Source organism: Xyrauchen texanus, chromosome 39, assembly GCF_025860055.1.
Source record: "Xyrauchen texanus isolate HMW12.3.18 chromosome 39, RBS_HiC_50CHRs, whole genome shotgun sequence".
Classification (NCBI taxonomy): Eukaryota; Metazoa; Chordata; class Actinopteri; order Cypriniformes; family Catostomidae; genus Xyrauchen; species Xyrauchen texanus.
Genome location: NC_068314.1, coordinates 24,405,796 through 24,549,974, shown reverse-complemented (window position 1 = coordinate 24,549,974; position 144,179 = coordinate 24,405,796). Strand labels below are relative to the sequence as shown.

General features: G+C 37.8%; 1 protein-coding gene across 1 annotated transcript; it reads left to right on the top strand.

Annotated features, from left to right (window-relative positions):
* The first annotated feature begins 48,830 nt into the window (after window positions 1-48,830).
* On the top strand, window positions 48,831-130,027 carry LOC127632775 (F-box-like/WD repeat-containing protein TBL1XR1). Its single transcript, XM_052111536.1, has 17 exons — window positions 48,831-49,082; window positions 80,806-80,855; window positions 98,411-98,476; window positions 118,719-118,821; window positions 119,343-119,488; window positions 122,997-123,216; window positions 123,652-123,784; window positions 123,936-124,077; window positions 124,178-124,241; window positions 124,326-124,423; window positions 125,149-125,209; window positions 125,345-125,466; window positions 125,572-125,646; window positions 125,830-125,957; window positions 127,229-127,394; window positions 127,670-127,771; window positions 127,872-130,027. Exons 4-17 carry the CDS (start codon window positions 118,764-118,766, stop codon window positions 127,896-127,898), a joined length of 1,542 nt encoding a protein of 513 aa, XP_051967496.1. The 5' UTR covers window positions 48,831-49,082; window positions 80,806-80,855; window positions 98,411-98,476; window positions 118,719-118,763; the 3' UTR covers window positions 127,899-130,027.
* Window positions 130,028-144,179: the final 14,152 nt, after the last annotated feature.

The window sequence follows — 144,179 nt, the reverse complement described above, 5'->3', positions numbered from 1 at the left end:
CTCAATGGGGCAGTTTTATCTGTTCATTAGCTGGATAGCCTGAGGGAAAACTGTTCTTATGCCTGAAGGTTCTGATGCTCTGTAGCGCCAGCCAGAAGGCAACAGTTCAAAAAGGTAGTGGGCTGGGTGAGTGGGGTCCAGAGGGATTTTTCCGGACCTTTTTCCTCAATCTGGAAGTGTACATTTCTTTAAGGGTGGGCAGGGGGCAACCAATGGTCTGCTCTGTAGTCCAAACTGTCCTTTGTAGTCTTCTGATGTCCAATTTTGTAGCTGAACCAAACCACATTCCTGGGGGGCACCAATGCTGATCGCACAGTTGCTGGAAGTGAATTTCCCACTCACTAGCTGCTGCCTATCTGTCACAAAGTTTGTGACCAACTGACAGAGAGGTGGGAACAGAGAATTTGTTTAATTTAGTCTGGAGGATAGCTGGGATGATGGTATTGAAAGCCAAACAGAAGTCCACAAAAAGGACCCTTGCATATGTCCCTGGTTTGTCCAGATGTTGCAGGATATGATGCAAATCCCCACTGCATAATCCACAGACCTGTTTGCTTGATAAGCTAATTGAAAGGGATCCAGAATAGGTCCAGAGATGTCCTTCAGGTGGGCCAACACCATTCTCTCAAATGACTTCATGACCACAGACATCAGAGTCTGTAGTCATTAAGCCCTGTGATTTTGGGTTTCTTTGGGACAGGGATGATGGTGGAGCATTTGAAGCAACAGAGAACTTCACTCTGCTCCAGTGATCCGTTGAAGATCTGTGTGAAGATGGGGGCCAGCAGGTCAGCACAGGATTTTACATAAGTGAGTGAAAAACCATCTGGGCCCTGTGCTTCCCTGTCTTTTGTTTCCGGAAGACCTGGTACACATCCTCTTCACAGATCAGGTTAAGTAAGGAGGATGGTAGTTGCAGGAGGTGTTGATGTTTGTGTGAGGTCAATGTCAGAGCGGGTGTGGGGTGTGAGACTTGGATTTTCAAATCTACCGCAAAACACATTCAGATTGTCAGCCAGTTGTTGATTCCCTACAGTGTTGGGAGAGGGTTTCTTGTAGTTAGTAAGGTTTGCTGTAAACCATGGTTTGTCATTGTTGAACATTAAATAATTCCTAGTAGGAATGCACATATCCTCACAGAAACTGATATATGATGTCACAGTATCTGTGAGCTCATCCAGTTTGGTGTCTGCAGCATCAAAAACACTCCAAAGCAGTGCTGTCAAAGCTTGTTGTTCCAGCTCTGCTGCATTGGTCTATCTTTTTACAGTCTTTACTACAGGTTTAGCTGATTTAAGTTTCTGCCTGTAGGTTGGAAGAAGGTGAACCAGACAGTGATCAGAGAGTCACAAAGCTGCTCTATGGATAGAGCGATATGCATCCTTTAATGTTGTGTAGTAGTGATCGAGTAAATTTCTGTCTCTGGTGGGGTATGTAATGTGCTGTCTGTATTTTGTCAGTTCACAGGTGAGATTGGCTCTGTTAAAATTGCAGGTAATAACAATAAGTGAGTCCGGGTATTGCTGTTCCATTTCACTGATCTGATCAGCCAGCTGTTGCAGCGCTGCGCTAACACACTCTTGTGGAGGAATATAAAAACTCACCAGAATAAATTCGGAAAACTCCCACGCGAGTAGAAATGCTTACAGTTGATAAAGAGTGCTTCCAAATTAGGACAGCACATCTTCTTTAACATTATTACATCTGTACACCAACTTTCATTGATGGAAAAGCATGTTCCACTGCCTCTCGTTTTCCCTATTAACTTTGCAGTGCAATCCACTCTGAACAGCAGAAAGCCCAGCAGATGTAACACGCTGTCCGGAATGGCTTCACTCAGACAGGTTTCTGTGAAGCACAAGGCAGCAGAGTTTGAAAAGTCCTTTGTTTGTACTGGTGACAGTCAGGTTACGGCAATTTTGAAGAGATGTCTAACCCGTCCTCTTTCAGTGACTGGCAGCACACCTGCGCTTTCTGTGGGCTGTCTGTGAGCATATTTATGTTCACACCTGCCAAATCAAGAGATAAACAGCGGCAGCGGTGTTACACCGTATTCTGCTATTCAACGAGAAGAAACATGAATCATGGGAGGGGAAATGAGAAGAAAATGTGGCCAGTAAGCCAATGCTATCAGAACTGCTACAAAGATGAAGAATGCAATACTCTATAATCCCAGTGTTTGTGTTCAATATGATGTTTTGTGTTCTCATAATCACAGTATTATAATAATCTTATTGTATATAATTATAATGCATGTTTCAATGTTGACTTGCATGACTTTAACAAAATCAAATATATTTTGAAGGATATATAAAAAAAAAAAAATTCAGTCCACAAGGAAATGTGGTTCAAAACTTTTAAGCTCCAAAAAGAACATAAAGGCAGCATAAAGGTAATCCATATGACATGAGTGGATTTTCCATGTCTTCTGAAGCTATACGATCGGTTTTGGTTGAGAAACAGACCAAAATGTAACTCCTTATTCACCATAAATATTAACATCAGCAGTCTCCTTAGTGCGTTCATGAGAGAAGCTCATTCACATTTCCTCGTACTTGATGCATGTGCAGAGCACTATATGACTCGAGTCGTAAAGATTTATGTTGTCTTCATGTCCTTTTTGGAGCTTGACATTTTTGGATCCCCTTGGCTTGCATTGTTAAAAAAATACAGAAGAAAGTTATCTGAGTTTGAGAAGGCATACAAGTGAGTAAACTATCTCTGTAAGGTAGCAAAATATTACATCTGCAAAAATGGCCATAGGGAATTTTACACACTATCCTCACACTACATCTCACTATTATGTGATTATCTCATCAGATGGTTGCAGTAAGCTATTTTAGGGTATGTCACACTAAATCCTCTCCTTATCAGTCATTCAAAAATGTAATTATATTTCATTAGTTGTTAAAAGTTCACTACATTAAAGCTGAAGTGTTACATTATGAAATATTTTTTACTTGACTCAAAATAGTAAATTTAAATGTAACCACATATAGCACACTTTTTAGGTCTTTTTTTCAGTCAGCTTTCACACGCGCACTCCTCTATTGAAGAATGCTGCACTTATTGATGGTTTAATCTCCTAATCTAATTCAGCAAAAGTGATAAGCAAGGAGCCATCAGGGATCGATTCCTCACACTTGGCCTAACCCTTGGTAGAACGTGAAAAAAGGTGACGGCCCTGCTGATATGTGCTGATGCTCTGCTCTTTGAGAGAATGTGTGTATGTGTCTCAGACTTGTTCACAATCTGAAGGTCAAGGATGAGAAGTGTGTGTGTGTGCGTGTGCGTGTGTGTGTGTGTGTGTGTGTGTGTGTGTGTGTGCGGCGCGTGCGTGTGTCATTCCCCCCATTGATGAGTCAGCCTCCTTTGCACATACACATACTTCCAGCAGGGTGACAATGCTATGTGTCGCTTTGCCAGAGCACTTAGTTTGATGAGCTTGGCTAAAATGTTGTGTCTAAGTGCGCCCGGAAAAATGTTACCTGTCTAAGCATATCACCCCATATCCTCCAAATTCCAGCACATTGAAACTTATTTTTCTCACTTTTTCAAATTTCTGTAACTTTGTTTTTGCTTTTTCTTTTTTTCTTTTTTAAATCTCATTTACACATTCAATGTCATTTCACACAAATACATTTTGTGCTCCACAAAACACCTCATTGTGAGGCCAAATAAGATTCAATTTCACCCCAAAATATTTTGATTCTGAACGTCTGACTTTAGCAGATTAACCATGTTCTGTGTTCGCACCTCCAAGCAGTCAAGCCTGATATTGTAGACTTGTTTTTCCAACACTGGCTAATGTAGGCTGTTGTTACTGACTGACTTGATAGACTTTTGCGTTCTGAAGCAGGAAAATGCACTTAGTTAAGTTTATTTTCTTTTTCCCACTTCAAGACAATACTCCCATTGCAGTCTGCCAATGAAGATCCATATCGTTCATGGTTACTCAGGAAACATTGTATTATTACACATCCACCTCTTCCCCAGCCATTTCCTTCAGCAATATTACAATGTTTCCTGAAAAAATTGTGAAGACAGAAGAACGACACAACCTGCTCACTCCCTCTTAATAGTATATACTTACATTCATATCTTAATCAATCCACCAGATATGGATGTAAGTAAATAAGATGTGACTTATCCCCTATACTATTAAGAGGGAGTGAACAGGTTGTGTCGTTCTTCTGTCTACACAATCACCAGCCTCTGTATTCACACTTTTAAACAGTACTCATTGACTTTTCATAAACAGATGACAGATATCAGTTTCATACTCTGCTAGTCAGGACTGTGAAATTGATTAGAAATTATGAATAAAGGTGTAGATTAATTAAGATATTCAGAAACATACCTGGTAGTGCCCGACCGATATGGGATTTTTGAGACCAATACTGATTTTAGAGGGGGAAAATTCACTAGTTACTAATATGGTTGCCGATATAGTTCATTTTTGAGCTGGAATGAAAACAGACTTTTTCTATGTGGAATGTGCACCGAAGTGGCCAAAGGCCGAGTGCCATAGGTAATAACATCAGTGCTGATTACGTTATTCCGGTGGTTCCTGCACCAGCTGAGCAATACATAGATATTAAAAGGTATGCTAATGGATAGCTCAGAACAACAGAAACTTCTCTGATTGGTAGATTTCAAGGATTGTGAGTAGTGTAGTCCTACATTGCAAATTCTGCCAATAAACATACAGAATAAATGAATAAATAAGTTGAAATCACATTACTGAAGCATATGATATCACTTAACAACCTCAGTTTTCACAATAAGTCTGTCTTGGCTGTCCTGTATATAATTGATAAATAAAATTTTTGATATGGATAAAATTAATAGGCTTTTTACTTATGGAACCCATTCTATTGTGCACTTATGGGAATTTTTATGTGGGCAGGGGGATTGGAATGAATCAGAATGTACTAATCGGAGAACATGCATTACTACTTGGTAACAATATTACTGACAAAAGCAAGCAAACAAGAAAGAACAGTGATTATATAAGTATAAATAGCATTACCTTTTTTTATTGAGCATATAGCTGGTTGGCTCTAAGGCACGCGTTGCTTTCTGCTGATGTAAAATTATAATGTTCAAGTAGAATGAACATGACTGAATCAAATCAGAGGTACAGAAATTACTGACACATTTTTTACATTTCATTCTCTAGATGAAAGCTAAAAGTGTCCGTTTGAGGGAAGGTTAACAGGGTTCTGTTGGGAAATTGTATGTTTTGTTTATAAGTTGGGGAGAAATTACTTCACTAAATACCATTTACAGTAAGGAATCCCTCATTAGACGGATGGGGCTGAAACCTTCTAAGGAAGCTAACATAAATGTCAACATATAAAAAAATTAAAAATATTTTTTTTGCCGGGGTTTGTTCCTAACAAGTTTCATCTTCCCTCTTTTCAGCTTTTGGGAACTATGAGAGGAATTTGTGTCAGTGCAAAGTCTGCTGTACCTTAAGATGGAGAATCCCCCGCCTTCTCTCCACCAGCAGCTTTAAAATATTGATGATGTATTACCGCTGTGAGCTCCCGGAGGCTTCCAAGACTAGCGCTAGCATGGGGGAGGGGAGACCGAGAAGCAGCTTTCTTGTACTTTGAAGCTTAGCTCAGTGTATTCACCACTCAGAGTCATATCAGTAATATAAGGCTATATGAGACGGTACAAAAATAGCAATTAAATGAAGTCAAGCCCTTGGAGTCTGTGCAACATGATGTTGTGTGAACTGGCTGCTTTATTGTCATAAAAGAAAATCAAGATGAAATGAGTATGTGGCTAGGACTCGAGGGTAAATATTAATTTGCTTATTAAAGCAAATTTGTTGAGCTTGTCTGGTATTATTGTACATTGTGAAATCGTGATTAGCAGACTGGTTTCAAAAGGTATGTTCGACCTCATGCAGCACTGCGCAGACCAATCAGCATGGGACTTGAAGCATTGCATGTCATTTCTAAATTTTGTCCGACTTGAGACGGCCCACCGATAGCATTGTTTACGCGCTGTGTTGTTTCAGCACACGATTCACAACAGACATAATGCAAATATTGAAATCGCAAGTAATTTGCAGAGGAACTTTTTTGTTTTATGTCAGTTGTGTTTTGGCACTGCTCTTCTGCATGGAGAAATGTCATTTTTTGAGGTTGCCTGTGATCACCATATCATCTCGAAAGATGACCTGGAACAGTCTGGGGCCATCCCAGATATGTATGACTTTCTTTGGACCCACTTATATTAGGCCGTAACTACTATGTACTTAACCATTTGACACAATCTACTTATTATGTACATACATGTCGTTGCACTGTAATTACATTGAAAGAACTTGCATTTAATTACATTTGTAGTTACACAGTTAACATTATCCCTAACCCAACCCTTACCCTAAAACCTACCTCTTACCCCTAATCCTAACCCTACCCTTACTCCTAAACCTACCCGTACCTCAACCTCAGTAGCAGCAAATGTGGGAATTTTACAGAACAACATGTAGTTACACAGTAAATACATAGTCTTATATGTATTTAATATTAGTAGTATAAGCCATAGTAGTTAAGGCCACCTAATATAAAGTGTGACCCTTTCTTTGTTCTGCCGAACACAAACAAAGATTTTTAAAAGGATATTTTTGCTCTGTTGGCCCTCACAATGCAAGTGGTGACCAGAACTGTGAAGGCAGTATAAAAGTAATCCAGTGTATTTATAAGAGTCCATTGGTTAAATCCATGTCTTCTGAAGTGATATGACAGGTGTGGGTGAGAAACAGATCAATATTTAATTATTTTTTAACTGTAAAACTGCACTTTCACATTCAGACACCTACTGGTTGATGCTGTTCAAAGGTGGAGTTTGATAGTAAAATTAAATATACCACACCCATCATATTGCTTCAAAAGATATGGATTTAACCACTGGCGTCATATGGATTACTTTCATGCTTCATTTATGTCATTTCTGGACCTTCTGAGAAGAAAGAAAGTCATACACATCTGGGATGGAGTAAATGATGAGAGAATTTTCATTTTTGGGTGAATTATACCTTTAAGTGAAATATTCACAGTGCACAATGGACTACTTGCACTAAGCCTCATGACGTACTACCTCTTTGAAATAATGTGGCCACTAGTTTCCGGTTATTTGTGTTTACATGTGTTGCCTAGTTCCCAAAACGGCACTTAAAATGAACAATCGCAAAAAGATTTAAAGTACAGATATTTTCAGCGACAAGAGAAAATGTTCTGAACATTACTGTGTACACCTTCTTAAACGTCAGTTTTCAGAGCTTTAATTCAGCCGAAGCCGATCTGAGAAAGCAGTGGCTGGTATAAACTCCAAGCGCATTTCACCGTTTCTCTTCACACAGAGGTCTGTTGCGACATTTAACCACAGAATCATCTTAATCTGCAAATGATGGAACAATGAAGGAGACTAGTAAATGGTGTTAGCACTTGTGCTTTTTCACTGAAACGACTACACTCAAACACTGCATTGCTCCATGTGTGAGGGAGGAAAGAGACCAGCATCACCCCATTTTTATTCAATGTATATATTAATCTTTATTTTGTGTCACAGTTTCATTGATAAGTATATCATTGTATGTTGAAATGTAAATGCATATGTAGAAGACCTGCCAAAGATAATGAGTTATAACGTTTAAAAATGGGTTATATAGTTCATTCCTTACAACAGGTTTTCTAAATATTCCTCATATTCGATTGGTGAAGCAAACAAATGGTCTGGCCCAAAAGGCAGAATAGTTGTCTTTACATGTTGGGATAGGAAAAAGTATTGTAACAACAACAAAGATTATATGATTACACAAATCACCTTTAATTTCAGGAAGCTCAAAAACATCTAGGTAATTTGTTTCCATAAACTATTTAAGTAAACTTTGCAGTGTGAACACATTCAGTCAGTAACGATTTTTGTGGTAACTCATGACTGAATGGAAATTCTGATATCTGTTTAAAAGTGGGAAACAGAGAATCCATGGATGGTAAATGTCAAAACTGGCTCTGTGCCTTTATTTTAGGAAACAGAGAACCTGCTTATCCACGTGAGTTCTGTTCCAGGCACAGACCGTTCAGGGAGGTCAGTCAAGGAGCACTGCCAGGTTATGACTGAAACGTTTCCATTGTGAATGGAAGAAAGTCCAAATAAAGCCTTCTGGATGGTTTCATCACTTACAACAGATAGTGACACTAAAACTTTCTCTGTTTCACCTTCTGATGATAATTTACATTTTAAAATCGAACACAGCACATGATCCTCACAAATTAACCATCTGTACAAAATATTCTCAAATAAACTCACTCAGCAATGACAGAATAGAGGATTTGCTTCCATAGGTCACTGACCAAGAATGTCCCTAAAGGGATAGTTTACCCAAAAATTCAAATCATTTACTCACCCTCATGATGTGTATGACTTTCTTCTACAAAACACAAACAGAGATTTTTAGAAGAATGTGTCAGCTCTGTTGGCCCTCACAATCCAAGTGAATGGTGACCAGAGTTTGAAGCTCCGAAAGGGACATAAAGGCACCATAAAAGTAATCTATATGACTCCAGTGGTTAAATCCATATCTTCTGAAGTGATATGATAAGTGTGGGTGAGAAACAGATACATATTTAAGTCCTTTTTTTAACAGTAAATCTATACTTCCACATTGTGGTGTGGAAGTGACTTTTACTTTCACATTCATCCACCAACTGGTTGGGGTTGGTCAAAGGTAGAGGTTGATAGTAAAAAAGGACTTAAATATTGATCTGATCGCTTCAGAAGACATGAATAGAACCTTGGATGAAGTTGTATGGATTACGGGTGAGATCGGGTCACCATTTACTTGCATTGTATGGACCTACAAAGCTGAGATTTGTAGTTATGAGTAAATTATTAGAGAATTTACATTTTTGGGTGAACTATCCCTTTAATTGATAAAAGAGAAAGAGTGAGCCTTTATATTGCACATGCACTTAGTGTAACTATAAATGGCATGCATATGAGTTCATTAGGAATAAGACAAGACCTGTGAAGAGCTTTGAGCATACTGGAAATGTTTTGTGACTGAGTAATGTACAATATCCTGCATGCACTGTGAGCGTGGGTAATTTTGGGAGATGAATGTATGTGTGTTCATATATCATGCTGCATTATTTTACTGATATATTTTTAGCATTTTTGTCCTCTTCTGCATTCATTTTTTTTTCCTTCTCACACAGGGCATCAACACATGACTGCACTGCTAAAACTCCATCATCTGTGACATTTCCTCTTCTCGCAAGTTTTAAAAATAAATGAACCACAATGTGAGAGGAACTTGACAAAAATGAGAAAAAAAAAAGCTGTGAACCCTTCTCACATCATGAGAGAAAATCAGTTACATATATTCTATTTTTACCAATTGTGTGTGTATGGGGGGGGAATTACAAACTTGTAAATACAAGGGTATTTTGCTATAAATGTGGTTTATGAGGACATTTCTAGTGTCCCCATAATTAAAATAGCTTGACAACCTGTGTCCACCACTAAGCACATACACAGATTTAGATATCTTTTTATATAAAGCTAATTATAAAATACTTGACACTAATCCTAACCCACATCCTAAGCCTAAAAGAAAACTAATGGGATTTGTAGAATCTAAAAAAAATAAACTAATATATTAAGTATGACTTAACTCACTTTTGGCGACAATTTTGTCCCCAAACAATAGCTAGGTATGTACTCAAACATACAAACTCTCAGTGAGGTAATGTTATGTCTCCCTCTCCCCTCTTCCCCTATGGAAATACAGAAGACCAGTGGAGTGAAAGGAAGAACAGAAGGCATGATACACCCTCACCACTATGGAAACATGACATTTGAACTGGTAGCAATAAGATGTAATTAAAGATAGACATAAAGGGAAGTGTACAGTCAAAATAAATCCAAACAGGGTGATCAGGACTCCAACCCCATATTTTATATTGTTTATTAGTGGTTAGGTTTAGAATTGAGGTTGGGTTAGAGGATCTATACTATCTATATGATCCTTTAAGGTAACTAAAGTAATACATTTATAAGTATTATGAAGCATATTGCAGTTAAAAGACTGGCAAGCCTATGATGGCATCATCTGAAATTAGGTGGTCAGTCACAGCATTGACCAATTAGGTGGTCAGTAAGCATCCTTACCAATCCAGGTTATAATGATGGTCAATATCAGTTAGTAGTTAGCCATTGTAAAATGTTCTAAACTCGGTTGTTTATTTTTTTATTTTATTTTTTGGTACGTTCACTGTTTAGTAGTAGTTTAAAGAACCAATATACTTCTAGCGAAATCAAAGAACAAACGGCTGTTTTTTGTATCACTCTGCAGTCCCTCTTTTTCCTTAACAATAGAATAATTTTCAATATCTGAAAAAAAATGCTGTTGGAAGACTTTGGTATTAGTTGTAGGTAACACATTATTTTGATGGTCCCCGTACAGATATTCAACTGACTATAAGTGACTTCTCAACTGACTTACTATAGCTAGTAAACAGTGTTTCATGTCAATAATAAAGATCTATATATACATGCTACTGAAAGGCTACTGAATGTTGAAACACTGTTTACTAGCTATAGCAAGTCATTTGATAAGCCCTTATTTTGCTGTTATACAGGTTATTGAAAGTCTACTGAATGTTTGTTGAGACACTGTTAACTAGCTATAGCATGTCAGTTGATAAGTCACTTACAGTCAGTTGAATATCTGTAGGAGGACCATCAAAATAAAGTGGTACCTAGTTTGAATATTTAAACTTTCAAGTTCAAAAAGAATGCCTGTGCTTTTCATGTGTTCGTATACAACATCTGAGGCTTTTGGGTCTCATACAACATGATCTTCACACCGCCTCAAGAAGAACTATAGAGGAGACACCACCTTGCAGCAATCAAAATGGCAAATGGATTTGTTGCTTTGAAAATGGCACAGATGAGGGTGGAGATAATTGCAAGGGAAGATCAAAGCGAGCGTGGTGAGCTCCGAGATGTTAAGCCCCATGCAGGATTTATCTTTGAGATGCAAGAGCAGATCTCCCCTCAAAAGGCTGTACATATTTTTAGCAATAGAAGCTTCTCCTCTGAACCACTGCTGACTGCCAGGATTGAAAGACATAATTTGGAACCATTTGATGCAATGATACAGCTGAAATTATCAATATTTTCCTTCAGTGTTCTAGCTAGTGGCAATTGCTTTTAAGACTACACAGGAACCACAGCTTCCACTATAATTTTATTTAAAAATACAGCAATGACATCTAGAAAAATATAAAATATACTTACCGTACACTTTATTAGGAACACCTCTACATCTACTTATTCATACGATTATCTAATCAGCCAATCATGTGGCAGAAGTGCAATGCATAAAATCATGATCTCAGTGATTTTGACCATTGCATGTTTGTTGGTGCCAGACAGGCTGGTTGGAGTATTTCTGTAACTGCTGATCTCCTGGGATTTTCACACACAACATTCTCTAAAGTTTACTCAGTATGGATCTAAAAAACTAAAAACATCCAGAGAGCGCCAGTTCTGTGGATGGAAACAGATTGTTGATGAGAGAGGTCTGCGTAGAATGGCCAGACTGGTTTGAGCTGACAGAAAGGCTATGGTGACTCTTTTGTGTTCCTTGTCACAGTCGCCTTCAACTTGCTCACTGGAGTTCTAAATACAAGCATTATTTAATTAATAATATTTATGCACAATTTACAATCATATTTAATCAAATTACATAATGATGACTCTAAGACTTTATAGATTTTACTGTTTAATTTAATCTGTAAAGCTGCTTTGAAAAGATGTGTGTAGTGAAAAGTGCTATACAAATAAAAATGACTTGACTTAAGAATAACATATCAGAATGCACAACATGGTGAAACTTGTTTGGCACAAGATCACATTAGAACAGATCACATTTGGCACTTTATTTGGTCCATATAGTGTTCCCAATAAAGTGCTCGGTGAGTGTATATTCAGTGACATTCAGTCAGTCAAGTGCAAAGTAGTCTACAGTTGCCATTGTTAGTTGTAAAAATTGTAAATATACAGTTCTGAACTTGGTTGTTTCTATTTGTTGGGTACATTCATTGTTTATTAGTAGTTTAAAGGCACCAATATACTTCTAGTGAAGTTGAAGAAGAAGCTGCAAAAGGATGCTGACTTCCAAGTGTCTTCACAATTGAGATGGCCTTTGACAGTGCTTGATGACGTGATGGTGAGATATCTAGGCTAACTAGGCTGCAGCCTTCCGATTGAGAAACACCAAACGTCAATACACATAAATGCAAAGTTGCATAGTTGGTGGCAACTTGTTTGCATAGAGACATTTTCCAAGACAAATGTGATTTTTTTTTTTTTTTTTAGATTAGTCTAAAAAATGAACCCAATATACCAAAGTGCATATTCACTCTGTTGTTTGATATGCCGCTTCATTTATGTCTTTGTCTGCAGCCTGTAAGACATTTACACTACTTCCCAATCTCCCTTACCTGTCTGCAACCCTTTTATTCTCTTACCTTTGTAGAATTATCAATGTCTTAATTTAGATAATAGTCTTAACAACTATACATTTTTTTTTTCTTTTTTTTTTTTTTTTTTACAAAATCCATTATAAAATACAATAACAGAGGGTAACCAGTGCACATTATGGCCAAGTATAGCATGTTGGCATTAGCATTAGCACCACAAATTGCTGAATGTAAACATGACAAAAATGCTCATTGCATTATCTACTTATCTTAAATCATTGTCGAGTGATTAAAACAGGTTCTCCTGATCTCGTGTGGATTCTATTTATAGAATGAAGCATGTAGTAATTGATAACACATTTTAATTTCACATTGGTTTACGTTTTATATGTAGTCAGTTGACAGAAAAGTGTGCGTCTCATCTATAATGCTCCTCTCTAAACGGGGGTGTCCGAATGAAATAATCAGTATACCATTGCTTGACTGTTTTGACCTTCTTTCTATTTTTGAGCAAAAAAACAAAGCACTTGAGTGAGTGTTGTGAGTGTATCGGAGCCGAAAGTTGGGCAGCTTAGCTGCTTTAGGAGCAACAAAACTGACACCAAAAAAATATCTTTCCTTCTTTTGAAAAGCTCCAGCCTTCAATGTTTCCAGCTGTAGGCAAAAATGGCAGTAAATCAGCTATAGTGTTTATAGCAATATGGATAAATGTTTAGAAAACACTGATCCTTTAATTGCAATGCTTAAGATGACTGAATTGAATCACTTTGTAAATACTTATCTGTGATTGCAGAACATTGAAAGCTCTTGAGATAAATCAACAGATGAATGTAAATTCTATGTATTTCTAATCTATATTATCTCTCTCTCTCTATCTGCCAATTTTTCTTCCTCTTATCTTTCTCACTCTCCTTCCATTTGTCCTCCTACACACACACACACACACACACACACATATACACTGAATATCCTCTCAATGAGCCTCTTCGAATTTTAGTTAAAAAAAACTCTCCATGTTGGTGGTGTATTTGTGTTCTCATTTCCGTGCTTACGAGTGTCCTTGTATTGTGCAAATCCATAAAAAACATAATCGGTTCTCAGCCTCCTTTTGAAACTACAAACAGGGAGCACAACCTGCACAAAGTATCCTGTCTAATTACATTGTGGTTTAATTAATTATGTTACTGTAACACATTTATAATCAATGGGTTATGAGATGGTTAAACTTCCAACTTGTAATTAATATAGTCACTGAGAACTTTAAACGATGTGATTTGGCCTCAGCAAAACAGGGAACAGCAGATTCAGCTTCTTTGTTTTGTGTTGAACATAGAACCATGTTGATAAGTTAATACCAAAGTGTCTTCTTTTCTTTCAGAATCACATAAACTAAAGATCAGCACAAATTATTGTAGGGATTTTAAGCTAAGCCTCAACCAGTTCCTTCCTCACAATTTAGAAAAATAAACATAAATAAACAATGAAATGCTTTAAAATAGCTAAATAGTATGAGGAATCATATGGACCTTTGCTGCTTGAAGCTGTTAGCATATATAATACAAGATGTTGATTGATTGTGCTAAAATAATCTTCATTTTGGTAGTACAATCTGAATTGCACTGCAGCAGACGAGTTTTATGGCACACAGTGGAATTGTTCCTTAGAGGACAGACGAAAAATGAAATAGCAAGAAAGAACATCTTAAATCAGATGCGGCTTAAATCAGGTCCAGAAGATAGATAACTGAGACAATCTCTCTTGAGTACAAAAGAGACCATTCACTTTTTAATTGGCCTTGGTTCCAGACAGACTGAAATCTGAAACAGTAGGTTGACTTTTATTTAGCTAAAATCAGCCTTTGCTTACCGGATTTCAAAACACTTCCCCCAAAAGTTGTAAATGTTGCTGGGCATTTGGCATGTTTGAGCTCCATTTTCCAGGTGTTATGTTCAGGTATGGGCACCGAAAGCGAGTTGTTTTAAGCTGTGCAAGCAGTAAACAGTGAAGGGGAATGCATTTTTTATAAACTGTATCCCCCAACCCAAACCCATATGTAAAGTTAGAAGGGAAAATGCAACCTTCAAATCACACTCATCACTGATTGAGCAAAACACAATAAAAAATGCTCCCAGTCACGTCACGGGGAAGGTAAATTCTGCCAATGCAAACTTAAGTGAGTCAGCATAATGTGGCTCCGATAAGTATTTTTACCATGCCATTCATTTTTTCCATAGGCAATTTTCAGAATTCCTCACAAAATATTTCTAAGCTATGAACCAAACCAACAACTCTGAGAAATAAACCAACAACATCTCTGACTTGTGAAGCTCTCTTCAAGATTATGTGATGGTCTGTCTTTTAAGGTTTGACGTAAAAAAAAACAATACGGTGTAAAGAAAATGAATGTGTTGTTTACCATCAGAACCCTACTTTAACACTCCATTGACAGAGAAAAACAAAATGCAGGGCTTGAACATGTAAGCGACTTGGCTTCAATACAATACAAATAAGTTTGTCGAAGATATAGGATGGCAAACCATTCTGGTTTCATTCAATCCATGTTGACTGTTCTATTAGTAGTAACATTTTCCACAACAGTGCCTTGCATTGATTTTTGCATCCTGTGCTCATGGAAAATATTCTATGTACTCAATGGGGCACAAAAGCTGAATGTGAAATTTCAAAGATCTTGTGCATTTTGACACCAATTATTGCATTCTGAGATTTTGACATACATTCTTGCAGTACTGTGGCAGCAACAAAACTGAATACTCAAGGGGGCTATAGAGTCAAAACATTCAAATGTCTATGCCATTAAACCAGAATCCAGGATGAAATTACGTTCACATTATCAATGATGCGTGTAATTAGGAGATTGCATGTTCCCTCTAAGATTACATTTTTACTCCATTTACAGTTAGTTTTAGGGTTGGGTTTTGGATGAGGGTGTATGGTTTATAAAATATGCATCCTTTTTGACTGTATTACATAATTTACCACTAAAAACAACTCACTTCACAACTCGCACATTACACCCACAAACTGCAGCTCACACGTGCCCATGCGTTCAACAACATTTCCAGCTTCGGTCACTGGGGGAAGTGGTTCAAATTTCCATAAGCACAGAGAGATCAGTCTAATCGCACTGTGTTTGGCAGTGCACTCTTACACATTTCAGAATGCAATGCACAAAATGTACTTTGCACAGTTAAAACCATTTGCATTCACATCCTTGCATGCTTAGGCCTCAGTCATCAATTTTGATTCGAAGAGAAAATAGTGAATTGTGTTACGTTTCTGCTGATTACAGTCGCTATTCAAACAGTTGAGTTCTCAAACAGTAGGCCAGACCCAATGACCACTTTCCTGCATCCGTCATGACAGGCTTTATCAGGCTAATGTCATGAGGGATTTTAAGTCTAATCACTATAGTTCGAGAACACTGCAATCTGTACTAAGTATACACTCTCTGTTTGTTTCTCTATATCTAGTATCCTAGCCTTACTGCACATATTTTGGATTGTCAAATATGTACGAATGGATTAGAAGTCAACCATCGAAATTAGTGTTGGTGTCCAAATGCAGAATCAAGGCAGCTTGGTACGTTCCCCTAATGAGCTCATGTCTTTCTAGTGGCAGGCATTATCTGTAAAAGCCACACTCTGTTCCACTTACCAGAATTCAGATAATTTCACATTTCATAACCAAAAAGCACTCATGTGTGGAAAGCAGTGACAGCTCTGTGACAGCCAATGGACGCCAATGCTGATTTATCAAAATGACTGGTGCAATGAGTCGTGCCACCTGCTGTGCGGCATACACATCCCCATATCGCAATCCTTTATTTAGGCCTTAGTCCTGCAATGGCTCTAATATGTTTGTATGCTGGATAAGTATGGATGTTCAAGAGTAAGAGAGCTGATCAACAGTGGTGACTCACAGATGTTCTAGCCTGTTGGGGTAGAGGAGGTGTTTTTGTGTGGCCTTGCCTGGGGTCAACATCATAGCTTTGGTCACTGAGTCAGGACCCTGATTTTTAGAGAACAAGGGAACAAGACAACAGAGCCATCTCAAATGTATTGTTAAAAAGGCCCTTTGTCTTTGTTTAGACCAGTGCTTGAAGTGGGCGGGTACTCTCCAGTACACAGCACCTGCACTTCTGTAATTTAGTCTACAGAGTACCCAGCAGTTTTTCTTGAGTACCACCACTTCTCAGAGTCTCCCGGTACGATGTAATGTCTTTATTTAATGTAAGTCAGTGATTTGTTGAGGCCCACCAATCACTTTTATCTGACCTTCCAAATGATTTTGATAAAATTGGTATAAATATCCGAGCACACTCAGCTATGTTTTTAACAAAATTTGTCATGTGCAACAGCATCAGTGGTTGTCAAGTGATCTGCGGCCCAGTTCTGGACTAGAGTTTAAGCTTGTCTGGGCATAGTTCAGTTACACTCTTCACCAAAACATGAACCAGCAACTTTTAGGTGAGCGCACTTTTATCATGTCTCATTCAATCAAATGTATTTATGCAGATTGTTAATGTGATGGGTGCAATTGATACTACAGCCTTAAGAAATGTCAAAGCTGTTACAGAAGTGATGTCAGCTCATATCCATAAACTTTTTTAATTAAAAGGTAAATCGATGAAAACCAAAGCTTCAAAGAAAATACTCAGGAAATGTAGCTTTTTATTCCCCATTCTTTTCTGTAGTGCTCGTAAAAAGGTTATGTGAAGTGTCGCTGAACTTGCCTATGCATATATCCTGACAGTTTTTAGTTCTTCTTACAGATGTGTGTCAGTGTTCACAATCCTGAACATCATCAAATCAGTTTATTCACCGTTTCTTATGATTATTAATTATCTGCAAAATGATCTGGCTCCTGTGTACAAATTCAACATATGTGCAGGACAAGGACAGTCTAATTGTCCCCTCATTGAATTGGAGGAAATAACAGACAATGCACTTTTTTCAGTTTTAGGCTACATTTATTTTGTTTAAAAAGACAGTTTTACATTAGATTGCCATTGTTCTCTTGTGTGAGTTGATACGGTCAAAGATTGTATGTCTAAATAATCTTCCTCAGCTTTCGTAATCAAAAACCCTTATGTTTTTATTTTCAAAGTAAAGTTAATCAAAAACCTATTTGTTAGTTGAGGGTGTGAGGTCATGTTTGTTCTTCATCCAGATCTTAAGAAGGAATTTATGGCCAGACCTTTAAAATGTGAATTAAATACCTGTTTAATGTAATGAAATACTATTTTAATGTAAATAAACATATTATTAACAGTTTGGTTTTTAGTTATAATAAAAGTGTTAGGTAAGACAAATACAGAAAAACGTTTTTCCCCAGTTCAGTTTTCATCTTGATAATTGAAGAGCCCTACCTATAGTATAAAAACCCAAGTTTATGTATTTATTTTTAATAAACATTATGTGGCAGCGGGGGCGTGGTCAAGCGCCCGTCCGGGAGAGAAAAGCGGTAAGGGAGCTCACACCTGAGCTAAATTATGTCTAACACCTGTCTCTAATTGCAGTAGCTTGAGGGGAGCAGCATAAAAAGCAGCAGCAACAGAGCCCAGGGGAGAGCCCGACATGAAGGCCAAGAAGCTAGTGTGTTGTAGTAGTGTGTGAATTAGTGTGTGAATTAAAAACAACCTTACCTGAATCCTGTTGCTGTTTCCGTCCCTTCCTCAGTGGAAACTCGTTACACATATGTTGTGATAAAAAAATGTCTCAGAGTACATTTTATACACCAATTCTTCTGCACTTCTCATCTCTTATGTCACCTTATTTTTCATTAAAATGACAATGCTGAGACAAGCAAATAAGTTGAAAGGTCTCTGGAATTATATCTGAGCTTGCATAATAGATATAGACATAAAAAATATATATCTTATTTTACAATGAGACCTACCTCAAACAAATGCCATCAAACATTTACATTGATCAAACACTTTTAACTAAAGCAACTTACAGTGCATTCAAGGTGTACATTTGTATTAGCTTGTGTGTTCCCTGGGGATCCTACCCTTGACCTGGCATTGCAAGCACCATGCTCTACCTGTTGATCTACAGGATCATATGGAGTAATGCTGCGATTCAGTCAAGTTTGGGTGTGGGATATTCCTTTTTGATATCTTCGACTTCTAGCTATAAAGGCGTTTCATTGTTCAGTGCTCAAAATTGTCATAAAAGTGATGTGACTTGTGCATCATATGGTGTTTCACAAACTAAGTTCGGGAAGAGCTTGTTCATTTAATCCGACCAGTCGTTTGCCAGAGTAACCATTTAAAAACAGCTGCTTACCTTTATGCTTCAAAGATTCGTCCGGCATCATTCCATCACCCCAACTCCGCCTGTCTATATTCATTAATAACTCAACAAGTCAGGAGGGTGTTCGAGCTCGGGTCAAGTCTTGAGCCTCAAGCCCTCCACCAGGGACAGCGAGCCAAACATGTTTACACTATCCTCACTTCAGGATTACATTAACATGCAAACTACTGAAATAGTCTTCTGAAGGCATACTGTTCATTTATATGATACAGAGACTGCAATTTAAGTCAAAATTCACTCTCAAATCAAATCATTAATAATATCCATAAACAGCGCTGAAATCCCATATGGTTGCAACATTGAGAACATCAAACCCCATTGTTTCTTGCGACATGACATTATGATGTTTGGTCACATACATTTAGGTGTTTTATTAAATGTTAAAGTGAGACTCATACTGCCATTGTTAGTTGTGGATTTCTTTCCAAGTTTCCAAGTTAGAAGTCTGACTGGCCTTCTATTGCACTTTTTTTTAGTAGGAAGCTAATCATTCTGACTTTCCGAGTTGAATGTAATGCAGCATAACACCCAGACAATAAGCAAGTAGATTGCTAGTTTTATGTTCTAAAACACCCACATCCTCGTAGCATTTGACCCACATTCCTGCACGAAGCTGGGCCTAAAGATCTCAAAAGGCTTGTCGCATGCCAAATTCTTATTTTCATGGCTAATTATAAATCTCTTTGAAGTTTTCTGAATCATAAATCACCATGAATCTGCTCTATGTTCCTTTATTTCCTTTTGTTTGTTGTCATCTATTTTTAGTGTCTTGCTACTGTTTTATTTGTTTTGTCTTAAAAAACATACTTAAATAAGATTTGTTGGAGGAATATAAGAGTGGATAACATCAGACAAAGATCTACATTCATAGATGTATCAGACTTTATGCGGCTAACTTTTTGGGGTCTTCAAACCTTTATCTCAGAATCACTCCACAGTTTATGCTCTATATGAAAAACAACATGATAACACTGTAATTTGGAATGTTGCTTCCAAAGGTTCCAGTAACCTGTGCCCAATTATGCACAGTTCTGACATTGCCATCTCACAATCTGACCGTCCCACCATCCCATCATAATTTTTTTTTAATCGGTTCAAGTGTGTTTACCTTCTCCTGTAGTGCAACTGGAAGTACGTTGCATCAGCCGAGTGGGAACTTAGGGTCGCATCACATGTTGAAACGAGAAAGTAATCGTTTTTGCATAATAAGTGTTTAAGTGTTATTTGGAAGTTCTATTTTACCTCTAAGATAAAAAAATTTGCCCGCTGACAAGTAGGTTTAGAGTCAGGATTTAGTAGTAGAGTTTATAAAATAAGCATTCCTCTTCACTGTATTACTTCCTTTACAGCTAAAATTAACTCATTTTACAACTAGCTTTTGGCACCCCTCTGATGGCCTCCTTAAATTCAAAAACACTTCCTGATTCGGCCACTGGGAGCAGTGCTTCCAATTTTGGTAAGCACAGACTGAGTTTGGCTAATGAAATGACAACCTACTGTTTTCGAATTTACTGTTAGATTAGTCTGGAAAAGCAAAAGTTGTCTTTGCGCTATCTTGCAGCACTCCCACATTTTCCTTTTTTCTTTCAATCTTGCATCAGGCCACAGGAAACTTGGCACATATGTCTAAGTTCCACCCAGCTATTTGTCTGACAGAAACATCTAGCTGATGTTGAAACAGAGAAATTGTGTTTGATTTTTCAAAACAGGGAAATCTTTTGTGGCTTGACTAACCATTAACCTGAAGTAGAATCATTCCCTTCCTCTAAGAACATGTATTAATAACTCATGAAATTCAAAACATGCTAACACAAAACCATTGTGTCCAAGCCTTTTGCGAATGAAGAATTATACAAAGACAACTGTTCAAGGACATGTTCTATCATGTAAAATGAATACTTTCTCAGTGTTTGTGTTTCTACCCAATTTGAGGACAGATATGTGAAGACCAGGGACTTCTGTTAGAATTGTTTTAGGTGGAGTGTGCAATTCCTACAGCTTCACCAAATGGAATTGCAAAAATAATTAATGTTTTCAAACAGATTTCCCAAACAGACCTCCCCTGTCTTCCATTAGTCTACCAAACAGTTCCTACCTGGAACTCCTGCCATTGGTTGAGCTAATGTTGCTCTATCAGGCTGTGTTCGTCAAATAGCTCCAAGGAGTCAAGTTTTCACGTTTCAGGGAAAGCAACCTATATATGGGTTAATATGTCTCTGCAAATTATACTGGGATAGAAGGATTTTTTTTTTTTTTTCATCGGAAAAAAAACCCACACCTCACATTTAACCACTAACTTTTGAAATGAAGAAGACATTCATACCTCTTGTGTTTGGTGTGAGAAAGATACCTTCAAACGTATTGCCATAAACTTTAAAATTTATTTAAAAAACAAAAGCTTATGTCAGTGCTTGATATCTATTGTTTGAAATTCCTAAAACGGCAGGCATGCAAACCTGAATAAATAATTTGATGGTTGTTTTGGCAAGACTTTAGCATATCTGTCTCCATTTCAGCCAATTCAACACTCTACACATCCATCTCTTCCATCAGCTAGTAGAACTAGCCAGAAATACTTGAGCAAGGTCAGTGTAAGAATACATGTTTTTCTGTTGCACTGAAGTGGAATTAGATGGAAATTCAGTGAACCCTGGGTGGAAATGGAGGAAGAGGACTGTATGTGTTCCTCATTTTCTCTCCCCCTGGGCCTCTACCCACTCGGCTTTTAACAGGAAGACATTTCTCTGTCTCATCTCTTCGTCTGCCCCAAAGTACACTCAAGTGTCTGTGACAGTCTCACAACCCCAGATTCTTTCACAGTTCAGTGTCACTGTCTTTTTAGTGAATGTGGTGATGGAGAGTTAATCCATTTATGCACAATAGACCTTTATTTACCTCTGACCTGGTATCACTTTACAGTAAGGTTCCATTTTTTAACATTAGTTCCCTGTCTGTCGCTCACTTCGACGTTGTGTCACTTCAGCCGCCCCCCGCGCCTCGCCTCCTTCCTACGGGATTGTGGCAGGTTCCGCAGGCGATGAAAGCGATTCGAGGAAAATGACGGGCTCCGTTCTCCGTTCGCCGCTTCGCCGGCACGCTTGCTTGCTTCCGTCCAAGCTCGGGATGAGTGATTTCTCTCCAATGGTTCATGTTCTCAGTACGAGAACATAGCCGTGGCAGCATTGCGGTCGCAGCTTTCTTTTGTCATGAGAGAAAGCCACTTCAGCCGTCCCCCACACCTCGCCTCCGTCCTACGGATTGGGGCGATTTGGGGATAATGACGGGCTCCGTTTCGCCGGGTAAATCCCCTCAAACCACCCACCTCCCCGGCACGCTTGCTTGCTTCCGTCCGAGCTCAGGATGAGTGCGGCCCGGTCCCTTGAGCTCCCGGAATTGGATGACGACATCACCACTGCTTCGGAGAGCGTTACAGCGGTGTCTGATGCTGATGACTCGCCTGGGCCGCCACCTTCGGGTCTGCTCGCCCAGTCTGAGCCTGACGCACAGAGGTCCGTTATGCTTTCCCGGGTACCGCGAGAGCGAGGCTGGACCGGAAACCCCCTCCTCACGGCTACTTGATTGGTTCCGCAGGCATGTGCACCACTCACAGCCGTGAGACAGACCTCAGCCCCACGTCTGTTCCCCGGCCGGCCGGTTCTGACGAGTCCAGAGGACGCCTCTACCGGACCTCCTCCTCAGACACTAACCCGCCCCCTGCTGGGTGTGCGGAGCAAGGTAAGTGCTTCAAGTCTTTTCTTAGCACCAGAGCTTCGGGACGCATCCTCGCCTCCTGACGCCATACTACCTGTTCTGCCTGGCTGCGAAGCACAACTGGGTATGTCAAAAATAATCGTCCCCTTGGTGCCCCTAGCACGGAGCTTGGATGCGTGGCTTTCACTTCCCAACCCGTCTCACTGGCTGGCCCGGACCATCCGACTCGGTTACGCAATTCAGTTTGCCAGGCCCCCGCCCGCCTTCGCAGGCGTCCACTTTACCGCAGTTCACGGCGAGCATGCAAAATCCCTGCGCGCGGAAGTCGCTACTCTCTTACTCAAAGACGCGATAGAGCCTGTCCCTCCAACGAGATGAAGAAGGGTTTTTCAAATTCCTCCCCTTCGGCATGTCTCTGTCCCCTCGCGTCTTCCTATGCGCTCACAGAGACCAGGTGCTTAGGCACCTCAGCCATTTGGGGCTTCAGGTCAAGTACGCATTTCCCTCAGTGAGCCTTCTTGCACAGGTGCTGTGCAAGGTCAGGGAGGACGAGGAACAAGTCACCCTAGTGGCTCCCTACTGGCCCACCCGGGCCTGGTTCTCGGATCTTGTACTCCTCACGACAGCCCCTCCCTGGTGAATTCCGACGGGGCATGCTCTGGCATCCACACCCAGACTTCTGGAACCTCCACGTCTGGCCCCTGGACGGGATGTGGAAGATCTAGCTGGTCTACCACCTGCCGTCGTAGACATGATCAGCCAAGCCAGAGCCCCCTCTACCAGGCAACTTTACGCCCTGAAGTGGCGCTTGTTCGCAAATTGGTGTTCTTCCAGGGCTGAAGACCCACAGAGGAGCGCAGTTAGATCAGTGCTCTTATTCCTGCAGTAGAGGCTCGAGGGGAGGCTGTCCCCTTCCACCTTGAAGGTGTATGTTGCTGCTATCGCAGCCCACCACAACGCAGTAGACGGCAAGTCTTTGGGCAAACATGACTTAATCATCAGCCTAAGAGGTGCCCGGAGGTTAAATCCTTCCCGGCCAAGCCTGTTCCCCTCCTGGGATCTCTCAGTGGTCCTCAGCCCCTTCGTTGCTGTGTCCGGTACGTGCTTTGCGTACCTACTTGGACCGCACACAGAGCTTTAGACGTCCTGAGCAGCTCTTTGTCTGCTTTGGTGGACAGCGGAAAGGGAACTCTGTCTTCAAACAGAGGCTGTCCCACTGGGTGGTGGACGCCATTTCATTGGCCTATCACACCCAGGCCATGCCCAGTACACTCAACAAGGCACTGGCCAGGGGTACCTCCCTGGCAGACATATGTAGAGCAGCGGGTTGGGCTACACCATTCCTACACAATTCCTTTTGCGAGATTTTACAATCTCAGGGTTGAGTCAGTATCGTCCTGTGTTTTCTCAGGTCCGAGCCGGTAGAACTCGGTAACACACCGACGGTCTGGCCGGGTGGATCGCTTGCACCTTGTGCCCTTTCCCTCTGCAGAGATAAAACTGTGTGCTTTCTCTCCCAGGAGATCCCTTACATTCGGATCCCTGGATGACTCCTCCCAAGCCCTATGGGTCCGCAATTTAGTGGTGGAATTCACCAACCCAATCCACTGCGGGTACTCAAATCTACCCTGTACTGGAATAGGTGCTCCACAGGTCCCCACTCCTCCTGTGTGTATTTTCCATGGTACGGTCCCCTTACGAGTGGACCCGCGTCTCCCTTAGGCAGTTCCAGCTGCCCTCCGGTCTCTGTGCTGTAGCAACTCCCCCCTCCTTGAGGCTGGATCTACCTCCGTGCCCCATGTGATGTATTTTGCCACTTTTACCTCCCCGTACCTGGGCAGGTGTGGTCTCCGCAGGGTCTTTTCCCCCTGAAAGAACGATGCGTGTAAGGGCCCCAGCCGTTTGGCTCTATACGAGAAACATAGAGAGAAAAGAGGCCCGGCTAGTCTCAGCCCATTCCCAGGTTGGCAAGCATCGCCTTGTTCCCCTGTTTAGGGTAACCAGAAGGATTCCGACGACTTTTATGGGGCATTGGGGAAGGGTACGTGCAGCCTGACACAACTGGTCGCCTTTGCACTTGAAATACTTGCCCGCTCTTGTGTCAGCAGTACACGTACATGGCTCAGCGCATGGCATGATTTAAATTGGACCCCTAGTGTCGCTTCTTCGACACAACGTCGAAGTGAGTGACAGACGGGGAACGTCTAGGTTACGTATGTAACCTCTGTTCACTGATGGAGGGAACGAGACGTTGTGTCCTCCCGGCCACGTCACTGAGCCGAGCCACTGTGGTGGCCGGACCATTTCCTGCTCCTCAGAAAAATCCTGAATGAACTCGACGTATTTCCCCGTTTCTATACCCGTATGTCCAGTGGCGGAGTATGCAAATACTGTCTGCCTAATTCTAAATGGCCTTTTTTCATAGATCAGAGGCATATTCGGCACTCAAGAGAGAGCCCTAGTGTCGCTTCTTCGACACAACGTCTCGTTCCCTCCATCAGGGAACGGAGGTTACATTTAAAAACCATACTTTTTAAACATTTATTAATCTTTGGTAATGTTACTTTTAACATATACAAATACATTTTATAATTCAAAGATTGTATTAGTTAACATTAGTTAATGCACTACGAACTAACAATGAACAATTGTATTTTTATTAACTAACATTAACAAAAATTAATAAATGATGTAACAAAAATATTTTTGTTCATGTTGCCTAATGCATTTACTAATGTTAGCAAATGGAACCTTATTGTGAAGCGTTACCTCTGACCTAAATATGTTTGTGGTGTAAACAATCGATTGTACTGACACTGATACTTACACTGGCAGCCAAAGGTTTGGAGTAATATACAGGTTTTGCTGTTTTGCAAAGAAATTAGTACTTTAATCCAAAGTTGCATTCAACTGATCACAAAGTATAGTCAGGATATTACTGATGTAAAAAAAAACAGTACCATCACTATTTAAAAAAAGTAATTTTTGATCAAGTCTAGACAGGCCCCATTTCCAGCAGCCATCACTCCAACACCTTATCCTTGAGTAATCATGCTAAATTGCTAATTTGGTACTAGAAAATCACTTGCCATTATATCAAACACAGTTGAAAGCTATTTGGTTCGTTAAATTAATAACATTGTCTTTGTGTTCGTTTTTGAGTTGCCACAATATGCAATAGACCGGCATGTCTTAAGGTCAATATTAGGTCAAAAATGGCAAAAAAGAAAGAGCTTTCACTAGAAACCCATCAGTCAATCATTGTTTTGAGGAATGAAGAATTTGAGGAATATACAACGCTTGAAATTGCCAAAAAACGGAAGATTTCAAACAAAGTTGTACACTACATTCATCAAAGAAAAAGGACAACTTGCTCTAACAAGAACAGAATGAGATGCGGAGGGCCAGATGTACAACTAAACAAGAGGATAGTACATCGGTGTCTCCTTGCATGTCCTCAGCTGACAGCTTCATTGAAATCTACCAGCTCAACACCAGTTTCATGTACAACAGAAAAGAGAAGACTTGGGTACAGGCCTTATGAGAAGAATTGCAAAGAAAAAGCCACTTTTGAAACAGAAAACCAAAAAGAAAAGGTTAGAGTGGTCAAAGAAACACAGACATTGGTCAACAGATAATTGGAAAAGAGTGTTATGGATCTTAACCCCATTGAGGTTAAGTGGCATCAGCTAGACTGTAAGGTGTGTGAGATGTGCCCAAAAAGACAGCCACATCTATGGCAGGTGCTACAGGATGCGTGGGGTGAAATGCCACCTGAGTATCTGGACAAATTGACAGCTAGAATGGCAAGGATCTGCAAAGCTGTCATTGCTGCACGTGGAGGATTTTTTGATGAGATCTCTTTGAAATAGTTTAAAAATATATATTTGTTTATTGTAATAGTAATTGTTCCCATTATTAATGTCCTGACTATACATTGTGATCAATGAATGCCACTTTGGTGAATAAAAATACCAATTTCTTTACATAAGAGCAAAATCTGTACATTATTTCCATTATGGCCGACAACGCTTTAACATGCATTGGGGAAGTCATTCTTTTCCAACTCCTATTCTTTCAGGGGGGAAAAGACCCCACGGAGACCACATCCTGTCCAGGCTGGGGGAGGTTAAATGTGGCGAATACGTCACATGGGTTTTCAGGGCACATGTGGAAGTTGCGCAGTGGTAGATCCTACCTAGTAAGGGAGACGTTGCTACAAACACAGAGACCGGGGGCAGAGTGAACTGCCCAAGGGAGACGCAGGTCTGCCGGCAGGGGGACCGTACTGCGGAAAATACACACAGGGGGATTAATCCATGAAGGCCAAGCCTGTGGAGCACTTATTCCAGTACAGAGTAGTTAGAACCCGTAGCAGTCTGGAGGGCTAGGGAGGAAAGACATCCAGGGAGCGTGAGTTTAGTGGACTCTCATGGGAGAAAGAGCGCACTTGATCACCTCAGTGGAGTGGAAGGGCGATGCGTGCAAGCGGAACACCCGATCAGTCATTCTGTATTCCCGAGTTCTATGTGCTCAGACCTGAGAGAGTACGGGACAAAACCTATTCAACCCTGAGATTGTAGAATCTCATAAAGGTATTCGGGTGTTGCCCAGACCGCCGCTCTGCAGATGTCTGCTAGGGAGGTGCCGTTGGCCAATGCCCACGAGAATGCCACACTTCTCTTCGAGTGTGCTCGAACCCGCAAGGGGGTGGGCATGGCCTGGGTCAATGACCCAGTGGGCTAGCCTCTGTTTGGAGACAGCGTTCCCTTTCCGCTGTCCACCAAAGCAGACAAAGAGCTGCTCAGAACATCTGAAGCTCTACGTGTGGTCCACATAGGTACGCAAAGCACGCACCGGACACAGCAACGAAAAGGCTAGGTCTGCCTCCTCCCGGAGCACCACTTGCAGGTTCACTACCAGGTCCCTGAAGGATTAGCTCAATATCACTACACAAATGCTTATAAATAAATACTCTTTAATACTCATCTGCCAGAAAGGCACCTATAAAAAGCAAAGCCATATTAATGTTTAATTTAATAAATTTTTTTTTAAATTTAACTGCATTCTCTGGCAAGCTGTTGAGTGTTAATGTAAATTAATTTGCCAATTGTTCACAATGTGCTTGAAATTTTGACAGGTGGCGTGTTTTCTTTCTTTCATTCTTGCTTGCTTTCTCCGTGCGTGTGTGTGCATGTGTGTGCATGTGTGTGCGTGTGTGTGCCTGTGTGTGTGTGTGTGTGTGTGTGTGTGTGTGTTGTGTGTGTGTGTGTGGGGACCAAATGTCCCCATAAGGATAGTAAAACCCGAAATTTTTGACCTTGTGGGGACATTTTGTTGGTCCCCATGAGGAAAACAGCTTATAAATCATACTAAATTATGTTTTTTGAAAATGTAAAAATGCAGAAAGTTTTCTGTGAGGGTTAGTTTTAGGGGTAGGGTTAGGTTTAGGGGATATAATATAAAGTTTGTACAGTATAAAAACCATTATGTCTATGGAAAGTCCCCATAAAACATGGAAACACTACGTGTGTGTGTGTGTGTGTGTGTGTGTGTGTGTGTGTGTGTGTGTGTGTGTGTGTGTGTGTGTGTGTGTGTGTGTGTGTGTGTGTGTGTGTGAGCGTGTATTTATCACTTTGTGGGGACCAAATGTCCCCATAAGGATAGTAAAACCCGAAATTTTTGACCTTGTGGGGACATTTTGTCGGTCCCCATGAGGAAAACAGCTTTTAAAGCATACTAAATTATGTTTTTTGAAAATGTAAAAATGCAGAAAGTTTTCTGTGAGGGTTAGGTTTAGGGGTAGGGTTAGGTTAAGGGGATAGAATATAAAGTTTGTACAGTATAAAAACCATTATGTCTATGGAAAGTCCCCATAAAACATGGAAACACAACATGTGTGTGTGTGTGTGTGTGTGTGTGTGTGTGTGTGTGTGTGTGTGTGTGTGTGTGTGTGTGTGTGTGTGTGTGTGTAATTATTGCCAACTAATCTATCAGCCCACACACATTAGACTGTTTACAGTGTTTAAAAATCGTCATTTCAGAACTGTTTACAACTGTTCGTGACAGTTCCATTACAGCTCATGGTGGCATGATTACATGGAGCATAGCTTGTTTTATAGAGTTTATATTAGCAGTGAAAGGAATTACAATTACTCTTTCATTCCTCTTAATGGAGAACTACATGCTTTGAATCTTTTGTAACCTCTGTAGTATAAAACCCAGGTGATTGTTGCATCTGAGCAATGGGTTTTTGTACTTCTTTCCCAAGAGTGAAAATTATGAGGTTATGATGTTACCCAAGGCAGTGATAATATAGATATCATGAAGAGATTATAAAAAAAAATGCCTTTAATTATTTGTCATCAACCCTGGTTTATTTCACAGCTAATTGAATGCAGACACAGAACAAGAACATGCTGTAGGCCAAAGCAAAGCTTCACTGCATCAACACAAAGAATACTATGCAGTCTTACTGTGTTGTCTCTCCAGCATTCAAAGCCAAGCAACAATGCAACCGAAAGCATACTCACTTCTGTTTTTCACTTGTTGCATCAATGAAAACTAAATATGTGTAAATTATAAATATGTGTTTTTGAAAGGAGTAAAAAGAGAAGTATTCAGCTGTGGAATTTTGGTGCATACTCTTTAACATTACTGATTTGTGGACATTGACTAGTTTAAGACAGCAAGCAACACGCTATTATTTAGAATTGTGAGAGTATACTTTCCTTTCTTAGAGTTACAGTAATTGTTCCAACCTCTAACCGTATCTTGGAAACTGTCCTTAGAATTACTGTATATGCCTTCATCATTTCATGCTCAAATTCCTGCGTATGCACAGTTAGGGAATGGGGCCCTGAATGTTTGCAAAATGCTTTACAGAAGACATATTCATAGTATGTGTGACTTCCAGGACAAAACCCTTATCTGTTGCTTTGCTTTGGAGAATAGGGACATACAGTATATGGGTTCAGCACTGCCCTCTGACCAATGACACCACCACCTTACATAAAAGCCTGCAAAAACACTAAATACACACACTAGAGGCATAATCTGCAAGGTTTTGCGTATAAAGTCAATTATGCAGACAGAAAGGCCTGACACGGCAACACACTATCCTTTTGTTTTTTCCTGCACGCAACATGAGACAAGTAGTGTATTTTTATCCTGCTTTGGATCTTTCCTGTGGAGCAGATGAGGCTCCATTTATAATTCATAAACAGCCTGCAAATGAAACAGAAACATCCCTGCTTTTGAGGTCACACAATGTTCCTGCATGAGGATTGTTTCAGGGGAGAAAGCAAGACCCCATCTGACAGTTTCAGGTCTGATTCAGCTCTGGACATTTTAGTATATACCATTTATATAGAATAGTTGCTCCAACAAGATATTAGTCTGTGTTTGCTTATGCTGGCTTGTTTTTTACCCTGACGTTTAAAGGAATAGTTTTTCCAAAAATGAAAATTCTGTCATAATTTCCTCTCCCTCAAGTGTTCCATGAAAGAAAGAAAAAATGTTGAAAAATGTTCAAATGTTGAAACGAAAAGAGAGTCTTTTTATATATATATATATTCCTTTTACAGTTGAATCAGTTGAATACTGTACATTGCTTTTGTCTGTGGCTTTGCTGCACTGTTTGGAGACGCTGAAGACATGTGAAACTATGTCAGCGTATATTTGATGCTCCTGTCTCACAGCTCAGCATGGGTTCTGTCTAGCTTCACATTCTCATCTCCTCCACACTTGCAAAATAAGTGACACCCAGTTCCTCTTAGGGTGACATAAATCAACATGAAGTAAGCACTCTGGGAGCTGGACGTGGTACACACTCTTTAGACGAGACTTCCTCCTGACAGTTGGAACTGCCAAAATTGGACATGTTGAATATATTGTGTTTTATTTTATTTGCACTTTTATCGATTGACGCTACATCTGACCCTGATTGGATACGTTTCTTATGACATGTTCTTACATTCAAGAACAGCTAGATGAGGGAGTCTCACGAGCTCTACGCACTTTGCCTGTTTAAATGCTTTTAATTATATAAACAAGTGAGATTTGATACACTCTGTTCCATAACTGTTCTAGGAGGACAATATGTCCAAGAATTCAAAATCCTCTGGCTTTGGAGACATTAAAAGGCACTTACGTGCTCCTGAGCAGGTGCGGGCAATGCGGCGAGAGATGCTGAACAATGCTGACGAAGGTCGTTGCTGACTTGGAGGATCTTGCTGTGATATGTCAAGTCAAGTAATTTTTTTTGTATAGCGCCTTTCACAACACACAACACACTGTTTCAAATCAGCTTTACAGAAAATCAGGCTGTAACGTAGTTCAATGGGCAAGGAGGAGGCGAGAACCGGCTTGATAATATAAATAATAGTTTAATATAAAACAGAAACAAAAGACAAACACAAACACAAACATGACGGACATGTCCGTAAACGATCTCTCTCTCTCCCGCACCACTGTCCGCAATCAGCCTTTATCCCTCACAGAGGCTTACTTGGCGTTAAGGGACCGGGTGTGTATAATCACGACCCGGCCCCGCCCTCAGCCCTGCCACATTCCTCCCTCGTTCTCTCAGGCAGGGGAGCCCCCAGCATTACAGTGCACTTTTTACAGGGACAATCCCCCCGGAGCAACCTGGAGTTAAGTGCCTTGCTCAAGGACACAAAGGGTGGTGGCTGTGGGGATCGAACCAGAAAACCTCTGATTACCAGTTTACCAGTTATGTGCATTAGACCACTACACCACCACCACTCCACAGTTGACCCCAGATGCAGGCTGCAGCGCGCACAATAGTGAGTCAATATATTTAGCAACTGCTGACCATTTTCTCTTCATCTTTATCATGTTCCGCATACTTATTTCTGTGATCTGATTAAGGTCACACCCGTCCAACAAGGTCAACCATAAGGCATCATGGCTGGAACATCTGTATATGGCCTCTTTTCTGTACACCCATTTTCTCCTTGTTAGCGCTTTCCCATTGGCTGCTTATAGTCTCAAGAAAATATAAATGACATGCTTGCTCTAATAAACATTGAGTAGATTGGATAAAGACACTGTGTGTTGTCGTTCCTTCTGCTTCCTTCGCGAAGTCTCCAGAGACACAGACTCACGACTGCACCTCACTGGGCACGAACATAGAAAGACGGGACCGGGGAATTGGAGATCGTGACTAGATCCAAAATATTGCTAACACCCCCTCTGCTGGCAGGTCATCCCATCTACCTGGATGAGGGAGAGGACAAGGGGAGGGAAACATAAATAATTCAATAGGGGGGGTACTTCCTGTAACAGTGTAGTACCCCCCACAAAAAAACACTGTAAAATTTAAACGAGACTCCTCCACCCTCTCAGGCGGACCTTTATCCCTCTCGGACTCCCTTCCGCGGCGGATGCCTTTATCCCTCTCTGAGGCTTAATTAGCCTGATAAGGGACGGGGGGTGTATAATCATGACCCGGCCCCGCCCTCCGCCCTGCCACACAGGCATTAACAGACGATAAAACTGTAAAATCTATAATGTCTTAGTCATCATTGTGTAGTTTGATAAAATACAATTGTGAATTGTGTTTAAAGACAAGTATTAAATACTAATTGTAACCCCAGTGAGCAAGCCGAAGGTGACTGTGGCAAGGAACAAAAAACGTTGAATGATGGTTAATGGAGAAAAATAAATAATCTTGGGAGAAACCAGACTCACTCTGTGGACCAGTTCCCCTCTGGCTACCATCATGAATATAATGCCAACATTACTTATGTATAGCGCAAGTCATGGTTTAAAATTATTAAACTAATTAAGTGTTCAGGGTCAGTGTTTAAATAAAGATTTAGTATGAACTGTAAGAATAATGACAAATGTCTATGAAGTTCATTCTGGATTAACTGCAGAAGTTCACATAGATGCAATTGTCATCATCACACAGCGACACGTAGCAGTGGAGTCCAACACAAAGCAGGAATGGAGCTGAATCCAGCTGGTTCTGGTGATCTTAGGATAGGAGTCCCAAGGTTGAGACAGGGAAACAAATAAAATAATATAAACATTGATGCCATTCAATTTATTGAATAGTAATAGATCATGATCACTGTTTCTGTTTTCTGGTTCCGGCAGATTTAGGCACCTAATTAAAGCAGCCTAATTGTGAGTTGAAGGATAAATTATGAGTATGCCTGCCTAAATAGATGAGTCTTAAGTCCAGACTTAAACTGAGTGAGTGTGTCTGCATCTCGAACTGTGTTAGGGAGACTATTCCATAGTTTAGGAGCCAAATATGAAAAGGATCTATCTTTTTTTGTGGATTTTGATATTCTAGGAACTACTAACAGGCCAGAATTTTGTGATGATAATGAACATGATGGAATATAGCATGGTAGAAGGTCTTTTAAGTACTGCGGAGCTAGACCATTCAAAGTGTTGTACGTAATTAACAGAATTTCAAAATGAATACAAAATTTTACAGGTAGCCAATGTAACAACGATAAAATGGGGCTAATATGACCATATTTCTTGGTTCTCGTCAGCACTCTGGCTGCTACATTTTGAACCTATTGAAGTTTATTTATTGTTCTTGCTGGACATCCTCCCAGTAATGCATTACAATAATCTAGTCTTGAGGTCATGAACGCATTAATTTGTCTTTCAGCATCAGCAACAGAGAGCATGTGTTGTAATTTAGCAATATTTCTTAGGTGGAAGAATGCTGTTCTAAAAACATTGGTAATTTGATTTCCAAAGGACAGATTGGTATATACCGCAAATATAACACCGCTATATACCTTACACCAAAGATGCATGAGGGAGGGCGGAGCCAACTTATTATGTTGTTCAGATTGTATTAGTTTTTAATTGTTACATTTATTTACACTTTGTTTATATACATTAAAAAGTTATACTTTAAATGCACATGTGAAATAGCATACTTCTTCTTTACATTTATTTCAGTTTGTGGGATGCTGCAGTTTTGCAAATTGTTATTTATTTTTCTTTGATATGGTGCAATATTCTATTATCATACTACGGATTCTGCATAGGGCTCCCTAGGATCTTACCCTAGGAGGGCACCAGAAATTCCACCGGCTGCCCTTACTCACACATTATACGTTATTCAAGGAGTTTTGAACTCAAATCACTAAAGTCTACGGTAACTCTCTACAATTGTGGTGAGAAGAATAGCATCTGAGATGAGGGTTGGTGGTGTTTTGGCGGCATGAGAGGGACCTACACAATATTAGGCAGGTGGTTTTAATGTTGTCGCTGATTGGTGTATATAGTTCATTTTCCTGACTATCCACCTTTTTACTGAATGTGGAAGTGTTACAAGATTCAACTGTTATCAATTTCCATTCTCAAGTGTTTTCACTCACATCGGTGAAAATTCTTAGTGGGTAATGTGATGTTTAAGGTATTAGATTTTTTTAAATGATCATAAAACATGTGGCTGTATAGTGCCGTTACTTCACAGAGTCGAAATAACTGCTTTATATTGACAGTGCCTCACCCGAGTGTGTAGTTGACATGAAGTCATGGTCCGAGGTTAGTTAAGTTGATATCATTTACTACTTTGAGTTGTTATGACAGCCAGCAAATCCACAAGTTGAGCCTGAAATTTATTTTTACTCCAAAAAAACTTGTTGGTTGTTGTTCTCCATCTAGATTGCAAAGTTTGGTCGTTTTTACATTGCATCTTGAGACCAGAAACAGTCAACTAGAATCATCATGGTGCCAGGAAAACTGTGGAAAGACTTTGTGGTTGCTGGGCAACATAGGGCCTTGTCAAATTACATGTCATACAGAATGTTCAATGCCAAATGTGGATTTATAGAAAGTTTACATTGATTTTGAACATGGCTCAACCAATCAGAATTCAGGGTTGGAACTATTAGTTTTATAATATTTAATTTTCAACTTACATTTACAACTGAAAAGTAGTTCATAGTTGTCTTATTCTCTCAACAGTCTTTCCACAAGCTGTCTTTCACAAATGAAAAGTTGCAGCCTTGGAAGGAAAGTAGTTGGAGTATGGTTTTTAATTGAGCAGACACATGGGAGCTCACACACTCTCAGATCCTGCTTAACTAGGTCAGCACAGAAATGCCATCTGTGGAGATTACAGTTTGTATGTAGACGAGTCATGTCCCATCACAGTTAAAGGGAACTTTATATAACCGCACTGACTTTGGCCTGTTAAGCATAAAATTATTGCGTTCCAGTGAATTCACACTGCAGAATTCAGATAATGGATTCATATTGCTGTCTGAGGTTTCCTATAACCTCATACTATTTCCTTATACTATGATGAATGGAAACATTAAAATCCATCACGCTGCAATGTTCAAGTCAAATCTACACCATTGAGCTAACTGAACGTGGGTGCTGTAATATACATTTTTCATTTTAAACCCAGGGTGCCATGGTCACTGTTGCGATAGATATTGTGTGTGAGCTGCCAGCCAGGCTTAATGAAAAATGAATGACAGTATGATCGAATAACATGGCCTCAAACTGTATCTTTATTAATATGGAGCCAGAAGCGTTTAGATGCTTCACTGAGAACAACCATGAGATAGGATAACATAAAAACTTTATTTATTTCCTTACTTGTTTATACATTATACCGTTATCTATAGTCCATCTTGTTGCCTTGTTCACTTTAAAAATGTACAATCCAAATTGCACTTTCCACAAAAATGGTACAGTATATGGCATGAAGCTGTTAAAAAGTCTTATTTCTTTAGTGACATCCGGTGTATAAACTTCAAAAAGTGTCAAACACAATTAAATTGATTTAATATTAATTTAAAATGATAAATGTTTTAACTACAATAAATTGACATTGTTGTATGGTTTTAATTGGTAGATATGGTTAAGAAGGTCAAGACCCCTCAAACCATTTTGTAGGTGTGGGGTAAGGGGCGGGGGGCATTAGCATCCTCTAATGCTTTAAAATTAAGTTCCAAATGTAAATTTGGGAGGAGCTTGTTCATCTAGGCCTGCCAATCATATCTCAAGGAGATATAAGCGGCAGCTTCTCATGCATCCTTTATATTTCATAATGCCTACCAATTATTATTTCAAAATTTAGTTTCTAATTTGTGCTTTAGTCAGATGGGGGGATCTCAGAGCTCCGTCCCAGTCCTGTGCTCGAGCCCCCTCCATGATGACCCGTACGCCAAATCCATTTACCTTAATGTGCACAAGGACTCTATGAACCAGTGAACTCATAAAAAAAGGAATGGGACACCAATGTGTAACCTGTTTATGTAAAGTGCCAAATGACTTAATTTTCCAAACAAGCTCAATTCAAAACAGCTTTGCCTTGAAAGCACTATACTTAAAGTTTTTCAGAGAAAAAGGTCTATCAGTATGCACAGAAAACCATATGCTTGCACTGCACGCACACACACACACCAGAGGTAGTCTTACCAGTGCTGTCAGCCTGCCAGCAGAGAGATACTTTTCAATCTTCATTCTTCATCTTCTGCTTCAGGGATGAGGGTATCAGGGAGAATAGTGTTCCCCTTTCCCTCCCCCCTCCAATAGCATCATGCCTCCCGAGCACAATGGCTGCTTTCTGACCCTCTATGCCCCATCAGAACAGATAGTATTTTGCATAATCACAATAAACCCGTTGATAGCTTTGAATGGGTTCCAGTAGCCACCCTTGGTGCTTTAGATTAGATTTAGGGTTTCCCCAGCTGAAAACATCAGCTTACACCAGCATGAATTACCATGCTGGTCCATGCTGATTTATGCTGGTTAGTAATGATCTAGCAGGTGGATCAATATAGTCTTGCTTCTTAAGCTAGTTAAGAAGCCTGGTGGGGTCACCAGCACACCAAAATCCAAAATGCAGCAGTGCTGGTGAGAAGGGTAATGAGATCTAATCCGCAAATCAACGGCATCCCCATCCCACCACACTAGAAATCCCCTCAAGGTTGTTCTGTTTTGACATGTAAAATGGCCTACATTCTGCCAAATGACTGGCTCTCCCAAATTTCTTCCTGTTTTGTATTTTCAAAACATTAATTGCATAATTTTCAAAGTGTAAAATGTGCTTGTGTAACTGGCCAGTTCCCGCAGGTTACCCTCAAAAATACATAGTGCTTGAGGGTCAAAGAACATTTTTTTATCATGAGGAAGAAATATTGATATGTGGATTGGGGAAATAAAAAATATGTTAATCTTATGAGTGGTGGTGGCGTAGTGGACTAAAGCACATAACTGGTCATCAGAAGGTCGCTGGTTCGATCCCCACAGCCACCACCATTGTGTCCTTGAGCAAGACACTTAATCCAGGTTGCTCCGGGGGGATTGTCCCTGTAAAAAGTGCACTGTGAGTCGCTTTGGATATAAGCGTCTGCCAAATGCATAAATGTAAATGTTATAGTGATACCTTTAAAGGCACTTTTGGACAGTCAGACAATTTAGACAAAATATTATCAGATGGCTTGACACTCTAATAGTATCCTATCACAGACCTTAATTTAGATATATATCATTTTCATGGGAAAAAGTCAATACATAATTTGTAATCAGTATGACATATTCAGATATGTGAGTGTGGGCAATTACCCAGTTGCCAGAAGAAATAGTAATGAAATCTCCAATACTCTACAATATAATTTGAAGGCACTTCTAAATTGCACATATTAAAGACAATGGAACAAAAGGCCTCAAGCGGAGAAGTCTCTAACTATCCACGATTTTCACGGGTGCCGAAATAACCCATTATGCTTAGCACATACTCCCAACGTGGATGCTACAGACTTCCAGTTCGCAACTTATTCACATTACCAAGCATTGAAATAATCAATTACAACAGTCAAAAACGATGGAACACTCCCTATTTACTTAAAGTAAATCCCTTTCTCACAAAAATCTGTGTATGGATGCTTTTGACAACAATCACTGAATAAATAAGTACACAATCGTACACATTTACATGGTAAAGTTACTACACTGGGCTCTCATGCTTTCTGCACACACCCTGTGTGTGTGTGCGTGCGTGTGTGTAAAAGACAGAGAGACATTCACAGACATTCAGTGCACAGAGAGAGAATTCAAATTTACGATCCATTAGATTTCACCGGGTTTCTTGTTGCACACACAGTGTATGATGATAATGATAGAAAGAACTTCAGTATGAAAATGAACAGATCTGGGAATCTGAGTCTGACCGGATGCTTTTTAAGGTCCAAAGAAAGAGGACATGTATGTGAAAAGAGGATGTATGTTCTCCCTAGGTTTTCATTTAAAAATCAGCAGATTTGAGGGATGTACAGTATCATTTGTAAATATCCATCAGTGTTTTAAAAAAATAGGCAAATGACAGAGAATTATGTTAATGCAACCTCTGCTTATTGCATCTGATGCGACTCAAAGTTTTAGGCATTGACAGCTTTTGGGTGGGTTTATTGTTGTAAAATTCATTTTCCAGTAATTTTGTAAGCCACCTGTAGTTGTTGCAACATCCTTTAACAGCACATATTCCTCAAGAGCCTCTAATGATCGGCATCACCAGTAATGTTTGTCTAGCTCTAGCGTACAATAACAACAACTAAGCAGAAGTACGTAGCATCCGAGAGGATGTGGCTCGCCATAATAGCGCCGCCCATGGAGAAGTCAGGAAATATGTGGATTGGTTTGTTACTGCAGCCTATATATTCAGTAGTCTCCCAACTGCACATTGTCATGGGTAATAATGACTTCCTGGATTTCTTTATCTAACAATGAATGTTGCTTTGGTGTGTAAGGGATAGGGACCGTTAATGCAAAATCTGATTAAGTCTGTTACCTTGTTGTATGGAAATCATTTAGCCATTTCCATGTGAAGGCCACATTGCCTGTCATTACTGTTTAAAAGTTATGTGTTTTATATCTGAGCCACAAGCATCACCAAACACAAATTATTATTGTTTTCAAAATTGTTGCCTGAACTCTCCCTCTGTCTGCCATCAATCTAGGAATAGCTCATAGTTGTGTATTTATAGTTGTCTTGGTTACCCAACTCGGCTAGCATTAAGCATTTTCATATAGAAGAAATTGCACGCATTAGATTTTTGTAAAAAGTTATTAAAGCTGAAGTGTTTAACTTTTTATTTGTTAAAATATATATAAAAAAGACAAAAATAATGAAATAAAAGGTCTGGTTTTCACAGGATTAAATATAGCTTTAAACAGGTGCTCAAGAGACTCTGTTTAGGGGCCTCTTGATGTATGAGCGTCTTTGGCTCTGGCAGAGTTGAGAGGATAAGACTCCCCTGCTAGCTGCCGAAGGGAGAAAACAACCCCAAAAGACTCGAATGTTGAGCCCCACTGTGCCTAATTGATTGGAATTCTGTTGACCATGTGTGTCTACACTGGGCCGGCAGAAATAAGCCATGTTAAATCACATTCCGTGGCTGTGTCAGCCCTCAGCTTTGCATAGGCTACAGCATCTGGAACCAAGCATTGCCGATACTCTGGAAGAGACACCTTCATGTCTGTGTAAAATATTCTGCTGGCATAAAGGTGGATTGGCTCTGCTGAATTGATGATATCAAAGAAGACAAGACTCTACAAGGGAACTATTCATGTTGCCAGGGAAAATGGAGACTCACATGAGAAGGATTTCATAGTGTTCGATGTGGTTTAGCTGGAGCAAAACCAGTGGCAATTTTGTCAGTATGAAGCTAAACTTGTTTCTGTGTAGATACTGGTCTATGCAGAGCCACTGAAGAGATATTGTATTATTTGGAGACACGATGCTTCAACCTGATCTCCAAGAATCAATTCACTGTAGATACATTTTTGCTAAATTATTTTTATGTGGCTTGTTGTACTTATAGTTGAAAGCGGTGTACAGTAGGTGTTACATAAACAATTATTTTTCAGTTTTACACAAATCACAATTAAAATAGCAGATTATCAGTTCATAAACACTTACTTTTCTACCCCATCTTCACACAATGCTATTTTATGACATTTAAACACTTTTACTGTAGTGCATGACTTGTAAGGTGATATAGTTTAACATTTGCATGACATAACCAACTGAATTAACACTTTATAATAAGGTTAAATTTGTTAACATTAGTTAATGCATTATGTATCATGAGCTAACAATGTGCAATATTTTTTTTACAGCATTTATAAATCTTTGTTAATGTTAGTTAATAAAAAGAAACATTTTTAACAGTGCATTAGTGTATGTTGAAATTAACAGTAGCCAGGATTAATAATTTCTGTAAAAGTATTGTTTATTGTATTTTATGTTATCTAACTAATGTTAAAGCTATGTTCTGGGTTCAATACAAGTTAAGGTCAATTGACAGCATTTGTGACATAATGTTCATCACAATAAAAAAATATTTTTTTAAAATAAAGCAAAAATCAGGTTACAGTACAACACTTACAATGGAAGTGAAAGGGGGCCGATTTTGAACGTTAAATGCGCAACTCTTTCAAAAGTATAGCCACAAGACATATATAATATGTTTGTAAACATGATTTTAGTGTGATAAAATAACTTGCAAACCTTCTCAGTGTAATGTTAAAGCCAATTTTACAACTTTGTTACCATGACAATGTAATGTCAACAAACCCAAAAACCCTACAATGACTGTTAAAATGACAATTTAAACAACTTTACAGCTCAAATAATAAACAAGTTTTAACAGAAGAATTAATGCAAACGCTTTTATAAAATTATAAGTTTAACATTTCTGTTTGAACCCTCCAAAAATTGGCCACATTCACATTCATTGTAAGTGCCTCACTGTAACCACGGAGGGACGAGTCTAAATTAAGTTTTGTGGTAATCAACATTATGCCACAAAAGCTGCCAATTGAGCTTAACTTGTATTGAAACCGGAAAATACCTTTAACAAATGGAACCTCATTGTAAAGTGTTACCACTTAAAGGTCCAGCAAGTGATTTTACCTGTTGTACTTCCAAGAGAATTAGCCACGCCCCCCTCTTTCCAAAACCCCTGCACTTTAAAGATACTAAAATGAGCTTTATTGAGAGGAGAAACGGTTGTTAAAAACAACAGCAGCAAAATAGCGCCCTCAACTGACAACTGTTATGAACAGCATGGCATCAAAATGGCATAAAATAATAATTTGCTGTACCTACGTTACTAAAAGAACGAGCAAAATGGTTGACAGGCAGAAAGTGTGAGTGACCGCGGTCTGCAGACACATTTCTGTTTGCTGTTTACAGAGTCTAGAGCTGAATAGTGTCATAGAACCACCACAAAGTAATGTAATTTCTTCATCAATTGCATTTTTCATCTCATATTTGCATTTACTACACTGACTACCAGATAGATTTAGGTTTGAAGTTTAGGGTAGAGAGGTAGGTTTTGTTGATTTACAACTCAATAGAGCATAAACCTCAGTAGTTTGGGAGAACAAATAACTCGCTTTTATTGCCACACAGTGGACATTTCACCTTGTAACTGTCGCTATATATGTAATGAGCCATGTAATGTCATTTTGCAAAAATGTTGCCAGAGTCAATTATGATAATATTTCTGTAGGACAATGTGATAAATGACATACATACTAAAATGTGTCTTAGAATTATAAATATTTCAAATGATAAAGAAATAACAATTCTAAAAATGTACAAATATGAATTAGAAAAATTGTAAGATGACTAATCTAAACATTGAATTGTAATTATATGTCAAAATGTTCAATAATTCTAAATCATCTGCCTACAGCTGGTAGATAACTGTCTCAACAAATAGCATGAGTTTGTCACAGTATGGTACAAAACTCAGTACATTACAAAATACATTGTAATAAATCAACTCTAAATAGCATATGTTTCAATAAATGCCATAAAATAGAGACTACACACAACAAGTACTGTATATTGCACATATTAAGATACATTGCTGTCCTCTTCCACACATTAAAATGCACATTATGTAAATAGAACAGTTATATACAAAGGAAACATTTGTGTATACACAAAACCAGTTTGTGGATTCAGGCCTAGTTCCACAGAAGGTCATTGAATCCTCTGCCCAAGCACATAGTAGATGTGTTGTAAATTTTTACAGCAGTGGGCACAAACAACCTTCTGTAGCTCTCCCTGTTGCACCTTGGCTGGATCAGTATATTGCTAAATGTGGTCTTCATTCCAACAAGCATGTCATGGATGTGGTGGGAGATGTTGTCCATGACTGTCAATAGATCTATTGTACTAAAAAATCCTGTATGTCAAAGTCTGTTTAGAAACGTTACCCATCCATTGTATTTCTCATACATGTTTACCATATATGTAGTACCTTGTACATGTTTACATGTGCAAGAAAAAAAAAGCTTAACATTTCTGTTTATAATCCTGTTAGTGCCCCAATTTCTCTGCAGTGCTATAATAAAGAGAAGACGTCTGCTGTTCATTGACCTGTCACTTGGGAAAATATACTTCAACACCCATCCCCCACTCTGCCCGCTATTACACACCAACAACAGAGTGAAAAAAAAGGCTGTCATAAAGAAACTTTATTTTGTCCCAGTTCAATAGCTTTTGCATATTGGTAGCAATGTTACATAAACAAGCTTTCCAGTTCAGTTCTGGTCATGATCATAAAAGTAGGTCAATGATTATCTTGCTTTGGTATGACATGACATACTGTATTTCCTGTGGCCATGACAATGCTTGCTCAAGCCAAGAAGATATCACAGACACATTGTTTATTAATGTGTACTGTTCCTTTATTTGATAATGTCCCATTACAATTTCAAGTGATTTTATGATTTTCAATTACAACTTTCAAGTACAGTTTGTGAAGCGCCAAGGTCCAGTTTACTGTCTGCACGCTTGTAACAGTAAATAAGCTGCATATTTCAACTGTCATACAGGGTTTGAGAAAGGCTAGTGCCTCTTTTATCTGCTAATTATTGTTGCTATATAGTGGTTGATCTTGCACCCTGAGGCAATACACCAGCCACAGGATTATTGGTCCAATCAAAATACCACATGTAATCATGTGAAGGTCAGGACAGGCACCAACACCAAATACTGCTCCACTAAGAGGTTTCTTCTCATTTTTTGAGCTGTCCATGTTCCTTAAACAAAGGTGATCTGCTTTAAGCAGATAGTTGGTATGAGAGCACCAGAGTAATATACAAACCAATGATGATGTCAGCTTGTTATTGACTTTCCAAGTCTGAATGACTGAGCAAAGGAGAGGGGGTGGGGTGGAATCTATTGCAGGCAATGCCCAGCCAGGCAAAAATTAGTTGACAAGCCAGTGTGGGGGATGGGTGGGATTCTGCAGAGTCTCAGCCCCAGACATAATCTGGAACTGTAGCTGCACTGCTTTTCTATAGTTTACAACGCTCTCACCCCATTCTTCTGATGTAAACTCAATTTAGAGTGGCAAGGAGGGGTTGCCGTTACAGTCAACAAAGGGAATGGCTACGATCTATTTGCATTAAATGGTGTAAATGTTTAACCTCAGCGTAGTAAAAAAGGGAACGATCAAGAATATGTGCCATTTGAGTTCTGAAGACAATCTGAAATAAAATAGGGGTTGAAGGGGCCAAATCTGGGTTTGAAAAATTGAGAATTATGTGAGCTTGTGCAACAGGAAATGCCTTTCAGTGTCTGCAAAAACCACAGGCCTGCCTTTTAGACAGTATAACAGGAGAGAAGGGGTGGGGAGAATTTTACATTTCTGACCAACCCCCACCACACACATACAGTATGCAAACACCTCAGCTAATTGTGCTCCCAATTATTTTATTTTTTTACACATACCAGCCATTCTGAGTAACTTATGGCCGATGGGGGTGTAATTCTTACTGTACTATTAATGTGATATATCTCTGAAATGGTGCATGTGAGAGTTTGAGGGGATTTATTTTTCTTTCTGGAGTGACTATTGCAGTAACATTGCACTTGCTAAGAATATTATACATCACATTTACTATGAAAAATGTGTAGATTATAGATGGCTATTAATGTTCTATATTTAAAAATTAAAGGTGCAATATGTAATAAATTTACTTAACTGAAGCGTAAAATTAGCATAATATGTTATCAAAGCACGCTACATTGAAATAATGGCTTCTCTGAAAACAATGCTACAGCCAGTATATTCTACTCTGAACTGTTCATTCTGGGCCGGAATTTCTGTTTGTGTTTTGGCCTGTGTGCTCCCGCCCACTGCCCAATTCCCAATAGTATTTCGACACCCCGGGTTGCCAGATGTGAAACAAGTTAGCGGGCAAACACAGCATGCTGCAGCCATGGAAGCCATCTATCTTACATTGACATATTTTTAGAAAATCCACATGAGCTGGATTATAATTAGCAAACAATACAATATGGCAAACGTACAAATTAGCTAATCAATTTACAGTGTAAGGCTAGTCACTTCCATTGTCAGTTTGCTCATTCCTGTCGCGTGTCCTCAACCTGGCAATCCGCATGTGCTTGTGTCTGGGGAGGGGAAGACAACTCACTCGAATATTTTGAATTTGGACTGCAGCACCCATTTCAAACACTTGATATCAATGTTACATATTGGTCCTAAGGTCAATATGTAGAAAAAGTGTTTTACAGTTATCCTATTACTGTAATATTATGCTTTTGACTAAATATATTTATTGCAACACTATATGTTTGTAATTTAGGTTTAGCTATACAAAAATGTGTTTAATAAAGGAACATTAAGGGTTCATTACACGTCAAGCTCAATCATCAGTATGTGTGGCATAATGTTGATTTCCACAAAACGTATTTAAATAATAATTTATTGATTTATTTAACAGAAAATCTGGGTTAAAGTACGGCACTTAAATGGAAGCAAATGTGGCAAATCCATAAATGTAAAAATACTCATTGTCTCAAAAGTATAGCCACAAGATGTAAACAATATGCATGTTGGCACGATTTAAGCCAAAATCTTTCTAATAACATCTTTGGAATGCTCCCAGGAGACTATTTCCAGTTATCCCAGTGCAGCTCCTATTTACTTGAGTTGGTGGACACCAAAATCTAAAAAACTGTTGGTCAAGATTACGATCAAAGAACACATTTCAAATCAGCAATAAAACGTGATAATATTGTTATCATAAATTGTGCTTCTTAACCTCATATTACACTAAAACAAGCGATTTTCCCAGTTTGTATAGTTAATGCGCATTTATGAGTTGATTGACAGGCGATGTCTGTCTTTAAAAGGTGGTTGGCTCTATTACCTGTAAGGTGGGACTTTCTATCTACATCTGTTGACTATTGGGCGCTCAGAGCTTCTTGGATGGATGTTTCAATTTCTCCTATTCATTTATAGAATTGGTCGGTCTCTGGTGTGATACAATCGCTAACATTATTTTTGTAAAGCTATATCCATTTTTACAACTTTGTTGCTGTGACGATGTAATGCCATAAATGCTAAAACCCCCAAAACCACCATAAAAATTATGATTTAAACATCTTTACAGCTTAAGTAATACACAAGTTTTAACATTATTAATTTAAGTGCTTTTATAAATGTTTACGTATAGCCCTGCCTTCAAACCCTCCAACAATTGGCCACATTCACTTCCATTGTAGGTACCTCACTGTAATCTTGATTATTTATTTTGTATATTAAGGAATGGAGGGATGAGCAAAATCATTTTTTAATGTTTTCTTTTCTCCTTTTTTTTTGTGGTAATAAAGGACATGCCACAAACTCTGTTAATTGAGCTTCACTTGTATTGAACCAATAAGATTCCTTTAACACTTCATTCTGTCAATTCTGTGCATAAGTTTCCTAAATAGGTAACTGTGTTCTGAAAACAACAGAGGTGACCATTAGTGTTCTAGAGAATTTGTAGATTTTTATTTCAAAGTACAGTCTTAATTATATCTCTGTTAGTGTATTTGGTCTCCAATATAATGAACAACAGTTCTCTAAATAACAGCACACACTATTTACAGTAATTGCCATTTACTGTCCTTTTGTTTTAATGTGCTTAGATGAGTTCTGTTTTGCATGTTTTCTAAAATCATCTTAATTGTATAAATGTTTTAACTGCCAGATAGTTTAATTTGTAGTGTTATTACAACAGCTCTTCAGCAGTTTAATTTTAGCCACTGAATATTCTGCTCAGGCCATTGTACACATTTCCTCTCCTGAACAGGATGTATGAAAACTTTAATAGACTTGTCATGGTGCTTTTGAGAGCTGGGCAGACTACAAGTAATTTACAAATACTGACTTTTTGTATCTTTTCTAAACCCATAATCAGGGTTGCAGAAGGAACCATAGTACATTCACTGGAGTCCTTTGTGTCAAATTGACAAGCTTTCGCTTTCACTGCTTTCAAATTTTCACTGGACAACAACTAGTTGAGGCACAAAAAGCATTCAGCGCACACACCTTTTAACAGCCTTTTCTAGTTCAAACGTGCATTTTAATTATATATGCCCCCTTCACTAATTTCTCTTGCCTTTACCTCCCACCTTGTATACACGGATGGCCACTGAAGCCTGCAGTTTCTGAGCCAGAGTTCTGAGCTGAGTTGTACACTAAACACTGACACCCATCCTCTCCCTGCTTTGTTTCTAGCTCACTGAAGAGTGTCTTTTGTGCCAAGCTCTGAATAATCATGCTTGATCCGCCCTCCCTGTCTTTCTCTTCTCCTGAATGTTGTGAAATTTATCAGAGTCCCTTGTGAAGGAGGACCAGATGGCTGCCCTACTCTTCAGATGGAGCATTGTGTTTTAGTGCAGTCATTGAAATCTAAGCCATGGGAGAGAGTCAGTCTCCATCTTGTTGTCTAGCTGCTGATCTACGATTGGCAATATCTTTTTTTTTACACTGAATATGTTAGATGGATCCATGGATGGATCAGTCGATAGATAGATAGATAGATAGATAGATAGATAGATAGATAGATAGATAGATAGATAGATTTTTTTATAAATCCCATGTAATAAATTTTTTTTTTGTCACACACATCAAAATAAACAAATGTTCAAGGGAATAGAGAATGGAGGGAAAGAAGGAGAGTAAGGTCGTTCTGTTCAAGGTTCTTACACATTTCGAGGTTTGATAAGATTACAGCCAAGCGGATCCTACACCCTAAACATAATGACTGACTAGAACACAGAAGGAGCGTGTCAGCAGGGGTAAAGACCAAAATGATTGCTATGGCAACAGAATCCATTTTACTGCTGGTCATGTGATTAATCAAATAATTATATAATCTTAACATATGGATTTATTCAGCTGATGACTGTGCCCCTCTCCCACATTACATACTCAATAATCAAGGCAAAAGAGAAAAATATTATATAAATAACCAGCAAACACAAAATGCTTTACATTACACATTAAAATTAAAATTGGGTTTAAATAATAATTATATAATCATATTATTTACCATTTATTAATGAGTCAAGCCCCTCCCCCACACTATATACACCACATGGGGGGCAGTTATTTTTGCATCTTATGTTGAAATTTAAGTTTTTAGTTAGTTACCTTATCGATATCCCAACTTATTATTATTTACATTTTTTTTATAATAATTATACAAACTTATAATTTGTCATTTATTAATAAATTATGCCCTCCTCCACACTACACTAAATAATTTTAAGAGTAAAATTTTATATAAATAACCAACAACACAATATAACAGTAAATCATTATATTACGTATTAAATACAAATAAGTTACTATTAACACTTAATAAATGGGTTTTAAATAATAAATAAATAATTTCAGCAGCATAGATTCCAAAGAGATGGGGAGAAGGTAACCCCTCCAATAGGCAAAACAAGCAATTATAACCCCCACCCCCTATGATCAATGGAAACATATGAATGCTTCATACTGCAAACCCCTAAATGTTCAAGCCAAATCCACACCCTTGTATGATCGTATCATTTGCCATTTTATTCATGTAACGCCCCTCCCCCTCACTATACACCACATAAACAAGGATTAAAGGTAACATATTATATAAATAACTAACAACTCCAGTTTATAGTAATACTGTATATAATGTTGTGTATTACTTATTATAAATGGGTTTTAAATAATAATTAAATAATCATATCATTAGTCATTTATTCATAAGTCACGCCCCTCCCCCACATTATACACCACATAAGCAAGGATTAAAGGTAACATATTATATAAATAACTAACAACTCCAGTTTATAGTAATACTGTATATAATGTTGTGTATTACCTATTATAAATGAGTTTTAAATAATAATTAATAATCGTCTTATTTGTAATTCATTCATAAATCACGCCCCTCCCCCACACTATATATATATATATATATATATATATCACCACATAAACAAGGATTAAAGGTAACATATTATATAAATAACTAACAACTCCAATTTCCTGTAATATATTATTATTATAAATGAGTTTTTAAATAATAATTAAATAATCGTATAATTTGTCATTCATTCATAAATCACGCCCCTCCCCACACTAATATATATATATATATATATATATATATATATATATATATATATATATATACACACCACATAACCAAGGATTAAAAGTAAAATATTATATAAACTAACAACTCCAGTTTATAGTAATACTGTATATAAGGTTGTGTATTACTTATTTTAAATGGGTTTTAAAATAATAATTATAAAATCTTATCATTTGTAATTTATTCATGAACAGTGCCCCTCCCCCACACTATATATACACCGAATAACCAGTGGTTAAAAGTAAAATATTATAGAAATAACTGGCAAAATACCAATAAAATATAGTGTTTTATAATTCCATATTAAACATTTTAAATTGTCTTTAATTGTGTAACTCGTCACAATTAATGCTACTGTTACTTATTACGTAGATAATTTCTCTTTATATAATAACATACTTTTTAATTTAATAATCTTCAAATGATTCCAAAAGATACATCTTTACATATCACACAATGTTTAGCAGAATCTCTGATTCTTGTCGTTTGCAATAAACAAATCTAGTACATTATGTATCACCCACAGAAACGCATTCCAATGCAGTGACGTAGATCACGAGGGCGATTATACTCGTTTAAATTATACACATATAACGTGGTTAAGGGTAAAATCTCCATTAAGATGGAACGAACGGGCATGTTATTGCGATGTCTGCGTTCCTCCTTCAGTTTCAACAAAGCTGCAGAGACAACCGCCCAGGCCTCCCCCATTTTCGCTTGGAAAGTCACCTCTCACAGTGTTTGAGTGTCTGAAGCCGTTGGCTGGTCCTGAACTGTTTGGCTCTTTCTCCACTAGCAAACAGTTTACAATGTACCTCAATCGCTCTTAAATCTATTTTTTAAACGGTTTTATTCAGCTCCACGCCGATGCGATCGGGACCGGACGCTTGTTTGGGAATTTATCAGACGACCTGCCGACTCAAATCAGCTTTATAACGCTTTGTTTGAGCACTATTTTACAAAATAGTCGAGGAGGAGGAAATTCCACACAAGCAGCTCAGCAGTGAAAAGCGCCCCTCGCGCTCATCCGGGTATTAAAGTAAGCGTATTCTTCATTTTTAATCATTATATCGACAAAGTTGTAGTATAGGTGCATTTATGTAGCACGTGGATGTTTATATACGAATATACAGCGATTTATAATAGAGCAAGGGCATTTATTGTAGAGGATCTGGCTGAGTGGGGGATGGGCAGCCGTGTGTGTGTGTGTGTGTGTGTGTGTGTGGTGCGCGTGCGCGCGTGCGTGCGTGCGTATTTAAATGCAGCACTACTTGTTTGGTAGTTGTGTGCAAAATATTATTTTGTAAAAAATTTCTATATAATTCTGAGTCTACATTTTGACCTCTGGTGTCATATTAATTATTGGTGTATGCTAATATAATTAGATATTCGTGTGACACCAAGGCAGTTTAATTGTACTATTTGGTCTGATGGCTGGATCATAGGATAATCAGACTGAATGTAGATATATGTTTATCTATTTGAATCAATGCAATTCCTAGTATTCTTTGGAAGCAGTACACAACTATAAAAGCACTAGTTTTCATTTGAAAGTTATACTAAGAGTTTATTAAATGAATAAATGTACATGTGAATTATATTCAATGTTTATTACTTGACTGTACATGATAGACCAGCTGAAGCACATGCCAGTGTTGAATGAGAGTGGGGGAGGGGAGCTCAACTCACATTCATATTCAGACTAACAAAGTGTGTTTTGTAGGATTTCATTCTTAATTATAAAACACTAAAGGTGGTATTTCTCATTATGCCATTGTCAACAAACAAAGCATATGATTGCATTTGACTTCAAACCCCAAGATAAGATATGAAATGGCAGATTTGCTCATTTGTCCACTCATTAATAGAGTGCAATTGCACTTTAACTGTAAAATGCACATCTATGTGACAGATAGGACATATCATGAAAGGTAAGTGTTTACTCTTTACATTTGGATCATAATGTTCAATAGTGTTCAGTCTGTGATGGGGGTGGGGAGGTCTGGAGTGAGTGAGTATGTGTGTGTAGTCTGAAGGCCATGTGTTGGGAAACTCCCATTGTAATGCCTCACATGTAACCTACTTAAATCTCCCCCCCTCCCCCATTTCTTTGAGTGTTAGGTTAACCCAGTCCCTCCTTAACACTTAACCTGTAAGATGGGTCCTAGAATAATGCACAGGAACAATAATACAAAATAAAACATTTCTTTCATATGAATATGGTCCAGCAGGTATTCTACATGAAATGTATTTTGGCGTATCATAAAGTCTATGCATTTCTCTAAGTGGAAGAGTGGCACAGTTATGTAACTTGTGCCTGAGAGTGGATTGAAGCAAGATGTGGGGGATGGGACAGACAGACCTGATCCATTGCATCTTTCTTTCCCTCGTTGAGCAGAATCACAGTGGGCAAGCCGACGTGTTGAAATGTGATGTTTCTGTGTTTGCGCTCAGTTGCAGTGCAGTGGCGTTGACCCTATTTCTGTAAAGCCTCAAGGTTGTGTGCTAGAGACAAGATGGGCAGATGGTGTGATCTTGAAAATGCCTGCCATTGTCTATGCTTAAACAAGGCCAGTGTTATTTTCTGCAAGGTCATTGAGGAATGCCGTTGCTGTAAATGTTGTGTAGTTATGCAATAGTGCTGTGCTTGATACAGTATTAATACTGTAATTGATCATGAAATCAAACTGGTGTTATGTAAACTGTATATTTTATTATAAACTGTGATGATAATATTGTTGGATCGGTAATCTTGATTAGTAGTTGGCCACACACTGTGTTCGCAACAGACATGTTGGGCAACTAGTAAACAAACTCAAACAAAAGATACTTTGGTTAATTTTTGGCTTTATCTCATTTGATTCTGTAAACACTTGTACTCGATTAAAAATGAAACATGTTGAGAGACTTGCATGTGTACCGCTGTGTTGCTTTGGTCAGTAAACTTAAGCACGTCCATACTTATATGTTGTTGTTTAAAAACACATTGATTCTACATTATCGCTTCTCAACAACACTGGAACATCGTTTTCTTTGACCGAGAAAGGAAGCATTTGCAAAATGCCTTTCATTACTACGGAAAACGATGACGTTAGGAAACTGAAAACTCAGTTTTCAAAAGAAAATGGATTAGTGCAATATAGTCTTAGAAATACAGATGGAGATAGAGTTAACAATTATTTCTGTGTTAAAAGATCTGTTTCTTTTACAATATGTGAAATATATGGTTTGCAACCTGCTATTGAGCTTTGTCAGTCATGTAATGTTGTAGTCAGACAACTTCAACTTTTCTTTAGTTAAAATCAGTTTGTGCTTACTGTAACACGAAACACTGCCCCCAGTGGTCAAAGGGGAACATTTTGTTGGGCGTGTTGGCACATGTGAGCTCCAATTTCTGGTTGTGTTGTCCAAGAAGGGGCACCAAAACCGAGTTTTGAAGCATGCTTATTTTAGAGACCGTACTCTCCAACCCAAACTCCTTATGTAAACTTAACCATCAGTGGAGTAAAAATTTAATCTTGGATGGCAAAATGCAACTTCTAAATCATGCTTGTCACTGATCATGTGAACTCAAACTTCCTGGTTTCAATGTAGTATCTGAACGCGGGAATCCCACACTGTTCAAGCAACGCACTTCCGGTCACACCACCATTGTGTTTCGATCCTAGGGTACGGAACTCATGGAAACAACATGCCGACTTCCTGTGAGATCATGTATTGTAGACTACTGCATCAGTATACTGTAGTAAACCTACCTTTTGAGTTGGTGTACTGTACACATGGGACACTATAAGCGAATGAGTTCTGGTGGGATATTGCCAATTTTAAATAATATAGAGTATGTAGATAATTGCGTTAACTGATTTTACATTCAATTGTATTTTGAGTAGTGTGCCATTTTCAAATGCTTATTTTCAGACTGTCAGCCCAAATCTGATTTTTGTGCTTATTCGATTGACAGGGCTCCAAACTGTTACTAAAATGGTCAATAGATCTCATGAAGCCTGACAAGTTTCATGCTGACAGTCATAAGCTCTGTCCAAAAGGAAAGTGGCCATTTTGGATTGTTTGAAAAATGCATGCTCAGGAATTTGATATACTCCTCCCAGGGATTTTATGTTAGAGGTACCAAATGTGGGTGACATCATGCCAAGACATTGACGATGCTAAATTGCGAAAGGAGTTTTTATATACAATGTTGCCATGGCGAAGCGATAAAATTACATAATTTTTTTTTAAAAGGAAATGTCTCATATCTTCTGCGTGAAGAAAATTGAAAAATATACAAATTTAGCCAAATGTTTGTCTTTGCATTCTGATCACATTGATGAGACTATTGTGAGTCACGGTCGTAGTGCCACCAACTGGCGGAAGGAAGTGCGTCACCTTGAACTGACTTTGAAATATCCCTATTATGTTAGCCTGAATTGCTTACATTTATTTTGAATAATGGGATTGTGAAGGGATTCTTGATATCTTAAATACTGTTGCCATGGCAATGCATTAAATGTCATTCCTTTTTGTGCATATTCACATGTTTTGAGAGATTTGGCATGCTTGGTTTTTAAAGTTTGTTGTTAATAAACATGTTTTAATTTTTATATAAATAAAATGTAAAGAAATCAACTGAAATCTAAAAATAATAGAAAACTATCATAATGTGTAGAGGTAATGCATGGCAATTACAAGAAATGTCCAATTGAGGGCAGCCAAGCTCAAGGAATGATTCCCAAATAACAGTTTGAGAGGATTTTTTGTGTACTGTCTATAGCCATGGCCAAAATTATTGGCAGTGACATACATTTTATATATATATCTCAATTGAGGGACTTGTTCACAACTATTACACAAGGCGCAAACATTCACTGATGCTCAAAAAGACAGCAAACTACTATATGCATACTATACTTTTTATTATCTGTAATGTAGATTGTGAAGAGCATTTACATTTATGCATTTGGCAGATGCTTTTATCCAAAGCGACTTACAGTGCACTTATTACAGGGACAATCCCCCCCAGAGCAACCTGGAGTTAAGTGCCTTGCTCAAGGACACAATGGTGCTGGTGGGGATCGAACCACCAAACTTCTGCTTACCAGTTCAGTGCTTTAGCCCACTACACCATCACCACTCCAGTATTAAAGAAAGTATTAAATAAAAAAAATCTTATCTTATATTTGTGAAGAAAATGACTATTATCAACTTGTAGCATATTTAATTAAAAAAGCTAACCTCTTCAACATTGGATTAATTAAATACAACATAACAGCTAATGTGTTCATTTATAGTTAACAAATAGCAAACTTGATTAACCTCTTTAACCGATAATAAGATCTTCTCTGATCTCAGGTATTAGGGTAGGTAAGGTTGAAAGTGATGATGTGTAGAGACCAAGGCCACTGTTTTACAGCTTGGATTGGACTGATTGCTTGGATTGACAGGTCTTGATTTACCATGCACACAACTGAAACAGTGCTGGCTCTTATTACTTGTTACTTATTCTATATAATTATATTTCTGGTTTATTGTGGCATTTACAAATGTAAATAGCTCTTAGGTTCAGTAAAACCCTCAGATCACTTGTTTGGAGATGTTTTTGCACTTTTGATAAAAAAAGGCTACCTTGGTTCCAAATGCCATAACTTGCTTTGAGATAACAATACAAAATTTTGCCCTGATACAGTTGACATGGTAGTAGTCATCATGTTAAGCATGAATACTTAACAAAATGAATAAATAAACAAAATGAATAAATAAACTGCATCACTTTCTTAGCAGTGTTGTAACATAAGAGCCTCCAAACATGAGATGTACATGTTTACATTTTTGAGAAAATCAAGATTATGCGTGGTTGGTAGGGGTGGGCGATATGGAAAAAATATCATATCACGATTTTTTTTCAGGAAAAATCACGATTCACGATTTTATCACGATTCTATGTCATGTTGCTTTTTAAGACTATTTTGCAAATTACATGAGCCGCAACACAGGAAAAATTATATCCCCATTTAAAAAAACATAGCCCTACAAGGTAACAAAACATAAAAGGGAAAAAAATGACAGACTATGTCAAAGTACGTTTTCGAGCATATTTTAATCAAGTGTATATTTAATGGAAGTGCAGTTGTGCAAAGTAAGAACATTCAACAGGACTTGCATTACAATCAAAGACTTCTCATCACAAAATGAACATTGTTTTAAAAAAAAATATATCTAACATTGGCAACAGCTGTAACAGACCCTGAGCAAAACCCATGTCAGCATTTTTTTCTATTTCTATTTTTTTTGAGGTAGCATCTAGCATGAAAAATTTGTGGCAAAAAAAATTTACGTTTTGAACTTTGTGTTCCATCTTGAGGCATTCGGAATACAGCCGTGGAATGGCCGTCGCAGAAAAATATTTGCGGCTGGGAATCTCGTAACGCGGATCAACGACTTTGAGCAGTCTTTTGAAACCCTCGTTTTCCACAGTTTTTATGGGGATCATATCCTTGGCCAGGTAAAATGTCACTGAATCAGTTACATCTTTCCAGCGCTTACTTGTCCTGTCATACGGAGTTCCCTTCTCAAATAACTCCTTCGTTAGAGATGTTTGTTTAAGCCTTGTAACGTTAGCCTCTGGCTGCTCCGTGGATGTACCTGATGCACTCGCACGGGTTCCCCTCACAATTTGACTATCAGCATATTCTTTAGGGTGTTTTCTTTTGAGGTGGTTAAAAAGATTTGTTGTGTTACCATCCGACGTGCAAATCTTATCATTGCAACATTTGCAAATAACTGTTGTTTACGCCGTGTCTGTTATGGAAAATCAAAACCATTTCCATATTACCGATGTTGAATTTTTTTTAGGAATCAACTCCTCTGTGTTTTCATCCATCGTCCCTGTGTTGCTAAATCTCATGAGCAAGTTTATGATCCTGTTAAAACGCCAACATCTAGCGCGCCTCGCATCGCATGTTGTTAAGTAGAAAAGCCAACTGCATCTGATAGAACGTGCACTGTTGCACGATACAACGATATTTCCGAAAATGTGAATCGTGGAGACATTTTAATCGTTCACGATCAAATATCGTCATATCGCACACCCCTAGTGGTTAGTAATTTTTTTGTCACGGAAATAAGGCTATGAAACACATACTAGATTTTGTAGACTCCAGTTTCTGTTCACAAAATTAACTTTTGTTAGACACTTTTTGTGTTGTCTTTTTTGGTATGTTTTCCAATATAGGCCTTAATGGATCACACTCTTCTTTTGAGGTAAATTCACAGCATGTCTTCCTCCAAAAATTATAATGAGCTCAAACGGGAAAGACTTTACCTCTTGTTGTTGGTTTCTTTCGGATTACACAATCAGAGAATATTTGTTTTCAAAAGTAGACAATTCAAGCTTTCTATAGACCTATTTCTCATGTCTGTGAGGCAAGTGCACGCTGAGTTTCGGTTCATTTTCTTGACGCGCTCCAGACAGAAGTTCACGGAGACTGAGATGGCAGAAAGCGCATGCTGTATGATTTCTTTATTTTACAATACCACAACGTTTTGCTGTTATTGTGAGTGTACACCAGAGCATGTGAGCAGAGCGGTGTGACACTCTGCTCCATGCATTTGCACTCTGATTAGCCTCTCACGTCCCCAAGCGGACACTGTTGATATAGGACTCGTTTTATTGTGGATATAGATACTTGTCTACCTGTTTCCTCCAGCATCTTCACAAGGTCCTTTGCTGTTGTTCTGGGATTGATTTGCACTTTTTGCACCAAATTACGTTTATCTCTAGGAGACCGAATGCATCTGCTTCCTGAGCGGTATGATGGCTGCATGGTCCCATGGTGTTTGAACTTGTGTACTATTATTTGTACAGATGAACGTGGTACCTTCGGGCATTTGGAAATTGCTCCCAAGAATGAACCAGACTTGTGGAGGTCCACACTTTTATTTTCTGAGGGCTTGGCTGATTTCTTGGCTGATTGTGTATACTATACTATTTTCAACCTAGGTGTATGTAATTCTGACTTCAACTGTATATTTTTAGTATGTTATATATTATATCATATGCAATAGTAAAATATTTCACTCCTATTTTAGTGCTCTTTGATGAAACATACAAACCTTTATTTCTCATGAAGCAAAACATTTGAGATTTCGCTTCAAAATTGGATCATTCCACAGAAAAAGTGTGCGTCTCCTCCTCTGTGTCTCTGTGTAATTAACACTGCCTGTATGAACTCGCTATGACCTGGAACATTTTCAATTACATGATCGTTTAAAGTGAAACTGGAGCGCATTCTGTTCACGATCAAAGTTTGTTTGTGGGAGTTTCGTGCAAGCCTCTGCTGACGGAATCACAGGGCTTTAGAAGCACTTCACGCATTCTTCCGAACCGGTGCTGAAGGTTGACATTAGGACGGCAACTAACGATTATTTTTATAATCAACTAATCTAACGATTATTAGAACGATTATTTGACTTCGGTTGATTATTGCAATGATTAATCATTAGCTCTTAACCGATTATTCAGCTTGTGCCCGACTTAAAAGGTTGGATTAAACGTGCTTACTAACAATAAAGGGGACAAAGTCACCTTGTAAAAATACCTCTAAATGACAATCATTGAATTAAAGGGGAAAACTACTTGGTTTTGTATTGTTTAATTCATTAAAAATGTGCTGCAAAAAATCCTATTGTTATCAAGTGTTTTTGTTTTCCATTTAACATTGTCTAAATATCCTTTATACAAGATACATTTATTTGAAGTTAGACTTATTAGAAGATATTAGACTTGCTTTAAAAGAATGTATCTTCATTATCAAAAGAATGTATTTTGATAAATTTATTTTTTCACTTGTTCATAATTCTGCCAGTGCAGTAAAGAAAAAATATACTCATATTCAAGATATTTGCTCTAAAATAAGTTTAAATATCTTATATGTTGCTTCTCAGGTAAATGCATCTTGTTTTAAGGAATTTTCAATATTTTAAGATTAATTAAATATTATTAAAATTCTCAGATAACCATTGTTTCTTCTGCAGTATAATTGCTGAAGTAAATGTACATGAGTTTTCGATATTTATACCAAAAAAGACAAAAAAAAAATTGCATTGTATAATGGGCTAAGACTACACCCTCTAACCTTTTTTTGTTCAATTGATTTCGATCCATCTTTATCTCACAAAAAACAAACATATTCTTCTTTATAGAGCTGCGTATCACTGATTTTCTACACTATAAGATACACACCGTGACTCTCATATTATTATTCAATATGTTGCGAGCAATCACTATAAACAAAATCTAGCTGCAGCAAGCATACGCTAGTGATGAGTGTCTCCGCCGGGAGAAGTTTGAAATTCTCTCGCGCTGCTTTTCACGGGACTCATATAAGCGGCTCATCTGACCGCACAGACAAATGCCAGTTTCGGAGTTTGTGCTTATTTATACTGCCTGCTTCCTTGCATTAAATACAGTATATAACGCTGCAGTGTTACCTTTTTAGATTCTCTGACAGGCAAGTTTTGCTCAAGTGGAACACCAGGTACAGCTCAGCTTTATTTCACGACCTTCACCGCTTGAGGTGTTCTACCTCTCCTCAATCAAATACAAGCTGAAGTGCTGCTCTCCCACATCATCATTAGCATTTCAAAAGATCTCATGTTGTCTTAATTGATAATCAGACGACTATTCGAATGTCGACTAATCATTTCAGCCCTAGTTGACATGTATGCTTCAGTGATACTTTGAGATCAACTGAATGACACACACAAACGTGCCGTTGATGATTTTTGCCATTTAACATGCTATTTGCCCAAAAGTCCCATTTTTGGCAGTGCCAAATTTCTGCCATTATCTCAAATATCTGCAATCAGACTATTATTTAATAATCGCGACAGGCCTAACAACCTATATATATTTTGGATTATCGTCTCTATCTCGGTTAGGAAAAATTGCCTCATTCTATTCACATTACACGTTCGCGGTACATATTCTGTTGGAGAAATGGAGCAAGATGTCTAAGCGGACTTGGAAAAAGACAATTGAAGAAACATGGACAGGGTTTTTAGGCCCTGACAATTTTTCGACCGCTGCCCAAGCGAAATTTCAGGCCACCGGACCAAATTCTATGATATTCATCTCTCATTCTAAATAAACTTCTCATGACATGCACATCTGTGATTCTCTGGAGCGTGCTTGTGCACTCGAGTCCAGTAGGCTTTCTGTTTTTGCTCCAGAGTCAGGAGAGTGCAGAGTGGGATCACACAAGCTACTCAATCTGGTTCACAAACCACAACATTTATATGAGCCCTCTTTTTGATTTTTTTTTTTCTCAAACGGCTAGACAGCCCAACATTCTAACCACCACCGATCAGTAAAATGTCTAAAACTGTGTGCCATGTGCCAGCAATTATGTGTAATGTGTGTTTTTTTTTTCTCTACACATCACCCTTACTAAAAGTATGTTTGAATGATGTTAGATATTTGGAAACAAACCTGCCACGTTTGCCTTCAGATATTCAATTATTCTCTATAGAGATGAATTTAATCATTAAAAGTTAAATGAAGTGATTTTTTTTATTACTTATGTACTATTTCCTTTGTTGCATTGCTTTGAGAAGATGTCGAGTTTCTTGAGGAAAGTCTGTAATAATAATACTAGTCAACAACATCAGGTTGAAAAATTGCATGATGTGAAATTTTGCCTTAGGGTAAGGTTGACTTAAAAGCAAATTTAGTTTTTTGTTTTACTTTTACTATGTTTGTCAAGTTCTAAATTAAGAAAAAAAATATTTAAGACAAAGTAGCTTTCATTTATAAAGTTTTTAGTTCACTGACTGGATTATTCTAAAATAGGCATTACAATATTTTATTTAATTATTATTTAATATATAATCCAATTTGTTTTTTGAAAGATTTAATTATAGTGTTATATATCATTATCATGATTAATTATTCATCTTGTGATATAAGATTTTATTCATATCACCCACACCTAATGCAATATGATTTTAACTACCTGGTTTGTCAATTATGAACTATGTGTTTTCTCACTGTGGACTTATTTGAAGCTCTAAACCATTCTAGAGAGTTGTTCAATCCTGCAGTTGTCAGGCATGTTATAAAATATATGCTTCACTTTTAATATGTGCTTTCTGTATTCAACAAAGAGAAAATGAATTGGCCTGACATTCAAGGCAGAATCTTTTTTTCTGACTAATCAGTGGTGTGAGTTTGGGGCGAGACTAATTTAATCTACATAGTTCCAGTGATAGTTATATCAGACCATGTGTTTACAAGACGGATGTCTTGTTTTGGTTTCCCAGAATGAACGTTATTCAAGAATGGGGAGAAGACACGTGAAGACTGTTTTAATGGGATTTGCTGCTTCATTTCATCAGCTGTGGTAGTAGTGATTGGGGGATGGGCGAACTGAAAGCTAGTTTTACTCCTGACCCATGCTTTAGCTGTTCATTTGTTTTCTCCTGTTCTCAGACTGACTAATGAAAGCTTTGTAGCGAACCTCCCCCACCCAGAGATGGCTGCATACTTTTGTTGTTTGTGACCTGAAGGTCAAGTTCAACATGTACATTTGCAGCAGTCCTTGGTGCTCTTCCTAGTATAGAGGGCACATGTGCTTCATCTCAATGTGCACACTATCCACTCTAAATAGTATATGAGATAAGAATTAGTATGTTTAGAAAAAGGGTAGCAAAGTAGCCCGGATGGTGTAGTATTTCTGGAAGATTCATGAAGTGTGGATCCGTGCACGCAGTTTCAGCTAATATTGCAAGGGATGCACTGATCCGATACCTGGATCGGTATCGGCTCCAATATTGAAGATTTTAGATGGATCGGGTATTGGTCTGATGAGCCCGATCTAAATCTGATGCTGTGTGTTATTCGTGTTTGTTACTGTCAAGCTCCAAACATGACATAAAAGAACCATTAAAACGCCATTAAAGCAGTTCATATGACTTGTGCATTTTATTTAAAGCCACTTGAAGACGTGCGATTAGCTCCGTGAATCACAAAAGGCTGTGTTAAATAAGTAAATACATATGCACAGCGCCAGCGTGTTCGTGGCAAAAGAGGCTTTATCAGCGGATTTCCAAAAGTGTCCAATACCTCTTACTGCCTAAAACACATAATAAATTAATATATTAAAACCAAATGGCAAACTGGGTGGGATCAATGCATCATGAAAAACTCCATGAAATCAGCCCTATTGTTGGCAAAAGAAGTTCCTCTCTGATTTCAAATCGCTGGGACCAGATTGTCTAAACCCGCTGTCGTATTGATGACTCCAGGTTTTGATATAATTTTGTTACAAGATCAAGTGGAAAAATCATGACCCAAGATGTCCAGCGTTATAAACACTTTAAAGAAGATCATAAGCATGCAGTTTAATGAGGAGGTTGCGGCATCAAATGCATTGACAGAATGATTGTGCTGTTGGATGAGCTTAAGAGTTTCTCTCCAGTGCATCACTTACATTTTACTGTTATTTTCTATGTTTTATAATGTATACATTTTATGAATTCAAAACCAGGCATGTATTTCACAAAACTTTCTTTCTTTACCACATGCAAGTCTCCGTTAAACTTCACGGAGCAATTGCAATGGAGAAAGGATGACAATAATTTTGATTAAACTGTGCTTTGCCGTTTAGTAATCATACAACAGTGCTTTTGGGGTGGCCGGTGAGTTCACCAGCTGACATTCACGGCAAGCCACACACCAACTGGGAACATCGCTGCCAATGCCCGGCCAATAAAAACGGGCTATTAGTCAGTTCAGTATTTTTCTTTCCACTAGATGACCCGCCATGGGATTATAATGAGCCGACTGGAACACCATTTCTCGCCGGCTCCGCGGTATTAAGAGCTGGGTTGTATCTTCCTTTGTTTGAGCGTCCTGTGTCACTCTATACAGCCGCTCATTTATAATTGCGAAATAGGGATACAAAAATGCGACAATTGGCTGGAGTTGTTGACCATCGATTACTCTTACTTAGTCGAAGGCGTGCTTGAAGGTCTCGTCTCGTGACTGCTCCAAAGGGAACTTCCCTTTAGGAAAGCCCCTGAGGAGGGGAGGGGCTGCAGCCTATCCCCCCTCACGTCATTCTGACGTGAAACTGATGAAGATGGCCCCGGCTCCACCTCCCCTGCCAGAGTATCGCACATTTCACATCTCGTCGCATTTGTGCAGGACCCATCCGTGCATATTCCCTTTAATACATTTCTGATTTCAGGCCAATTAGTCCCCAAAAATCAGCGGATGGGTGAGGCGGGAACTAACCATGGCCTCCACTCTATGCTTTGTTCCCCAAAATTTTATAACAAGGGTCAACACAGGATAGTTGTGAATATCCCCATGCACACACTTCACCCTCGCACTTTTAGTTGTGTTCAGCACTATTTTACATTTGAGTGTTATTTTCTCATTCTGTATCAATTATCTATCTAGCTATATAAACTATCGGTTGATTTAATTGGTTATTGGCAGGTACTGCCCAACTTAGTTATTGGTATCTGTAAAATCAGTCGACCTCTAGTGACAGCAATCATTGCAAAGGGAGAGTTCGTCTCATTTGCTCGAGAGATATATATATATATATTATACACACACACACACACACAGAGTAGTGGCTAGAAATATTGGCAACCGTGGTAAATATGAGTAAAGAAACAACTGCATTATTTATTTTTTTGATCTTTCATTCAAAACATTTACAAAAATCTAACCTTTAATTTAAGTAAAACAATTGGGGGAAATATCTCATTGTTAAATATTTTTCTCCAAAATGCATTGGTCACCCTTTTATTCAACACTTTCTCACACCTTTCACTTTCTCACACCTCTCTTTGCCAAGATAAAAGCTGTTGAGTCTTCTCTTATAATGCCTAATGAGGTTGGAGAACACCTGGCAAGGGATCTGAGACCATTCCTCCATACAGAATCTCTACAGATCCTTCAAATTCAGAGGACCATGTTGGTAGACTCTCCTCTTTAGTTTGCCCTACACATTTTCTATGGGGTTCAGGTCAGGGGACTGGGATGGCCATGGCAGAACCTTGATTTTTGTAGTCAGTGAACCATTTTTGTGTTTATTTTGATGTTTGTTTTGGATCATTGTCCTGCTGAAAGATCCAACCAGGGCCCATCTGGCAGAGGCAGCCAGGTTAAGGTTTTTTATCTGTTGGTATTTGATAGAGCCTGTGTTGCCATGCAACCGAACAAGTTGTCCAGGACCTTTGGTAGAAAAACAGCCCCACAACATTAAAGGTCCAGTACCACATTTAACCGTGGATATTGGTTACTAATTCATCTCTGTATGCACCAAAACCATCTCTGGTGTTTTTCTGTCAAAAAGCTCTTTTTTGTTTCATCTGACCATAGAACACAGTTGCATTTGAAGTGTCTGGCAAACTGAAGACGCTTGAGTTTGTTGTTGGATGAGAGCAGAGGCTTTTTTCTTTTTCTTGAAACCCTCCCAAACAACGTGTGGTGATGTAGGTGATGTCTGATTTTGTCCGATTTTTAAGATCTCCATTTGATTGTAAATTGTAAATTATTGCGCTGATGATGGAAATGGGCATTTTCAATGCTTTGGCGATTTTCTTATAGCCACTTCACATTTTGTGAAGCTCAACAACCTTTTGCTGCACATCAGAACTATATTCTTTAGTCTGACCCCCTGTGATTGATGATTAAGGGAATTTGGCCTGTTACCTCATATTTATACTCCTGTGAAAAAGGAAGTCATGGCTGAACAATTTCATGTTCCTAGTCACCCAGGTGCACTAAAAATGTAAAGTATGAAGGGGAATATACTTCTTATTTTACTCATAAGAATTTCTAGGGGTGCCACAAATTGCTTCTCAGGTGAATGCATCTTTTAAAGGATTTTTAGATATTTTAAAATATTTGCATTTGTAATATTATATTCTACATTCTCTGAATTTCTTTTCTTCTTCTGCAGTATAGCTTCTAAAGCAAATGTACGTTGTTTTAAAGGAGTTTTAGATATTTATATTGGAAAACAAGCCAAAACAAAATCAAATCAAAAATGTATTTTGTTGCAGTGTATAATGGGGTGAAGACTACCTCTCTCATCTTTCTGTTCACTTCAGTCAATCTTTATCTCGCTAATCCATCTTTAACTCACACAAAAAAAAACTCCCTCTTATTAATAAAGCTGCATATTGCCAATTTCCTTCACGATAAGAAATGCACAGTGACATATATATTATGATTCAATAAGTCACGAGCCATCATGTTCTAATGTAGCTGCATTAAGCTTGTGAGCTCGATGGACGAGCGTCCCTGCGACAGAGAGTGCATCAGCCGGGTGCAGTTTCAATCTCTCCCCCTTAGATCGGGACATTTGCGCAACTCATAAAAGAGGCGCTGACCACACAGACAAATGCCAGTTTTTGAGTTTGTAGTTATTTACATGATCTGCTTCTGTATTATTTTAAATTTAATAAAGCTATAATGCATTAAATATATCTGCATGTAAGATATAACACCTGGGTGTTTCCTTTAAAGAGCTCCGGCTCCACTTCTGCAATGAGAGTGCTTCTGAATTTACTTGTATGTTTTTTTTTTTTTTTTTTTTATATAATTCCCTCATACTTTCGGATCTACATCACCTGAAGCTGTTTGGAATGTTTAGAGTGCATCTGGACTGTGAACTGTGTAATTCTTCCTCTCATCACTCAGATGACAGAGACACACTGGTTTTATGCATTCTAAAAATATATTCATTATCTCACAAGATTATATCTGACGAAACCGCATATAAACATGCACAAATCCGACTGTCGACAGTGGTGACTAGACTTTAAATGATGGTCGCAATCAAGTATTTTTGCCCCGCATTTGTGACTTTTTTAATCGCAGTCATGTAAAATCTGGTTTTGTCAATAGTTCAGAAATAACCTACATATATTTCTTCTATACCATAGATATCCCTTTAAAATAACCTTTATTAGGCCTTACATTAACAAACATTATTACAATATTTTATGCTTAAAATAAAAAGAGTGCAACTCATATACACCGTTGAAATCTGTTACTCTGAAGAACCACCTGGTTGCCTACTTTGTAACATTTACGGCAATGTAATCTTTTAATTGACATTAAGCGTGGTTACAATATTAAGGACAATAATTGACAACTATGATTTTGTCATAATCGTGCAGACCTATCATGTCAGCTACTGACTCTTTGCATTTCTCAGTGCTTTTGTGCATCTTACATGTTTGACCAATCACAGGCTGCAGCACCTCCTAAAATTCCTACCTCAGAGTAGGTGCTAAAAAAGTCTCTCTAAACGGATAAGCGGAACTATAGTTCCTCGTGTGTGAAAGCGACCAAAACGGAGTAGTTCCTAAAAAGTAAGCTACCTAAGACTGGCTTTAGTTCCTGCAGTAGAAAGGGCCTTTTGTTTCTGCAAGAATTTTAAAGTCTTCAATGGACTGTAAATCTTAAGTAACCCCATCAACAGGGAAGTTCTTTGAGCATAGAATATTTGAGGCTCCTTTAAAGGGTGCCTGGAGGATCTCCAGGTGGGTTCTGCCGGTGTGGTGGCTGAGGAACCAAAAATAGTGCCTTGATTATCTTTTTAATTTTTACAATGTAGGTTTGACGTGCCATCATAGAAGGAATACTTGATGTTACTTAATTAACAAAACACTCTCCAAGAGAGGGAATCATTTGTGGGTTGAAGGCTCAATATTTTGTTAGAGGCATTGAAAAGTGGTGCTTCAGTACAGTAAAAGGCAATAGGCTTCTTTAAGGCAACACATAAAAGGCTCAGTAATTAGTTGACAGCCCATAATGTGCAGCCTAAGCTTTCCCTCTGAGATTTTATCTGGTACAAACATTGCCGATGTGAGATTGGCAAATTGTTTTGCAAATTCTCATGGAAGGATTTATCAGTAAGCACTATAGAGGGAATTATTCTCTCTCTCTCTCTCTCTCTCTCTCTCTCTCTCTCTCTCTCTCTCTCTCTCTCTCTCTCTCAGACAGATATGGCGTAATGTCTATCTGCTTCCTATATTAAGTGAGCCTTTTTTGTATCATTTCCTATTGCCGTTGTTCCTTTCAGTAGGTCGCACATGTTGGCTAGACCATTATCTCTTGTATGGCCATGTTGTCTAGACTAGTATCTTCTTGGACTTGCAGATAATATGCATTTACCAATTGCAAAGCAGGACCCCTGTCACTTAGCCTGCCTACTTATGTCCATTAGACCAACACTTGGACAAAGAAGGCCAGGCTAAACAATAGGGTATTTGCACTCAATTTAGGGAATGGGAAACCATGTCTTGCTAAGCTGTGATAGATGGAGAACTGTATCAGTCCCGTGAAAGCAAAGACCAAGCTTCAGTAAAAGCACATAAGTCATGTGGCATCAGGATTCATATATTACAATTTGGTCAAAAAATTGTGTGGATGGTTCCAGCACTCTAAATATTTAAGATTCAAGACCTAGTTTTTGAAATAACTGTTGGTGGTTGGTCAGGAGGCCTATGATTTGGTCAGTGAATCACATGTGTTTGTGAGTTGGGCGATTAAACAATATAAATATTTATCGAATGTAGATGAGCCCTGCTGCTGTGAAAACCAGTTATCAGGCTGGGTAGCTGCTAGCTAGCTATCCAGCTAAGATGATAGTGTTGTGTATCGAACAAGATCGTACAAGACCGCACTGACAATGCAATACAGCTATCGACTGACCGCACCAACAACTCTGACTTCATCACCATTGCTGTTTATTTTTGTACTATTTAGTTAAATGTTTTTTCAGTATCCATATCACTTTCAGGCATATTTTCTTTCAGGCAAGAAAGTATTTCTTCGTGTGATTTGTATTAGCAGTTGGCAATCAAGGTGCATTACTGCCACATATTGGGCTGTAGTGTGGAGTGTCATAAAGTCTTTCAGTGGAGTCAAACATCTGCTGAAGATGATAACATTTGTGAAATTTAATTGAAAGAGGTCACCCTGTGTTGAGTTAAATTCTAAACTATAATACAGAGTAGAGGGGGAAACTTAATTGGGGCTGAAACGATTAATCAACGTTAATGACAACTTATTAAAACACTAAAATAATTGACACTAAAAAAATTGTCGACAAAAGTTTTTGTTTTCAAATAGTTAATTTGACCATTTAACGTGACCGGAGATCACATTAAACTCCAATAATGATGTGCGAGAGCAGCACTGCAGTTCTTGTCTGACTGAGGAGAGGAAGAAAACCGTTAAGGTGCGTACACACTGCCAGCGACATCGCGCGCGACAGCGACTCAATACCATTCATTTTCAATGCGAGCACAGCGACTTCAGGCGACACGAGCTGTCGCGACCGTTGGCGCTAGATGTGGCCGTGTCCAGCGACGCGACAAAGTTGAGAAAAGTTCAACTTTGGAGCGACTAACGGAAGCGACAGCCAATAGGAGAGACGACGGGAGAACTCACGTGATCCTTCTCTCTCTCTCTCAGATCCTGCAGTAAGGGAAAGATGGATGAAAGGCTAATTCTTGCTGTTAGAAATTTTCCAGTGCTCTATGATATGTCTCTTCCCACGTACAAGGACATTTTTAAGAAAAATACTGCGTGGAAAGGTGTATCTGAGATCGCAGGGATTTTATGGACCCAGACAGACCGGCATTTGCATTTTCACCGCAGATAAACAGCCGCTCTGGCAAACAGCACGCCTGGTATCTCATTCATCTTTGATATAAAGCATTTTATGTACTGATTCCATTTATATTTAGTCTTTTCCCTCCAAAATGTTTGTTTTTAGTGGCAAGAAAAGAGATTCGCTGTCAACAGCAATGGAATGACATCCGTGAATGTCATTTATAAACGTTACTAGGCAACCAGTAGTGGGAACACCCACTCCGCCAGCCACTGGCGACCTGCAGCGACAAAGTCGCTGGCAGTGTGTACGCACCTTTAAGTCCAGATACACTCTCACCTTCCAAACAGCTTCAGGTGATGTAGATAGCAAATTATGAGGGAATTATACAAAAATACCAAAAAAGTAAATACAGAAGCACTCTCATTGTGGAATAAGCAGAGCCGGAGCTCTTTAAAGGAAACACCTCTGCATTTCATCTTAAATGCAGTTATATTTAATGCATTACCGCTTTATTAAATTTCAAATAATATGGAACTTTAATTCCATTAAAGTGTAGTTTAATTCCATACAATTTTCATTTAAATACAAACTCCGAAACTGGCATTTCTCTGTGCAGTCAGTGCCTCTTCTATGAGTGCCTCTTCGTGAATGTCCTAATCTAAGGGGGAGAGATTGAAACTGCACCATGCTGTTGCACACTCTGTCACAGGACGCTCGTCCCTCGAGTGCACACACTAAATGCAGCTAGATTATAATGGCTTGTGACTTATTGAATCATAATATATATACTGTGCCTTTCTTATCGTGAAGAAATTTGGCCATACGCAGCTTATTTAATGAGAGCGAGTTGCTTTTTTGAGTTAAAGATGGATTGAAGTGAACAGAAAGATGAGAGAGGGTAGACTTCGCCCCCTTATACACCACAACAAAATGTGTTAATGATTTGCTTTTGTTTTTCCAATATAAATATCTAAAACTCCTGTATATTTTCATACATTTTCTTTAGCAGCTATACTACAGAAGAAAAAATTGTTATCCGAGAATGTTATTATATTTTAAAATATTTAAATTAATAAATTAATCCTTTAAAAAAGATGCATTCACATGGGAAGCAGCATATAAGATATTTAGACTTTCTTTTAGAGAATAGATCTTGAATATAAGTATATTTAGTCTTTACTGCACTGGCAGAAGTATGAACAAGTGAAAGAAAAGTATTTTTAGACCATTTTAAATGGAAAACAATAGGGCTGCCCTCGACCAAAGATTTTCCTAGTCGACTAGTAGTCCTTAATTTAAGCCATTAGTCGACTAGTCGCACATTTATGATATTAATTTAATTACTTATATATATTTTGGGGGCGGAGGCGGGCATCATAAAATGGTTTGAGTTCTAGGGCTGAGAAAAATTTTATATGTAACATTGCTAACACTGTTGTACATTACAGAGACATACTAAACTGTAATAATGAGCCTTTAAAATATACATTTTACAAGTGCACACAAAGCGAGCCTCAGCAACACTGGCAAAAGCGGTAATGCATCTGGATGTGAATGTGTCACAAAAACCAGCAAGAGACTGTCTGAACATTTCATTAATTTATAGAGAGAAATGCACATTAAGGTTTTGCCAACAGACAATGATCGCGGTGATCGACGATCGTCAGAGTGATCGCCAAAAGCCGATGCCTTTGACAATGTCAAGACGATATTTGGCTCATTTTCCAATTAATGTATTAAATTACTATTATTATTAGACTATTATTATTATTATCAAATTAATATTACAATAATTTGCCCATAGACACATGGACGTGTGCTTGAAGAAACACACTTTATTATATTATTAAGAACAGATGACAGAAAAGTATCTATACGCATGTATTACACGCTGATATGGAGGCGTGCAGTCTCTAGGAACACGTGCATGTAAACGGATCTTACTCTTTCTTTTTTTCTGTCTTTTGATTTTTTTTTATTTCGCAAGAACAGTATCGTCAATGAGTGCTGCAAATAACCTCAGGCATCTCAGCTCAGGACTTGCTTTGAGTTCGGTTCACTCTATTTCCACAGAGCAATCTGTGATTAAAACATAAAATAATACAAAAACACGTTCACCTTGATTTATATTTAAGTGATAATTATCATCATTATTATTATTATCTTTACATTTATAATAGTTTTTATGTCTTCATTTGTGTAAATAATTTTCAGCCTGCATGTTTAGATGGATACTTGCCTGACAGTAAATGGAAAGGTGGTTACTTATATATATATATATATATATATATATATATATAATGCCAGGAGTGGTGGGGGCGTAGATTAAACAAGTAGATTCACTGATCCCTCAGATCGGGGGTTGCCGATGTAATTGGATATTACGGTTTCAAAATAAAATAAAAAGCATCGTCTTGACCAACTCGTTCCCCAGCGCGAGCCATGGGGGGAAATTGAGGGATACTCCAAATGGAGCCGGTGAGCTCAAATTAATTTCTTAACTCTGTGCTTGGTTGGACTGCAAAACCATCGTGTTTAGATGCAACAGCTGTCTGAAAAGAGCAACATCCATACGCTATTGTAAAATCAAGCAGAGCTTGCAGTGCACGTCTCTTCTCTCGCCAGAACGCCCGCATGATCCAAATAATAATGATCCAATAATAATTTAACAGAACATTAACTACTTTTCTCACTCACATCTCTGACTAATGTTCATTATTAATTTTTTTATTTATTTTTTTGCATTGTTTTTAAGTTGCTAAGTTTTCTTTTAATAAGCTCCTTATTTCAAATCTTGACAAAAGCTGTCATCTATTAATCTACATTAGTTTTTTTGGCTTTGTTAATTTAATAGCCGAAATTTAATTTTTAATTTATTTATTTTTTATTATTAAAACTGGAAAAAAAATTCCATATTCTTTATTTGGATTTCATGGGCACCATGTTTGTCTATATATATAGTATTACAAAATAATAAAAATAATAAAAAAATCTTCTTTACCATTGTGATGCACCTACACCCGATTACTGCACTACTTCTGCTTATGCACAAAAAGTTTATGGCAGATTTACAGCCATTACTTTAGCATGGTTATGGTCTTTTGTTAAGCTTTTAAGTGGAATAGCTCTACAGACATGGCATCTATTTATCTTGAAACTATATGTAGGGCAGCTTTATTTTTCCCGCTTTCCTGCACCCAACAGATATCAAACAACGATACTCTGTGAGATGATTCCGTAAACATAAACCTGATTTGACTTATCTCTTTCCAAGTTCTTTTAGCTTCATCAGATTAATCCAGCTCGGTTGCCCAGTAAACAAGTTATTAATTGTTGTGATTTTTGATTTTGAGTATGTGATTGTGATCGACCATGGTTTGGTATTTTCAGCAGTAAATGATAATAGCAAGCACATGCTTTTTAAAATTAAGTCTAAATACAGACTGTACAGAGAAACCGCTTCAGTGGCAAGGCCCCAAACCTGGTTGACATAACATAGAAAATCAATCTTTAATCAGTGGGATGACAGTTTGCCAGCCTCTACTTCTGAAAGGTTGTAAAGAGGTTTACAAATCAGTCAGATATCTTTTAAAGGTGAAGTGTGTCATTTTTATAGTACCCGCGCCACCAAAATCCCTGTCACAAATGGCACCCTACGCCCTTGTGGTCCCGCTCAGAGTCCAGACTTTGATGACGTTAGCGAGTGCAGACCAACAATGCGCTAGGCAGCAAGGGTGCATGAGTTATAAAAGTGTGGATTTGACACAGACTTCAAGACCTGGAATCAGATTTTTATATACATTCATTAGTCAAAACTTTGTGCGTGAAGGAACACTCTTAATTATTTGTATTTATGAAATAATTCCAAACAAGACACTGACAATAAAGCATTACAAGATTTAATCAAGAACCTCACAAAGCACATATAATATCATCAAAACCCCATCTTATTAAATATTTAGACAACAAATAAACATGACCCGGACACCTGGATGGTTGCTTGCAGGTGCTTAGAACAGTCAAATGTAAAGAAAGAGAACATAAGTCTCACTGCCGTACATCACAGAAATCATGTTTATATGCACAACCACACTTCTTCAGGTAAATGCAGTAACTGAGCACTTTCTTGGGAACACTGTACTAATACTGGGTAGGGCCTCCCTTTGCTCTCAATTCTTCATGAAATGGATTCCACAAGATGTTGGAAACATTCCTTTGATATTGTGGTCCATGTTGACATAATTGCATCATGCAATTTCTGCAGATTTTTCAGCTGCATATTAATGCTGTGAATCTCCCATTCTACCACATCCCAAAGGTGTTCTTTTTGATTCAGATTCGGTGACTGGGAAGGCCATTGTAGAACAGTGAATCATTGTTATATTAATGAAAACAGTTTGAGATGACACTTGCTTTGTGACATAGTGTATTATCATGCTGGAAGTAGCCATTAAAAGATGGGCAAACATGGTTCGCAACAATACTTAGGGCCGTTACATAGTCAACGCGAGCAAGCAGCGCGAGTGACGCGAGCGACTCGCTCCCTTTCATAGTCTAAACAGTGGACGCCAGCAGACGCACGCGTCACGGGCGACGTGTGAAATGCAATACACCGCTCCCGCAACAGGGGGTAGTAGTGTCTGGTGATATTAGTAGAGTCGGGTCACGTCATATTCAGATCAAAATGGCAACTGAAGAGGAGTGCATATTGCTGATTTTACATAGGCGGCATAAAAGGCAGCGTAGAGATAGACGGTGGTATGTTCGCCCTTTAAACCAAAAAAGAGATCAGGATGGTGAGTTTGTGTCTCTGGTGCTTCCCATGCGAAGCATGGACGAGGAGAGACATTTACATATAAATGCGGATGTATGCATATAAGCTCGCATCATTTTTCCTCTTCGCCCGCCATTGTATTCAAATGTTCTTCTGTAAACATAATATATGTACAATACTTACATCGGTATTGCGTGCATCGGTGCGTCGCGTATCAAAATCTAGGACGACACATTTGGCTACGCATCGACGCATAATGGCAGCCGAAGCGTAGCCTTTCAGACGCGCACCGATGCGTTGACTATGTAAGGGCCCTTAGACTGTGGTACTCAAACAATGATTGATTGGTTTTAACGTCTGCTGTTGTAGCTCATTCGCCTCAAGATTCGATGTGTTGTGCATTCTGAAATGCCATTCTGCTCTTTACAATTGTACAAAGTAGGGTACCAAAATTTCAGTAGTCTGTACCGATACCAGTTAAATTTCACGGCTCTCGATTCCAATTTCGATACCACTGCAAAAATATGCTAATATGATCATTTGTTATCGAAAACACCAGTTTAGTAATTTTTTATTATTTTAATAATTATAGTTGAATAATTATTATTTTCCAGAACTTTCCAGAACCAATTTCAGGCATCTAGATTTTATTTTGAATCTTGCTTTTATTATGGTGGGTTTTTGTTTGTTGCCGTTTGCCGTATGCTTCACTTTTCTTGATAAACAGGTTGCGACACTAAGCAGTGTGATCATTAAAGACTTTTAAGTCATGTCTGAAATCTCATCTCTTTAAACTGGCCTTTAAGTCTGATGAATGAAATGTAGGACACAATTTTGGAGAGTTTGTATTTACTGGTGTTTGTGTATGTGGTCATTTTGAAATGTTGTTATGTTTTAAATTGTATTACTGTGACGCACTTTGGTTAACTGTTGTTTTGAATGTGATATAAATAAAGCTGAGCTGAGATTAGAGCACAGATGCTGTGATTTTAATTATATAAATATATATTTTACACGATTCACAATGGATAAGTACTCTGCTTTGTCATCTCATACAACGTGAATGATTCTCAATGTTTGTGGAGTTTATAGTGTTTGAGTGTTCAGATTTATTTGACGTACTCATCTGTTCCACAGTAAGATTGCAGCCTTTATTGGTTTAATAAATCATACTTGGGCATGTCACGATTTTAATTTGATTAATTGTCCATTTCAGTGTACAAGAAGTAACACGCATTCAAAATAAGCCTGTGAGCATTGTAAAGCTGTCGTTTGTCAGTCATACTGTGAGCTGGTACCGGATGGATTCGGTGCTCGGTACTGTAGAAACACTGGTACCGTTACATCTTTGTTATTTTAGTATCGACTTGGTACTGAAGTACCGGTACATTTGACAACACTAGTACAGAGTGGTTATCTGAGTTACCGCTGCCTTTGTCAGCTCGAACCATTCTGGCCATTCTCCTTTTGACCCCTCTCGTCAACAAGGTGTTTTTGGTCACTGATTGGATATCGCCGGTAGACTGAACATTGCTGTTTAGATAAATATAATGAATTCTGCATCTACAGCCATGTGTAGGAACCTACTCCCTCATGTCTTAATGTTTTAGAGACTCACAATAATTCTAAAGTTGTCTTTGAATCAAAAGAGCAATAAAATTTAATTACTTAATGAGTTAAACTTCCCCTATTAAAAATATTGAATTGAAACAGATTATAAATGATTGCATCTGTGGTAAACACAATAAATGTTTTTTATACCAATTTTACACATCAGACTGAAAGGAAATAGTTTGTACATAAGAAAAGAAAGAGATCCATTGTTGACATTCGGAGAAAACAACTACTGAAATCAACATTACTTTTAGTAAACTTTCAGTTTTCCTCCAGCATGGAAACTCCAGTCCGCTGTGATTAGATATGAGGATAAACAGTGGGGACTGTTGAGTAGACCACTGGAAAACTTGCACTAATGCAGGCTCTGCCGAAAGACACAAATGGGGGTGCTCGTGAGCACCGTTCTGAGCACAAAAATGTCAAATGGGAGACCCTACGGTCTTGTGAAATTCGCATGAACTTGCAAATTAAAGCCACGAGACCACAAGTCCACATCAAGTGTGCCATTTGGGACAGGGCCCAAGAGACTTGCAAAAATAATAATGGTTTCCCAAACTCTTACCCCATCTGCTATTTTTCAATACGCCAAAATCTCAGCCAATGTTGCTAAATCAGACAGGTTGGGAGGTTCGGAAACAGCGAAGTTTTGAAATCCCACAGTGTTTGCATTAAGGAAATCAAGCTGTACAATTAATCAATGGCTTACGTAAAAAATTTTGTTATTGTTTTTTATTTTTCAGACCAATGCAATCTAAACCTGCAGCTGCTTCATTCGCAGTTTTTCATCGCATCATGCTTTGATTCATAATTTTACTCGTTGTGTTCAATTAGCTGCCATAATTATGTCCTCGGCTCTCTTTTGTGGCCCCATGTTCAGTTCTGTCCGGCCTCGACCAGTGCCTCCTCGGCTGTTTTTCCTCTAAGCAGTTTTTAAGCGCATGCAGCCTTATCGGGCTTTGCTTCAGTTGACCTTCATCAGTCCCACACGTCTCTTCTGCAGGTCTCAAATGACCCAATTAAACTTTCTCTCATTCTGCACCGTTTGGCACTTTTGTTTGTTTTGTAGAAAATATGTCCTAACGTTAAAGGTGGTGTGTTTTTTTTTTTCTGCTCTACTAGCACCACCACACGTATTTACAAAAATAATAAAACAGTCTTGGCATAAAAACTATTGATTGAACCAATGCTGCTACGTTGGGCTGGTCGGGATAGCAATGTTTTGATAGTGTCACAGTGTTTACACTTTTCACAGGAAACAACCTCGAAATGGCGTTTTTCAATTCAGTGGTGGGACTGAATTGTAATAAAATCAGTGCTTTTGACAGTGCAATTGCTCAAAAGTGTGTAAACGGATGGACATTTTTAAAAAGAAATGTGCTTGAGGTACAGACTTGCCAATGCAAAAATAAAATAACTATTAGAGCAGCTGTTGCTATGGTTACGGATGGTGTCCCCTTGTTGCTTGGCCAGGTGTCACAGACTGAAAGAGAACTTTCAATTTATGTGGCACTGGGGCAACACACATACTCCAAAACATAACAGAGGAATTGGTTCAACCAGACACGTATCCACCAGAAAGTGACTTAAGTCGGCTGTGTGGGAGCATTTGAATGACTGACTGAAGACCACTGGGAATTCTTTCACAGTTTTTTGTTTTAGTTATAATCTTTTGATGAAAATGTCCTTTAAAATTAGTCACTATTTTGTCAGGTCATATTCATTCATTTTAGTTTTACTCTGACGAAAATGACAATTTCAGTCAACGGAAATTATATCTAGTTGATGATGTGAAAGTTTACAAAAAGTGTGTCAAACTCTAACTGACCAAACTTTAATAAAATATTCAAGCATTATATATATATATATATATATATATATATATATATATATATATATATATATATATATATATATATATACACACTCACCTAAAGGATTATTAGGAACACCTGTTCAATTTCTCATTAATGCAATTATCTAATCAACCAATCACATGGCAGTTGCTTCAATGCATTTAGGGGTGTGGTCCTGGTCAAGACAATCTCCTGAACTCCAAACTGAATGTCAGAATGGGAAAGAAAGGTGATTTAAGCAATTTTGAGCGTGGCATGGTTGTTGGTGCCAGGCGGGCGGTATGAGTATTTCACAATCTGCTCAGTTACTGGGATTTTCACGCACAACCATTTCTAGGGTTTACAAAGAATGGTGTGAAAAGGGAAAAACATCCAGTATGCGGCAGTCCTGTGGGTGAAAATGCCTTGTTGATGCTAGAGGTCAAAGGAGAATGGGCAGACTGATTCAAGCTGATAGAAGAGCAACTTTGCCTGAAATAACCACTCGTTACAACCGAGGTATGCACCAAAGCATTTGTGAAGCCACAACACGCACAACCTTGAGGCGGATGGGCTACAACAGCAGAAGACCCCACCGGGTACCACTCATCTCCACTACAAATAGGAAAAAGAGGCTACAATTTGCAAGAGCTCACCAAAATTGGACAGTTGAAGACTGGAAAAATGTTGCCTGGTCTGATGAGTCTCGATTTCTGTTGAGACATTCAGATGGTAGAGTCAGAATTTGGCGTAAACAGAATGAGAACATGGATCCATCATGCCTTGTTACCACTGTGCAGGCTGGTGGTGGTGGTGTAATGGTGTGGGGGATGTTTTCTTGGCACACTTTAGGCCCCTTAGTGCCAATTGGGCATCGTTTAAATGCCATGGCCTACCTGAGCATTGTTTCTGACCATGTCCATCCCTTTATGGCCACCATGTACCCATCCTCTGATGGCTACTTCCAGCAGCATAATGCACCATGTCACAAAGCTTGAATCATTTCAAATTGGTTTCTTGAACATGACAATGAGTTCACTGTACTAAAATGGCCCCCACGGTCACCAGATCTCAACCCAATAGAGCATCTTTGGGATGTGGTGGAACAGGAGCTTCGTGCCCTGGATGTGCATCCCACAAATCTCCAACTGCAAGATGCTATCCTATCAATATGGGCCAACATTTCTAAAGAATGCTTTCAGCACCTTGTTGAATCAATGCCACGTAGAATTAAGGCAGTTCTGAGGTGAAAGGGGTCAAACACAGTATTAGTATGGTGTTCCTAATAATCCTTTAGGTGAGTGTATATATATATATATAATATACATTTTCAAATGTAAACATTTATCAAACATATAAATAAACATACTTCTCTTGTTGTGAAAAAACCTGAGCTCCTTAAATAATTAATATAATTAATTGAAGTATTAGCTACTTTAATTAAGCCTACTGTATTCTGAATTCTTAATGCTTTAGATTTATTAATGTTCTGTGAAAGGATGTATCATTTCATGTAGCGTGTTTCTTATGGAAACATCGTATTCACTATGCAAGTGACGTAAAACAAATTATGCATGTTCTGACTAGCGCCTCGTTTAGTTGAAGTTCACCTGTTCATTCATTTAACTGTGTAGATGTAAGTTCATATACAGTATATTGTGGATATAGTGATTAAACTCATGCAGTAGGATGCGTTTGAATGTTTTCAGTGCGTTCAACTTATGTAGCTCAAAGCCTTAATATACTGCATTAATGTAATGGATGAATCCATGTCTTCTATACACAGATTCTCAAGATGTTTTTTCTTCTGTTTATGTCTTGCACTGTTAATATCTTGCAGAATAATTTTATCTAGTCATATTTTCATCAACAGTATGCTTTATTAAAGTCATTAAATTATCATCATGATGCGCCTTTTTCATCTCGTCTTTACTCATTTTTATTGACATTTTCTCATGTGTGTTTATTATTTACTGGGAGCTTTTGGCACTTACATATGAGAGCCCTATATTTCTACTACCTTAGCTAGAGAAGTTATCAGAGTAAAGTACTTTCTGCTAGAAGAGGTATCATGTCGGGTCTTCTGCTTCTCTGTTGTGTATGTGTACACACTTGTGATTAGCCTTCGATGGGCTGCTATACGATGACATCACGTGAATACGTGCGTGTATATGGTGGGGTCCCTTTTGCTTCATACAGGTGTCCCTTTTGACTACACGCAGTATAAGCGTTATATTGCGTCAATGGATGTTAATGAACAATGTGAAATGTCAATAGATTATAGCGGCGCTCATAATTAAGCAGCGGCGCAGCGACGCTCCTGAATGCATATAGGAGGAACACTGCTGCAGAATGCCTACTGCCATTCCTGTGTATTGAAGAGATCTTTTTGAGGAGCTTTACTTGCTTGGAGAACTACAAGGTTATATATTCATGTCAGGCTCAGCTAAAATATTCTAAATACAAAGTTTTAAAACCATTGTCAAACTTTTACACAGGAGCACCTACAAAATGAAAAATTAGGCATGCACCGAAATTGAATTTCTGGGCCAATAAAGATGACCAATATTTCCCAGCTCATTTTGTCTGATACCGATATCGGTAACAACTAATTTTACTTTTTGCCTTTTATCCATTCAAACTGGAGCTGCTTGCTAATTAAAATTGACTCACTACTCACAAAAAAAAAAAATAGGTGTCATTCAAACGTTTGGAATCTTGATCACTGATTGTAGAAAAAGGCTTTGTTTGTCTTCAGAATACTGTATTTTAATCAGCAATATCCCGATGAAACAAAAACATTACATTTTACATATATGCATTTGGCAGACACTTTTATCCATAGCGACATACAGTGCACTTATTACAGTGACAATCCCCCCGGAGCAACCTGGATTAAGTGTTTTGCTCAAGGACAAAATTGTGGTGGGTGTGGGCATCGAAACGGCGACCTTCTGATTACCAGTTATGTGCTTTAGTCAACTACCCCCACCACTCCATAACGAATTCCCATTGTCACATAGGGCTGAACGATTATAGCAAAAATCATAATTGTCGATTGTTGCTCTTGATATTGTAGTCGTGATTATTAATGTTTATTAAAATACAGTGATGTCACAACGTAAGCAACCTTGTGGTTCTTCGGAGTAGCAGATTTCAATGGTGGATATGAGCTGCGCTCTAGTTTCTTTTAAGTAATATATTGTATTTTGTTTTTTGTTGAAATAATGTTTAAGGTAAGGCAAATGAAAATTATTGTAAATGAATAGGCCTATCTATTGGATAGAATAAATTTAATTATTGCTAAATTACTGCTGAAATTGTTTTGTCCACGTACAGTAAATAATATGGCATATTCAATATTCATTTAAATCGACTAGGTTACTGCGTTCAGTAAGGTGGCTAGACAGGGGACCATTCATCCCGTTAGATCTTCAATGGTGATCTCGTTCATGTAAGATCATCATTAGCTCATTTTTGACCTCAGTGGTTCCACTTTGGAAATTAAAAACAGTCATTTGCGATCTGAGTTTGTGCTATTCGTGAAAATGTTAAATCTACCAATACCAGCTGCGTGGCAAATGGGTCTTATTAGAGCAGATGCAATAATAATGACGGTGATTCCTGATATATGCTGTTCATACACACTTAGAACAGTTAAGCCGAATTACTTTATTGCTATTTTGTCATCAAATTCACATTGGCCTAATTATTAATATGACAAAACAAAGCTGCTATAACATTTTTAATAAAATGTACACAGAAATCGAGCAACGCGACAAATTCTCCCATTACAATGACTGCTGTCATTTACTGCAGGTTTACACTGATTGAGATCTGCATTTCGACACAAGCTCAGTGACACTCCACACAAAGTTCTGCACTCTCGCGAAGGCTCTCATTAAAAACAAAGCTGTCTAATCAGCATAACAACTCAATTATTAACACCGCGTCTGTGCCTTGATTAGAACGGGATCATTTTAGTTTTGTTGTGTTGCTCATTTGCAGAATATTTAACATCTACGTCCAAAGCGAGCGGTGCAATATGCAATGAATCCAAAATATTGACAAAGTGCTTTTTGCTCTTGTTCTACAGTTTCTTTTCAGGTGTCAGGTGATGTTTCTTCAGTATTAATATTTGTGTGCTTCGCGAACATAGCAAGAACATAAAGCAAGCATCTGGGCATCCAGACAGTTTCAAACTTTCATATTAGGATCAGTTGTTATTACAGATAGGGCGGAGGACTAATCTAAGTGGCTCTGATTGGCCATTGCCATTTAATTGCTCAACGGACATGTTAGTGATTGGTTATAATACTCAAACGGTGCAAAAACATGTTGTAAATAGAAACCTTTAACGCAACAGGAGCAGACTTAAACTGAACGCTGTAATCTTCAGTTTTTATGATTACATAATCGCGGCAGCCGTAATCGTAATTGCGATTTAGTTTTTTGATTAATTGTGCAGCCCTACTGTCACACCATGTCCTACCCGGACACAACGTGATGCTGCGACATGCAACAAAAGGTATCTTTTCCATGTTAATCAGATGTTTTGTGATTACCAGCTGCAATAGGACATTCTATTTTTGGAATGGTTCCTATTTTCTGCGATGTTGCGCCGGGAAGCCCATGAAAATGAGTCTAAAATCCTTCTCATAACAGTATATTAAAGCCGAGGTGAAACTAGCTGGTTCAAAACAACTTTTTCACTGAGGATGTCACAGACCTGCATAATGTTGAGTTTGAGGTCTCGTTCTCTTCAATTGGACATGTCATAGACACACACAGGCACACACACACACACACCGGTGGCTCATTTTGACTTTCTCTCAGCTTTCCTGTGACATGGAGAATGGCAAAATAACAGCATAGTAAGGTGTGAGTGCATGAAGATTAAACATAGACTGAATTTTTATGAGATTCAGTGACTTTGCCCTGGTTTGTCATAGAAAGTGTCCATATTCAGCTTCAGTGAGAAAATTAGCTATGTTCAACAAACAGACTCTTCCATCTGACTGTTTTAACATCTGCTTTTATTGTCATTTATAATAATTTTAGTGCATTAATATTGCAGTTGAAATATTGGTAATTTGAGTTCAGCAGATGAAAGAAAGTCATACACATCTGGGATGGCATAAGAATGAGTAAATGATGAGAGAATTTTCAGTTTTGAGTGAACTTTTCCTTAAGGTGCAGAGATGTTAAAATAATGTTCACAGAGCTACATGAGCTTGGCTTGAAACACTGTCACACTTGAGACTGCTTGAGCAGTCAGAGATTCTCAGCAGCAAGCAAAATAAACTGTATCAAATTATCAGCAAAAACATCTATGAGGATTCCACTGTCAGAGCGATAATAATATTTAGATTTTCCTGATTTTTGGCCAATTATATATTGGTCGGTAATGCACCCCTACTAAAAAATTGCGTTTTATCTGCTATGACACTTGTTTTGGCCTGACAACATCTCAGCATATGTCATAAATATACTACGCGTTTCCTTTTAAGTAAAGGCAAGCCAAATGTTTTTTTTTTTTTTTTTTTTACTTAGTTTAAAGCTAGCCACGTTTGTTTTTGGTTAGGCATAATACCTCAAATCCTTAATTTAGTCCTGTCGTGTCTCGTGTGTCTAGATTTCAGATTGTTGGCATAAAGTATGTTGTGTATTGTAGCTTATTCATAAAGCAAGCAATGTTATATGAAATATTAATTTTTATGGACCAACCACCAAAGGTGCTAGGCATCCTATAGTGTTTGTTAGTCTCATTATATTTATTATTACTTTTGAACATGTATTTGATACTTGTATTGATTTCAGAATGGCAGAGACTTGATATCTACATGCCACCAAATAATGGTTATCTTTTCTGTGTTTCTCTTTTATCCCCAGACTGTAGACTCTTGCTAAAGGTTCACATTGGAGCAAGACTGGATCACATGGTAAGCCAACAAAGCTTTTCATTCCTAAACTGCAACTATTAGTTTTGGTCAACTTTAAGGCACAATGAGCCACACACACACACACACACACACACACACACACACACACACACACACACACACAAACACGCACATGTCCTTAGTATGTCTTTAGTGCCATGGATGAGTACAGTGGTAATTTAATCAATTAATGCCTGATAATACAATCAGGGTTAAGCCTGGCTGTATCTTATTTAATGTCAAAAGTATCCAAATGTCTTCTGCACAAACCATGCTGACAGTAGGCTAAAGCAAATGATGTACAATTACTGTACTTTAAGCTGACACATTGTATCTCAAGAGATTGTAGACGATTGCATTAAAGCACTCAGTTCACAGTAATTCACAGTAATTGTTCACTTTTAAGAATCGTCTGTTTCATGCACAATGTACACCAGTTGTGCTTCATCAGCTACCAACATGTGAGGACAGCAGAAAAGGCTTTCCTTTGCCATAAACATTTATTATAAATAGTTTTAAGCAAAATCTCACACTACCCTCCCATTACCCTGATTTCGCTCAGAATGTGAACCCCTTACCAGTGTTTTTACTTGCTTATCCAATGTGTGCAAGCATTGTGCACATGCCCGTTTATGTTTTGATGTCAAAAGCAATGAATAAGCCAATGATTTTAAATATAATATAAATGCAGGTCTCTTCCATTGTTTTTTTTAAAAATTTTTATAAGCTGATTTTAATTTTTTGCTCTGCTTGTATATGTGCTTACTATTTACATTTGTAATGTAAAATAAACCTTAAAATCAACAATACAGGTATCTCCAATTTAATTATGTGAGGACAATTAATTCCTAGAAAACGTCTTGAGTTTGTGTAAAACGAGTCCTTATTTTACCATAACCAAAAATGCTCCAAATGATTAAGTTCTTGTTTCACACTAGGTAGCTAGGTTGCCAAATGAGCTTGCTTTTTTGTTGTTTTTGAAAAAATTTACTACTGTATTTTTCCGAAATAAAGTTGCACTTGAATATAAGTCGCACTTGATCAAAATCAGGTTGTTGAGAGAGGAAAAAACACACAGATAAGTCTGTATAAGTCACACTGACAGAGGTTGCCTGCGGCAGGCACTATTACCCGAGAGGAGCCGCCTGACTTCCATTCAGATGCTCACATGTCAGACGTGCTCCGTGAAGAAGATTACCTCAGGAAATATGCAACTATATGCTTTGTAAATCTATGCTGCATCAAAATAAACTGCTATTAGTCTGTGAGTAAAATAGTATGCCTGTTGTATTATATTCATTCATTAACTTCTATCTGTGGATATTTCTGATATATTACCTTCTATGCTGTGCATTAATTATCCGGTTCACTGACTGAAGGTTTTTACTACGAGTTTAATGAAAAATCATTTTGTGGGCATGTGATGAGTTGCGTTTAACAGCGGTCTAGAGTTTGTAGAACAATAATGTTAAGATTGGACCGAATATTTAAACTGGTTACACAAAGTACTTTGTAAAGGCAAAATACTCTAAATTGGCCACTTTTTAAAACACTTCCGTCTCTATGACTGATGGTTTCATCTGTTTGAGCATAAGCATACATGTTTTGGTGTGCGTGCATTTAAACAGCTGACATTAATTACTTATAAATTATGTATAAAAGTCACAGGACCTTGTGGATAATGAAGAAACTGTGACATTCTGGAAATTACAGTACTTTCAAGTTATTTTCATTACAAAGCAAGGTTGGAGCTTGGCAAACGTATTTGGAGAGCAATCATGAAAATGAATAAATGTGTTCTTAAGGCTTGCACAGTATACAGTTTTACCGGTTATACTCTGTACATAAAACGACACTGGTGCAAAATTTATACTGGTAAAATAGGTAAACATTATGAAAGAAACTTAATGACAACAGTTCCTATATGAATAGCCAAACGAATAGAATAGTCGTTTGAGTTTGCGAGCCAAATGTTTTTTACTGACATATCAAAATTACCATGTACGCTGATCGATGGTGATCATGCATGATGTGACTCCTCACTTATAAAGTGTCATTTCATTGCACTTTCCCCAGTTGAAAATGTGGAAATTCTGATTCTCCTAGTTGAATGGAACGCTTCATGAATCAACACAGCAACAACAATATGGAGCATCGCGGCTTTCTCCACAGGAGCGAGCACTTTGATAGATCGATCGATCGATCCTTCATTGTCATTGTCACCAGTACAACGAAATTTAAAGTGCTCACCAGTCAGTACATCATTCATAAATTCATAAAATAATAAATAAATAAAAACATTGTATATAAAAACTGCCCAAGTATGCCCACATACCCACATAAAAGTACATTTTATCATTGCACATCCCTTTTTACACTCAATTGTAAACCGTATTACTTCATAATTTATTAGCAGTATTGAGTATGGTAATTGCTGTAGGATAAAAGCTGTGTTTGAATCTGTTTGTCCTTGTTTTGACTGATCTGAATCGTCTACCTGACGGCAACAACTCAAACAGAGAGTGTCCAGGGTGTGAAGAGTCCTTTATAATGTTCTGTGCTTTTTTGATGCAACTGGAGCTGTGTAGTTCTTGTAGTGTGGGGAGAGGGCAGCTGGCGATTTCTTTGGGCCGTGTTGATGACCCTCTGCAGCGCTTTCCTCTGAGCCACTGTGCTGGGGAGACACACGCACACATACACCAGCCGCGTGTGGCAGTGGACACAACACTCGCAGTGTTTCAAACATCTAGACAGAGCACAGCTAAATAGAGCAGAACGCAGCGTCTTCAAAACTGAACTTCAACTTAACATGCTTATTTAAAGCGCGATGTTTATGGCATCTCCTGTTAAGCCAACCACAATTTGAAAATAGACTGGTTCAGACAGTCACTAAAAAAAAGGTTGCATGCTTAATAAGATTACTTCGGTAACCTGAAGGAAGAACAGACAGACGTGCATTGTGAACATACTTTCATTAAGTTGGGCAGCGAATCTTCACATAATGACAAAATATGATGCATCAAATTTTGATTATGCTAAATGTTGACAATTTTGTAACAGATTATTTTATAACTATTACCCCTATAATAGTGAATAGACTATACACTGGAACAACAAGAAGCAATGCCGTAGCCAAAATCATTTGTCATGTTGTTATATTTATATTATACAGTTATCTACATGTCATTTCACTGCGAGTACTCAAGTTGACAAAATGACCAAAATGCCCATCCCTATTCAATACCAGCACCTAAGTTGTACACTAGTATTGAATTTCCATGTTTTGGCTTTGGGCAAAAGAGTAACATGCATGGACACTGTATCAGCTTTCGACAACAAAGCCAGGCTTATTTGTGTCTGGGTTGTTTTTACAAGATCAATCTTTTAGAGATTTAACCATGAAAAGGTCACAAATGTCAATGTGTTAAGCCCTGCTGCCTTGAAATAACACCATATCACTTGGTTCAATTTATTTTTCAGTTACTATTACACTTGAAATTAGGGCTGGGTAATATGGCTAAAAATTGTATCTTGATTTTTTTTAAATGTATCTATTTATGCATTTTCTCTGAAATGGTTTTAAAGGGTGTCCCCCCCAACCCAATCAGTGCAGGCATCATTTTGACCATTGTAACTAGTTGATAGTAAAAGTTTTGTGTGAAGTTTTTATGTCATAAAAAAAATGCTACATTAGAATTGCTGTTAACATTTTTGGGTGATGCAAATACATTTTTGAAAGAAGGCGCTTTTCCACAATCTACTGGCACTATTCGTTGAAACCTCAATGAATCAATGAGCATGTTTACTTGCATGTTCTTTTAACTATTATGCTTACTAAGCCAACAACGCATGTGGTCATGTACTGTAAACGCAATAAACAGTGTTCTTTCATCGATGTGAGGCCATGATCATCGTAAGAATAAACTGATCAACATGGGTAGATTTTTGCCCATTACTCAGATTTTGCATGAGAATAACAGGATTAAAGCAGAGAATAACAGGATTATTTCAAATGTCATGTAAAAGCAGATTTCTATCTTTTTTATCTCATTTTAGAGTGTAATCTGTGTATTGGTGTGCATGTAAATGTGCTCATTGTCAATTCCCCCTCCTCTAAAACCTTTTGCTTGCCTCAAATGAACTTGCCCTGATTTGAAGATGCTGCCAGCTTCCCTGATTATTAAACATTAATGTCAAGGCAACCGCCATTTAGTGATGAATATGCAAACTGCAACCTTTGTGCCTTCGGAGGCTCCATCTTTCCTTATGAGTCTGTTCCACTGAACTGTCACTTTTGAGCACACAGTTATGTGTAGGTGGAAGACTAAATGCTCTTTGAATGGAAACTGTGACATCTGTTTCCTTTAAGCTAAATAGCATTGCAAAGTTTTGTGAGAATGAGTATGCCAAGTTTTGATTTCGGTGTGAGACTTTCAGGACGCCAGACTGTAACAAAAATGGTCACAAATGAAACAAAAAAAATAATTGCAACAATAATTTACAATCTAGTCACCACTGGTGATATACAGCAGGTGAGTGTTTCAAACCGGTAGACAGAGCGCAGCTAGATGGAACAGAATGCAGCGTCTTCAAAACTGAACTTCAACTTAAAATTTAAAACGCGCCGCTTATGGCGTCTCCTGTTAAGCCAACCATGATTTAAAAATAGATGGTTCAGACAGTCACTAAAAAACTGGTGTGCACTTACTAAGATTACTATGGAAACCTGAAGGAAGAACAGACAGACACACATTGTGCACATTCTTTCATTGAGTTGGGCAGCGAATCTTCACATAATGACAAATGTGATGCATTATATTTTGATTGCATAATCTTTCAACATTTTGTAACAATTTTATTTTATAACAGCTTATAATAATGAATAGACAATACACTGAACAACAAGATGCAATGCAGCAGCCAAAGACGTTTGTTAGACATGTTATTATATATACAGTTATTTACAGTACTGTGCAAAAGTCTTAGGCACATAAAATGCTTCACAAAAACATTTGTCTTCAGATGGTTATTTATATTTTCTGCTTTAGTGTGTCAATAGGAAATATACATTTTACGCTACCAAACATTTCTTTTGCAAATAGAATAGAAGAACAGGGAGCCCTGCAACAGATGGCATGGTCCCCACAGAGCCCCCCACTGAATAGTGAGTCAGTCTGGGATTACAAGAAGAGACAGAAGCAATTGAGACAGCTGTAATGATAGAAGAACTGTGGCAAATTCTCCAAGAATTTGGAACATCCGATCAGCCAACAACCTAGAAGAACTGTGTCCAGGTGTACCTTGGAGAATTGGTGCTGTTTTGAAGGCAAAGGTGGTCACACCAAATATTGATTTAGCTTTTTTTTATGTTTACTGGACTTTGTATGACGTTAATTGATAAATGAATACTTTTTATGGCACTATTTTTGAAGACATACTCACTATGCAACATTTTTCCTTAGTGCCTGAAACGTTTGCATAGTACATGTCATTGCCCCTCGAGTACTCGACAAGTAATTACTCAAAGTACTCAAGTAGACAAAATGCCCATCCCTAATATTAATGTAATTCTAATAATATTATTTATGTATAATGGTACACTTATTAAAACTGACTGATTCACGTGACCGCGAAAATAGCACGTGAGGCTATCTCAGATGGAGATTTAGGGAGGTGAGAGGTGTAACAGGTCTTCAGGATGATGCATATGTCTGACTTAAGTGTATCTTTTCACTCTAAAGATGGTAGCACAACACATTTGTGCAGTTTCTGCATTCTTGCTGTATTAAAAGGGAGCACCATGATGTAAAGTATCGCTCCAACATGGCATGCTTGCGATTTAAGACATCTTTGTTTGTTTGTTTATAAACAGGAGTAATAGTTTTATTGCATCGCTCGCTTACAGAGATGCGGTGCAGCACCTTTTGCATGTCCAGTTAACCGATTTATACCCATTAATATATCTATGGTTCACAAAAAATGCGCTTCCCCACTGCGCATGCTCAGAAGCTGCTGAACGCTGCACAAGTGAAGGCAAGAGGGAGAGAGAGCGTATTATTACAATTGTTCTCAATCCCCTCAAACCTGTGCTATTGAGCTAATTTTGGTTATTGAGGATTTAATCAGGCAACTTGTGTGGTCGGCAAGTAAAAATCTCTTTAACTTGCCCATTCAAAATTCCACTTGTCCCAGACAATCGTTAATGTTGATCCCTGATTCAGTTTTTGAAATAAATAATACAAAAGTGATCATCAATCGTTTGATGACAGGTCGTTGCCTTGTGGGATGAGATAAACACTAGTGTCAATTTGTCATCACTACAACTGTCAAGCAAGTCTTACTATACAAAATACTTGCATACCAACAACTTGTTTTTTGAGCAGAGTATGTGTTATGCATGTTTATTCTTTGCTGCATCTTTCACTGATGTATTGAAAAGTTCTGTTACAGTTTACTGTGATAAATGTCAGTAAGGGTGTTGATGTTCAGATGTGAAAATTGTTATTGATGTTGGTGCAGGGCAGGTGTATTCTCTTTCTCATCAGCGCTGTTCAGAATGTCTGGGCTCTCCAGCTGTTTGACATTGTTCAATTGCTCCATAACGCTTTACATTTACATTTACGCATTTGGAAGACGCTTTTATCCAAAGCGACTTACAGTGCACTTATTACAGGGACAGTCCCCCCGGAGCAACCTGGAGTCAAGTGCCTTGCTCAAGGGCCCAACAGTGGCATCTTGGTGGTGCTGGGGCTTGGACCCCCAACCTTCTGGTCAGTAACCCTGAGCCTCAACCACTGAGCCACCACTGCCTAAAAAGTGCTTTAAAAAAGAAAATTCTCATGTGATCGTGCATGTGAGCCGTTCTGTGCTATTCTGTCACCAGAGCTTGCAGCCCTGTTGACGGACACACAGTTAGAACAGAGTGCAACTTGAGGCTTCAATCACTCTGCGCGCACATCTGTGTCCCATATAAAAAGCATATTTAGCGCTCATAAAACTAGATGAATATCATAAGGTTGCTGCATCGCATGACGGAAATGTGTATGGACATGGCTGGCATTAGAGTGTTAAATAAAGGTGAGGACAGGTGAAATTGCAAAAATTATAAAATCTTGTTTATTTATTTTTTCAAACATGTTCATGATTCAATTTTTCCAACTTTTAGGTGTACACCAACATGATCCAAATGACATGAAATGTTCTTTAATTTCTCTAACCAGGTTGCTTTGCATTCTAATACAGTATTCTTTTCATTATAGGTAACAGCGATGTGCATGTAAATTGCACGAAAAACTGCACCACACAGGAAGTTGTCAACATAGTGTAAATGTAAAATGAATTTAAATCAATAAACCCAGATGTTCAGAAATAATATATAAAAAAAAAACAAGAAAACTGCAAAATACTATCTAAGACAAGTCTGTCTTGAATGTTATCTAGAAATCAATATCTGTAAATTTTTAAGTTTATCTAGAAAGTAGTAATTTTATATCACATAATATAATCATAAACCAATGCAGATAGAGGCGCACCCTCTAGCATTGCATGCCGAGTAGCGCAGCAATAGTAATTTTTATTTTTTTTTACAATTCAGCTCGCATATAATCGCTTGCAAAATGTTATATGCATGATGGACAAAGTTGAGCTAAAACCACACTGTGTACAATCGTACTGGGAATATTACGGGTTTCTTTTACATCAGTCTCTGTGTTGTTAACCTGTTAAATTAACCTGGAGTGCACACACGTGCAGCTGATCAGATCGGGAGCGTCATTAAGCCAAGCGCTGTGATTTATTTTTCTCTTCCATATTCAGCCTTTGGTGGCTTGACCACATATCTAAACAGTATTTGCTAATATTATTATGCAATACCTTGATTCTTGAATAAAAATAAAATAAAAATCACGTCAAAACGTGAATTCAAATTAATCGGAAAAAACACCATCCTTAGGTGCATCTTAAAAAATATTCATCGATGTTTACACATTGTATTAATGACATTGCATTGTCGGTTGTTTGATGGATGCATTGTTGGATCGTTACACCCCTAATAAACTTTAGGGATTTCATTCAATTTGGACTCTTGTAGTATTTATATATATATATATATATATATATTATACTGTGTATATACACTGGTGGCCAAAAGTTTAGAATAATGTACAGATTTTGCTCTTATGCAAAGAAATTGGTGCTTTTATTCACCAAAGTGGCATTCAACTGATCACAATTTAAAGTCAGGGCATTATTAACTTGAAAAATTACTATTACAATTTAAACTACTTAATAAACTACTTCAAAGAGTTCTCATCAAAAAATCCTCCACGTGCAGCAATGAAATATTTGCAGATCCTTGGCATTCCAGCCGTCAGTTTGTCCAGATACGCAGTTGACATTTCACCCCACACATTCTGTAGCTCGTGCCATAGATGTGGCTGTCTTTTTGGGCACATCTCACACACCTTATAGTCTAGCTGATCCCACAAAAGCTCAATGGGGTTAAGATCCATAACACTCTTTTCCAATTATCTGTTGACCAATGTCTGTGTTTCTTTGACCACTCTAACCTTTTCTTTTTGGTTTTCTGTTTCAAAAGTGGCTTTTTCTTTGCAATTCTTCTCATAAGGCCTGTACCCAAGTCTTCTCTTTTCTGTTGTACATGAAACTGGTGTTGAGGTGGTAGATTTCAATGAAGCTGTCAGCTGAGGACATGCAAGGAGACACCGATGTACTATCCTCTTGTTTAGTTGTACATCTGGCCTTCCGCATCTCATTCTGTCCTTGTTAGAGCCAGTTGTCCTTTGTCTTTGAAGAATGTAGTGTGTACCTTTGTTTGAAATCTCCAGTTTTTTGGCAATCTCAACCATTGTATATTCCTCAAATTCCTCATTCCTCAAAACAATGATTGACTGATGAGTTTCTAGAGAAAGCTCTTTCTTTTTTGCCATTTTTTACCTTAAGACATGCCGGTCTATTGCATACTGTGGCAACTCAAAAATGAACACAAAGACAATGTTATTAATTTAATGAACCAAATAGCTTTCAATTGTGTTTGATATGGCAAGTGATTTTCTAGTACCAAATTAGCAATTTAGCATGATTACTCAAGGATAAGGTGTTGGAGTGATGGCTGCTGGAAATGGGGCCTGTCTAGATTTGATCAGGAATTAATTTTTTCAAATAGGGATGTGCTGTTTTCTACATCAGTAATATCCTGACTAAACTTTGTGATCAGTTGAATGCCACTTTGGTGAATTAAAGTACTAATTTCCTTCCGAAACAGCAAAATCTGTACATTATTTCAAACTGTTGGCTGCCAGTGTGTATATTAGGGGTGCAATGGTTTGTATTATGGTTTTAGGGTCATGATTTCGGTACGGTTTGGTATTAGCTTTGTTCAGAAAAAGAAAATATTACTGCCAAATCCAAAGAATAATCTAATTGTTAAACACTTCAACAGGTTTGCCCCTTAAATAACAATCATTGTTTTACAATAGTAACCATAGTTCAAACATGGCATTTGTAGTATAATTTACTGTCATGGTTACAATATAGAAACTAATGTATTACTGTTATGAAAGCATCATTATTTGTATCGAAACCATGATTTCTGTTTAGAAAACCATAGTGACAGTCATGGTTACTACAATATTACTATAGTAAAACCGTGGTTAATTTTCGTCAGGGTCCTTAATAAAAAAAAAAAAATAATAATTCTCTAATTACTAAATCAACATTGTAATTTAATACCTGCACTTTTACCTTTTTTTTAATAAAAAGTAATGCATTAAAAAAATGTACGCAAATAATCGCAATGCCCCCGGACCGTAATAAGGAACATTCCTGAGAAATGCAAGCTTGTAGTACCACCTATTTACTACAGAGGGCAGTAAGTGAAACTTCAGCTGTATGGCAACGAACAGTTTATACAGTGAACAAAACAACCCTTCAACAGGCAGTATAACACAAACATGCGCTATATTCTTGCGTTCAAAACACTTGATGGAGCTGAAATTCGAACTAAGGGATCTCAAGATGTGTTCTAAGTATTAAACTATATTTAACGTGACACAGTGACCTAACATTTTTATGTTTATGAAGCAACACACCCGAGATGCTACACAAGCATGTCTGATGCAGCTGTACATTGATGGGTCCTTAAACAAGCCCTCATAATAAATCTCAAACTGATTGACAAATTCACTTGTATTTAACAAGTGAGCATTTCACAATGCTCACTGAATGCTTTTTGTTTTTGGCACCATTCTGAGTAAACTCTAGATACTGTTGTGCCTGAAATTCCAAGGATATCAGCAGTAACAGAAATACTCAAACCAGCCCATCTGGCACCAGAAATCATGCCATGGTCAAAATCACTGATATCACACACTGAAGCTCCTGACCCGCATATGTATGAGTTTATGCATTGCACTGCTGCCACATGACTAGCTGATTAGATAATGGCATGAATAAATAGGTGTACAGGTGTACCGAATAATGGAGTCACTGATTGTAATTTGGGCTTGTCAAAGTAAATAAGACATGTCAGAGTAAAAAAGTTACTTGTCTGAAAAGAAAACAGGATGAAATAAATAAAGCCTCCATTGCCATCATTTACAACCAGTAGGGATCACATTAAGATCATAGTGCCGGAAGATGGTTTAACCTTGTTAATACAGGCCCATTGTGCCCCATGCTTGGCAATATGTAACAGGGCAAAGTAGCTAGCTTGCTGCCACATTGACGACGTTAGCTACAGTGAACATCTTATTCGTATCTCAATTGTCAGCCTACACAACTAAACTAAAATTATTGGATTGTCATTTGTCAGCCAAGATGGGATGCATCTGAAAGACATTGCAGAACATCACTTTGTCTTCCTCATACCGCACCCAGTCAAGTTCATCCTTCCAGTTAGGGATATATTTCCTCTCTCTTTTAGATATGTAACCCGCTGTGTTCGATTCAGTGGTTCTCTTTTGTGGTTTTGCCATACAACTCAGGCTGGGCTGCAGAGGCTTGAGAAACATTGCTGCCTATTACTAGATTGATAGCAAATTAGAAAATGTAATGTCGAATAGAATTCTGATTGATGAAGGAAGATGTTGTTTCTAAGCTACTGCTAATTTTGACTTGCGTGTTTGAAAGCCATTTGGCTTCCACTCTATGTGGCAGCCTACACACTCTAGACTATTTTCAAAAGCAGATTAAGAATGTGAACTTAGTTCAAATTAGTGAACTTCAGTGTTAATACTGTAGTTAGCATGATAACCTACCGTAATCATTTATCTTTCTTTCTCTTATAGTAACTTAAAACTTTGTCTGATGTGGTTGCAATTATTTGTACATTTGGTGGAAAGTCTCCATGTAGAGCAATTTGGAAATCTTTTAGAATAGTAATTATAGGTGAAATTTGTAATATTTTAGATGTTACAATACTTTCTCAGTTTATTGTGGAAGGAGAACTATTCAAGTAAGCTATACATAGTTAACTTCCTGAAGAGTGTAAACATTGTGGCTTTGTGGTGCTTTCAAAACAAAAAAGTTTGCTTTGTATGTTTGAGTATGTTTGAGTGGTCATGCAATGGTGTTGTGTTTATGGTAGGACTACCAGTTTTTTCGAACAGTGGCAGATTGGTGCAGAGGCAGTAGGAGTATTTGGGATGCCTGGTTGGAAACATTATTACTGCAGTTCTGTTTGCTGCTAGAAAGGCTGTTAAAATAATATTCAAAATTCGCAAATGCTATTGCGAAACATTTGGCACTATTGAAAATGTTAAAAAAAGAAGAAAGTTTTTTTTTTTTTTTCACCCTGTGCTATATTGAGAGCACTACAATATATTATTTGATGTTTTACCTTGTGAATTTAATTGTTTCTTTGAAAATATACACTCATTTCAAATTGAAAATGTTGATTTTTAACAAATCTAGGCCGCCTGCTTGCTCATGGATAATGCGTTTTTTGTTCCAGCATCGTAATGACACCTGTGACTTCTTGAAGTAAATGTAGGCCAATAATCTGAGCTAATGGGAACATGCACTGCTCTGAGAGACATAGCAGGTGCAATAGTACAAAGAAGTCTCAGAGACCCTGGAGAGATGTACTGTGAGCTGACTGCTTGAAAGATGTAGTTTCCACCCTTTCAGAGTATCTCTGCTCAAGCTTAACCTTTGTAGACAATAGACCACTGAAACTGGCCAATAGCTGTAACTTAGCCCTGTTAGGCTTTATATGTGCGTTTCAGGTCATGTCTTTGGAAATGAACTCATGCATCCTTCAGAATGTTACCACACTTTTAGTGAGCTTAAGATGATGATTCATTTATGCAGAAATTAATTCCAGACCTAGGCTTAATCTGTGCCTGAGAAAATTGCCCTACATGATTTGTTGATTTAACTTCCAGACTTGATTTAGCTGCTGGGATGTGGCAGGACAAGGTTTCAACTTATGGCGCTTCTTTCAGACACATGTTTTGGTGATGGTTTCTTTGAGACCAGGGCTTGCAATATAGCAATATATATTGTGGTGTTGATATAAAGTATGAATTGACAGAGATTATGCCAGGGGTGCCCAATACGTCGATCGCGATCTACCAGTCGATTGCAAAGGCAAGGCTGGTAGATCGCACAAAATTGAAATGTACTTTTGTTAAATTTTTATAAAAATAAATATAATGTCTTTCCTTCTTTTAGTTTCTGTCAGACTTGCACTTGACGAGTAAATATTGACCAGGCGAGGTTTTGTTTATTCAGTTGCCATGACAACTAGGTTTGCGCATACGCGTCTTCCAAGGACTTCTGAGAACAGAGCGCGAAATTGCGATGCTACTGCCTGGATTAGGCAAAACTGAATGGAATCAGACAGATTATGCAAAACTGAATGGAATGCAGCCATCCTTAGCATCTATTCTCAATTTGTCCGGGAATTGCTTGCTGGTGACATGTGAATGTTTTGTAGCCATCCTTAGCATCTATTCTCAATCATATTTCTCTCTTGTCAAATTCGCAAAGTCTGGGAAAAAGAAAATGCTGTGGTTCTTCCAAAAAAGCTTTCCTTTACTCCTCGCCTTGCGCAACACGAAATCTTTTATCGCATAATCTCAGAAATTTGGCATTGCTGACATGTTCAACAATTCTCACAGAATTTCCCTCACTTCTCTGGCCAAATCGGCTCCCTGACTCGAGGCCTGGTCTGGAGTGTCAGCTTGAGAACGTAAACGTCTTTATATGTCTCCAGAGCCCGAGGTTTTTTCAGCCACGAGTTTGTGGGCGTGTTTGTGCGCCATTGCCCGATCTGCATAATTCCTTAGTGAATCTGCATTAAAACAGTGCGGGCTAATAACTGGCAATTCTTTGACATATATTGTCCTCCTAGAACAGTTATGGAACAGAGTGTTTCAAATCTCACCGGTTTATATCATTAAAAGTGTTAAAACTAGCAAAGTGCGCAGAGCTCACTGTTCACGTGAACCTTGCATGGCGTCATGTGACCTCCTACCATTTGTTTTTCGATGTAAACGCACTAGACAAGCATCTTTGTTTCGTTGTTTTTGTTTATTAACCCTCTGGGGTCTGAGGGTGTTTTGGGCCCTGGAGAAGTTTTGACATGCCTTGACATTTGTGCTTTTTTCAGTTGCTTAAAAACACATTAATGGCTAAAGTCTAATAACGCTGTGTTCAGCACAAACTGGGCTACAATAATATGTGTGTACATGTTTGTATTTTTGAGAAAATAACGTTTATGCATGGTTTTTGAAAAAAACAAAATAATTTTAAGTCATTGAAATGAGGCCATATAACACATACTAAATATTTGTCCACAAGACTTTTGAGAACTGGATCTTGGATGAACTGGATGTGAAAACCATCCTGATAAAACAATTTAGTAATTGAACTTTTGTAAGACACTTTTAGTGTTAGGTCATATTCGATGAGGCGTGAACTATAATGAATATTGATTGTAATTCACACCTGAGGAGACAAAAGACCCCTCCCCTGGGCCTATCAATGAGAAATGTGACAGAAAAAGAATGAATGCAAGGAGACTTAATGATCAAAATCAAGTTTTATGTTAAAAGAAGTAATGACTATACATTTTCTTTACATAAAGACTTTACTTAATTTTAGACCTACACTAAAGAAGCCTCTTCTGCTGTCCAAGACTGCATTTATTTGATCTAAAATACAGTAAAAACAGTGATATTTTTGAACTCTTTTTTTCAATTTAAAAGAACAGTTTTCTATTTGAATATATTGTAAAATGCAATTTGTGATCAAAGCTGAATTTTCTGCATCATTACTGCAGTCTTCAGTGTCACATGATACTTCAGAAATCATTATAATATGCTGATTTTCTAAAATGGGCATATTTAAAGTGTATTTTACTAATTTAACCTGAACACATATTTGCTAGCACAAGCTTTGTTGATGATAATGACGCAGCATAAACACTAGATAAATATAATCTTAACATTCATATTATTTTTATATCATATTACATATCATATTTATATCATACAGCATACAATTGAAATACCTGCTTTAGCTGAAACAGCATTTAAATGGAACTAAAACTTGCTTATTAGGACATATTTCAAATTTCAATACTCTGAATCCTGGCTGGCAAGTCTGGAAACAGTCCCACTAGTAAAATATGTACATGTTTATATAAAATAACATGTCAACTAATGAAAACTAAATGACTTACTTGTCCGAAATTGTATCCTCGGCTGGATCAAGTCTCTCTTCAAAATACAAATGTTCATAGGAGTCCCGCTCTTCTTCTGAGGAAAATTGTAACTCTTCGTCACTATCCAGGAGTTTCCTCACTTGTGTATCGTGCTGTCTTTCAAATGCGCAGAAAAGTGAAACTTTGTTTTTAAGGCACAGTCGTGGGCGTTTACCATTTGATTTGATCGTCTCAGCACATTAGCGTATGAATGACGTGCTCTGTTGGTGGGTGTGATCACATTAGAGATAATTCGCTGAGCCAGTATAAACTGTATTTCGCAAAGTTTCATACAGATTACATTGCAGTAGAATATTTGTTTTAAATTTGAATTGTTTTATTTAAAAGTAGACATTTTAAGCTTTCTTTAGACATACGTTTCATTTTTGTGAAGTGTTTCAGATATATGCTCGCAAACCCAGAGACTGCTTACAGCTCACCCTTTTTATTTTCTTTATTAAACATTGTTATTTGTTTAAACATTAATTACCAAGATATTACTTGCTTTGAGGAAGACAAATCAATTATTTCCATATTTTAATAGGAATTATTCAAGTATTTTATCCACAACATATTGAATGTTTGTATTACTATACATATCAATTTAAGAAGTGAAACTTCTCATTTAATAGCTCATTTAAGTTCAGTTAAAGACAATTATTTGTATATTACAACCTCAGCCTAAGTGGAGAGTGGAAGTGATCCATAATACTACAATAGTAGATCTATACAATGCAAACAATAAGACTGTAATTTAAAAACACAAAATAAAGATTCAATAATTATGGGGATGACATATACTTTATTAAAAATGAAAATGATATTCAGAAATATGCAATTAAAATTACAATAATTAACAGTTTCTTTGGCATTAAAATTATATTAGAGAGATGGGTACACGCTAAACAAATTAATGTCCATTACTGTGCTATGAAATCGGTGCATTATAAACAACTTGAGATGAGGACACATTCATGGGGAACCAACTTGTACTTATTGTGGCTTTTAGATGCAATTTTAAATGGCCTACTCTACTTAAACAGACTATCTTCTAAATGGTAAATGGAATTTGACAGCAACTTTTCTGTGACTGGGTTAAAAGAAATAAGAAAACAGTGGCGCACACATACTTAGGGACACACACTTAGGGATTCTTGAAACTGCAGCACATTGATAAAATACTCAGAAGTCATGAATATTAGTAAACACGTTACAGTAACTTCACCAGAAAAAAAAAAAAAAACAATTATAAAAACATTGTGATTGCTAAACACTCTGGTGTAACGGTTCAAATGTCTCACGGTTTGGTGTGTATCACTGTTTTAGGGTCACTGTTTCAGTACGGTCCTGTATTTGCCATGTTAAAAAAAAAATATATATATATATATATATATTAATATTACTGCCAAATCCAAAGTAAGCATACTCTATTGTTAACAAACACTTCAACAGGTTTGCCCTTAATTAAAATCATTGTTTATAGTAACCATCATTTAACTATGGTATTTGTAGTAAAAACATAGTAACCACAAAATCAACATGGTTACTGTCATGTTTAAAATATACAGTATAATCGTGGTTAATATATGTAAACTACAGTATTACTGTTGTAAAACCATGGTTAATTGTATCAAAACCATGACTTATGCAAAGAAAACCATGGTGGCAGCAGTCATGGTTACTACAATAGTACTATATTAAAACCATGGTACATTTTCATTAGGGCCTTTAACTAAAAACCCTTTTCTCTAATTACTAAATCAACATTTTAACTTAATACCTGCACTATTATGCTACATGCATCGGCATAAAATGCATTTCAAACTCTATATTTTCAATATTCGGAAACTGCACATCACTATAGAAGGAACTTGGCTGTTAAAATGGATACGACAGATGTTGTGACACGTCTCGAGTGATTTATCATACGCGGAAATCACACATCTTTGTCAGCGGAGTAGAGAAACATAGCATTGGCAGTGAACACCTCAATTGCTTTAGTTATTGTTTTATGCCTGTCCAAATTAGTACGGAATGCCTGCTTAAAAAACGAAAGGGATTGTGTGCAGTCTCGGCGCATCTGCAGTTCTGTGATTTTGACATAATTACCATTATACAGCACTCACGTCAAGTGATGTCTGCAAACTGCCTGTTTTGTAAAGGGTTTTTTTTAACCATCGTTGTTGTAGTTGACTGCAAAAATAAAATGTTTCCAGACAGGACACCTGAATAATGCAGGGGGCTTCTCTATCAGCGGCTCGTTTTCTCCACTTGCCATTTTCAACTACAAGAAAATGAATTCCAGACAGAATTCTTGCAGAAGAGTGATGTCATCAAGTTGACCCACGTGAAACACAGGTGGAGCGTATCCATCTACAGATCCATTCAGGTGCATTAGCGGAGGTTGTAACTGTGACACATCCATTAGGAGACTGATATCCTGCCGCTCCTGTCCTGAACTGCGAGTGAATGAACCGCCATAGCTTCTGACACTCATGCGACACATCCAGTCATTCTGTCTGTGCTTACAGTCATAACGTAAACTCGCAATGGCGACTGACGTAATTTTCTGATTTCACACCAAATCCGACCCAACAGCTCTAAATACAAATCATTAGTGTAGGCTTATCATAGTGAATCAAGGTAAGACAATGACTGGGTTTTGAACGTTATTTTTTTTATGTACTCAATTAACTTTTGTTTATTGTAAAATAAAATAAAAATCTTACGAGTTGGTTTAGTTTGGGTGTGCATTGCAGGTGACTTTCAAAAAGTCCAGGTGCTTGACAATTTCTGCTTCATTCATTCCTTTTTTATTTTATTGCAGGTGCTGATACACTTTGGTTGGATTCTTGAAAAGCGTTTACCTTGCAGAAATAGAGCTGATAGTGTGGTGAGTATAAATGCATGTTGGTGCTAAGATGGCTTTTTTTCCTCTAAGAAAAATGGTAAATCTATTTTAGCGGGGCTCTGTGATTTTGACATGGAAAATCCATAGCTGTTTCGGAGGCTGTTTAAGACAAATATGCCGGACGGAGTGTTCTCTGCTGTATATGCACAGCACTTTTAATGAAATAATGGCTTATAATGAGTATGTTGAAGTATTAATTGCTTAGTCATTGTGTTGTCAATTCTTCATGCTGGAGACGTATTAATTTTTGTTTTGTTTTTAGAGACTTTAGGATTTTGCGCTACATAGCGCATTGTTAAAGTGCCAGTCTATTCGCAATGTGAGTTAGGTGATCACTGGTGAGTGAAATTCCAACATTTACCAGCCAGTTGATAAATATATACATTTTAGTTGCACAGCTCGAAATTTGGAAGTACAAGTGATTTCCTCACATTGTAGTGGAGGATTGCGCATAGAGTAAAAGATCGTTCTTGGGATTTAAGTATCGATTTCGAGATCATTTCAATAAATATTGCGATGCATCAACAAATTTTAAAACCAATGCAATATTTTGTGATATTTTACAAAGGGTTTATTTTGTATTCCATGTTCAATAATGTATTTTATTTTATTTTTTTAAATGTTTGATCCACAATAAACACATAATTTGCATGCAACCACAGAAAATGTATGTGCAATGTAGTTTGGCCACACAAGCCTGTCACTTCATAAACTGGCTGAATTAGTTTTAGATTTCTTTCTGGCAAGTTTTCAAAGCTGCTTTTCAACTGTACAAACAGTCAACATTTACAATAAAAACAGTTATTCAAGAATCCTGTATGATTCTTGAATAGATATGCCCCCAACTTGGAAATCAGGAATCAAAGGAATTGTGGTGCTGCTAATATATTCATCTCATACGTACAATCATTCTGATGTGACTTGAAGGCAGCAAAAATCTTCTGCACAAGACCATCATCAGAACACAAGTGGATGATGCCTGCCATGTAAGTCGTAAATTCAACAGCCTGCTTTTTATAATGGGCCAAAGTTCACTATTTTAGCCTGAGTTGCCTTTATCAGTCACTGTTGCGATTTAGAACAAACAAAAGCTGCTTATTATAATCACTAACACTAATGCACACAGATCAGAACAATGAATGAGTCTGTGTGTACTGGCGCTGTGGTTCTATCCATAGTAACTGATTTTGGCAGGTGGTGATATGATGTAACCCTGCTGAACAGCTTGAGCGAGATCATCTTCCAGTAGATCTTTTGGCAATTTCTGTCCCACAGCCCATTCTAGAGTCTGCATATGTAAAAAATAAAATAATAATAATTTATGCAACTATTTAAGAGCATGTGAATCAGGCCAAAGTGGATATATCTATAGTTGTGTAGTTCTTCTTTCACTGTAGATAACAACCTGCCCATGTTTAACTGGGTCTCATCAGACTTTGAATATGTTAGTCATTTCTCTTCTCTGTTGCATTATGATGAATTCCTGGAAATTTTTACAGATAAGAACACTCGGATGTGCAATAAGAGCTGACTGGGGGTGGTTAAACTAATTTGGAATTTATTATTGGCTTGCTCCGAGCTCCAGCAGAAAGGATGGTTACAGGGTTCACATGGATTTTTAAAGTCTTAAAATGTCTTAAATTCAGTTTTCAAAATTTAAGGTCATAAAAAGGGGAAAGACAGGAATCGTGATATGACCTAATGGGATTATCAAACTTCGAAAGAATACGATTTAATTAAATAAATGCATGCACTGCATCCTTCAAAGTGAGAACGTGACTGTTGTATTTTCTCCAAGCACGCGGGGACTTGTGTTTCCAACTGTTGCAGAGCAGTTTGCAATCATTAAGCCATATTGAACATTTATGAAAAACTATCACTAAAGATCAGCTGTTGATGATGATGATGATATAGTGTTGATAAATGTTTACTTTTAATTGTTTAGATTGTAATAACTTGTAGATTATTGTAGTAGTGCACATTTGATATCTCTTATCTATTTGAAAGAGCAGCTGGAAGCAGTGAAGCGCAAACATTTCAAAATAAGAGTTCCTGGTGTATTTCAAAGTTAAAGTGCCTTTAAAAATAAAAGTTCCCCGCTATGAATCAAATCTCTTGTAGCCTCTGTCTGGCCCTCCCATCACAGGAAGAAAAGACTAAGAACATTTAATATAGGCTACCAATTAAAAAACTATTGGCAGATTAACTGGCTTACTTTCAACACATCGAATCAGCACATTCCAATATCAGTCGACCTCTAATTTATAGCTATTTATATAATGGTACTTAAACCAATTTTAATGTGAAATACATTTAGAAAACATATCTTGAGTATTTTAAACTTGCATATAGCCTACTCTGTTTTACTGATAAGCAACGTTAAGGCCATGTTGATTGTGTGTCCCTGCCTGTTTAAGTAAGAGTCTGTGATACATGATTTAATTTGAGGTTGTGTTGGTTTGTTTTGGTATTGGGATACAGTATTCATTTTATTTGTTCAGGTCTTAAAAAAGGTCTTAAAAAGTTGTAAATTTGATTTTAAAAACTCTACTGCAACCCTGGGTTATTTTATTTGCCTGGCCAGTTATCACTCACTTTTGTCATGCTGGTTTATCTGGATATTTGAGCTTTCTGGTGGTTTTACAATATATATTTAGATTGGCCAAAAAAAGAAAAGGAAAGAAAAAAGCACAGGGGTTATTGTCAAACTGTTTTCTCCCTGCTCATAATCTTTTAGTTATTTCATTTTTTTTATATATATATATATAAATAAGATTATTTTTAAGGATCATTCAGATTTTCATGACAGTTTAGCATACAGAAATCTGTAATGCATCCAGATGTTTTACATTTTATTTCTCCATTATATTTATTGATTCTTGTTGGTGTAATACAGGAATTGTGTATGGTTTATTGCTTAATTAAATTAGCATAAATTAACAAGTACAACAAATGCTATGATTTAAATGAAATAATATGTAAATAATATAGTTTTTTCTGCATTAAAATACTGTAATAGGAATGACTTTTTTTGCATTGTAATGAAAATTAGGGGAGGGGATTTTGATAATAATGTCATTATAATAATGCATAAAACACAATGCAAAACAACTAATTTGTCCTACAAAAAAAAGCTTTATTTTCTTTTAAGCTAAATATAATTTCTGGGGGGGGGGGGGGGGGTAATTTGTGCCCCAGAAATGTGCTTGACCGGTTTTGTGAGATCCACTCCTTAATTATTCCACATTGGATTCCTCTGTTCAATTAGCTCACAGTGTTTTGTCCATTGTTATAAACATTAGCACCTTTGGTCCAATCTGGATTTGAATTTAGTGATTCATACTATAAATACGCTGTGTAGATATGGATGGTGGTCTTCAACTGGCTTGCTCACCGTTTATCTCTGTAGTTGCAGGCAATCAGACCACATTTAGTGTCACTCCTTAATAGAGGTAAATTAGTTCATTAAACATCCCCAGCACGACTGTCTCTCTCACACAAAACCAGCCCTCTGGTTTATTCAAGGACAGTAAACCCATGACCTGTTCTTCAAACAGATGCAAATCAAGATGCAGAAGAATTTATATTTATTTTGGTGAATGTGGAGTTACAGTAATTAAGAGTCACAGAGTGCATATGTCTAGAAAGATACATACACACACACACACACACACACACACACACACACACATTCTTGTTGCCCTCTGTCGAGTCTTAATGTGGAGCAATGGGATGGCTCTTTCCCCCAGCCATCTCCCACCTGTGCACCGAAGATAAAATCGTAGATGTGTGTGTGAAAGTGCGGGAGTAAACATTTGATTTCAGAAATGCTCTGATAAACTACCTCAGACAGCCATGCTCACCCACAAACAATGCCACATATGCATATAACCTTATTTCTCTTTGTAATTTCGTCCTGTTATTTCACTCATGAACTTTTCTGTTATGTGTTTTAAATGGTAAAACCAAAGTTTGCCTGTGGTGTGTTCTTTAATAAAGGTTAAGCCCTAGATTTATTGTTGTATTGTCATTCCTCCAAACATAGTCCTAATAATGTTTAGATGCATAACATTTTCAAAGATTACTGATATTTCAAACCATACTTGACTTTGCTTTAAACCTTGCTGTGTCCCGACTCAAGGTTTGTCCCTTTAAAAACTTGCAGAATGTGAAATTATACAGTATGTGTATATATACACAATATATACTATTAATAATAATTAAGCAATTAATTGTTCATGGCTTTAACATAAACTATTGGCTATTGGAAAAACCAACAAGCCCAGTCCAACTTCATGTTTCTATATGAAATATTTTGGGGAAAAAATGGTCGAACGGTCAATCACTGAGATCACATTTTTTCCCCCCATTCTGATGGTTGAACATTACCTGAAACTCCTAACCCTTATCTGCAAGATTTTATGCATTGCACTGCTGCCACATGATTGGCTAATTAGATAATTGCATGAATAAGTAGGTGAAAAGGTATTCCTAATAAAGTGCTCAGTGACTGTATAATCTTCCTGTGAAAAAGGAAAAAAATAATGATTGCATGCATGGGTGTATACAAAAGAAGTCCTATAAAATAGTGGTTGGCGGATATATCATTGAGGCCGATTAATCAGCTGATATTCAGAATTTTTTAATTATCGGCATCATTCATTTTCCACTTTGGCTGATTTGTGTCTTGAGGGTGCTGAGAATCACCTACTTGCATGTGAAGTGACTGAGGCATGTAAACGACCAGTCACGGTTTGTTTTGTTATGTGCCATTTTGTTACTACAATAATAGATCGGTGTGCAACACAGTGTCATTTAAACGGTCTGCATATCAGAGCCATGTCAGGAACCTTTGAGCTTATAATGTTAAAGTGCTTGTCATTCTCCCTTTCTCTCCTCAACAGTTCCCCATTTCTTTTTTTTCTTTTTATACCCTTTTTCTACCAGTTTGGAATGCCCAATTCCCACTACTTAATAGGTCCTCGTGGTGGCGCGGTTACTCACCTCAATCCAGGTGGCGGATGACAAGTCTCAGTTGCCTCCGATTCTGAGATCGTCAATCCACAAATCTTATCACGTGGCTCGTTGTGCATGACACCGCGAAGACTCTGCATTTGGAGGCTCATGCTACTATCCCCGATCTGCGCACAACTTACCACGCGCTCCATTGAGTGCGAGAACCACTAATTGCTACCACTTGGAGGTTACTCCATGTGACTCTACCCTCCCTAACAACTGGGCCAATTTGGTTGCTTAGGAGACCTGGCTGGAGTCACTTAGCACATCCTGGATTAGAACTCGTGACTCCAGGGGTGGTAGTCAGCATCAATACTCGCTGAGCTACCCAGAACCAGTTCCCTATTAGATATTAGATTATTTTTTACAAAGTTAAAGTTTAGTGTGAAATTGAGTTAATGTAGTGCCAAATATTTTTTTTAGCAATTTTATGTTGATATATGTATGATATACTACCCTGCCTGATAACAGGCTACCCTGCTCTCTGGATATCAGCATCGGCCAATAAAAAACCCATATCGGACGATCACTACTATAAAATGTTCTCTAGAAGTAGAAACCCTCTCCTCCTAAATAATTATTATTTATGGTCTAAATATACAGACCATAAATAATTCTGTCTGCCTCTAAATAGCAATAGCAAGTTTAAAAACATGGTCCATGGCTGTGACGTACCTGAAGTTTATTGGCTATTTTAAAAAGCACAAGCACCTCAATATTCAGAAGTCTGGGGAGTATGTCAACAATGGAAGAAAAAAAATTCACTCATTTCATGTGGCTGACAAAAGAAGGATTAACAATGTTTTGTATACAGGAATATGGCAAAAATGGACAAGTGCAGCCGTTACTCATTTTAAAAGGCATCGCAATTTTGATATTGACAGATCTACAATGACAGACTGAAGGAATCGGCAGGCTACAATTAAAAGGTTCTATATAAAAACACACTACTACAATGCCTAAGGGGGATGCATACATGTTTGACTACAGGCAATGTAATCTGTTGACCTGCTTCTTGAACATTTCACACACCACAAAAAAGGAAGAGTATGGAGACCCATTTATGCCCCTGAAGTGTTTTGTGGGATCCCGATCCCAAAGTAGGTCAGGTGAGGTGACATGTTAATGTTGCTGGTCCCATTTGATTAGATTTTTTTTTTTGCCCTTCGGATAGTGGGTTGCATCACAGGCAGTATAGGCCAGCATCTGTCTTAATCGCTTGTGACAGTGTTCGCTAGCATGTGGCATCTAATAAGCAATGGTCATTGTTCCTGCCGGATTGATTGGGCTGCTTTGCCTTTGACGGAGGGATGTGAGCCATATGCTTATTTCTCCATGATCGCCTAGTGGAAATGGTGTTGACATAATTGTCTTGAAAAGAGACAGAAAAATAGCAGTATTGTCTGGTTTTGGGGTGTCTGTAGCACGTCTGCTTTTGAGTTGTTCTGTGATGTTATTTTGTAACGTTGTGTGTACTAGCTAAGTGTTTATACTGTAAAAGACCTTAGACTTTAGAGTACATGCCATATTTGATAATATCAGAAATGGAACTCTGAGTGGTAGAACTTCAATCTATAAAATATGTTACAGTTATACTGTACCAGGGTGGACATGGCTCAGCCGACAAATTTTTGCAAGATTTGCAAGACATTGACATACTTCATCCCTTGGTGCCTTTAGCAAATTAAATATTCTGTACCTTGGGCCAACTTGAGCAGAAGTATTTTTGTGTAAATCATACGTAAAACCATTCATATGCAAAGTGACACTTTCATTTCAATGGGACAATTTGTAAATGAATGGTTTCACAAATGATTTACACCAAAAATGTGTTCTGCTTGTGTTTCTTGGATGAGGCCCATTGTGTGTATTTTAATGTAAACATTTGCATTCTGTTTAGTAGTTACATTTGTACCAAGTCGTTTATAATGTTGTCTGAAAAGAAAGTCAAACCTGAGAGTGATTTTTAATGCTTATGCATTTGTGGCACTTTTTCTTGTATGGAACTGGTCAAGAGGAACCCTGCCTGTGAACAGTGTCTTGAGGAATTTGCGCCCTACGGTCAGCATTGCACAAGTACACAAGCTCTCTAGGCTTCTTATCATTCAATGAGGCCCTCTGAGGCTTGAGAGGATCAATTCACTGTTGTCAAGGGATTCTTTTGAAAAGCTCTGAGTACGACTGCAAAATACACACACAAACGTGTAGTCGTCTAGGGCTGTCACAATTATGAAATTTGGCTAATGATTAATTGTCAAACAAATAACTGTGATTTTATAAATTTTGTCTGTTTTAGGGCTGTGACGATAAATTGCCATATCTTTTAAGCTATACTTTTTTTTAATTTTTACCCATTTCAATATTGAAATGGGTAAAAATGACAAAAAGCATATATTTTTGTATTTTTCATACTAAATTGTTTGAGATCTTAGATATAAGATATAAGCTATAGATATAACCCTAACCCCTAACCCTAAAAATGACTAAGTCATTTCTGGAGTGGGTGTAAGAACAAGGCTGCCAGCCCGGCCTTGGCCGGGAGGGTGAGCCCAAGTGGGCATGAGGCGGCTCTAACTACTGCCTGGAGGGTCCAGAAAGTGGTATTGTGTCCTTTAAAGTTCTGGGAGAGCGTGCGATAACCAGGCCCTCCATGGTACCGAGAAGGCCGAGCAGAGTGAGCCCTCCTGGCTTGAAGCGAATTTGTGTGGCCTGGATGACTTCGAGTTTTCAGAAAAACAACTAAGGATTTACGGTAGAGGGTGTAAGAACCAAAACCTCCGCCCTACCGGCCGAGGACGAGAGGGTGCACCTCGGCGGGCATGAGGCGGCTCGACGTCCCGTTTGGAGGGTACAAAGTCAGGTGTTTACCCCAAAATGTCACTTTTTTGGGAGTTCCTGAATACCAGGGTCTCCAGCGTTCCCGGCCACGCCGATTTCGTTTGAACCTTTCGGCCACGGATACGAGGTGGAGGTCCAAAAACGGGGGTTTGGGCAGTGGGGTGCCGTCTGAGATTTGTCCTGCACGCTTTTTTGTGGACTTCGTTTTTGGCTCACTCTGTGAAACCTCCATGCGATCAAAGGGGAAGGTCGCGGCTGAACATCCTTCACTCAGGGCGGCCTGTGGATGCTCTGGTGGGTTTCTAGAGCAAGGTGACGTGTTGCAAACGCCCCTGAGAGTCCGGGGAGGGTTGCTCCCCCTGTTTTGAAGTGATTTTGAGCCCCGAGGAACGAACGATTAGAACTGGTTCCAAACAACCGAGGCGATAGTGACAGTGTGGCAGGCTGGTTCGGTCATCGCCCCTCGGATGCGGAGCAGGTCCAGACGGGCCTGGAGGTCCGGCCAGGCAGGAGATAATGTTAGGCTTTTCGCGATCGTTGCTGGGCGGACAGGCTCTTCCACATACACCCCCCCCCTGATCGACAGGAGTACGTGACATGCCAGGGGCTGGCCCCTGCCCAGTCGTTTCGGCCGCTTTGGGCAGCGAGTTCCTCCCCGCTCAGAGTGTTGGCTTCCAGGTGCGATCCCTCAACCGGGTGCCCCGAACCCTCTCCTTGGGAGACACAGATGTCCAGTCTACCACAGCGGCACGAGTGCGGCGGCCGAAGCGGGAACGGCGCGGGCCTCCTCTGCCTGTCCGCCTTCTCCCTGCTGCCCCAAGAAACACAGCTTTCCCGGTAACATGGTTCCAGGGCCATAGCCCCTCACAAATAGCCACGAGGACAGTCCGGTGCCAGCAGCTGCAGTAATTCCAGTTCCAATAGCGTATATTAAACTTGCTGCAGTTAAAATCTTGTGGATCTTGGGAGTGGGCTGGCGGTCCTCTGCGAGGTGAGCCACCACCTGTCCCGGACCCTGCCCCCCAGATACCCTTCTGTGCCAAGTTTTCTCCATTTAGATCCAGATAATGGCTCTCACTGTGGTTCTTTGGAGTCCTAGAGCCTTTGAATTAGCTTTGTAACCCTTCCCAGACTGATGTATTTCAATCATCTTTTTCCTCATTATTTCTGGCATTTATTTCGACCTTAGCATAATGTGCTACTGGGTGAGACCTTTTAGACAACTTCATGCTGCTGAAAAAGTTCTATTTAGGGGTTGGTTTGATTGAACAAGGCTGGTAGTTATCAGGCCTGAGTGTGTCTTGTCCAGCTGAACCCCATTATGAATGCAGTTTCATTGATTTGGGGATTTAGTAACTAGCAATTACTAGCAAATTTTTCACATAAGCCCAGTTGGTATTAGATAACTTTTTTGCTTCAATAAATAACATTATCATTTATAAACTGTATTTTGTGTTTACTCAGAATGCCTTTGTTTTATTTTAGATTTTGTTTGAATTTTTGAAATAATTTAGTATGAGATATACATAAAAAACAGAAAAGTCTGGATGGGGCAAATAATTTTTCACTGCACTGTATTTTGAAAGGTTTCTGTGTTATGATGGTAGCTTCTCAATCCAGAAATGCCAGTCTAAATATGACTCAAAGCAATTATTAAACAGCAAAAGGGTGCTATTTAAATAAATCAATATGTAGTCTGTATGTGCCTCGTGCTTCAAAGTGATTTAGCGCTCTGCTCGCTGTCTTGTGCTTCAAACGGAGCGTGCAATGCTCATAATGGTGTTTTCTGTGTATGAGTCAAGGATCTCTAAAGGCACTTTGTGTCTTTATGCACAAGTTCTGCACAACAGTGGCTCAATACATTCACAACCACTCATATTTAAAGTGTGCAGCACATGCAAACTATATATTAATTTCGTTAAATAGATTTTCAGTTAAATAATCACACTAGGACATAACGTGATTTTAATTTATGGGTTGAATGTTTACAGAATGACCTTTGAATGTCAGATTGTATCGGTTTTTGGTAGCATAGCATTTTTACGAGCATGAGTACAAGTACATGAGCACGGTATCGGAACCGATAACAATACCAGTATTGGTATCGGGACATACCTTCTAATTGAGCAGACCTGTGCTTCTGCCTAGTAGTGCACTAGTTATTTCTGCAATTCCTTTTTGTGCCACTATCGGTGCATAAATTATCACTTTAATGTGTGCAGACAGATGTAATTTTTGATTGCCTCTTGGTCTATAGATCACTGACGATTTCAGCTCAGGTGTTTATTACAACTAGTACACAGACACCTAATTTTTGTAGACTCCACGCTGTGTGGCCTTTAAGCAAATATATTTCCTAATGTGTTTTAATGATTTAATTTGCATCTATTTGCTTCGACAAGGCCTAAATGCTTTGAAGTTGCCTGTTATCAGTCTGTAACCAAATAGACATCTGTTATACCTTTCACCAAAACCAGTTAAATGGCGCTTAAACCCACGCCACCTTTGATTACACAATGAAGATTACACTACACACTAAGCATCTCCAACACACCAAAATGTCATCCAAGGCAGAGGACATATCATGATATTTGCAATCCTGAGGACAATTTACGAGCTGCAGTTGGCGATATATCTCTTGGCGGTCCCTGTTTGCCATGACCTGTTTTGTTAAAAGCTCTTTTCTGTGTCAAATCTAGAAGGGAATTTCCCCACCCATGGTTTTCTTTACTTGAACTAATGTTGCTGACTGTAAATGCCTGGAGTTCCCTGCTTTGTTTTTACAGGCTTGGTGGTCCTGAAGTGCATGGGTAATTTATTGGAAGGTAGCAGTCCTCCCTAGGTATTGATTTGGCCACTCAATACACTAGATGAGCACTCTGCACTGTTGCAGGGATTTAATTTGTCTATGCTGTGAGATAAAATGCTCGATTCGGAGGCATCGTTCTGCCTGATTTGATTGGATGCTGCAGTATCTTTGTTATCTGATTGGCCTTGACACTGTGCCATTTTATGATGTTCCTATTTGCATATTTTTGCATATATTATGAATGCAACGTCAGACAAAGAACTCTGTATTTGAGAAATTTAGGCAGCTAATTGAGCATTCATCGGTAGGCTAAATGATACTCATAATGAGCTGTTGTCAGTTAAAGGTGCACTCATTTCATTTGTCCTAATTAAACATTTTTACACCTAAATATATTAATGTTACTGGAAATATGTTTTAAATCATGCACACCTTCTGGAGATAAGACTTTTATTATTTTGTTATTTTAGAACCCTAATAAAAGCTGATTTATTTTATAAGGAGTTGGGCTGCCTTATGCAGGTAGCATGTTGAGATCCATTTGACTAGCCGAATACTGCAAATTTGATCTCAGTCTTTGCTATTATCGGACACTTTCAACCACAGAATAGATGACTGCGTGTCTACAATAAACCTTTTCACACAAGCTAGGCCGTATATCCAGTTGTGTGTTTCAGTGTTTTTCCTGGGTCAAAAAAGGTCTTCGGTGGTTGGTTGGTTTATTACAGAATTCAAATGAATTCATATTAAGCATAATTATGTAGTTCCATATTATGTATACATTTAAGTTATTTTTAACCATATAAGGATTTCTTCTTTTTTTTACTTTAGTGGAATAATAGGAAATCAAACTAGTCTAATCTAATTTAATTCCTTATTTCTATAGGGCTAGTTATAATATTCTGACTGTACATGAATTTAACACCTTTATGAGGTCAGACTGTGAAAATGTGTTTTCGTACTCCTTAACGGATATTCATTTTTTTCATCTGGATGATTATCCATAATGATTCAAGTCGTCTATGAATATCAGAAGGCAGAATGATCAGTTTGTTTCCCAATATTAAAACCCATTACATATATTACATAAATCAGGACATATAATTCTGAGAGGTCCAGACTTTAAAGCCCTTTATTTCACATTTACTTGCATTACCATATTTCTTATGACATTTGAAAACAGCAGATAGAAAAGATCATTGGTGCTAGTGTTTCTGCTGTGGCTCACTTGTCACTCACAAAAAGGCTCATATAGCGCTGTACGGAAGCACGTTTCAGAAGCACCAGTACCAAGTAGCGGCACTGGGTTATTTTAGACCTCCTGCATGAAAGTAACTTTCACGCTAGCGGTGTTCCATGTTCTATTTCTCACACTTCTGTGAGTGAAGTTTTTACTTCAACTACACTTGTGTATCAGCTCCTTTTTCTTACCTCAACTGGCGTGGTGGCAGCATTTATGAAGTGGCAAAGGCAAGATGAATATCATTGAATTTGCTTCGGTGGCCCTAAACTAGAGATCGACCGATAGTGGATTTTACAGATAACCAAGTTTGGCAGTACCTGCCGATAACCGGTTAATCAACCGATAGTCTTTAAAATTTATACTGAATGAAAAAATAACACACAAATAAGTAAAATAGTGCTGAACTTTATTACAAAAAAAAAAACAGTACTGACTGAACTATGAAAATGTATTGTACTTTTTTAAATGAAATACATATATAAATATTAATATATATGAACTAATATTCAAATTTTAAAAATAAGCTGATTTTTAAATTGATGTTGTTTCCTTAGTCCACAAGAGGGTGCAATAAATACATAAACCATTCAGCACAATGATATTATTGCATACAACATTCCTATCCTGGCTGTTAAAAAAGATCATTTAATTTTCAACTAATGTGCATAAAATAAATACATTTTAGCCTGTCCATATTCTCAAATGTTATGTGAAAATTAAAATGAGGGGCGGGGGGACGCTTCAATAGACGGTTTACTTGATGTCACACTTGCACTGACTATTACTACTACTCCAGACAGAAGCTTCATAATAACAGCAAAATACCACATTGTTTTTTATTTAGTGCGGTTTTATGTAGAGTAGCAGTATTCACAGATAGCAGTGGTATTTGGCTGAACTCTGTGGTGAAGCGGCTCGGAATATGAGCCCAGGCCACGGGCTGTTCAAACCGATGGAACACAGCTGACTGTAACCAAACGCGAGGATCTTGTGACACACATTTCCAATTTGAACAAATTTCGTGACAAAGCATTTAAACAACTCATTGCTTAATCTGAGAAACACTTATAAGAGAGCAATACGCAACAGCCAAAGACCTCCACCAACTTTAAGGGGCTGTTCACACCGAACGCTTTTGCCATCATCCATTTGTATTTCTATGTAAACGCGCACTAAGCGATCGTCTTTGTTTTTCTTTATTCAGCATCTCATGCATTAGTGCTGTGTTTTAGTTGATGTGTCTAATTAAAAAGAACTTTAAAGGCATATCGAGACACCAGCTTTCTGTTAAACTGTATTTGTTGCACTGTGTCTAGCCTTTTTTAATGCAAGAATATGATCGATCTGAATTCATCGTATTACAATGAGGATATATATATTTTTTTTTATTGAAATCAGATGCTTTTCTGATTTGTTTATACATTTCTCTCGGCTGCATGCTTTCTCACGTCACTTTAAATATACAACTTAGCTGGCTAACGAATGCATAAATGTGACCAGCTGGATATAATCTAATGCAAATAGATGGTAATAAATGGTAATAATCGTGACATTTATACATTTGGGTAGGACTTGCTTGTATTTTTCTCACATTGTTCTAACCTCTTGAGGATAGCTTTAATGTTAGCGTCCTCTCAACCTTGTCAGAAAACATACTGCTGTTCTCTACTAATGCAGGATCTAATCAACAAATTAATTACTTTATAATGAAATGGCAACATGTACTGTATACATACCTTTTCGTTGTTGATGTTTAAAATCCGAATCTGAAGTGATTTTTGCCGATAACCGATAGTTCCACAAATCTGTTATCCATCCAAAACTGATATATCGGACGACCTCTAATATAGACAGCCTTCTTTTTTAAAGGGTCGATGTAACAAAGAAAAATTATTTTGTGATATTTGACAGGATGAAAGAGTACTTTTTTTTATTTATTAAAATGATGCCACACGTTGGCACATGCAGCCACTTTAAAATAACATTACAACATGACAGGGTCATACACCAAAATATTTATAAAGAAATACATGTATCATTTATAAAATGTGTAAATTTATAATGATTGTACAGAATAAACAATGATATTTTCATTGCTTTCATGTCCTTAGTGTTTTGTATAATCTCCATGTATGCTTTAAGCCCAACTTTCAATTGAAGGATAAGACTCTTTCCATCTGTTTGATTATTTGGGAACCACTGTTTTAAATGTCTAGCGCTGAATTACAGCCTCCCAATTTGAGTGTAATGATTGGGTTCTGATATACAAATGGAGAAATTCATCTTTCTTTTCTCAGAGCTAAAAAGTTTGAAACAGTCAAGCAAAGGTATACTGTTTGCAAACATTCAGACACCAGCTATGCCACTGGGTGAGGCGTTTAGTGTAGTGATCAACTGATATATCACTGAGGCCGATAAATCGACAAATATTCAGAGTTTTTAATTATCGCTATCGGCCGATACATTTTCCCATTTGGCGGATTTCTTTCTTGAGGGTGCTGAAAATCGCTTGCTTGCATGTGAAGTGAGACATGTAAACGACAAGTCATGGTTCAATTTGTTGTTATGTAACATTGTGTTTCTACATTAATAGACCGGTTTGCAACACCGTCTCATTTAAATGGTCCACATAAATGAGCCACGGCAGGCGCAGTTAAGCTCATAAAGTTAAAGTGCTTGCATGTTTCATTCCCCCTCTCTCTCCTCAACTGTTCCCTGTAACTTTTATCTGTCTTGTCTAATGATAACAAGGCAAATATCAATAAAACTAATATCATATACCGTTTGCAAATATGCGCATATCTCATTTAAACAGATGTAATAAACAAACCTCACAAAACTTGCGCAGATCCAGTGTCCTGTGGGGTGCTCATTTATTTACCTTTAAATCACATATTCTATCAGCCTCCCCTCAGCAGTTCCCTGTTAATTTTAACTTTCTTTTCTAATGATAAAATGCATACTGCTTGCAAATATGCAGATATTTAGTTTGAACAGATGTTATTCACAAACCTCACGAAAATCCAGTGTTTTCTTCCCGTCGAGCACTCATCTAATATCTTCCTCTGAAGTGCATATTCTATCAGCCAGAGTCAAAACCTAATGATCAAAAGTTCCATAATCATAAATCATGATGGTCACTCCATGACAATCCAGGATGTTTAAACTATAGGAGTTTGCTGCTGCTCTCGCTTGATCCGCAAGAGTGTGTGAGTGCAACTTCAAAGTAAAAGCATGCAAATACATTAGTCAAATTTGATGACTAGACTGAAATCAAAAGAAACTGCTATCTGCCATTTAAAATAAAATATATATATTTTTTAATTGTTTTTATAAGTGAATATAGTTTATAATATAAGTTTATAAAGTAATTATAGTGCTAAATTAGTTTATTTATTTTTAGCAATTTTATGTTTGTTATTTACTATATTAAACTGTGTGATATATTTTATCGGCCACCCTACTCTCTAGATATCGGCATCAGCCATTAAAAAAAAACAGATTACATACCTCATTCTATGATTTAAAGTAATATATAGGGATGCACCGATACCACTTTTTCTCCTCCGATTCCGATAACGGAAATCTAAGTATCGGCCAATATCGATCCTATACCAGTGTTGTTGTTTTTTTTTGCATAATCAGTTTAGAATATCTACAGTATTTTATGGAACTAATTGGGAGCACTCTTTAATATGTAAAGAAACACAAACCTCTAACTACACATTATTTCGATATAAATGTATAGCTTATCAAGAAACACTTTATTATTAACTAGTATACTGAACAGTGTAGCAGCAAAATTAACAATAGTTCCAGTCTTCAAGTCTTCAGTAGAAAAGAAACCAGTGTTTTATTTTATTTTATTTTTTTCCAAATATGTTTCAACTTGCATCTGGAATTTAAAGGATTCAGATCTCTTTTTTGTTCAATGTAGTTGTAAGACATCAGTCCATTTTTCATTCAGTTATTTTTTGGAACCCATTCAATTTAAATTCAAATTGAATGGAGTGGTGGTGGCGTAGTGGACTAAAGCACATAACTGGTAATCAGAAGGTCGCTGGTTCGATCACCACAGCCACCACCATTGTGTCCTTGAGCAAGACACTTAATCCAGGTTGCTCCGGGGGGATTGTCCCTGTAATAAGTGCACTGTAAGTCTCTTTGGATAAAAGCGTGTGCCAAATGCATAAATGTAAATGTAAATGTTAAATATTGTTATAAATTTTAAACAAATACTAATGATGACAATAATAATAAAATGGTATTAATATTATTATTATTGACTTTTAATTTTAAATACAACAGTAATACATTTAAATTGTGCCGTTTTTAAACCCTCATGCTTTTATTTTGACATTCTAACCTCTCCAGGAAGTCTTGTATGTGTCTGTTTGTAGGCAAGTTCACTGTAGTTTAATTTGGTAAAATGCACCTCCGGTGCCGTTCTAAATGCATATTATAAGTGTACCAAACTTTTCAGCATCTACATCTGAGATGCTGTTCGTGAGTAGCGCTCAAATATTGTGCACCACTGTGAAGGCTAAAAATGGCCACGAGTGTGTGAGGTGTGGGGTGGGGGGCTAAATGTTTGAAATTGTCACACTTGTTTGCTCTCTTATTTTGCTTGAAGTATAGACCTAATTTACAGTAGCGCCATCTTTGATTTTAGATTTTCTTTTTATATTCATTTCATGAATCTCTTTAATGGCATGCATGGTGTAAAGCTGAATAAAGCTCCTAGATCACATCTGATTTTCCACAACTCTTTGTTGTTTGGACTTTTTTGTCTACTGCCAGGTCGTGCTGAATAAACTGTCATGCAACTGCCATGTCAGCCAGCACAACATAAACAAAAAATTGTTATGTGTACCTTTATGTAGTGATGTAAGGAGAAGGGAATTGATACAGATTTCCTAATCGATTACGTTTCACAAGCTTTCGGTTCAATATCGATTCACATGGGTTTATTTCAGTAATGTAAAGTATCTCCCGACTAATGCTGTTAATTATACAGGGGACCTTTTAACTAGGTACATTTTACTAGTTATATTTTATTTACATTTTTTTGTAATTTTGGCTTTTTAAAAATGACCAAATAAATGTATTCAATCAATAAATATACAGTGAGGAAAGTAAGTATTTGAACACCCTGCTATTTTGCAAGTTCTCCCACTTGGAAATCATGGAGGGGTCTGAAATTGTCATCGTAGGTGCATGTCCACTGTGAGAGACATAATCTAAAAACAAAAATCCAGAAATCACAATGTTTAATTTTTAAACTATTTATTTGTATGATACAGCTGCAAATAAGTATTTGAACACCTGTCTATCAGCTAGAATTCTGACCCTCAAAGACCTGTTAGTCTGCCTTTAAAATGTCCACCTCCACTCCATTTATTATCCTAAATTAGATGCACCTATTTGAGGTCGTTAGTTGCATAAAGACACCTGTCCACCCCATACAATCAGTTAGAATCCAACTACTAACATGGCCAAGACCAAAGAGCTGTCCAAAGACACTAGAGACAAAATTGTACACCTCCACAAGGCTGGAAAGGGCTACGGGGAAATTGCCAAGCAGCTTGGTGAAAAAAGGTCCACTGTTGGAGCAATCATTAGAAAATGGAAGAAGCTAAACATGACTGTCAATCTCCCTCGGACTGGGGCTCCATGCAAGATCTCACCTCGTGTGGTCTCAATGATCCTAAGAAAGGTGAGAAATCAGCCCAGAACTACAGGGGAGGAGCTGGTCTATGACCTGAAAAGAGCTGGGACCACCGTTTCCAAGGTTACTGTTAGTAATACACTAAGACGTCATGGTTTAAAATCATGCATGGCACGGAAGGTTCCCCTGCTTAAACCAGCACATGTCAAGGCCCGTCTTAAGTTTGCCAATGACCATTTGGATGATCCAGAGGAGTCATGGGAGAAAGTCATGTGGTCAGATGAGACCAAAATAGAACTTTTTGGTCATAATTCCACTAACCGTGTTTGGAGGAAGAAGAATGATGAGTACCATCCCAAGAACACCATCCCTACTGTGAAGCATGGGGGTGGTAGCATCATGCTTTGGGGGTGTTTTTCTGCACATGGGACAGGGCAACTGCACTGTATTAAGGAGAGGATGACCGGGGCCATGTATTGTGAGATTTTGGGGAACAACCTCCTTCCCTCAGTTAGAGCATTGAAGATGGGTCGAGGCTGGGTCTTCCAACATGACAATGACCCGAAGCACACAGCCAGGATAACCAAGGAGTGGCTCTGTAAGAAGCATATCAAGGTTCTGGCGTGGCCTAGCCAGTCTCCAGACCTAAACCCAATAGAGAATCTTTGGAGGAAGCTCAAACTCCGTGTTTCTCAGCGACAGCCCAGAAACCTGACTGATCTAGAGAAGATCTGTGTGGAGGAGTGGGCCAAAATCCCTCCTGCAGTGTGTGCAAACCTGGTGAAAAACTACAGGAAACGTTTGACCTCTGTAATTGCAAACAAAGGCTACTGTACCAAATATTAACATTGATTTTCTCAGGTGTTCAAATACTTATTTGCAGCTGTATCATACAAATAAATAGTTAAAAAATCATACATTGTGATTTCTGGATTTTTTTTTTTAGATTATGTCTCTCACAGTGGACATGCACATACGATGACAATTTCAGACCCCTCCATGATTTCTAAGTGGGAGAACTTGCAAAATAGCAGGGTGTTCAAATACTTATTTTCCTCACTGTAATATGTAATATATTATTTTTGCTATATATTTATCGTGCTAAAACCGGTATTGTCTCTTTAACAAAAAACGGCATTGCTGTAAACCGCGCCTTTTAAATGAGCGCATGTTAACAAGAGAGGACTTTAATGGCTTAACCTGATTTTTACGATGCATGATTAGAATTAAAAACAATTTTTTTTTTTTTTTTTTTGGATGAACAACTGACTGTAAAGAACAGAAATGGTATTAAGAGACATTATTCAATGACTAATGGGTTGCGTGGATCTCGTCTCAACAACTTTTTACTCTCAACATGCTGTGAAAGGATCTCACTGCTGAATACTTCACGACTAAACTACACAATTACTGGTGAGTGAAATGTAAACATTTACCTGCCAAATATATTCACTGTAGGTGCATAGCACGACATTTGGTTACAAATGCAAATTATTTACTCTCATTTAAGTAGAATGTTGCGCACTGAGTGAAAGATCGGTTTTGGGATTTAAGAATCAAATGAAGGTTGCGATTAATCGGAAAAACAATATTTTTACCCACCCCTTGTAAGGAGATAGATAGGTTACATCACTACAGCAGCACCCTCTAGAAATAGAACAAAACCTCATTGCTCAAAAACGACTGTGAAACGGAAGTGAATATCTCTGGCGGTCTGAGCAAGAATAAAAGGAGGACTTGAAAACCTTCCTTCTTGCAAACAAACCACATCCTGCGACTGCAAGCGGCAAGCACTTTTATTCTGCCATGGGGAAACATTTTCCAGCTCACTTCACTGTATGAATGAGGATGTGATCTGGAATGGTTGAAACCAAAGCTGTTTACAGCTGCTAGGGTCACTTTTCAGAATTAGCCAGATAGTGGTTACACAGTGTTTTGACGTGGAACTGAAATTGTATTTCTGCTCTGTGATGTTCTTGTTTGGAGAAAAAGCATCTGTGTAATATTACTCAAAAAAGAAAACTTAAAATGAAAGTGAGCTAATATGTCCAGATGTCATTGAACTAAATGCATTGTATTGTATGGATCACAATACTGTGTTAGAGGGAAAAATTGCACACCTTTGTAAACAGTGTAACCTTGCAATAATCTGGTGCAGCAAACAAGAATTGCAAACTGTCAAATCCAGGTAAGTTTTAAATACTTGTAAAATATTTTTGTGATAATAAATTAACACATCTGTAAGTGTAAACTGACATTTTGGCACATCCTTAAAACCAGTCATAATAAATCTGAGAGTCAGACATATTACAAAGAAATATTTTGTAGTACCCTTCATGAAAACGTTTTCAGTGGTAGATGCATGTGCCTGCTCTGAGGTTTTGATGCAACAGCACCACCACAGGGTAATGGGTACTTTGCATACTGCAACTTGTTATTCAGTTATGCAGGGCAGTGAGGCCCTTAGTAACCTCTGGCAGCAGAATGCACACTCTGGTTTCTGCACTGTAAAAGAGGCATTTTATACACCAGATGACTCTCAAAGTCCCTTGAGTGGATGCCAGAAAGCCTTGCATTATCCGTTGCTCTTCCATTGTCATTTTCAAGTATCATTCTGTGAGACCACTTTCTGATATTATTATTTTTTTAGGCTTGTGTCCTGTGTGCTGACCTCATGGTGTAAGCAAGTGTGAAGATGAGTATTAGCAGCGATGAGGTCAACTTCCTGGTGTATAGATACCTGCAGGAGTCAGGTAGGTGCTTCTCACCTAAAAAGGCCTCAAGACAACTTTACAAACAGCTACTTAAAGGAACAGTTAAACAAAAAAAAATTGAATTCTGTCATCATTTATTCACCCTCATTTATTCCAAACTTGACTTTGAGCATTTAAAGGAGATATCAGGCAGAATGTTAGGGACTTGCATCCTCAGTAACCGTTTACTTTCATTGCATGGAAAAAAAGAATGAAATTGAGAGCGAGGCCCAAGCATTCTGCCTAATACATTTTCGGAGCATGAGTAAAAGATGACAGAATTAAAATGTATGGATAATCTATACCTTTAAACTACACAATTGCAGAACATACCACAGTCTTGTCTTTTACAGTCTTAATTTGTGTTTTTTGTGCTGTAATCCGTACCCCGGCATTACAATCATTCCCATCAGGGCGTTGTTTAAGGGAGCACACATGAAACCCTCTCCGTAGCCGTGAGCTAGAGAGAAAGTTGATTCCAGCATGTGTCACACTAAGGTGTTTATCATTCCCTCTGGCAGGGTTTTCCCACTCAGCTTTCACATTCGGCATCGAGAGCCACATCAGCCAGTCCAACATCAATGGTGCCCTAGTGCCCCCTGCTGCCCTGATCTCCATTATCCAAAAGGGCCTGCAGTACGTGGAGGCTGAAGTCAGCATCAATGAGGTGAGAGCACGACTCGCATGGCAAGCAACCTGTATTGATTCATGTACATCTAAAAAGATTTGATAATTAACAACAAAATTTGCATATTTAATTATTATTTAGAGTCAAGATAATAGGGGTACAACTGTCATTTTTGACTGGGGTTTTCAAACTGGGGGCCATAAGGGGGTGCTTGGGGGTCTGTGGAAAATGAGGGGAAAAAAATATTTTACAATATGTATTTTTAGAGCTGTTAGGACAATATGTATTAAAAGTTAATATTAAAGGTTTACTACTAAATAAATGAATAGTAAATTTTAAACATATGTATGAAATCATGACCACTTATGTGAGATCATGTGAGAGTTCAGTCATATCAGTAACCTTATAAAAGCTATTTTATTCTACATGGAGCAGGGGTGCCTCATGGGGGAAACCATGTTAGCCTCACATGACCAGCTGAATAATACTTGCTTAATCTCAGTAACTGCCCTGTTATTGGACAATTTCATTAATGGATTAAATGAATCCTTACTGTGAATAATGAATTTCTACAATGTCATTGGTAACTGAAAACCATTGTGTTTGAATGATGCAGCATCCTGGCCACTAGATGTCAGTGTCAACCAATGAAAGCCACTTCGACGTCAAAACAATTACACAGTACACCTTCTTATTAGTAGTAATACACAATAAAAAAATAAAAAAAACACATTTACTGAATCTGATATTATAATAGATTCATTATGCTTTTTCTGGTTGGACATCAGTAGATAAAATATATATACACTCACCTAAAGGATTATTAGGAACACCATACTAATACTGTGTTTAACCCCCTTTCGCCTTCAGAACTGCCTTAATTCTACGTGGCATTGATTCAACAAGGTGCTGAAAGCATTCTTTAGAAATGTTGGCCCATATTGATAGGATAGCATCTTGCAGTTGATCGAGATTTGTGGGATGCACATCCAGGGCACAAAGCTCCTGTTCCACCACATCCCAAAGATGCTCTATTGGGTTGAGATCTGGTGACTGTGGGGGCCATTTTAGTACAGTGAACTCATTGTCATGTTCAAGAAACCAATTTGAAATGATTCGAGCTTTGTGACATGGTGCATTATCCTGCTGGAAGTAGCCATCAGAGGATGGGTACATGGTGGCCATAAAGGGATGGACATGGTCAGAAACAATGCTCAGGTAGGCCGTGGCATTTAAACGATGCCCAATTGGCACTAAGGGGCCTAAAGTATGCCAAGAAAACATCCCCCACACCATTACACCACCACCACCAGCCTGCACAGTGGTAACAAGGCATGATGGATCCATGTTCTCATTCTGTTTACGCCAAATTCTGACTCTACCATCTGAATGTCTCAACAGAAATCGAGACTCATCAGACCAGGCAACATTTTTCCAGTCTTCAACTGTCCAATTTTGGTGAGCTCTTGCAAATTGTAGCCTCTTTTTCCTATTTGTAGTGGAGATGAGTGGTACCCGGTGGGGTCTTCTGCTGTTGTAGCCCATCCGCCTCAAGGTTGTGTGTGTTGTGGCTTCACAAATGCTTTGCTGCATACCTCGGTTGTAACGAGTGGTTATTTCAGGCAAAGTTGCTCTTCTATCAGCTTGAATCAGTCGGCCCATTCTCCTCTGACCTCTAGCATCAACAAGGCATTTTCGCCCACAGGACTGCCACATACTGGATGTTTTTCCCTTTTCACACCATTCTTTGTAAACCCTAGAAATGGTTGTGCTTGAAAATCCCAGTAACTGAGCAGATTGTGAAATACTCAGACCGGCCTGTCTGGCACCAACAACTATGCCACGCTCAAAATTGCTTAAATCACCTTTCTTTCCCATTCTGACATTCAGTTTGGAGTTCAGGAGATTGTCTTGACCAGGACACATCCCTAAATGCTTTGAAGCAACTGCCATGTGATTGGTTGATTAGATAATTGCATTAATGAGAAATTGAACAGGTGTTCCTAATAATCCTTTAGGTGAGTGTATATGGCTGTCAATACAATTTATTTTATTAAAGAAAAAAAACCACATCATTATATAGTTTTGTGGAAAGGGTTTGTTTTGGTTTTAGTGCAGTGACTATGCACTCCAAAAATATATGAAGAATTCCGCATTTTAATTTGATAAAAAATCCATTCAATTGAATCAAGTATTCTTAAATAAAAATAAATAAATAATACAAATGATCCCCTTTTCTCCCCAATTTTGGAATGCCCAATTCCCACTACTTACTAGGTCCTCATAGTGGTGCAGTTACTCACCTTAATCCGGGTGGTAGAGGACAAGGCTAAGTTGCCTCCACTTCTGAGACCATCAGTCCACGCATCTTATCACGTGGCTTTCTGTGCATGATGCTGCAGAGACTCGCAGCATAAGGAGGCTCATGCTACTGTCCGTGATCCAAGCACAACTTACCACACACCCCATTGAGAGCGAGAACAACTTAATCGTGACCACAAGGAGGTTACCCCATGTGATCCTCACTAGCAACTGGGCCAATTTGGTTGCTTAGGAGACCTGTCTGGAGTCACTCAGCACACCCTGGATTAGAAGTTGTGACTCCAGGGGTGTTAGTCAGCATCAATACTCGCTGAGCTACCCAGGCCCCCCAAAAACTAAATACTTTGTTTTACTTTAATTTTCTTGAAAACTACACTATTACACAATTTTTATGGAATTTTGTTGTAAAATTGAATTGTTTGAATCTTAAAAATAGGCTAAAATCAAATTCTTTTTTTGTGTATAGAAGCAATTTTTTTGCTTTGGGAACACTATCAAAACATGTTTTATTTTTAATATCAAACTTACTATTTTTCTTCCACGGTATAAATGGGTCTTTATACATTATATATAACTGCCTTTATATTTAAGATATGGGTTCCCTCGTAAGGAGATCAGATTTGAGGGTCCTTGGCATAAAACAGTTTGAAAATTCCTACTTTATGAGACAAGAAATGCAGATACTGCAGTTACATTTTAGTGCTACCTAGAATCTGGCAGTATTTGTAGAAAGTTTTTGTTTTGATCTGTATTAGTGGGTCGTGACCTGAAAATGGATCTCAGGTTTGTTCTTAAATGGTTGTGGACAGCAGTGGAAAATAAAATGCAAGTATCTAGATAAATGTTCATCTTTAGAATAGGAAAATAAATAGGCTCATCAACATTCTGTATCTTGGTAGAAACTGGTGAAATTAGGCAGATGGCAGGTTAGGCAAGTTTGTATGACGTACTCATCCTTGACAACCCAGAACAAAACAAAAATCCCAGATTGTATTAAACATGAGTTCACTTGCAAATAGAATAAACATGGTTTGTGTCAACCACATTGTGTGTAATTTGGCTGCAGAGAGCATGAAACCATCTAAACGAGACATAAGTTAATAATTACGCATATTTTCATGCATAAGCATTTACATTTTTGCCTTTAAGGACATTGTTTTTTTTTAAACTTTTGTACAATACTTTGTTGGGTTGCCATGGCTGACACATTGGCTCTTGTCCACAGGATGGCACGCTGTTCGATGGGCGGCCAATTGAGTCTCTGTCTTTGATCGACGCAGTGATGCCCGATGTTGTACAGACCCGGCAACAGGCTTACAGAGACAAACTGGCTCAGCAACATGCCACCGCAGCGCCCTCGACAACCAACACCAACATGCAGGCTAATGCCAAAAATGGAGAGAACACCGCAAACGGAGAAGAGAACGGTGCTCACGCCTTACCTAGTGAGTCTAGATTTTCATGTCGTACCTAACAAGGCTAGAACGTTTTGTTTTTCTGTGTTCATCACATTTGTTTTGTTAGCGCCACCTAAAATGTGTATTTAAATGTTTAGATTCACATTGTAAACAACGTTAAGTTTAGAATCAAGAATAAGTGCTTAGATTTTTCAGTATGATAATGAGGCTCACAGCAGCTCTACTGAAACTGTGGCTATATATCAAGAGCCTTAGCATGTCTAAGTGTGTATTTGTATGTTTAGGCTCAAGATTAGGTTTGGAGTCAAGATAAGTGCTCTGATTGGTCAGCACAATTTTGAGGCTCATAGCAGCTCTTCTGAAATTTTGGCTTTATATCAAAAAGCTGTTGCATCCAGACTCAATTATGATGTCATTTGCTTTCTCTCTGGTATGTGTTCTCACGGCTCTCTATCTGTGCAGATAATCATGCAGACATGATGGAGGTGGATGTGGATGTGGAGATCCCTCAGAATAAAGCCATGGTGCTGAGAGGTCATGAGTCAGAGGTCTTCATCTGCGCCTGGAACCCTGTCAGTGACCTGCTTGCTTCTGGGTCAGTTGTTTACTGTCCACTCACCCCTCTGGCTGTTTTCTTTTTCAATCACAGAATCTGTTCAGACTTTCATCCATGCTGAGTGATGAGGACACAAAGGGAAATCAATGGATGCAGTGTTATTTAATTCTTTCTATCTGGCTCTCTGCAGGTCTGGGGACTCAACAGCACGGATCTGGAATCTGAGTGAGAACAGCAGTAGTAGCTCCACACAGCTTGTCCTGAGGCACTGCATACGAGAAGGTGGCCAAGATGTACCAAGCAACAAAGATGTCACATCATTAGACTGGAACGTGAGTTCTACTCTGGCAACAATCCTGTTCTACATAATCCATCTCTGGATTATGCGAGACTGATATTTCTTGTTTCTCTTGTTCATTTGTTGTATTTTAGAGTGAAGGTACACTATTAGCCACAGGCTCTTACGATGGCTTTGCAAGAATATGGACTAAAGATGGTAAGTAAGCAAGTTGTTTACCTTCTGAAACATGCATTTCACACTTTTTCAGTTCAGCAGTCTGATAATTGTGTTTCTTCACAGGTAATCTGGCCAGTACTCTGGGTCAACATAAAGGTCCAATATTTGCATTAAAATGGAACAAAAAAGGAAACTTTATCCTCAGCGCAGGTGTTGATAAGGTGAGGGACTGAAGCCATGTTTTTTAAGTGTGCATTGTTTTGAATCCCCAAAAGATTCCCAGTGCTTTGCTTAATGCTGCTTCTGTGCTGATCAGCTGCACATCTTCCATGAGTTTGAAAAAATAAATAAAATGTCAATGTATTTTTTTTGCCATTATCACCCAGCCCTACAGTGAATATTACATAACTATACAGTAGTGATCTATTTCAGTCCTACTTTTTTCCATCTAAATTGAGCTTGATTTTGGCAGAAGCATTTATTTTGGAGTGAAGCCGTTTCCGTTTGTGTGTTTTTGATGGTAGATTCTCACTTTCGGAAAAGCAGTATTTAATTAAAAGCTGCTATTTAATTAAATATGTAGTCTGTATGTGCCTTATGCTACAAAGTGTATTAGTGCTCTGCCTGCTGTCATCTGCTACAAAAGACGCAACAATGCCCATGATGGTGTTTTACGCTTATGATCCAAGGAGCTTTACAATAATGAGTTGCTAGTGTTGTGCTGAAATTTGACTGCTCACCAGATTTGAAATTCCAGCTATCTGATTGGCCCTTATACCTAAAGCCCACCCCCTACACCCACCCTTAACCCTATTGGTCCCAACCCCTAAAGTCCATCCCTACACCTACCATAAACATAAGGATACTTTGGAGTCAAAATTCAGTTTTCACACTTTACATTTATACATTTCTGTTTACCTTGTCTCATATGCCTCCTCTTTTACAGACAACAATCATTTGGGATGCTCACACAGGAGAAGCCAAACAGCAGTTCCCGTTTCATTCAGGTTCACGCACATTCCACTTCATTCTTCTGACATTACACTGATAATGTGACCAATTCACTGTTCTGAAAATCTGTATTAATAATTCTGCATTGCATGCGACATATGAGTAAATCTTATTTTTCTCTTTCACTCCAGCACCTGCTCTGGACGTGGACTGGCAGAGTAACAACACGTTTGCTTCCTGTAGCACAGACATGTGCATCCATGTGTGCAAACTGGGCCAGGACCGACCCATTAAGACATTCCAAGGACACACAGTAAGAACTGTCTGCTCGTCCCACTCTACCCGCTGTTTCCTGCAACTCAAGTCTGCCAATGAGATGAACTTCTAACCTCCTTCTTTCTGTATTTCCTGTCTTTAGAATGAAGTTAATGCAATCAAATGGGATCCGACAGGCAACCTGCTGGCATCGTGTTCTGATGATATGACTTTAAAGGTAAAAGCCACATGTTATCTATCGATCAGTGGGTTGCATCCATGCTGGCTACACATTATACACGTGAAAAAGTTTGTTTTGCAGTACTGAGAGCAAAGTTAGCCCATGAGGCACATTTTGGCATGTGAAAATGCTAAAATACTGTTGCAGTGGTCTAAACTTTTGTCTCTTCAAATGTTCTAGATCTGGAGTATGAAACAGGACACTTGTGTTCATGATTTGCAAGCTCACAGCAAAGAAATCTACACTATCAAATGGAGCCCCACAGGTCCAGGAACCAACAACCCCAACGCCAATCTAATGCTGGCCAGGTAGAGTACCGTCCTTGAACACCATGCAATCCATGTCATTATCAACAAGTGCTTTAAGTGCTTGCAAAAAGCATTGTTTTGTTTTTTGTTAGTTGCTTGTATGAATGTTGAAGGACAGCTACTAATGACTTCACTTTTGTGACTCAAATAGACTAATATATATAGCAGAGTGAACAATCAGCCAGTATTTGGCCGTTTTGAGGTTATCGCAAATGTCCACTTGTCATAATAACAGAAGTGTTAGCACTCCCCCTTGTGTCAACTCAGAAAGCTTCCAACAGCCATCTCAATGGACAATTTATGTAATGTTATTTATATAACGTTTATAATATTTATAGTAGGGATATCCCAATACCATTTTTTTTAGATTGAGTACTACGATACTACCTTTTCGGTGTGTGCCAATATTGATACGATATCTGTTTTTTTCTCTCCCTGAATTCCATATCAACAGTTTATATAATTTTATCATCTAAATTGTCTCTAAATAAATGTATTAAAACTTTAATCAAGTGAAACTAGAACAATTAATTTTCAACAAAATATTGTATTATTTTTATTAAATGAAATACTTTTTTTACAGAACCTCACAGTACAATCCACAATACAACATTTGAGTTGTTCTTGCAAATAAATTGCTGCATAACAGCGTCACAGATATGAGACATTGCTTAAATATAATACAATACTATAGAGTTTATTATTAGGAGTAGTAGTACTTATATTACAGTGAATATGACATAACTATACACAGGATTATATTTCTATTTTACTTTTTCCATCTAAATTGCGCTTTTATTTTGGCAGAACTTTTATTTTGAAGTGTTTTTGTGTTGTGATGACGGTAGCTTCTCAAAAGCAGGTCGCTATGTGACTTAAAAGTGATTATTAAACTGCATAAATAAATATGTAGTCTGTATGTGCCAACTCTATATTTATCTTATTAAATTGCACCCTTTGCGATGAAATAATCACACTAGGACATAAAGTGATTTGAATTTGTGCACTGAATGTTTACGGAATGACGTTCATATGGTATCGTTTTTTTGGTATTGGAGTAGTTTTACAAGCACGACAACAACTACACGAGCATGGTATTGGACCCAGTTCCAATACCGATATCAGAACGTCCCTAATTTATAACATGTTTTCAAATACAACATAAATCCATTACAGTTGTCAGTAATTGTATTCTGTAATTTAATAAATGGGCATACTTTTAAATAAAACCACAAGCTACAAAATCTGATCTTGTACTTCTACACCTCTAGTGCTTCTTTTGACTCCACTGTTCGGTTATGGGACGTAGATCGAGGCATCTGTATCCACACGCTAACCAAACACCAGGAGCCCGTGTATAGTGTGGCCTTCAGTCCTGACGGACGGCATCTAGCCAGCGGCTCTTTTGACAAGTGTGTCCATATCTGGAACACACAGGTAAGACTGGTCTGCCACATCACAAAAGAAATGCTATGCTTGGTTGACTGTTAATACAAGGCAAAAGCACAATATCCAATGAAAATGCTTTACTTTTTGGATCAATGGTGCAGCACCTGGTTTTAAGAACACATCACTTGCTTGCTCTCTTCTCTATATTTTCTTGTTTCTTTCCACTGAATCAATATATCTAATAAGGAGGCAAAAGCCTCTAAACCATTTTTAATCTTAAGTGCGAAACCACTAAACTCTTTATGTTGGTGTCATTTCCACAGACTGGTGCTTTAGTCCATAGCTACAGGGGAACAGGGGGCATTTTTGAAGTTTGCTGGAACGCAGCTGGCGACAAAGTAGGAGCAAGTGCGTCAGACGGCTCTGTAAGTTTGCAGATTTATGAAGCCCGAATGGACAAACATATGCTCATTTTCTTGTTGCTGTTAAAATGAGAATCATATATATATATATTTGTCTTTTTAGGTTTGTGTATTAGATCTGCGGAAATAGCATTGCTTGCTGGAAGCCATGGACCGACTATGAATGTGTACATAGCCAAAATGACTGTCCCTGACCCTCAAACTGCTACAGTCCCTAGTGAACCATGGCCAGCCACTACAGACAAACAAACAAAACAAGCACCCTGACGCAACAGAGCGGAGAGGATGTGATTCCAACCAGAGACATTCAAATGACTTTTGTAAGTGAACACAGGTGGGAATAAGTAATCTAACGGAGGAAGAAGACACAAGGACTGGTGTATGTACCAAATTTGGAAGATATTTTACTATTTGTTCTTCAAAACCAATCTCATCAAAATAAACGAATGAAAGGATTTTAATCTTTGTTGGTAGTTCCCGTCTCAGTGTGCAGACATATCAACTTTTTCTTTTTCTCCCTGCCTCTCTTTCTTTCATCCCCGCACCACACATTTTATTTCTTTTATTTGAAGTCACAGCTGCATGATTCCAGGAGTATTTGTTTTCATCCATTTTACACAAAAACAGTTATTTACAGTTTTTTGGTTCTGGAATTTGGTGATTTCAAACAGTGTGGGGACATTGAAAAAAAAATACGTTTTATATTTTTCTTGTTCTTCAGTTTTTGATGCTATGGTGTAACTGTTATCTAACTAGTTATTTGAACCTGACCCCGTTGTACACTAAAAGAGAGGCACATTGTACGGAATTAACCAGAAAATGAACACAGGCGCACACATTTAAAGGAAATTAATCTGTTTACTCATACGACTGTATTTAATTGTTTGATGTTTCCCAGATCAGTTAAAATTCAATGTTAAATGGTAAACAGTTCTCCAATCTAGCCTCAAATCAAGACTGTGACCCAGGAACATGTATGACATGCATGCAAATACCGTACATGCATGAAGATGCAGGTTCGCAATATTTTTAAACAAACCATCAGGTGATTGGCCTTTCACACATTTTCATTCTTTATCCTGTTTGAATACAGCAGTGGGTTTCTCTTTTGATGTATCGGTTATATTTGTGTGCAAATCAAGAATGATACTTTTTAAATATTTGGCAGTTTTACTCTCAGTTTGTTAAAAGTGGTTTTGTTTCTGCTTTTGTAACTAGTTTGCTTTTTGTCCATCACCTCTGTCAAAAAACAAAACTCCCTTCTCATTACACAGGATGGTTTTCGTTTTTTTTGTATGATCTTTGAACTTTATTGGAAAGCCCAAAGCTTAAACAAGTCTGTGTTATTAAGGACATTCAACAAACAGCTAAATTACTCAAAACGCCAATGACAAGAATGCTTTCCTATGTTACGGTTTCATCAATCTTAAAACTGTTAAAAATGTAATTCTGGATTCTTTGCACATCATGTGATGTAACATCCAGTCATATGATCGTTCTAGCATGTAATGAGACATGCGTTCGTTTACAGGTATCGCATGCATCAGGACAGCAGTACATGAAGCGGCACCTTTTAAAATCTCTTTGACATTTACAGCTGTCCTATTTCTGATTTGGAGTCCTTTGTCCATATTAATGTGCTTTTGGTTTTCTCAAAGTCAAGACATCAATGAAACTTTTTGGTGCCTCAACCAATGAGGAATCAGAATAAGTCAAAGGCTCCAAGAGTGCACAAATGATAGAGGCTTGTTTGCTCTGTTTTTTTATTTTTTTCCTCAAGTTATTTTTAGGACATCATGTGACATTTAACCTTGCATTTTGTATACAACTGACTACTTTTAAGTAGATTAAAAAAAACATCTGAGCACTATTTATTACAGTCTGACAACAGAAGGGTGTTTCAGTCCCCCTCTGTCCTCTGTGTGTATTTGCCCCAGTGTCTGCCTGCCCGCACTCTTTTTGTACTCTTTTAAAACTTTTGTAATTATTTCTTTGTAGCTATAAAAAAAAAAAAAAAAGAGTAAAGAAATAAGCAAAAAAAGAAAACCCAAACAAACTATCAGAGGTCGGTTGGAGCGTGTACAGCTAAGACCTCAGTTTTGCTCTCTCTGAGTCCGATGTATTCTCGGATGTCCCCACACTTGCTCTTTATTTCCCCAGTCAAACGTTTTGGGTTGCAAAATTTCCCCCTTGCATTGCATTGATCTGTTGTCATTTGAATCAGATCTGGAGTCCAAAATAAAGTATATTTTGATATTACTTCTGTTTTTTTATTCTCTTGATTTGTGAATAGGTCTCTATAATTGTGATGGTTCAAACACTAAGAGTCATTAAAGTCAGCATGAAACAGCCCATTTTACTTCTGTAATGTGGCATTTCAGGGTGAAACTGAATATTCCAGGAAAAAAATTAGGATGGGATTTTACACAATTGATTGGATTGTGAAACGTGCTTGCTCCGTACCATAATGGAGTCAGACCTGTCCTGAATGCTAGGGAGCAGTTGATTGAGGAGGACTACTGCACTCCTAAAAAAAAAAAAAACCCACCCGTGCACCCACTATTAAGGAGGTTTTTAGACATGGAGGCGCTGAAGAACAAGTTTACCCATGAGAGTCCAATGATAATGCTTCTTTTTCAGATTTGACTTTTTGTACTTATTCAAATGATAATGAAATAAAAAATATCGATTTTTTTGCCATAACCTTTTTTAGATTAACATTATGGCAAGAGTTTAGAAAGGCAGTTACATGCAACAGTAGCCTAAAACAATGCATGAATAGCTGTTTGGCTATAATTGGTTAACATTACCAGCCTAAGTCGTTTCACAGGTGGAGCGAGATAATACTAATTGTCCTTTTTGGGAATAACGTGCAGTTATGAATCGTGCACAATAAAATCAGAATATGTATTAAAAATAAATATGTCCGAAAGAACTACTATCAGAAGCAAATGCTTTTGCAAAGATGGCATTAATATTTTATTTCATTATCATTTCAATAAGTACAATTTTAAAGAGTTGCATGTGCATAAATACAATTTTGAAAGAGTCACTTGTGAATAAGCTGTGGTAGAATTATTCAATTATTTTTGAATATAAATAACATCTTACACCCTTTTCATTAAATCAATGTATTTTAACATTTAACATGTTTATAGTTTATTCCTTGCCAAAGCTGTACATCCTGCTCAAAGCATAAATTATTTACTGGACTGCAATAATAGCCCATGATATCTTAAAAAATACAAGGTAGCAGCACTTCTGAAAACATCGCTAGAGTTTGATGCATATAGAGGATGTTCACCCAGCTATATCGGCAGAAGTCTAAAAATGCAAACTAGTCTGCAGTTAAAAGAGAGTGCTTACAGACCTTAACGAGCTGTTGGGCTTGGCTAATTGAAAGGAAAATGGCCCCAACAAGAGAGTTGTCAGTTGAAACAATGGAAAGGATTATAAAACTCCAAGAAGGAAATCCAACAAGTTGGTTGTTCCCAGTCAGCTGTGTCTACAGGTGGACCAAGGAAGATGTCAAAGCATCAGGATAGAAAACTCAAAGCAATATGCCTTGAAAATAGAAAATGCACAACAAAACAAATGGGTGGAAACAGGAGTCAACATTTGTAACAGATCTGTAAGAAATCAGCTGAATGAAATGAGATTTAGAGATAGAAAAGCCAAACGAAAACCAGCACTAACAACTAAACAAGAAAACAATCACAAATCTACATTGGCCAAGGCGATGATGCTTGAACTTTTGTATCGTGCCATTCTATTAAAACATATAAAGCCTATAAAAACAATAAATTTTCTTGAGTCATTTATGATATTGGGTTGCATGTCAGGTAAAGGACCAGGGAAGATGGCAATCATTACCTCCACAGTCAATGCACATGAGTACATTGACATTTTGGAAACTTTTCTGATTCAATCAATAGAAAATAGGTTTGGTGATGAAGTATATTTTTAAGGATGGTAATGCATTTTGCCGCAGAGCAGAGTGTTAAAGATTTTCTTCAGGAAAGGCATATCAACTCAATGGCATGGCCAGCAAACCGTCCGGATCTCAATCTGACTGAAAATTGATGGTGGAAATTGAAAAATTGGTCCATGACAAGGCTCCATCCTGCAAAGCAGATCTGTCAAATGCCATTCGAGAAAGCTGGAACCAGCTTGATGGAGAATATTGTTGTTAGTTAAGTCCATGCCTCAAAGAATTCAGGCCATCATAAAAGCCGGAGGGGGAGCAACAAAGTACTAATTGTGATTTTAAGAAAAAATACTTTTTTCCTCAACATTGAGTGATTCCATAATTTTTTTCCTCTACTTGGTCTGGAAAAAAATATGCCATTAATTAAAATAATGTAATTGAATTTGTTTGAGGAAAGTTTCACGAACCCAGAATGTTCTGCTATTAAACAAAAATTGTTTTGTGTTGTATTTGTGATTTGTTTATTTGCTACAAATTAAAAAAGCTGGCTGAACATCCTCTTAGTGTGGCGATTCCATAATTTTTGCCAAGGGTTATAAAATGCGGGAATGAATCCCTAAAGTGTCATTAGTGAATCAATTCTTAAGTGACTTCTGTATTCCTCAAAGTAAAGTTTACTTTTCTTACTGCATTGAAAAAAAGAAAAATCTTCTCTTCTTAAAGCACAAGCCTAACCAAATGTAACTAGGTTTCATGCTTAAAGCATAAAAAAAAAATCTGATGTATACATGCTCTCTTAATCCAATACTTACTATCTTACACAATATTGCTTCTTAATTTTATAGTATTATTTTAAGTAAATAATATTAACTTACATTTGGCCAGTTAGTTCATCCATTTCTTATTGTATGTGTATGACTGTTTCTAGTTGGTTCTGCACACTACACAGAATCGATATGTTTGGTTATCTCAGCTTGAATTTTCCGGTGCTGTTGGAACGCGGCTGAGGGAACCGCGAAGTGCAAATCTCCCTCACTACTGATCGACTGAACGGACAGCCGCGAGCCAGCGACATTTTCTTAAAGAGACCACAACCATATTAATATCACGTGTACCTGTTTAATATAAACGCACAGATTTGTTATTTTAGTCCTTTTTATATTCATACTGTTGGCTATTTATGTACTTTGTTTCATTCCGTTTTTTTTGTGTAAAGGGTATATAAATAAAATATATTTTATGACATATTCTAGATGGGCCTATAGACTTATTTTTTGTTACAAAGGTATAAATATGGACCTTTACCATTGAAAACTTAGTGTACCTTAAAGTGTACCTTTCAAACTCGTCTGGGTACATAATTGTACCCTAAGGTCTTATAGTGGACCTTTATAGGCACACTTATTTATTTTGTTCCTCTGGGAACAAAAATGTACCTCTGCAGTACCTTTGTTTTTTCTGACAGCGTATGTCTCAATGAAATTCAAACATGAGGTAAAATCATTAATTACTACATTTTATTTTGATCAAGTCTTATGTATAATTGTGCTCCTTTTCACTCACTTGCTTCTCTGCAAGGTGCAAATCTATGCTGTAATGTACTTTCTTTGCAAATATTTTATTATAATTTTTTATTTTTTCATGTTATTAATATCATATTCTTATTTTTGGCACTTCCTTTAATCAGTGTGTGAATATTAGTCCTACTAGTGCGAGAGGGAATGGTGGGCCGATAGCACAGATATACACAACATACACTGATTAAAGATACAATATTTGATTATGTTTGTTCATCTGCGGGGATTCATTTGAATACTTTTCACCAGTATGTTATTGTTTGTGCGGTCCGTGCGGGAATTTCCGCATTATGAAGGCCAAACTTTTTTTGTTTTACACTGTGCAATACTGTCACGTGCCAAATTCAGAACCTGTTATAAAACACATAACATAACTTGATAACATATATAGCTAGCATGTGCCTTACTTTGAAGCTTGTAACAATGAAGATAATTCTCTTCAATTGCCTGGTCCAGTTCTTAATGCCAAAACTGGACCGACCAAGGAATAAGTAAATAAAGATGAATGAATTGAAGCTGCTATAGCCCCCTCTGTTGGTCAAAATAAACAGCACACAGTAGGCTTTGCTGCTTTGCTCAGGCTTTCTTGCATAGTAATAGTAATACAGGTGAAACTCGAAAAATTAGAATATCGTGCAAAAGTTCATTAATTTCAGTAATTCAGCTTAAAAGGTGAAACTAATATATTATATAGACTCATTACAAGCAAAGTAAGATATTTCAAGCCTTTATTTGATATCATTTTGATGATTATGGCTTACAGCTTATGAAAACCCCAAATTCAGAATCTCAGAAAATTAGAATATTACATGAAATCAATAAAAAAAAGGATTTTAAATACAGAAATGTCGGCCCTCTGAAAAGTATAATCATGCATATATACTCAGTACTTGGTTTGGGCCCCTTTTGCATTAATTACTGCCTCAATGCGGCGTGGCATGGATGCTATCAGCCTGTGGCACTGCTGAGGTGTTATGGAAGACCAAGATGCTTCAATAGCGGCCTTCAGCTCTTCTGCATTGTTTGGTCTCATGTCTCTCATCTTTCTCTTGGCAATGTCCCATAGATTCTCTATGGGGTTCAGGTCAGGCGAGTTTGCTGGCCAATCAAGCACAGTAATACCATGGTCATTGAACCAGGTTTTGGTACTTTTGGCAGTGTGGGAAGGTGCCAAGTCCTGCTGGAAAATGAAGTCAGCATCTCCATAAAGCTTGTCTGCTGAAGGAAGCATGAAGTGCTCTAAAATGTCCCGGTAGACGGCTGCATTGACTCTGGACTTAATAAAGCACAGTGGACCAACACCAGCCGATGACATGGCTCCCCAAACCAACACAGACTGTGGAAACTTCACACTGGACTTCAAGCATCTTGGATTGTGTGCCTCTCCATTCTTCTTCCAGACTCTGGGACCTTGGTTTCCAAATGAGATGCAAAATTTGCTCTCATCAGAAAAGAGGACTTTGGACCACTGAGCAACAGACCAGTTCTTTTTTTCTTTAGCCCAGGTAAGACGTTTGACATTTGAAGCCCATGTCCAGGACCCGCCTGTGTGTGGTGGCTCTTGATGGAGTAACTCCAGCCTCAGTCCACTCCTTGTGAAGCTCCCCACACATTTGAATGGCCTTTTCCTGACAATCCTCTCCAGGCTACGGTTATCCCTGCTGCTTGTGCACCTTTTTCTTCCACACTTTTCCCTTCCACTTAACTTTCTATTAATGTGCTTTGATACAGCACTTTGAGAACATCCAACTTCTTTTGCAATTACCTTTTAAGGCTTTCCCTCCTTGTGGAGGGTGTCAATGATGGTTTTCTGCACAACTGTCAGGTCAGCAGTCTTCCCGTGATTGTGAATTCAACTGAACCAGACTGAGAGACCATTTAAAGGCTCAGGAACCCTTTGCAGGTGTTTAGCTGATTAGAGTGTGACACTTTGAGCCTACAATACTGAACCTTTTCACAATATTCTAATTTTCTGAGATTCTGAATTTGGGGTTTTCATAAGCTGTAAGCCATAATCATCAAAATTATATCAAATAAAGGCTTGAAATATCTTACTTTGCTTGTAATGAGTCTACATAATATATTAGTTTCACCTTTTAAGTTGAATTACTGAAATTAATGAACTTTTGCACGATATTCTAATTTTCCGAGTTTCACCTGTATCTCTATGAACGCTGTCTTGAACACTCTGGAAAAACGGGGACATTTCCGGGGACAGCTCCAATCGAGAACAGTCCACCAAAAACCGTGACTGTCCCCAGAAAACAGGGACGTCTGTTCACCATACATACAGGTGATCTGTTGGAGGTGCTACAGAATCTATATACTTTGACTCCAGATTAGGCCTATTTTCAGACACTAACAAAAATCTATTCTGGATTTGATTTGAACCATCAGCTGAAAATTCGGGTACCAGTGTTTTTAGTGTGCCATGCATCTTTCAATTTAAACACTACAAAAAAATCAAGCAATACAGGATTGTATTGATGTTGCTGATATTTTGGGGGAGTTCTTGTAAGCTATTCATCCATCACCATATTGAAATCACCTCCAAATAAAAAGTCTTCAGTAGGATACCTTTGACACACATCCTTTTCAACCTGTGTAATTTTGGTAATCTAAGCTTTGTTTTGGTTAGGGTTGTTATACCCGTATATATTTCCTAGGATCAGTAAATTATAATTTACTTCAAAGACAACTTATCCGATGACCATCAGTATCCCTTTAGTGGTTACAATTATCCCAGGGAAATGTATTAAAAGTATCGCAACGCCTGCTGACCTATTCGTACATTGTACTTTAACATTTTTTAAAGATTTATATATATTTTTACAGAATTCCTTAAACCCCTAGTGTTAAGTGAATCATAAGAGCATGCATGGTTAGAAGAAGACATAAAAAAGGAAATATGAACTAAAAGTAAAAGGATTTTAAATTTTTTTTTTAATTTTTTTTATTAAACACTATTACAGAATCTCTATCTGGCACTATTGAATACATTAAAATGAACTATGAAGCAAACATTCTTTTCCTCAGATTAAAGAGTGTATCTAAAATGAACATACTTTTATAGCTTAGTTACACCTGAGGCGAAGGTTCATCTTCCAACAGGACAATGACCCTAAGCACACAGCCAAGATAATAAAGGAGTAGCTACGGGACAACTCTGTGTATGTCCTTGAGTGGCCCAGCCAGAGCCCAGACTTGAACCTGATTGAACATCTCTGGAGAGGTCTGAAAATGGCTGTGCACCGATGCTCCCCATCCAACCTGATGGAATTTGAGATGTCCTGCAAAGAAGAATGGGTGAAACTTCTAAAAATAGGTGTGCCAAAGTTGTAGCATCATACACAAAGATTTGAGGCTGTAATTGGCGCCAAAGGCTGTGAATACTTATGTACATGTGATTTGTAAAATAAAATCTTTTAATACATTTGCAAAGATTTCAAACAAACCTCTTTCACGTTGTCATTATGGGGTATTGTTTGTAGAATTTTGAGGAAAAAAATGAATTTAATCCATTATGGAATAAGGCTGTAACATAACAAAATGTGGAAAAAGTGAAGCGCTGTACACCATGTTTTGGTCAGATTACAGTGCATCCAGAAAGTATTCAGTGTTTGTTTGCACTACACCGCTACTTGTAGGACAAAGTAGTTAAGGTAGTAGCGTCGCCACTTGTAGTTAGCTAGTGCCCAACACTGGAATTATTATAGTGGATGATTTCAGTTATAGAATGTAGTTGTCACTTCTGTAAATAACCAAACTGTTTACAAAAGGGAATTAAGCAATGGAATTAAGAGTGAGACCTGTATTTTTCACTCACTTGAAGCATTCTGATCTGGAGGTCCTGAGCATGAGAAAGATAAAAAAGCCCATTTTGGTGTTTAAAGAGAAGGAAACCACTTTGTGAAGAATTACAACAAATCCCTTAAATGACCTTCAATCAGTCAGTGCAAAGATAACTGAATTAAGGGAATCAATGCATTTTCTTTCAACATAATATCTAGTGGCTGCTTGTTGGGCTGCATGATTAATCAAAATAAAATGTATATTGCGATGAGGCCCACTGTGATTATTAAACCGGGAAGGGCTGTGATTAAATAATTAATAGTCTGCATGTCTTCAAATAGTCAAAGTGAATGAGCAGCGCTCTTTCCAAGCACATAGTCCAAACACAAGGGGTAATTCATGATACAGTGACTATAGTTACATGGACACCAGAAAGCTGCTTATTGCAAGAAACAAATTATTGCGAGAAACAGCGTTCCTGATTACATACACTGTATTAGCGGCATACTTTTTACTCCCGTATACTGTACTGTACATACGGCTCGTTCAGCAAGCAGCTTTCTCCACAGCAATGTCATTTTCCCACGACTCTTGTGTCAGTAACACACATGGCATCTGAGGAAGACTTCTCTATTTGACTCTCTTGATTTGCTTTATTTCCAGATACTCCACAGTTCTTGCTGTGTTTGTATCCTTTACTTACTATCGCAACCTGCAGCTGAATTTCAATACAGTTTTGGGGGTTTCCCTCTTACATAAAACTCCGGGATTCCCCCAACGTGCAATATATGCAGATGTTAGGGAGTCATTATTTTACAATCGTGTGTATAAATTGGTATAGTTTATAGTACATGTGATTTCCCACTGTACTCACAAAATGTTTAATTCTTTCCGGTGTGATGACATGTCATTGGGCTCCGCTCCATGTTGCATTCAGTGATTTGTCGTTTCGAAATAAAAAAAAAAACTAAAAATTATAATAATTACGCTTTTAATTTTGGTTTTTCATTTCAAAATCAGTAGGCAAAATGGAAAAAAGGCTTGTTTTTTTATTATTTATTTTGTTTAAAAAGTAAAAAAGCAAGAAAATAGCTCATTCACCATGTTTATTGCTCGTAGGAATAAAAATTTATATACAGCTTGAATATATGATTTACACATGTGGGTGGATCTGAAACGCGATTGGTCAACCTGCACTGTCAACTTTTTTCCTTTTTGGAATTGAAGGTGCTGGACCGTACCGGCCCAATTTAACCCTGTAAGGAAATCAGTGTTCTTGTTTATTTGATGTTTCAGAATGCCGCTTTCTGCTAAAACCCTAGAATAAACAGTTTTCATAAGTGCATGTAAATGTGGTCAGTGTTTCAGCAGTGTCAAAATACATGTGCATCACACAAATTCATGTAATTCAGAATATTTTGGCTACTACAATGTACTGTACAACTCAAATGTAATGTGTTGACATCTGGGGTTTTTGGACAGAGATTTACAGCATAAAATTCTTGTAAAATACACGTAGACGACCCTAATTTAAGAGTGCTAGTGCTATGTTTTAAGTCGTAAGCACAAAGTCAAGGGGCATGTCCATGAAGTTTTGGTATTGTCTTGCAAGCCTGCCCTAAATCTAGGCGCAATTGGGTTTGGTGAAATTGTGTGTGCAGTGCATACAATGGACTGGGTCAAGTGCAATTTAACTCTTGAGGTTCTCATCCAGTTATTGCACCATCAGCATCCTATTATATAGTACATTCCCTGTCAAGCACCAGCGATATAAACAAAGAAGTTGGTAGTGAAAATTGACTGTTTGCAATGAATTAGAAGAATATAAATATTTCTATGAAAGTGACACGCTCCTTTAAATGCATAGAAAATGTGATTCTCATCAGAATTTGGATGTACTTTCCCTTAAATCACTCAAAATTGAAGTATTATTATACATTTTCATCTACTGACACACAAATCATGGCTAGTATTAACAGTGATTGTATCAGTATGCACTTCACTTCTACTGGTCGATTTTAATTTGGAAAAATTGAATTCATTTATTGAAACACGAAAACATTAAACCAAAAATATTTCTAAATTCAAATGACCCTTCAAATGAAATGAAAATATTATTAAAATAGCAAAGTGGTCAAAAAATCATACCAAATCCAAAAATGTTTCCCTCTCCAACTTCTTTCACCAGCTCCTTTTGCAGTAACAAAAATCACCCAGTGACAAAAGGTGGAAACATACCAATACAAATTAGATCATTAATACAATTGTAAACAATAATAATAATAACAATGTAAAAATAAACTATGTCCTATAGATAGTGTAACATAAATGTTATACATTTGTTTAATAAAACAGCTACAGCAGTGATTGTCAGGGACATCATTTGATTATTGGACATTAACTTTATTACCACCTGCTGGTGGAATCTCCAAACTGCAATTATGGGAATGGAATTTAGACTTTGCACTAAAAACAGACCTGCTTTTGTAACATCCAAGTACAATGACCTGTTTCTCAGGAAAAAAATAAAATTGTGCTTTGCACCACTTCATTTACATACAATAAACCCACAGTTTGCGCGGATACACCCAAAGATAGCACAAACCACTTGTACTTTACACTGGCACAAAAATTGCATTAAGAATGAGTGCTTTCATGAAAATGTGAAAAGACGTTGCACGTTCTGGTTGCTCGTGGCACTACACTTTGTGCTCTCACAAAAACAGAGCCCAGAACCTCTAAGGTGTTCTTTCAGTTTTATGTCAAAATAAAGGTTGAGGGTTAAAAGTAATTACTATTTTATATAAAAAACATTCTAATATCCAATATAATAATAATGTACAGTATAACACTGAATTGTATTTATATTACTAATAATTATTTATATTATTACTATTATATAAATAATATAATATTTCATTCTTTAAATTCTTTTAGTCTTGATAACTAAGCAGCTGCATTATGTGATGTTAAATGATTCGCTGTTCAAATCCCAATGACAGTATTTGACAAAATATATGATATTTTGGCCAAATTGTGCAGCCCTACTGGTAGCTGCTTGCCAGTTAATTATTGTTAGATTAATCTGTGTGCATCCTAGCTTTTACTAGAATTTCTCTAATTTTCAAACCAAAGGCTAAAGATATGGTTCAAACCCACTAAACATGGTTCATTACACATAAGACATGTACACTAATATCATTTTTAAAAACTCACGACCTTTGGATCAAAAGACAAAATGACAAACATGAGATCTAAAGCCAGAAAGGATATCAAACCGCCAAATAATCTGGAAAAGGGGAAAGCAGAGAGATTACTCAACATGGAAAATCGAGAAATCATTGTGATTCATCAAAGCCAGTGCTTTAATGCACCAAAAGCCTTTTCGATTAGCAGTGTAAAGGAATATGCTGGCTGTGTGAGCACTGACGGGCTGTAAAAGATTAAAGAAATGGCCTGTGAAATGATTTGCCTGGGCTGAATCCAGTGTTTACCGTCTAGTGCTGTAAACTCTGGCCTAATGTCCTCCACTGTGAGCTATGGGCAGAGGTGGACAAAGTAAACAACTCCATTACTTGAGTGAACGTACAGATACTACTGGTCAAATATTACTCCATTGGTTTTAAAATACATAAGTATCAAAAGTAAATTTCCTTTTTAATGTCAATGCATTGTTTTATTATTGTTGCATTGTTGTATGTATTACTTACAATACCTTATGCCTCTGAAGCAACCTACTGAATACACTGACTAGCTTGTAGTATCTGTGGAAAAAAGAGCTTTTAGAATGTTAAAACCTATAGAAATTAAACAACTGAATTGACAAAAAAGACCATAATCATCTTCATTTTTTTATTTAACACTCCTACCCACCCTCACAAAAGCAGCATGGTAGTGTTCTCACACAGCTCTGGCAGTGTGCACACATCTATGTGTATACATTCAACCACATTTGAATCAAGCAGACAGTGAAATTGCTGTAAATACAGACATGACCACACACATGATCACACACTTTGGTTTTAATCCAGGACTAGAAAAGACTGTTTCATACCTATACATGATAGCTGCTCTCTCTGGCTCAGCGGCAAAACCAACGCAGATTTGAATGTTCTGGTATGATTTTTGACAAAGGTTTAATAGAAAGGCGAATCGTTATCATTTTGGACAGAGATTGTGTGGGTGTTTGAATCGAGATTGCGATCTTTTTATGATATAATCGTGCAGCTCTATAAATAACTATAGTAATTATGCAAGGTAACACAACAACAACAAAAAAAACCTATAAAAGATATTAACTTATTTAACTCTTAAGCTCATTTACATTTGATTTCACGCTTTTACATGCTAACTTAAATAATTGTCGAACCTTACTTATGAGTTAGCGGTGTATCCACAAGGCTATGGCAACTTGGTGGGCAAATCCATACAAAAATATTTGTCACCGACCATACTTCATACTGAAACTTTAGCTCTAAAGCACAGATCATTTCAAGCTTTCACAAGTCCACCTCTGGCAATACCCTCATGCAAATCTTTTACATCCATTCAGCATTCTCCTCCCAGTGTGTGCTGACAAGGTCATTGACTGAAACAAAAGACGACGTTGGGTCTTGAAATTTGCATTGCTGTTTTCTGATGGCTACATGCAAGGAGCAGAAAATGATGCAACACTCAAGTTACATTTCCCTCCAGAGGGTGACATTAAGGCAAGAGAGCTCTGACAGAGGGTTTGATGGAAACGAATGCATAACACTGTAATAACCAGACATGATGCACCAAGTTTCTAGCGACAAGCAATTTGTCTGTCCACACAGAACTTGAAACTGTTGTGCAACATGACAAAATCACAGCCTATTAGAAATGATTTGGTGTTTAATGTTTAGTTATGAGGAGTAAGATTTTGGACTAATAAGATTTTACAGTGGGTGGGGCTACATAGCATGACACTGCAGACATAGTATCCAAGCATGGGCGGAAATAAAAAAGATTATTCCAGGCTTAAAACAAGTTCCAGACTCAATGTACAGCATTTGTGGTCTAATGTTGATTCCCACAAAAAAAGAATTTCCACTTGTTCCTCCTTTTACAGTATAGTGAGGCAATTCACAACGGAAGTGAAAGGGGGGTTTTAAGGCAGAAATGTGAAGCGTATCATTTTATAATATAAATTACTTGAATTCTTCTATTAAAATTGTGTAATATTTGAGCTTTCAGTTGTTTATATACTGTATTTTTTCTGTATGTCTATATATTTTTTCTATATATTTTTTTATATACTGTATGTCATTATGGCAAAAGTTGAAACATTTGATATAACTTTATACAGGAAATGTTAATAACTAAAATGATGTTAACGTGCTAAAATCATTTTTATGTCTTGGCTATATTTTTGAAACAATGAGTATTTCAACGGTTACGGATTAGCCACATTCACATCCATTGCAAATGCCTCAATGCAACCCAGATTTTTGACAAATCAAAACAAGTTTTTGTGCTAATCAACATTATGCCACAAGTGCTATTGATTGAGCTTAACTTGATCTATTAAACCCACAATATTCCGTTTAAGTTACATTATATATTTAGTATGTGGGATTTTTTTGTTTGAAGACATTCCAGGCAGGGGCGTCACTAGGCCCTTTTTAGGGGGGCTTCAGCCCCCCTAAATTTCTGCCCAGCCCCCCTAACAATTTTTTGATTAATTAATATCAGTCCCTTTAAAAACTCATTTGAAACGGCGGAAAGCTGCGTCAAGTTTAGGCTCCTCCCCTTATCTGAGTCTGCATGGATTCAGCGCGCTTTTCAATCCGCAAGGGGTGCAGCGCAGAGCGAACGTCAGAGAGTTCAAGGTGTGTGTGTGTGCGCATTTATTGATAGATTGCTATGATATGACATCTGCATCGGTGCAGTTCTTTGTCATAAATGCATTGCAGTTTACATAATGTTTTTTGGAGCAATACAGGACGGTTCGGTTTCTCATACATCCAATACCAATCGCTGCGTTCACCACCTTCCTTCAGCCCTTATTACAGTGTGATAGTTGTTTTTTCTTCCAACAAAAATGAAGCGATTAACACCCATGAAATCATACTTTTAGAAAACGATCATGATTTATTTGAATTTTATTTTTTTAATTTAAAACATATTATTGTGTATTTCGGCATTACATTACAATGCAGCCATGCACAGAAATGATTAAAGACACACATCATTGTCTGAAAGCACTAAATGGCACAGAGAGAGAAACATCATATGGAGTTATTTTGTTTTGTATTATTAAATATAGTTTTGTATTAAGTAATAATGAATCAGGAGTGTATCATGATACATATATTAGAGTAAGAGTAGAGTAAAGGGATTTGTGATTTTTTAAGTCATTGATTTATAGAAGTGGCAAATTGATAATTCATGTTGTTATTTTTAATAAATAGAAATAAATATAGAACAGATTAAACATATTGCCAATAGACAATTACATTAATACACGTTTTGTCTATATTCTTAATGAATATTAGCTGGTTAGTTAAATGATTTGAAATGAACAAAATTTTCAGGGGGTAACTTGATTTAAAACCAACTGTATTGTTGATTATAAAGGCTAAAAAGCTAAAAAAATAATAATTTATATTTCATTGTAGATGGATATACGACAATTTTTCTTGTCGTGCAGGAGTAGATCTGCAAATGAGCAACAGTCAGGTGAGAAGAACGTAGACAGCCTCTCACACACAATACCACTGTGTTCCCAAGACTCATTGCAGTCATTGAACCCTAATGTTGTTTTAATTGTCTGCCAATTTCCATGTACATTTCATAAGAAAAAGCAGTGGTATCGTCAAAGGATAAACATGAATGTCCTGACATTATTGACACTCAACAAGAAATTATTAATTGTCTTTCAGTCAACTGAACTGAAATAAATGTTTTGGTTTCTCAGAAAAGTCAGTGCAAAAAGAGAATGAAGTGGAGGCAGAGGAGATTGAAGAAGGCACAACAGAGAAAGGGCAAGATCATGATCCAGGTGAGAAAGTGAACAGAGTTGGTTTGGATAACGTGTCTGGTCAGTTAATAAATACAAATGAAGTTAAGATTTCTATAGTTACCAAAGATT

Coding starts and splice junctions, on each gene's coding strand:
- LOC127632775 (XM_052111536.1), top strand. CDS start 118,764: ATGAGTATTAGCAGCGATGAGGTCAACTTCCTGGTGTATAGATACCTG. Junction 124,078..124,177: donor TCACATCATTAGACTGGAAC/GTGAGTTCTACT, acceptor GTTGTATTTTAG/AGTGAAGGTACACTATTAGC. Junction 127,395..127,669: donor TCCATATCTGGAACACACAG/GTAAGACTGGTC, acceptor TCATTTCCACAG/ACTGGTGCTTTAGTCCATAG.